Below are 110950 nucleotides of genomic sequence, written 5' to 3'. Positions count from 1 at the left end.
TATGTTGGTTATGTTCCGTCGTAGTGCCTCGTTGACGACCTTGTTGCGTTGAAAATTACGCAATCGCTTAGTCAATAGTCTATTTACTTCTTCCTGAATTTGCCTTTGTTGGGCTAGCCGTGACTTACTGGTCTAGGCTGCTATTCTATGTGTTTGGCTTGTCTATGCCGTGGATGCGGTGCGTTCCTAGCAGGCGAGCGAGTTCTTCGCAGGCTGCCGGTTAAGCTTGAGCCGGATTGAGTGACTGCTTCTCTCTATCCGTCATGTTGCCTACTCTAATGTAAGGTGAATGATGTTCATTGCAGTTTAGCCACGAATGAACACTTCGCCTGGAAGGCTGCTCATATTGACTATCGAAGTGTGACCTAAACCGGGAATGTACGTTCGTCCATGGGCCTAATAGAGAGTGCATGCTCTTCCGCATGCTAAGATGAAAGTATATGCTGTCTCGGGGGCCCAATTGGGAGTGTACACTGCCCGAACGCTTGATTCGTGGCTGGTCGAGTGGCTGCTTACTGGGACGCTGCTGGAGAGGTTCTTTGTCTGCCCTTGTCCTACTGGGACATGTTGCATCTTGGTGTGCTGTAAGAGTTGGTTCACCAAGGTCGTCTGCTGTGCGGCGACGCTCGTCAACTCTATGACTTGTCGAGACAAGTGTTGTTCTCCATTTAGGTTGGAATAACTTGGAAGGAATGCATCTCATTGAGCAGTGGAAGTGTGGTAGACTCTGGGTGCGAGATTTGAGTTAGGAAATGTTAAATCCGCAGAAAAAATGTGGTGAAAATGCTCCCAGTTCGATCGTCGGTCTGGAAATTTAGAGTTAGGACGGTTGAACTAATCTTGGATTGATTTAGGCTGCTTGGAAGGCCACGGGAACAAACTGGGCCGCGGGAGCAGGCTGGGCCACGAGAGTGGGCTGCTCGACATGTGGCGCACATGGGTGCGAGGCTAAGGCTCACGTTGGGTTTGAAGTGACATGGCTTGGGCTTTGGTTTTGGTGCAGTGGGCCTTACATGGCACGGCTCAGGCCGTGGTGGTGGTGCCATGGACTTTGTCGCGGGTGGTGGTCGTGGTGACCACCGCGGTGGTTACCATGGTGGAGCCCCATAGTGGTGGTGCCGCTCCACCTATGATCACATTTAGCCTTATGAATCGCCGCTGTCCCATTTCTTGAATATTGGAATTTTCATTTGTGGAATTTTCTATATTTCTAGCCATTAGATTTCTCTTTTACGTTTTATCAAAGAATCTTTGCAAATAAAAAATTCTAATAATAAGAAGGTACGAAAAATATACAAATGGACAAGAAAAAATAGAGAAAAACCTTTTATGTGAGAGTCTTCTACGAATGTGTGTACTTCAACTCTCAATGAAAGCACCAATTTGTGGATGCAAATTTCTTCCTCCTTGATCTTGAACAAAATTGCACCTACAAAACAAATAACACCTTAGGTCAAAGCCAAGAGCCTCATACGCCCACGATGAATTTTTTTGGGGAGGGGGGCGGGGGCTTTGGCCGAAGAACCTCTAATGCCAAAGTTAGAATTTTGAGAGAAAAGTGTTTGAGAATTTTGGAGAATTTTAGCAAGAGTGAAGACCTACGTTTTTAGAGGATATGAGGTTGAATATATAGTGCATGGCTGGCCCCCTTTGGAAGAGAAGGTGATCGACCTCTTGAGAGTTTTTTGGGTGTAATTGGTAGTTTAATTGACAATTAATAGATTAATTAGGTAATAAATCTATTAATTGACCAATTAACATAATTTTAAATGGAATGTTTTGGGGGTTACCTTGTGGAGAAGATATGATGAGGATGGATGAAATAAGTTTGAAAATAAATACCTATTTGGGCATTTTTGACTTGATTGAAGAATGATTGTCCACTGCTCGCACGTAAGAATTCTGGTGTGCCTTAAGGGTAATTTTGTCATTTTCACCTAAAAATCCACGTGTCGCCTTTTGATTATTTTGTGCTCTACATGACTCTTCATGGATTATTTGGCACCTCATGTTCACCATGTTTTATTATATGGGAAAACTTGAAATAAGTCCAAATTTGTAAACAATTACTAGATATAGTCCAATTTTATTTAATTATTGATTTAAATCCAATGACTCATTGTCCACGTCATTTTATTTTCATTTTTTTTGTCAAAATTACCCCTTGATTAACATTATCCTTTAATTCTAGATTTACTTGTATTATGAAATTAATTATAATTGATTATTTATCTTTAAATAATCCCCTATTTGTAGAATTAGTTTTAAAGTATATCTCTTCTTTCATAACTCCCGTATACAATTTGTGATGTGTTCTCCGATCCCCTTCCTTGTTGTTCAATCTTCTTCTTTCAAGCTCTTATGATTTCTTCCTCCTTTTTGAAATACAAGGTCACAATTTCTAATTTTTTTCAGTGGTATAGAGCTTTGAAGTATGCCAATACACAAGCAAAAGGTGCGTTGATGTACGTGGTTGGTTTTGATTTTGTAGCATCAAATCTTGCATCTTCCTCCTTGTCATCCCCACCAAGTCCTCCCACAATAGCACTAGTTAGGTCGTTTTGATTGGGAGCATTGCCATGAAAATATGAGTTTCATGCGTGCACTAGTAATTTCTTCCTAATTTTTAGTTTGAACTTGGATTATACATATTTTTCTTTTCAACCTTTATAGGAAATGCATTGCTTTGTTTATCTACCTATATTATATATTTCTGTAATGAATCTATTTGTATATTTTGTTTATTATACTTGTGTTATAGATTAATTGTATTTTATCTACCTATATATCACAAATTTTTCTATCTCAAATTAATTGTGTTATACCTATACGATATGTTTTTGCTCATTAGTCTATTTATATCACATATTATTTTGTGTTATCTATCTATACGATAGGTTTTTATTCATAGTCTACCTATATCATAGATTAATTAATATTATCTACCTACATCACAAATTTTTTATCTACCTCGACAACGTTTCTTTTAATTTTTGATAAACTTATAAGATTGGTTGTAATGTGTTTTTAAATTTTTTTTTTAATTAGAAAATGGATAGATAAAGGTATTTGAAGATTCAAAATTTTAAAATTTTAAATTTTAAAATAAAGAATTTAAATATTTTTTATTTTCAAGGGGCAAAATAGGTGTAATAAAAAATCAAATAAACTTGGACCCAATCCGAAAACAGGTGATTTTTTGGACCTGCATCAAACCGCCCCTTATTATATTAACAGGAAATTGATGTTAAATTCTGAGATAGCATAGAGTTCATGGAGAATCTCATTTTGAAAGAGTCTTCTTAACATTTCTCTTGTGTTGGATTGATGTCTCTATTTTAATCATCAGGGTGTACTCATATATACAGGCTCTTTAAGGGAAGAGATCCCCATTTTTCAAAAAAAATAGGGACACCCTCTTGACCATTAGATTTGACTTTAATAAAATTTTGTGGCTGAGATTAAATCATAGGCCACATAATCTCAACCACATGATTTCATTAAAGCCAAATCTAACGGTTAAGAGAATGTCCCTTTTTTTTTGAAAAATGGGGATCCCTTCCTTTAGAGGCTTCCCTCATATATATATAGGAGGCCTTTACAGGAAGGATCTCCATTTTTTTTTAAATAGGAATTAGTTGTGGGGCTCACACCACATTCAACTTTAATGATCCGAACTGTCTATTTTTTCAAGTTGGACCTCATAGATTATCCTTACAAAATATTAGCCAAATCGAAAATATTTGAGACATCTAATTGAGTTCAAAGAACTTGATAAACATTTTGTTCTATAAGAAACAATGAAATTTCATCATGACAATTAAATAGGCAAATCGTTTTGGATTAAATTAAATTTTTGCAAGGATGATTATGAATCGAGACTTACAAAATAGACAATTCAAATCGTTAAAGTTCGACGTGGACTGGATCCCACACAAAACGGAGATCCCTTTATATATATATATGTGTCATGTGTGTGTGTGTGTGTGTGTGTGTGTGAGTGATGTATCAGTTTGGTTACAACCTATAGTCAGTCAAGATGCAAAATTGTAACAGTTTGGTTACAACCTATAGTCAGTCAAGATGCAAAATTGTAACGTTTTGTTTGGTAGGAAGTGGATGGATGCTTTCTGAAAAGATGATTTCGTGGAATTAGCTCTTTCAGGCCAACTTGCCTAGCATATATATTTTTCCGAAAAGATGATTTCGTGGAATTAGCTCTTTCAGGCCAACTTGCCTAGCATATATTTCTTTCTGGTCCTGTACCATTTATATTGTCGTTATCTCAGGGTTAGGGTGCATGTTGTGGCTACTAGCTTAGTACTGGTCCCTCGCGTCAGATATTATACGATTCATTATTGTAATGAGGAATGCTAAGGCTCCTGAGATTGAGGAGAAGTTTCTCCTCAATTTTCTTCATGGACAATTCATATAATTTCGAGTTTATGATTGGATTCGTTTATATTATCAGCCACTCTGTAAAAATTATCTGTACAAGAAATCAATTGAAACTAAGGTCGTTTAGTCAACCAACTGTAACAAATAAATAGACTATTCATAATGCTTCAATCGAATCCGTCCATATGTTTTTATATAGTTCGATGATAAATGATTTCATATTTCATTGGTCTTTTTACAGAGATGATCATTGCTCAGTGATTTATAATATTAATGATTCTAATCGCAAGTCCGAAGTTTAGTGAATCGGCCACGAAGTGAATTGAAGAAGAATTCCTCCTCATTCATTGATGAGCCAAGTTAATTCCTTTGTAAAGTATCATGGCCCATAGACATCAAGGGTTACTAGCTATTTGGTCCGTATGTATGTATGTAATATACATAAAACCAATTGCATATTTCATCTGTTATGTAACGTGAATAACGTGGACATGGAGCAAGAAGTTCAAATATTATAGGATCCGTGTGACCAGTCAAGTAGCTGAACAATTGTATGGGTACCTTATCCCACTACAGTACTGTGTAGGTTCCTGCTAATCTCCCAGCACATTATTCTGAATATGAGATCAGATTCCATATATGACAAGCTATCACGATGTTATTGCAGATAAAGTTGTTGTTTTCTGATCCCATACAACCTCAAGTCACTCTCCTTTTCCACGTTTAAGATTAGACCCCCTTCATATTGCAAAAATTGCCGTTGAATGAGAACTTAAAGTATAGATAGTTTTGATTATTGAAACTTAAAATGAATTATGAAATAATTGTAGGAATGAAGTTTGACGACGTAATATTAATGTAGAAAAACTATATATATATATATATATATGTGTGTGTGTGTCTGTGTATGTATGTATGTATGTATGTATACACATACACCTAGTTCGTTTTTGCTACAAATAGAATACCTACTCTGAAGGTTAAAAAGACCTTAGCCAATATTTCTCTTGTAGTGGAGTGCACCTGTCAATCATCAATCACAGTGAAGATTGAAGAAAAAGCCAACGCATGTCGGCTTCCCAACATTTGCCAATGGCAGTGTGTAACTGTGAATACATTTCCAAAAGGTCTGAATGTGTGCTTGTGGATATATATTTCTTCCATGGGATGATGTCATATATTTCTTCCATGGAATATACGCATTATTGCAAATATGATGGGACGACTAGTGCTCCATCATTCCACAATTATGCTGCTGCTGCTTGCTCCATCATCCTTTATTGTTCAAAAATTGTCCATGTTCAACTTCAAAGTAAAGCCACATCTTTTCACTCATCCTCTTGTATAACAGAGAGTGAAGGAGCATGAGATGCCAAAACAATTCCTCTTACTAATAATTTATTTTAATTTTATTTCATACATCGGGTCTGGTGTAGGGAGTGTGTGAAACATAGGTAAGCCAATTTAATTAATTGGCCGCTTGATAATCATTTTGTCAGCGTTGAAGTTTTTTAAAATATTGAAACTAAATACTCATTTGCTAACGCTTTCAGTTTTCAGTTAACAAAAATAAAAGCTGAAACTGAAAATAAAAAGTGAACGCTATCTTTTTGAGTTTCCAAAATTTAGCTTTCATTTTCAGTTTTGGGTTTTCAGTTTTCATTCTCTTAAAAATTGAAAATTGAAAGTAGTTACTAAACGAGTTTTTTTGTTTAGCTTTCAAAAAGTTGAAAACTAAAAACTAAAAAAAGAAATACTGATCAAACATGCCCTAAGTAAAACCATTTTGAAATAAATACTCAGTATAAAAGCTTCATCCATGAGCCATCTTTTTACTTCTTTTACTACTAGGGATGCTTCATAACTTGGCTATAACACTATGTGTAATTACATTGTTTTATTTGCATAGTTAAGTCCGCCAGAGTAGTGTGCTTCTCCATCTACACTCAAATTTGAATCTTCTCCATGCAATTTAGATGAATTTAATGTAAATATGACCTATACTGAAAAAGAAATTCATTGTTTCATTCTTGTACTCCAATTTAATCACTGTATCCATGTGTGGTAGATGCTAATTAAGCAAAAGCTAGATGTATTCGAATGTAAACAACGACCCAATTTCCAAATTCAGCAATCTGAATTGTGTATCCCTCCAAGTTCATGCAGAAGTAAAATCTGTAGTAATATTAAAGTCTCTCTCTCTCTCACACACACACACACACACACACACACACACACACACACACATATATATATATATATATATATATTTTTTTTTTTTTAAGCCCAAAACCACTAGCAAAAGAATGAGGGAGCCCGCCCCCATTGAAAATTTCTAGCTCGGCCCTTGCTCTAAGTCCATGACAGTTCATGGACTGATAGCCAAATTTCTCACAATTTGAGCAAATACCGTAGTCTTGTTTATGCAAATATCTTAGTATGACAATGTGAATCATGTCTGTTAATTTTTTTCAATTAATTTATACAGTGATATGATCTCAAAATTCAAAAGTAGGAAATGTTTGCATCCCACAGCCTTTTTTATTATTTCTGGCCAATCAGTGAACGATGATTCGCTGAATGAATTACAAGAAAATAAAATTCTCACTTGTTTGGAGTAAGGATGATTGGAGTAAGAAGCATAGTTTAGGATTCTCGACCTGGATGTACCAACTGATGAGTGGTTGAGATTTTGAAAAAAATATAACCAGGACTCACTGTATTAGGGCAAGAAGATAGCACACTTTAGCCGAGCAAAAACATAAAGGCGAACCTTCAAGCCTACGCAATGCTTGCAGAGACGGGAGAGGGAAACACTTAAAACCAGCAACAGAAACATGTTACAGACTATCCGGCGATATTAAGAGGCAGAAACTGAATTGGCATTAAGTAGGGGGCAGCGGAGGTGATTAACTGTTAAAGATCAATACTAGCTCGTTAAGATCAGTCGGTATAAAGGAACTAGATTGTTCTAGTTCAAACATGCATGAAATTTTTCTAGAAGATTCTATAATAGAATTTTGCTAGAAAACTCTATCAATGGTCGGTGCATGCATATTAAGAAAATGCTAGACAGTTCTAGCAAGTTGTTAAGACGGTGGTGCATGCATATTAAGCTAGAATGTTCTAGCAGCATGTAATAAAGTCGGCTACTAAGGAGGTTTTGTAAGTCGGTGGGAGTGTTTGTATGATCATGCACTGGAAAGCACTAGGAGTAACATAAGTCGGCAAACATGCCTATAAATATGTATGTATATGTGCTGGTAAGCTTGTAACGAAGAAGTGATCAAGCAACCAAGTGAGAGCGAGAAGTAAGGGTAGTTTTGTGAGTAGTGTGAGTGGTCTAGAGTTTGTCTCTAGAAAGTGAGTGAGTGTCATTACTTCTAAAGTATCTTTGAGAGTTTTGAGTGTTGTAATATTTTGTGTGTATAATACAAGTAGTTAGTTTACTTGTGTTGTCTCTCCAACACTTGTGTTAATAGTTGTGTACTCTAATCTTTCCTCAACATTAACGTCCTCAAAACCTGAGTTTTCCCTGAGAATTTGGAACAACATCTATGCAGAGTAAGCATTCTAAGAGTAACATATGTTTACATATGGAAAATCAAACAAGGTTACAAACTTGTGCTCAAATGGAACCTACTAATAGCCTATACGGTATGAAACGTCATACAATATCTCTACGTAGGCGCTTTCTTTGCTGCAGAATGTATGATCTGATATGAAACTTATTCAACGTTTGGGCATTCGTACAAGGGAAATCAAGACTACGGCTTAAGAATATAACAACGGAATTTGCACATATATAATGAATTCTTCATCCATATTGCTTTTAGGTTTCAAACATGCTCTTCATCCACCGTCTTAGACTACGATTGTATAAACACCAAACGTAACAATATGATGTAAAACCATTTTGTTAATGACAATGAATTATGCTGAGAATAATTGAGGGAATATTGACTTGGTAATCAAGTTAATGAAATCTCTAGGACTCTCAGTACCTTAAGGAAATAAACATATTGGAGTTTTAATTACATGCGATCAATTATGGACCTTTATTAAGTAAATACAAGGAATAAGAATCATGATGGGACTCTAATTGATTAGATATGATTTGGGTTGATATCATTTCCGATAATAGGGAGGAATTGGTTGAAACCCTATCTATATAACCAAGGAACAGTCCCTGCTTCCATATCAATTGAAACTCACAAAACTACAAGCCTATTTCGATAGTAGAGTTCATTGAAAGGTACTGGAAGTAAAAGACTACTTCTACTTTGTTCGCAAGGATCAATGGCTTCATCTTTATAAGCATGTGTTCCGTATTTTACAGATAAGTTTAATATAATTAGTCAATCTTTATTTTATATTAATTTAATTTATTCGTGATCCTAATGTCTTGTTGTTATGATTTTAGATTATGTCTTACATATGATACATGCATGAATTTCTACCAAAAAAAGAAGCAATACATATGAACAGACACCCAAACACAGGCAGGGTAGGGTATAAAAACACACACTTAATATTCAAAACAAAATAAATGGAACCTGTTATATTCTATATTGACTTAAGAATTACGAATGAAAAAGGTTACTATCGAAGAGAACTTACGATGATTGAACAATTGATTCCACATCATTGGTTCTACCCCTTTCTTCTTTGAGTGAAGTGCTGAGAACAAGTTGTGTAAAACTGGTGGTAGTGTCCAAGAAATAGAGGGCACTTGACATAAGGCAGCAACAGACAAACATGGCAATTGGCCCGAAGATCCAAAGAAACATAGGAATGGAGAGGTAAAAAGATCGCAACCCGAGGGACCAACAGTAACTCCCTCGATTCAAAGTTATCGAAACATAATTAAGGTAATCTGTTTTGTCCGTCCATAATAGCAGGGTAGCCAAGAAGCTAGTATGAGCAGAGTATCTAGTGGCCAGCACATTGCAGATAAATCCGATGAGAAAACACAGTAAAACGCAGAAGTACTTGATTGAAGAGAGAGGGAGAGAGGAAAGTATTTATGTTGAAGTGCTTTCGGACGAATACGCTGATCACCGAAGAAAGAGTGATTGCTGCTGTCGCCAAAAGGGAAGATGCCATTATGTTGTTGCGCAATGTTTGTACCATCATGTTGATAAGGTTGTTAGTAGTCATAAGCCGTCCTACCTACAAAGTACAAGCCGTTCTATAAGCCGTCCTACCTACAAAGTATAAGCCGTCCTATAAGCCGTCCTACCCACAAAGTATAAGCCGTCCTATAAGCCGTCCTACCTACAAAGTATAAGCCGTCCTACCTACACACTTGTATCCCTTAATTTAGGGTGATTTGATCTTGAAGTCATGTATATAAATCCTTGTAACCTTGTAGAGAAAGATAATGAGAATCCAAAAGTTTACATGGTATTGAGCCTCTGATCCTCCTTTTTTTTTCATGGCTTCCGCAACTTCATCTTCCACCTTTTCAATCCCCAATATCTCTACCCTCGTTTCCGTTAAGCTTTCTGAAACCAACTATCTTCCTTGGGAAAGTCAGGTTAAGCCTTTTCTGATTGGCCAAAATCTTTGGCGTTTTGTTGATGGAACTCACCCCTGTCCTCCTTTCTTTATCACCACCCCAGCGTCTGCTGCCTCCCCCACTGCTTCTGTTGATTCTGATGTTACTTCTACGGTGGTTCCTCCTATGGTCACTACGACTCCTAATCCCGATTACCTTGTGTGGTACCAGACTGATCAGACACTTGTGAGCCTGCTATGTGCTACGCTTACTGAGCCCGTTCTTTCTTTGACTGTTGGGCTGTCCACTTCTCGTGAGATATGGGAGCATCTTCGTCAGAATTTTTCTCAACAATCCCTTGCTAATTCTACCCATAATCGGTTTCAGTTGCTTTCTCTTCAGAAGGGGAACCAAACAATTGCAGAATACTTGGGTCTAGCCAAGCATTTGGCAGATCAATTGGCCTCCATTGGTCAACCTGTTCAGAATGATGATTTGGTTACGTATGTGCTTAACGGCTTGGGGCCTGAATATGAAATGCTTGTCTTGGCCCTGACCAATTTTCCACCTCTGCCATCCTTTAATGATCTGCGTACCCGTCTCCTAGTCTTTGAGTCCAAGCACGCCATGAAACAGGTTGCTGCATCATCCCATTCTGCTTTCTATTCTGCCCGTCATACGGTTGGTGGTTCGTCTAATGGACGCGGTGGTCACTCTTCTTCTCGCCCCAATGGTGCTTCTGGTGGCAATCGGTTTCCCCGTACCCCTAGTGGTGGCCGATCGAATCAACATGGAGGTGTTGGGCGATATGGTCAACGTGGTGCTGTACAACAACACCTTGGTATTCTTGGACCTGCTTCTGTCAATCGTGGTCCTCAGTGTTGGGCCTGCAACCAATTTGGCCACATTGCTGCATTGTGTCCTCAAGCTACTCGTTCAAATGATGATATCTCTCGTGCCTTTGCTGGTATGCATCTTGCTTCTCCCTCTGATCCAACATGGTATCCCGATACTGGGGCTACTCATCATATGACGAGTGATGCTCGAACAATGACTTCGGCTACTGGGTATGGTTCTCATGACAAGGTGGTTGTTGGTAGTGGTGAGGCCCTCCCTATTGCGCACACTGGTAATATTTCATTTGAGTCTGGGTCGTTTATTTTTCGATTATCCCAAGTTTTACATGTTCCAGCAATTAAAAAGAATTTATTGTCGGTTGCTAAGTTTACACGTGATAATCTTGTTAGTTTAACGTTCTTTCCTTGGGGTTTTGTCATCCGTGATTTAAAAACCGGTGTTGTTCTTTTTCAGGGCCCATGTGAGGATGGCCTCTATCCCATTAAGCTTGGTCTTGCCTCTAGGAATTGGTCAGCTCCCAAACGTGCTTTTGTTTCCGTTTTAGCGTCGTCATCACTTTGGCATCGTCGTCTTGGGCATCCATCTCATCAAGTTCTTAGTGTATTAGCCTCTAGTGATGTATTAGGCTCGTCTTTTTCAGTTTCAAATAAAAATTTTTGTAATCATTGTGCGTTGGCTAAATCCCATCGTCTGTCATTTCATCCTTCTGAACATTATGCTAAGTCTCATTTTGAATTAATTCATTCTGATGTTTGGATGTCTCCTATTTTGTCAGTCTCCGGTTTTCGTTATTATGTCTTGTTTACCGATGACTACACACGGTATACATGGATTTATCCCATGCGTAATAAGTCAGAGGTTTTTACTCACTTTAATACTTTTCTCACTCTTATTTATAATCAATTTTCGACCATGGTTAAAATCTTCCAAAGTGATGGGGGTAAGGAGTATGATAATTTATCGTTTCGGACCTTGTGTGCGCAAAAAGGGATTCACCACAGATTTTCTTGTCCGCATACCCCGCAGCAAAACGGCCTTGCTGAACGCAAACACCGTCATATTTCTGAAATGGGACGCACATTGTTACTTGCTGCCAATCTTCCTCCTAAATTTTGGGCTGAGGCACTTTGCACCGCTGTTTATGTTTTGAATCGGTTACCCTCTCATGTTCTTAAGTGGGCCTCTCCATTCCAAATGCTATTTGGACGGTCTCCAGATTATATGGCTTTCCGAACTTTTGGTTGTGCTTGCTTTCCGTATCTTGGTGATTATATGACTAATAAACTACAACCTAGATCTTTGGCTTGTGTTTTTCTTGGCTACAGTGACCAATACAAGGGTTATCGATGTCTTCACCCTCCGACTGGCCGAGTATATCTCTCTCGTCATGTTATTTTTAATGAGAACTCCTATCCTTATGGTGCTCTTTCTGCTTCTTCCACGATGCCACCATCAGACTTTGCATTTGTGCCAATTATTCATGCACCTTACTTGCTGCCCTCTGAGACGCAAACTCTGCCTACACCGCCATCTACTAGTTCTCTGCAACCACCTGTTGCTCCTCTCTCTGCAGCAGCTGCTTCAGATTCTGGTACTGGACAAGGTGTTGTGCCTCCCTCTGGTCCTGGCGTCACAGCTCCACCTGCATCTGGTAGCTTACTCCCGTCAGCTAGCGAGCCATCTCAAGCTATTGTTACTGCCCCAGTTCCATATATTGGACCTCAAACTCGCTCCAAATCGGGTATCTTTAAACCCAAAGCTCGGTCTTACTTTGCATCGCGCCATCCCATTCCTCACGCCTTCATTGCTTTGGTTGGGGAAGATTCTGAACCTACATGTTACAGCCAAGCATCTAGGTCCCCTGAATGGAGACAGGCGATGTCAGATGAATTCAATGCTTTATTAAAACAACGTACGTGGTTTTTAGTTCCTCCGGTTCTTCGTGCCAACATCGTCGGTTGTAAATGGGTGTTTAAGTTGAAACAGAATTCGGATGGCTCGATTGAACGTCATAAGGCGCGTCTTGTCGCCAAGGGGTTTCACCAACAAGCCGGTGTTGATTATTCAGAAACTTTTAGTCCCGTGGTTAAACCTACGACGATTTGCACAGTTTTGAGTTTAACAGTGCACTTTGGGTGGCCTCTTCATCAACTTGATGTGAAGAATGCTTTTCTTCATGGCTCTCTTATGGAGGAGGTTTATATGCAGCAGCCGCCAGGTTTCGTTGATCCCACTCGCCCTAATTATGTGTGTAAATTGCACAAGGCACTCTATGGTCTTAAACAAGCACCACGTGCTTGGTTTCAACACCTCAGTGCTTTCCTTGTCCATTCTGGCTTTGTTCAAAGTAGGGCGGATAGCTCCATGGTCACTTTTCATCAGGGTTCTACAATTTTGATTTTTCTTCTCTATGTTGATGACATAGTGTTGACGGGTAATGCTTCTTCTCTACTTCAAACCTTTATTGCAGTTTTGGGTAAGGAGTTTGAACTTAAAGACCTTGGGCGTTTACACTATTTCTTGGGTGTCGAAGTCTCCCATCTATCTTCTGGCCTCCGGTTGACACAAAACAAATATACTCTTGATATTTTGAAACGTAGTAATATGCTTGAGTGTAAACCATGCCCTACTCCAGTTGCTGCCAAGACTTCTTTATCTGCTACCTCAGGTTCACCTCTTCCAGATGCATCCCTTTATAGACAAATTGTGGGCTCACTTCAGTATCTCACGTTAACGCGTCCTGACATCTCCTTTGCGGTGCAAACTATTGCTCAATTTATGGGACGTCCTACCACTGACCATATGGATGCTGTTAAACGTATCTTGCGATATCTTAAAGGGACTTTGGGCATGGGAATTACGTTCACACCCTCTGCTCAACCATTTCAGCTTGCTGCCTATTCGGATGCGGATTGGGCGGGGTGTCCAGACACCCGCCGTTCTACAACTGGTTTTTGTGTTTACTTGGGGAATAATTTAATTTCTTGGTGTGCCAAGAAGCAACGGACAGTGTCTCGCTCTAGTGCTGAAGCGGAGTATAGGGCTCTTGCCTTTGCTTGTGCCGATACCATTTGGATCCTCAGTTTACTACATGAACTACGGGTGCCTGTTCGTCTTCCTGTTTTGATGCATTGTGACAACTTAAGTGCAACGTACATGGCTGCTAACCCCGTGTTTCATGCTCGCACTAAGCATATTGCCCTTGACTATCATTTCGTTCGTGAACGAGTTGCTTCTGGTACTCATCGAGTTCAGTTTCTGCCTTCCACATTGCAACTTGCAGATGTCTTTACGAAGGGGCTGTTTACGGCGCGTTTTCGATCTCTGTGTTCAAACTTTGTCTCCTCCCCGGAGTCAAGTTTGCGGGGGGATGTTGATAAGGTTGTTAGTAGTCATAAGCCGTCCTACCTACAAAGTACAAGCCGTTCTATAAGCCGTCCTACCTACAAAGTACAAGCCGTTCTATAAGCCGTCCTACCTACAAAGTATAAGCCGTCCTATAAGCCGTCCTACCCACAAAGTATAAGCCGTCCTATAAGCCGTCCTACCTACAAAGTATAAGCCGTCCTACCTACACACTTGTATCCCTTAATTTAGGGTGATTTGATCTTGAAGTCATGTATATAAATCCTTGTAACCTTGTAGAGAAAGATAATGAGAATCCAAAAGTTTACACATCAAAACTCCATTCTTGGAGGGGTCCTGAAATTCATGGACTCAACTTCTTAACGTTTGGCAATACAAATCAAAACACCGTTTGGCAATACAAATAAAAGCCCAGTTTGGAAATGCACTTCTACTCGTAAGCGATATTACTGGTAAAACATTTACTGAAAGTGCATCAAAATTTTTAGTATGATCCAAATTCTTCTTGAACTTATAAGCAGTATTCTAAAATCGGCTTAGGAGGTGTTTAGGCGCTAGGCAGTGGGGTTCTGTGGCGATATTTTGACAAAACGGTTACTAAAATAGGGCAGAACTAAGCGGCACGCTAGGCAGTTCCAAGTTTTTTTTAATTAACTAATTAAGTTAAAGTGGGGCCTACTCAAAGGGATTTGCTAAATTAATTCAATTGTGATAACCGTTCTTATATTTGTAATTTGTTAGTTTGCTTACTGAGCTTATTGGCTTTTATTGTATTTTATATTTATTTATTCCCAATACAAGCATTGTTTTTCTTAAATATAAATAAGCACTTATCTTAAATCCGCCTAGATCGTCCAAGCACTAGACCCCAACTCGCCGTCCGACTTTAACACCTAGCGTTGTTTAGTTACTTGCTTCCAAGTGATTTTAACTTTTTTGTACTAAACATTCTTAGAAGCTCATCTAAAACCACTTAGTCATTCTAAAAGCATTTATATTTCGCTTTTAGCTATTTTAAAAGTGCTTCTAAACAGAAGACATATAATAAAGAGAGTGATGCTAGGGAGACTAAAATTATAGACAAAATTTTATAAAATAAAATGAAATTTTTTTTATAAAATAAATGACATGAAAATTGATGATTGGATTATTATTAAGTGTTAATAAACGTGCTCATTGTTATTGATGATATGTCATTTAGTTGCAAACTTGTCTACAAATCTAGTCTCCCTAGCATTACTCTAATAAAGAGGAGGAATTAAAACATATAGAGAAAAAATGTTTGATAAAGAAACACATGAACTTCCTAGTTTACCAAAAACAAAAAAACAAAAAACAAAAAAACAAAAAAAAAGAAACACAAGAACTTCTAAGTGCATTTCCAACCCAGAAGATCTTTTAACTTTTTTCACCAACCATTGTTAGGAGATCCTGTGAGCTTAATCATTCAAAAAGCACTTTTAATTCTCTTTTAGCCTTTTAGAGCTTTTAAACAGAAGACATAAATAGAGAGAGAGAGAGAGAGAGAGAGAGAGAGAGTAACAGTCATCATGGAGAAGATTCATTGCTTGCGAGCCACAGCATTGAGGCCAATGACAGTTCGTGAGGGATTGCATAACACTGTGATGAGTAACCATGGTATATTCCCAGCACAGAGAGTCCCGCCGGCACCAGATAGTAGTCCAAGCTTAGGCTACCCAATCCCATATCCCTCCTCTGTCTTCGGTCTTGAGAAACTGAAAACAATCCAAAAACAACCTGGAAAGTAGCTAAGTCAACATTGGCCAGCAATAATTTGTCCGGTCGGGATTGGATCTGTTGTCGATATAATTAATATATCTATTATGCCAGATTCTGACAAAACTAAAGAACAAATGGATCAAAACAAAAGACAAGTGGCACATTGTGTATCCTAGTTGATAAAAAAATTGGGTAATGCTAGGGAGACTATATTTAGAGATTAAATTTGCAAAATAAATAATATGTCACCAATATAAATAAGCACGTTAATTAACTCTTAAGTAATAAATCAATCATAAACTTTATATCCTCTAATTTTCAAAATTTAGTTTCTACCTTTACCCAAAAAACTAACATTGGAAACTGCATATGATTTCGGGGTTCATCCAGTGCATTCTACAATTGTTTTATTTAGTCAGTGAATAAAGCAAGACAATATTCTAAAATACTTTGACAAGATTTGTAATACTGGGAAAATTACAATATTATTTATTTAAGAATTTAAACTTGAGTGGAATGACTTAATGACATGTAAATTATCTAATTATTAATTGTGTTTTAGAAAGGTGAGATTTCACCCTAAAAAATAAACTACATTCAGATCTGCATGCATGACAAATATTTAACTAGCGTAATGTATTCCTACATTAAAAAAAAAAAAATGAAAAATTCATTATTCCGCTGAAATTTTTTAAAATACTTGAGACCAGATTAAATCAAATCCCCCAAACAATTTATATAACAAATGATCCCATAACCTCCAACAATTATTAATAGTTAACTACACATCCAATTACACATAATAATATAATATAAAAAGGATCCATCTATTAAGTGTATAATCACCCTACAAATATTATATGGTGAAGTGCCGATTTAGTTTCTGAACTATCACCTTAGTGAGAATTAGGTTTCTAAATTATTTTTCAGTAAAATAAGTCCATAAATTCTTTAAAAATGGCTAATTTTATCCCTACTATTATATTGAAAGTTATTTTATCCAATTTTTCGTCAACTTAAGTCACTTGAAATACTTTAGAGAGTATAATACCATCATTTTCTCGACTATAAGCCCTTAACATTTCATATAAGTTGCAAATCTAACGTTTAATTTACCCTATGAAGTTAACTTACACTATTTCTTATGAAAAGTACCAATTTACCCTCCAAAATTAACTGCATACACTATTTCTTTATGAAAAACTACAAATCTACCCTCCAATGTGTATCACATGCAAATAACGTGACTTAAATTGATGGAAAATTGAATATAGTAGCTTTGATTATATTATTAGGGATGTAATTGGCATATTTTTATAATTCAATGATTGGTTTTTCTGGAAAAATAGTTTAGGGACCTAATTTTCATTGGGGTGATAATTTAGGGACTAAATGAGCTGTTCACCCAATATTAAAAGAACTTATTTGGAGGTGTTTTAAAATGATTGAAAATGTTTTTGGTAAAAATATTTTTGAAACCAATCTTTCTTAAAATTCTAAATGGATCCCAAAAAAATACTTAAAGTGTTTCCTGCAATTAAAAAAGCACTTGAACTCAAAATGAATTTCACAAAAATGGTTTCAATCATCTTAAAAACACTTTCCAAACAAACTAAATTTCTAATAAATCATAACAGTGCAAAAACTAAAATGAAGGTAATTTTCGAGACCTTATCACGACGATTATCCAACTGATTCCTCGGATGGAGTTCGTGTGAAGATGTCTGGTAAAGCTGGTGGTTGTGTCCAAGAAAAACAGAACAAATGACCTTATGCAGCAGCACACGAACATGGGGATGGGACCAAATATCCAGAGGAAGAGAGGGAACGAGAGGTAGAATGCTCGCAATCCAAGGGACCAAAAATGGCTTCCGTGATTCAAGCTCCGCGCAACGTGCTCGAGGTAATCCTTGTGGCCTTTCCATGTGGGCACAGTAGCTAAGAAGCTAAAATGTGCGTAGTATCTAATAGACTGCACGTTCAAGAGAAAGACAACGAGAAAGCAAAGCAAGATGGAAAAGTACTTGACAGAAGAGAGAAGCTGAATCAGCGGACTCCTGTTCCCGTAAACTAATCTTGATGCTGTGTTGCCGGAGTTTGTCGTGCTGCTGACGAATACGCCGATGAGAGAACTGAGTGATGGCTGTTGTTGCTAAAAGGGTAAATAGACTTTTACGGGGTAATTTTTCACTGTATTACTTCATTGAAATATATACATATACAATCCTTGTTCCATAAGGAAACAAATAAAGGACACAAACAATATCCTACCTAATAAAGGACTCCTATTATTTACAATATTTTACATTCCTTTTTTTCCCTAAATACTGACTCACGTTTTACATTCCCTCTCAAGTTGGTGCATAGATATCACACATGCCCAACTTGACAAGTGAGTCATCAAACTTTCGACTACACACAACATGAGTAAGGATATCTGTAAGTTGCTCCTCTGAGTTCACAAACAATATTGACACAATCTTCTTCTCGAGCTTCTCTTTAATAAAATGTCGATCAACCTCCACATGTTTTGTCCTATCATATTGCACCGGATAATCAGCTATATCTCTTGCAGACTTGTTATCACAATATAATTTCATGGTCTCCTTTGGCTTAAACCCAAGACCCCAAAGAAATTTTCAAAGCCAAAGAACCTCACAAATGCCATGAGCCATGCCCCTATACTCGACCTCAGTTGAGGATCGTGATACTACCTTCTGTTTCTTACTTCGCCATGTAACCAAATTTCCTCCTACAAATGTAAAATACCCAGAAGTAGATCGCCTATCACTTAAATTACCTGCCCAATCAGCATATGTGAATCATTCAATCTTCAAATGCCCGTGCTTCTCATACAAAACTCCTCTTCCCGGTGCAGACTTTAAATACGGTAGGATACGCATAATAGTAGCCATATGATCTACTCTTGGTGAATGCATAAACTGACTCACTACACTCACATCAAAGGCGATATCCAGACGTGTATGAGCCAAATAAATTAGTCTTCCTACAAGTCTCTGATATCTACCTTTATCAACTGATTTCGGATTCGGATCCAAACATAAATGATGTTTTTCAACAATTGGAGTGTCTACCGGCTTACACCCTAACATACCAGTTGCTTTTAATAAATGCAAGACATACTTACGTTGAGACAAGAAGATAGCTTTAGAAGAGCAAGCAACTTCAACCCTAAGAAAGTACTTCAAATCCCCTAGGTTCTTCATTTCGAACTCAGCTGCAAGATTTTCCTACAACTTCAAAATCTCATCAAAATCATCCCCGGTTATAACCATGTCATCTACATGGATGATTAAGGTTGTCACTTTATTTTGTCTCCGTTTGACAAATAACGTGTGATCAGAATGACTCTGACAATACCCATTCTTTTTCATAACCTAAGTAAACCTATCAAACCATGCACGTGAGGCGATTGCTTAAGTGCATAGAGTGACTTACGCAACCGACATACTTTGGTATTCCCACCAGCACTATACCTGAGAGGAAAATCTATATATACTTCTTCCTCTAAATTCCCATTGAGAAAAGCATTCTTCACATCGAACCATTTTAATGGCCAATCCATATTTGCAGCTAAAGAAATCAGAACACGTACCTTATTCATCTTGGCAACTAGAGAGAACGTTTCATGGTAATCTACACCATATGCCTGGGTGTATCCTTTAGCTACCAACCTTGCTTTGTACCTGTCTATCGATCCATCAGCGTTGTATTTAACTTTAAACACCCACCAACATCCAACTGTCTTTTTGCCTTTGGGTAAAACGGTCACCTTCCATGTATTATTTTTCTTTAACACCAACATTTCCTCATCCATTGCTTTTGCCCACTTTGGATCCTTTAGAGTTTCCTTCACACAGGTTGGTACTCGAACTGACTCCATATTGTCCACTAAAGTTCGGCACTCCGGTGCAATACCATTGCATGAGACATAGTTGGCTATTAGATACTTCACCTTCCCTTCCGGAGAAAACCTGTCAGGTGGACACCTCGATTTTGTCTCGGTGGTAACTTATATGCACTTACATTATTATTTGGATTAGTTACATAATCATCCACAATACTTACCTCAGATATATTCAAAGAAGACGTATTGGGTAGCATTGGGGAACTAGAGAGAGGGGGCATATCAACAGATTCAGCAAATGTCTGCCGTGACTGTTCAGATGCTACTTTGGCAAGCTCAAGCTCATGAGCCCTATTGTCCTCGGCAGAAACCAACTGAAAACCCTCACTTGCTTCGGCAGAAGCCAGCCAAAGGTCTAAGTTCTTCTTGGCACTTACTTCTCTATTGGAAGGTTTTGTCTCGGCAATGATGTCTCCCTTAGGTCCAACCACACCAGATCACCAATAGTGCTCTCCCCCTAGTGATTTGAAGACAAATGTACTGGAGCGTAAAAATACTCTGATTCAGAGAATGTCACACCCATGGTGACATACATATGTCGGGTCTCAGGGTGATAACATTTATATCCTTTTTGGTGAGACAAGATTGAAGGAAGATTTGTGAAAAACATGTTCATTTAAGCAACATCAATAGCATGCAATTAACAATTAAAGGCGGAACCATGCTTGTATGCACTTAAAAACAAAACATTTACCCATGAAATTCAAAGCCTAGTAGATAGGTGAACCAAGACTCAACTCAAAACAAAGTGAGTTGAGAAATCAATACCTTTGTAGATTCCTCTTTGCATAAGCAAAGGCTAATCACCCAAAGAGAGGGCCTTCATTCCTTGCATCTTAGATCCATGGATTTGGATGGATGAAAAGGTTTCTCCAAGTTCCCAAAATTGAGAACCTCTAATGATTCATCACCAAGGCATAATGAAGAAGAAATAAGTGACCTTGGAGGAGTTTGATTGCTAGATGATCCCTCCAAGGTTGGCCGAAATTTTTAGAGAGAAAGGAGAGCTTGTGTTCTCATCCTTTCCCCCAAAAATAACCCTTAGTAAATTTTAGGCTATAAAGTCCTTTATATAGTCCCTTCAAATAAGTGACCTAATGGACCAAAAGCCCTATTCTTTTACCATGGCCGGCCTATAGGGTTTATTGGGCTTTCAAGCCCTTTGTTTATTCAAGTTGTCATACAACTTGAGTTAATGGGCTTGACATTCAAATCCCATTGGGCCTTGCGGCCCAAAACTAACCCGAGGTCTTTAACGAACTTATTCGTTTGATTAATTAACATATTAATTAATCATAGCCTTAGATAAATAATTAAACCATTTAATTATTCTTACTCATCTCCGTTGTTTCTTCAAACTCTACCTTACTCGGTGAACGATCCATTAGGTTCCTTTTAGCGAGGCAGTGGGCGATTAAAACTCTTTCTAATCGATTGTGAATTGAAACTTACTTTCAATTCTCCCGTTAGTGATAATACACTTTTAGGGCTTCCACAAACCATGGTTGACGCCTAGCAGCATGTCATGGTTACCCAAGCTAATCAGAAGAGGTGGAGAACCTATTCAGTTTTAGGATTACAAATGCAATACGGTCTTTCTCTAATACAATACTCTTGACCACATTGTTTGGTTTGATAGTTTATTCATGTCTACTATCCAATGTGAGTCTTGTGCTTATATGATTACCGTGAATGTGATTTGGAACACATTCCTAAATCTCATTCATACTTTGGCCAAAGATTCTCAATCATATCATAGAGTATTCTCCCTCAAACAGTTTGAAGGTTAGAGATCCCTTGTTGCGCATTCACTTGCCTCCATGGCTAAGTGGCTTAACCCCAACGATGCCATGGACACCCTCCTGATGGAGTGACTTTGACATAATCAAAGATTAAGGACCTAACCACAAGACAACTGTGATGCCTCAAGTCAAAAGACTAATTTGCATTATCCCAACCATGAGTTCTCATGTGACATGAATATGAGAACTCCTCGTTGATCGTGTTCAGTGAACTCATTCTCTATTGAGCACCTACGTACTTGTCTTGATGTCACACACACCAATGACTCGAGACTAGTCACTCTCCCTGAGAGAAGACATAGCACGTACTGATCTTAACGGACTGTCAATGCCCAATTGACAATCCTATGATCAGGAACGTTTAGGATGTGTCAACGAAAGAATGGTCTCATGAATCTAACTTCTTTAGATCGCATTCTTCCAATCACATATTCCTTGGACTTATCGTTTAAGCATATAACATTTATATGAGACGGCTCAAACAATAATCTTTGCCCTTTACATTAAACTAGATTAGTTTAACATGTGAAATGTCCATAAAGTATCATCATATGATTGGTTTTAGGGCACATTTCCAACAATCTCCCACTTGCACTAGAGCCAATCAGCTTAATCATCAGTGATGATACCTCTTCTGTAGTCATTTCATAAATGGCTGAGTAGTAGGCCTAGACAATGGATATCTATATGTTATCCATAGAAGCAACCTTGAGAATAACGACGTCACCATTATACATGATTCTCAATCATGTGGTTCAGTCTCTCATTTGAGTTCGGACCTTGATGAGACCTTGATTCCCTGGCTTGAGCTATCGCCCCATTAGTGTCATACACTTTCTGGTTGGAACCGAATGGAGAGTTCATGAATGAACTTTCCCATCCAAACAACAATGTTGTAAGCTTTTATATGGCAATATATTTTGCATACATGATGGAAAACATTAAAGTCATTTACTTTTAACGTTTCCACCCAAATATCTCTTTAGTCATAATAAAGAGATATCTCATTATCACTTCATTCATAATGAAGAAATATTCTATGATGGATTAGATTCATAATCTAATACATTTACGCTTCCATAACGTTACTCTAATTCTTCCTCATTCTTGAGGAATCCATCCTTAGTATTTCTTAAATACCTAAGGATTCACTTGACAGTTGCCATGGTTCTGATCCTGGGCTTGCACTGATATCATCTTGTACCGTTCTAGGTACAACTTATATCAATGTTTTCATACAATATGAAATACATAAATCACCTTTCTGCGTATGCATAAAGGATTCTATTTACGCATTATTTCTTTGGGAGTCAAAGGGTACATTCCCTTTGAGAAGAACAACTTCCTAGTCTCACTAGAATTGTCATTCTAATTGAAGTTTATCATCATATGAGAAACTTCCTAGCATCTCTTGTCTATTTTAGGGATTGATATAATCCAATTATATCTTGAAATCTATCATTATAGATTTCCATCCCATGTATATAGACTATGTCTCCCATATACATTCTATCATTATAGAATGTTTAAAGTCATAACTTTAACGATGAAGAATTCCTTTTATTTTCAAAATTAATATATATCATGTATATATATTCAAATTTAGGAATATGATCAACTCCCACTAATCTTTTGTAAACCTAGTAAACAAAAGATTCATTTACATCTTTATGAGAAATCAAACAATTGATCTTTTCTCATAAGACGCTTATAGCTCCCACTAGCTTGCTAAGATCCATGATGGATGGATCTCTACAACTAACCTGTCTTGTGATTTATAGTTTTAGACATATATTATCAAGACTATCTTAATAATGGTTTCGGAAACCCATATTATGTCCAAACATTAAATCACCATTTAGTTGTAGCTAGCAATCTTCGAATTAATTGAAACCAAGACTACGTCAAAGATGGTTTCTTCAAAGTCAACCATTCTTTGAGTGTAGTCACCTTAAGCTACCAATTAGCTGTGAAGGTTTCATTATTTCGGGTCAAATGGTACTTTACCATTTCCTTGAGTATATATCGTATATACACTCAATGTAGTCATAAGGATTTTCATTCTTTATTTCTTTCGAATTAAGAGGTGCAACTCTATGACATAGTCATAAAGTTCAAACCATTCAACTGAGACGGTTTATAAATCCTTCTGGACTACCTTGGAGCTTGTGGTATAGGAACTAGGTTGTCTTAGAAGTATATATCATATATATATGGGTAATTGATAATGTCCAACGAACTAAATCTTATTCATGTTCGTTCTTCTCCTAATGGAGAAATACATTATCTTATGATGCTATTTTCCTTGATATCTTTCAAGGAAACTCATCTAAAGTGTTACTTTTCCTTGGATCAAATCTAAGGAGGTAAATTCTTTAGACGTCTTACTCATCAACTTACATTTCTTGAATTCTTTGAAACCTTTTGCAAAGTATTCGGACTTGTGTTTATTCAAAGTAAACTATAGTCCAACCGAGAGCGATCTTCGGTGAATGTCATACAACATGAGTAGTATTATGTTGTGGACAAGTGCCACTAACATCTAAGTGAATTAACCTCAACAACTTTGTGATTCTTTCTTCTTTCCAAAAGAATAAAGATTCGAACATTTCGCCTCTATACAATTTTAACAAGAAGGTATTGGATCCGGATCTAACGATCCATAGCATCCATCTATGACCAACTCGTAACTTATGTTTTAGAGGTATCACAACTCAGTTGGGATTAGTCACTACCTTGCAACCTTTTGGGTTTTAAGCATCATCGTATTCTAAACAGTTAAACTACCACATCATCTCTACTATAGAGACAACCAATTAAATTACAATAATCTAATTATTGATTAATAAAGAACAATGTTTTGTCAAACAAAACATTCATCCATCTCTACTATAGTGACGGATTTAAGTTCCTTAAAATTGGAATGTAAAGACAATCTTTAGTATTTTCCAATTTCTTTGGTAGTTCACATGAGGAAGTAAGTACAATCCGCTTTCGCAGAGATCTATATTCGATTCACGTTTGGAATGTGAAGTACTTTCTCTTCTCTCATTTATCTTCTACTTCTTATTAGCCACACTTTTACAACGATTGTAAAACATAGTTGCTAATACAGAATCATGTATTCAAGTAGAAGAACCAACTGTTTTGAATTGTTCAAGAACATTTTACAACACCTTCGAAAGGTGTGTTCTTGACACTTGCAAGACATTTCTTGCAAATACCCCTTCCATTGTCCATCCTTTCATAAAGAAAGTTTGTTCCCTTGGAGTTATTTTGCCTTCTTCATTTGACTTCCCTTTTGATTACAATAGTCATGGTCCCTAAACTCCCACTATCTCTCTTGAAACTCATTTCAAATGTGTTATACACATCAAACGATTTGGAGAGCGTCCGGTTATTGTTCACTATATAGTTTACAATAAACTTAGTGAACCATTAGGATAGGGACACTAAGGTGAAGTCCTTGCCTAGTTTCCGTCTCGTTAAGCGGTTTAACACTTCAACACTCAATGATTCAAAATCATCATAAGTCCATATAAATGGACTATTTTTGTCAACCAACCATTATGTTCTAAACATAATAACAAACTTTCAAGAGTTGTTCAAGGCAACTCTCATTTCTTCATACAACAATTTGTAAGTGAAGAATCATGGCACATAAAGTGTCCATGCCCTTGTGCTTACTTCTCAAGTTCCTTGTTTGTGTAACAAAGAGACAAGCACTAAAGTTTGTGTTGATTAAGGGTTGTTCAAAGCAACTCTTATTTCTTCATACAACAATTTGTATTTGAAGAATTATGACATTAAAAGTGTTGTCCTTCTCATGTTAGACTTATATAACATATTCTTCCAATGATACATTATCAATAGGAAGATTGTGAGGATGAGACTACTTAGTTACATCTACAAGCCATTAAAGACAATCTATTGGGATTGTAGAACTAAGTCCGGAAATTAAAGCATTCGGCTTTTCTTTGTCAAGTTTTGGATAGCGTTTGCAAATATATTGGTAAACAAATACATAACGAATATAAATTGATTGATTTTAAGCCATTTGATTCGGGTCTTTAAATCAAATAGCACCACCCACTATTTTTGGCAAATTCCATATCCCTCATCGGAATTCGAGAGTTTTGTTGAACTCTTAGCAGGGTATGGGAGACTCACCATTACCAAGCCCACCTCAGAATTATATCATGTTGGTTAGCAAAAATAATGATGAGAGAATAACACTTTAGTCATTTACAACTCTTGTAATTACCCATCTAGTTTGGCCTCTACAGAATGAATGCCTCAGAATTATATCATGTTGGCACCATTGCACTTAGTTAAGTTATTCCCACCATGCTTAGTTTATGTAGAGGTTCAAGCACAACCTCAGAATTATATCATGTTGGTCATACTCGTTGTCTACACTCACCTCATCATATGTTTATGGACTCCTCCTGGATGTAAGCACATACTTTGTACTTCCCCATTATAGGGTGAAGCCGGTGCATGAGTCACAAACGATTGGAGCCCACCACGGTGGAAGGCCTACGAAGAGATATTCAAAGCATCTCTCGCTTATCAACTTAATATTGATTTGGTTGAGGGTTTTTAGGTCTCATCGCATATAAACATACATTTTAATCCAATTAAAACATTTTGGTCCTATTACAACTATTGGTCCATATGATTGATTTAGTAGTATATAATACTCCCACTATGCTTTTAAAACGGTTTTTAAAGCAAGACTATATGGTACTACTAACATAAGATTTGCATTCATTGATGGACTATATAGTTGCCTTAGGGCCTTAGGATGACTATGAACCTTTGATTCGATTCAACACGAGCCTAGTGTTGAATCTCGGTCTGGGATGGTGATTGATTTTAGTTACGCGTTTAATCACATTAAGGCGTGTTGTCTTATTGGGCGTTGGACCCAACTACTCCAACTTCATGCATATCGAATAAAACAAGAAAGGAGTACTTCAAAGTAAATAAGAGCTTATGCTCTTTTACAACAATTGATCAAATCAAATTACTTTAAAGTAAAGAAGAGCTTATGCTCTTTTACAACAATTGATCATATCAAATTACAACCAAAATTTAATCTACACATTCCCATGGTTCAAACAAATTTGAAACGGCCTTTCACATAGCTCAATTATCGTAGGCTAAGGTTCATAATCACCCTTTCTTTAATTAATTAACGCTTTAACTAATTCAACATGAATGCAACATTTTCATTTGGTTTTTGTATCCATAGAATTGATTTAAATGGAGCTAAATGAAATGAAAATCCAATTCTCATTTAAAGAGACAAAACAATTTTGTTCTCTACCTAATTTGGGCCAAAATGCTATGACCTCAACTTTTGGGCCATTTTGCAAAACTTAAACTTTTGGGATCACTTTGTAAAAACACAAAAGTCCACTACTTCATGTAATTACAATTAGAACCCAAAAATTTCCACAAAAGCTAAAACTTCATTAAAGGAGCAAAACAATTTGTCCTTTTAGTGATTTTGGACCTTTACGTAAAAACGTAAACTTTTGGGTCAAAGTACAAATACACAAAAGTATCAAAACTTTATGTAATTGCATGAAAGCCCCACAAAGACCCTAATTGAGTAGGGTGGCCGGCCATTGAACAAAGTATTAAAAAAAATTTTCAAAGTTTTTGTAAGTGGGATGTGTGAAATGGAATAAATCATTACACACCAACCCACTAAAATTTCTTTAATTTTTCAAAATAAATATCTAATATATTTAAACATAAGAAATATTTCAAAACAAAAACTTTATGAAATAAATCAAAACTTTGAATCAAAACACCAAACCTTTTGTTCTTGGCAAGAACATATCAAGAACAATGAAGAACATTCATGAAAACCCATAAGAGCTCCATGAACATTCTTCATCCAAAAACATACCAAAACCACTCAAACTTAAGGGAAATAACATATAACCATACTAGGGTAGATAGGGGTTCCAAAAGTCACTTTAAAACACTTTTAACAAGTCAAACAAGAACCCAAAAATCCACCCTTTGGATTTGGCCGAATTTCCCCAAAAACATGGCACCAAATTTTAGCTCCAAAATTCATGCTCATATGAACTACATCTACAACATTTGAGATGGCAAATTTTCTAACAAAATTTACATTCAAAGAAGCAAGAATAAAGCTTGTAACAATTACAACATTCAAATCACAAACTATGAACTACAAAACCCAAAAGGATTCACCAACTACTAGACTTAGGCTCTTGATACCACTTGAAGGAAGATTTGTGAAAAACATGTTCATTTAAGCAACATCAATAGCATGCAATTAACAATTAAAGGCGGAGCCATGCTTGTATGCACTTAAAAACAAAACATTTACCCATGAAATTCAAAGCCTAGTAGATAGGTGAACCAAGACTCAACTCAAAACAAAGTGAGTTGAGAAATCAATACCTTTGTAGATTCCTCTTTGCATAAGCAAAGGCTAATCACCCAAAGAGAGGGCCTTCATTCCTTGCATCTTAGATCCATGGATTTGGATGGATGAAAAGGTTTCTCCAAGTTCCCAAAATTGAGAACCTCTAATGATTCATCACCAAGGCATAATGAAGAAGAAATGAGTGACCTTGGAGGAGTTTGATTGCTAGATGATCCCTCCAAGGTTGGCCGAAATTTTTAGAGAGAAAGGAGAGCTTGTGTTCTCATCCTTTCCCCCAAAAATAACCCTTAGTAAATTTTAGGCTATAAAGTCCTTTATATAGTCCCTTCAAATAAGTGACCTAATGGACCAAAAGCCCTATTCTTTTACCATGGCCGGCCTATAGGGTTTATTGGGCTTTCAAGCCCTTTGTTTATTCAAGTTGTCATACAACTTGAGTTAATGGGCTTGACATTCAAATCCCATTGGGCCTTGCGGCCCAAAACTAACCCGAGGTCTTTAACGAACTTATTCGTTTGATTAATTAACATATTAATTAATCATAGCCTTAGATAAATAATTAAACCATTTAATTATTCTTACTCATCTCCGTTGTTTCTTCAAACTCTACCTTACTCGGTGAACGATCCATTAGGTTCCTTTTAGCGAGGCAGTGGGCGATTAAAACTCTTTCTAATCGATTGTGAATTGAAACTTACTTTCAATTCTCCCGTTAGTGATAATACACTTTTAGGGCTTCCACAAACCATGGTTGACGCCTAGCAGCATGTCATGGTTACCCAAGCTAATCAGAAGAGGTGGAGAACCTATTCAGTTTTAGGATTACAAATGCAATACGGTCTTTCTCTAATACAATACTCTTGACCACATTGTTTGGTTTGATAGTTTATTCATGTCTACTATCCAATGTGAGTCTTGTGCTTATATGATTACCGTGAATGTGATTTGGAACACATTCCTAAATCTCATTCATACTTTGGCCAAAGATTCTCAATCATATCATAGAGTATTCTCCCTCAAACAGTTTGAAGGTTAGAGATCCCTTGTTGCGCATTCACTTGCCTCCATGGCTAAGTGGCTTAACCCCAACGATGCCATGGACACCCTCCTGATGGAGTGACTTTGACATAATCAAAGATTAAGGACCTAACCACAAGACAACTGTGATGCCTCAAGTCAAAAGACTAATTTGCATTATCCCAACCATGAGTTCTCATGTGACATGAATATGAGAACTCCTCGTTGATCGTGTTCAGTGAACTCATTCTCTATTGAGCACCTACGTACTTGTCTTGATGTCACACACACCAATGACTCGAGACTAGTCACTCTCCCTGAGAGAAGACATAGCACGTACTGATCTTAACGGACTGTCAATGCCCAATTGACAATCCTATGATCAGGAACGTTTAGGATGTGTCAACGAAAGAATGGTCTCATGAATCTAACTTCTTTAGATCGCATTCTTCCAATCACATATTCCTTGGACTTATCGTTTAAGCATATAACATTTATATGAGACGGCTCAAACAATAATCTTTGCCCTTTACATTAAACTAGATTAGTTTAACATGTGAAATGTCCATAAAGTATCATCATATGATTGGTTTTAGGGCACATTTCCAACAAAGATACCCACAAACACACACTATACAACATACGGATCCAACTTAGTGCGATGAATTTTCTGAATGTGCACATAAGCCACACACCCAAATACTCGAGGAGTGAGAATATTAGTAGACACCACTAGAGCATGTTGAGTGAAGACTTGGAGAGGTGTTCGAAATTTGACAACCCGAGATGGTATACAGTTAATCACATATACTGCTTAAGTGACAGCTTCAGGCCAACACACCTTAAGAACAGAGGGTCCAAGAAGTAGAGTACGTGTTGTTTCTAAGATATGGCGATTTTTCCTCTCAACAACCCTATTTTGTTGCCGGTATGAGGACAGGTCGTTTCATGGAGAATGCCTCGATCACGAAGAAACTCCGACAATGTAAAATTATATACTCACCACCATTATCGGAACGTAGAACTTTAATCACAGACGAATATTGTGCCTGAATCATCTGAGAGAAAGATCTAAATACCAAACCAGCATCACTTTTATTTTTCAACACATATAGCCAAGTCATACGAGTGCAATCATCAACAAACATAATAAACCATTTAATGCCAGAAGAAGTAACAACTGGAGAATGCCTCTAAACATCAGAGTGCACAAGTTCAAACGGTAAAGATCTTTTATTCATACTAGGAGGAAACGAAGCACGATGGCTTTTAGCAAGAATACATACTTCACAATTTAGGTCTAATTCATTTACTCTACTAAATAGACTAGGCAGGCAACATATGCCGTAAATACCCAAAAGATGCATGTCCTAACCAACGATGCAATAACCATACTTCTTGTAAATTACTAGAACGAGACGCTCAAACTGCATTAGCTCTACCAGGAACGACATCATCCACATAGTACAACCCCTCTCTCTTAGTGCCACGCTCAATTATCTCATTGGTCTGAATATCAAAAGGACAGATACATTAGAACAGCAAAATCCAATTGTTCAGTAACTTGTGGTATTGATAATAAATTATGGGATAAAGAGGGAACAAGCAAGCAACGATGTAAAGGGAGAGATGGGGTGAGATGCACAGTGCCCGCGCCACACACTGGTGCAAAGGTACCATTGGCAGTTGCTATGCTTTTCCTGTGAGATGTTGTCATGTATTAAAACATATTTTTATCATATGTCATATGATCCATTGCACCAGAGTCCAAAATCCAACCTGTATGTTGCTCAGTTTCAGAGGCTAAAAGAACATGTCCTATAGTACTTGTGTTGGATGACGAGTCGCTCTGAGTAGTACGAGTTAACAAAGTTTGACTAGGATCACTAGAGCTAGCCTCGGCCTCATTGGTTGTTCGTGTAGCAGTGGCAAAGAAGGCATAGCCTCCACCGGTTCCTTCTGTTCCACGTTTCTTGGCATGCAACCTTTTCTTCAATTCTGGAAACCACTCAGGCACCATGTGCTTAGCAAAACATGTATCTTCAGTATGATGGGTCTAACCACAGAAAGTACACTTCAAATCATCTTTATTTTCTCGGGTAAATGGACGAGAATTTAAAGATTGATTAGAAGAATGATTAAGACCCCCGGGGGGAGGGGGTGATAAGCTCTTATTTATATAAATTTTACATCAAATTCACTTGTCTTTTCTTAGTTAGTTCCTTATATTTTTGAGTTATTTACTTTTTTTTTTTTGTGTTTTGTAGGATTTGTCAATCAAAGAAAAGAAAAATAGCACAAGTGGGATTTTAAGTAACAAATTCGTCAAAAACTGCCTGTGCAGGTTATCTGACTTTGGAAGCAAGTTGCGAACAGCTCAGAATGAATTAGAGAATGAGCCTTATATGCTTGGAAAGCTACGGATGTCTATTTTCTGGAGCATTTCATGGATTGGTAATATCGTTTTTCTAGAAGAAGTTATGGCTGTTTTAACACTAAAAGGTTCCCAAGAGGCTTAGCAGTTTGTAACTGACAAAAAAACATTGAAAGCAATAAATCCAATAAAACTAGCAGCCAAAACTGATGCAACCAAGAACAAGCCAGCTGACACCTATTCAAATATCAGAGGAAATGGAAAATTAAGTGGGAGTAATGGGCATAATGGCTACCTAAAGAGTTACAGTTGTTTTACCATTTCCTTTCACTTATTGTCATCACTAAATGGCTGTTAGTGGGGTGAGTTATGGGGAAAAAAATTGTGGCAGCAAGCAAGAATAAAAAGGTTGCAGGTTGAAGCGGCAAAGAAAGAAGAAAAAGATAGAAAAAAAAAGGAAAGGAAGGAAAAAAGGTAAGGCTGCTGTGTTGGGGAAGGAAGGAAAGGAAGGAGGATATCTTGGCATTCTCTTCTTTTGGTTTTATCTTCTCAAACCCATGTCTTTCTTTTGGTTTTATTTAAGGATTATGTGCAACTAAATTTTTAGTAGTTAGGGGCTGTTTTGAAGCCCTGAATATGATTGCACGTTTGTTATGACATTTCGTTTGAATTACTTTAATGAATGGATGAAAATTGGTTCACTACTTGTCTCATTGATGAATTCTTTATGTGTTTTCTACGGATGCATACTTAGTAAGCATATATAGGATTCTAATGCTATGAATATATGTGTGCCTGCCCTTGTCGAATGAGGACCTACATATGTTCTAGAGTAGTACTTGTTAATTGCGATTAACATGTGAACCAATTTCTAGGATAAGTAAGACAACACTAGTACTTACGATGCCTTGTGATGACTCAAACTCTTTTCATTCTTAATTATTTGTACTTGTTAAATCTATGAACACACCATTCTAGATTACATGTTAGGGACTAAGTTAAGTTGAAAATGTCATTCTCTTAACATACTACATAAGAAAGAGTAATAGGTTGAGTTCTAACATTGAGCCAACTTGAGCATCTTCATCCGGAAATAAAAGGAATTTGTAAACATAACATGTTTGCATGCTTATTTGGTGGTGGATAGCAATTCCCCTAACTCGTTTTTCTTAATTTGCGAACTACTTAAAATCTGTTATTGTCCTATTTTTGTTTGATTTAATTTAAATAGCAAATCAACTCCAAAAATCCCAAAAATTTGTATGAGTGTAGCTCTGTGTGTCTAGTATATGCATATAAAATTTAGTAGACTTTAGATAAGTGTAAGTCAGTCTAATAATTATTTTTCGATGGCTGATCAGTACGGACAGCAGCCCAGTTTTTGTGACACTTTAAGTAGTTAGATAAAACAATCTTTTGCGGGAAAGACCCTTATTTTCATACGCTACAATTGACAAATCTTAGTGTTAATAAGGAAAATCAATAGGACATTTGTGTGCTACTTTGTGGTGTGCTTTTAACCCTATCAAGGGGTTGCAGGTGGCCGAGAGACCATGGCCACGAACGGAAGCCCTCCTTGGTTGTTCTCCCACCCATCATAGTGGTATGTCATTGTGCTTCATGCCTAACAACAGAAAACACCTCATCGACAGATGGTAAGGGTTGAGTACATAAAATATCACTATATACTTTATCAAAGATGTCATCCAAACCCGCCAAAAAAGCATACACACAATCGATTTGAATCTCTTCTCGAAGTATCTTGAGATATGTAGCACATTCCATCTTGATTGGCCTCTGTTGATATAACTCTTGCCAAATGGACTTAAGGTCAGCGTAATACACACCAACCGGCTGGCCCTCTTGATGAAGTCTTTGAGAAATATCTGAACCATCATAATAGGTCTGAGCCACCTCTTCCCAAACTTCTTTAGTTGTACGCAGGTGAATAAAAAATCTCATGATAGCAGGTTCCATGGAATTGATCAGCCACCCCTTCACTATTACATTCCCTGTCTTCCATGTCTCATACTCAACATTATCCTCAGCAGGTTCCTTAGTACTCCCTGTCACGAAGCCCTTTCTACCACGTCTTGCAATGTGCATCTCCAATACCTTGGACCAAAGAGGATAATTTGATCCATTCAACTTCACGGTGTTCGGTACAACAAACGCATTGATCTGAATGACAACAGGATTCAATATCGGATTGTTGGTTGGTGTGCGGGAACCACCTTCCAACTTCAAGGTTGAATTGTCCCCCATATTCACCATCTTGACTTACAGAGAAGAAGAAAAAACACAGCACCCACAGTTGTGCAATAAAAACCTCACAGCAGCAGCAAGACAATGCGCTGCAATAAAGAAACTCACGGCAGCAACAAGAAAACGTGCTGCAATCCCAAGATACACGGCCTGACTGATTTCTGCAACAAACAGCGCAGGAACAAGTCGACCGAACACAGCAGCAGAAAAAAATATTGTTTTATAATTTCTAGGGTTAAGGCAACTTGACTCTGATGCCAAACAAAATTTTATGGGGTAATTGTTCACTGTATTACTTCATTGAAATATACACACACACATACAATTCTTGTTCCATAAGAAAACAAATAAAGGACACAAACAATGTCCTACCTAATAAAGGACTCCTAATATTTACAATATTTTACATTCCTTTTTTTCCCTAAATACCGAGTCACGTTTTACAGGATAGAAGCCATTATGTTGTTGCGGATTGTTTGAACAGCCAAAACACCATTCTTCAAGGGGTTCTGATCAAATTAGAATTGGGAGAGGAGTTAAGCTTTTATCCATCAAAGACAACAGGACTAAATTCTGCAAGAAATAGAAGATACAGAAACTTAGTATCTCATCTAGCTTGAAACACCTTCGGGGGCTCGTTTGGTTTCTTGGATTGGGTTGGATAACTCAATATATTCAAGTTATTATGTTGCAGAAAAAAATGAAGAAAGTTTGTCCACTTGAAGGTAGAAACTAGATTCTCGTTCCGTCGTGTCTAATATTTTCTAATCTCCGCAGGATGAAAATTCGTTCTCCTCTATCTTCAGAATACCTTGACGTTTATGCTGTTATACAATTCAAGCCAATCTTAGCCACCAAAATTCCCTAAATATCCGAACTTGAAGGAGAAACTTTCCCTATGGATTGAAGTATGCCATGAGCAAAGCAGACCTCTTTTCTTACAAGAAAAGGAGTCAATGTTAGAATCTCAATCCGCTAGTGATTTTCACACTCCCAGTTTCTCCTTTAGCACTCATGTACTAGTTTTCGTCTGTCAATTCAAGAGAGGATCGCAGAAGGAGAAAAATGGTGTGCGAAAATGTAAAATCATATCATGTTATTCTTAATCGTAAAATCCCAAAAACCCAACAGGGGAATTGAATCCTAGAGAGAAGAGAGAGAGATGGGGAAGTGACTTGCAGACATCACGGACAAGATCCATTGGTGGCGAGACCGAGCAGGTCGACGACAGTTCGAATAGGATGGCGGAGGATGGTCATCATCAGCCGTACGTGGTATGCACCCAGCACCGGCAGACCCAGCGGCACCAGCACAAAGTCCACCTGCTTCTCTTCCATCTCTCTCTCTCTAAAAATCAATATCAAGTTTAACGGATGTGTGGAAGAGTCAGAGCGCAATAGAGTTTTGACAACATTGTGCGGATCAAAATTATAATTTTCACATGCCAATCACGTCGATCCAAGTTTATGGCACCGCCGCATGCGACACCTTTTTCTCTCAAATGTCTCTATTGTCGCTTATTGATTTGAATCATTACATTTTTTTTGTTCTCTCATTTTAACTTTTAATAAGTAAACGTGCGACAAACCAGTTGATCATGAAAGTGTGTCCACCCCTCAAGTTCAAATCCCTACTCGTAAAGTAGAAAACTTTCAACAAACAAAACAAATTCCATTCGTTTATTACATAAGGGTCGATTTTCGGTGTACGGATGACAGATCTGAATGCCCTTACACAAGTTTTTCTCGCAATTGTGATGAGTAAAAAGTAAAAACTTAATGATGTTAAAACGTTTTTTTTTTTTTGTAATCCTAACCGTATATCCACCTATCATTGCTGAAAGAAAATGAAAAACTCCAGGCGACCTATAAGCCCTCCAACTCAACATATATAAAGACATACTCAAGCTTTTATACATTTCCAACTGTAACTGTTAACACAAAAAAGTCAAGGTAAAAAAAAAAAAAAAAAGGTAAATACCAAAATTTATTGATGGTAACTATCATTACAAAAAGTTGGGGTTAAAAACTCTTATTATACATGAGATTTCGGCATTGAACATCCGTTTTATGAGCTTTTACCAGCAGCTTTGGCCAATGAAGTGAAATTCAACCTGCAAAGGAAAGGAAAAGAAAACAAGGTTCGAGAGACACAAACGTCACTCAAACGAAGAATAATGCACCGGTTTTTCAACGTATTTCTCGCATGCTGAATCAATCACATATAACTGGAATGAAAAGGTATTAGATTTTGATTTGAGTAGGTGAATACCTGATGATCGGCTTTCTCTGAGCCACAGGCGGAGAAGGGGTTCCGTTTGAGAATGGCGCCATAAGTTCAGCAGGCTTCAAGAATTAAAACATAAAGAAAAAGAAAAAATTAACTGTTAAAAGGTTCAATGAATATGCACATAGATGTACTGGACAACCGAAAACACCAAGGCAGATAACGGCAGAATAAACTAGAAATGATCAGTTTTACCTTTCGATGCTCTATAAAGAAAACCAAACAAAAACCTCAAGAAAAAATATTTCATATGCAACGAATTGTAGCAGTCCACGAGGGATGTGGAATGTAGTTGAATAACTTGAATGATGAGATGAAAACATGGAAGGTTGAAAAATATGAGCACAAGCGAAAGTTATGTGTTTAACCTCAAGTTCCTCTGATCCCCCATTATATAAATCGGTGGAAGTACCAGCTCCGTTGCTATAATTTACTAGCGTTGCAACTGACGCACTCTCCTCTGAAGCCTCCATTTGACTGCCTTTCATATTTCCTGAAGAGTCTTTGACTTGATGTCTATATTCCAAATCATCTTCAAGCTCATCCACTTCTGGCAAAGCTTGGTGGGAAACACATGGACCGCCCATAATCTTCTCCAGTACCTCTTCCTTAGAACTTGATGTATTCACAACAGAAAACAGACTATCGACTGGTGGATTGCACCTTGACGATACTTCAGTCTGACCATTCTGATAAGGAATGTCTACCGGGTTTTCTATCTTCCCTAAGCTAATTTTCACGTTATTATTGTGATTTTTGTTTGCATCGATACCATCACATATTGTGGAAAATGAACTGACATTGCTGATAGGAGGGCTAGCCTCACGAACTTCATCACTGCAGAGATGTAAAGACTTGGCATGCCTTGAGTCAGTTTCTACATTATCATCCACCCGCTTTCTCTTCTGTCCACTGTCTGATCCATCTAAATCAGTTTTACCTTCCCCGCTACAGAGACATAAAGACTTGGCATCCCTTGAGTCAGACTCTACATTATCATCCGCCCGCTTTCTCTTCTGTCCACCATCTGATCCATTTCCTTCGGACGATTTCTCTGCTTGAGCATCACTAGAAGCCTTCACTTCTGAACTACGCCTGCTGTCCCAAGTAACTTTAGATGGGCGCAATGGTCGAACACCACCAGGAAACACAAAATCGGGAATGTTCCTGCGTTTTACATGGGATACACGGATCTCCATTCCAGGCTTCCGTAACATGTAAAGGTTGACAGCATTCTTAAATTCCTCAACAGTTCCCCTTATGTCAAACTGCTCGCCTTCAGCGACTGGAACTCCTTGTTTTCGTTGTAGGCCCATAAAGAACGAACTATGAAATGGTCTCGATCTGTCTGAAAAATCACCTGGATGTGGGTGACACTGCAGCCTGTGCCACTCAATCTGGAGATTATCCAACAAAAACAGATAAATTAAGGATCAGAGAGACAGCGGACAAAAGAGAGGGGAGAGGGAGGGAGAAAAGAGAAAGGAGAGAGGGGGGGGGGGTGTGGTTGGGTGGTTGGTGAAGAGAGAGAAGAAGTGAAAGGTTCACCTTCAGGGTTAGTTTACGGAGACGAGACTCAACCCAGCCCTTCCATTTTCTAAAGTCATCAGCATTTTCTGCACTGATGTCTATCTGTAAATAATTCTTATATGCTTCAAAGAAAGCATAAGACTCAAAAAGGGTATCCCAATCAGCCTTATTTGCTTCCATAGCCTGCAAGAACTACCAAACATCAAACTCAGGAACACAGAAAGAGAGTGCGTGTGTATGTGCCAATGCCACAATATTCCCATTATGCAGATTTTTTTAAGGGATACAATTCCACTAAGAAACTCGTTTACAGATATCATTGACACAGACCAACGTTCAGCCCAATAGATGTGCAACCCATGGCCACGATGACTTACGAAGGACCCAAATATAGATTCAAACTCAGGCAACTACAAATAGCGGACCCTCCCTTAGCCCTTGAGCAACAAACAAAATTGGAATAACTTTGCTTAACACGAACAGAAGAACTGGTATAATGCCAATGGAAAATCAACCAGTTAAAATGAAAACTAGATATGTTACAGTCATGGCCTAGTTAATAGGAACAAGAATATCACTACTCGGTTTGGCCCAATGATTACAAAATACAAGTCAATGAGGAACCTACATGTTTTGTGTTGGGAAAGAAGATATCAAAACTCGAATGGAGCATCATACCTCACAAATTTCATTACCCCTCTGAAACTCCTCTAACATGATACGCAAAGTACTTGCGGACACATTGTAGCTAGAGTTCATACTGGGATAAGCCGGAGTAATTATAGGCATCAAATGATATGTGTCCTTTATATATCTTCTAGGATCCCAAACCTGAAGTCCAAGAGACCCATCTTCAATAGCACAAAGCATGACTGGATTTGGCCAACGCCACTGAGTATATACCCTGAAGAACCGAGAAACTAGCATATTAGGCAGTGCATTCGGGTAAAGTTGGCATATGCGAGCAACAAGCAATGCCCAGTTTATACCACCGAGAAACCCTGTAACCTGCTCGTGACAGAAATACACATCATAAGTAAAAACAATACTCTGAGAATTATAGAATAATCTAGCACATCAGCAATCCCCCACCATACATTTGAATAAACACCACGACGCTTTGCCCATAACCTCATGCATCTTAACGTTGTACGGAAACTCTGCAATCCAAAAGCTAGATACATGATGAGAAGCAAAAAGATACTAAACAGACTCGAAACAGAAATCCATATGCAAATAAGCTAATCATTGATGGTGAGAACCTGAATGTTAGGGACCAAACGCAGAATTTGGTCTGTAACTCTACAGCCATTGAGACTACGAACTGTCTGTTCATCTGCATTCTGTAGTATTGAGTCTTGTGATATATCCAAGTCCTGCTCCAAATGGAAAACGTTCAAAACAAACAATACCCTAGTTTACATGGGATAATGCATGCAAAATTAAAAGATGACAAGGTGTTCAATTGTTAATATAAAACTTCAAACATATAGCCGACACTTACTTCAGGAACAACCCAAAGTGCTAGTTGTGCATACAGAAGATCTATTGAAACCCCACTGAACTTGAATTTCATTACTGGAACGTGAGCATCAGGAACAGGATGCAACTCTGTCACTTCAGACATCTCAGACAGCATCCTATGTAGCTCGCCAAAGAAATCTCCCTTCACCAAAGTTATAAAAGAAATTGAAAGTTGACTAACTGATACTGCAAAAAATAACTACAACTTAATGCACGGTAAAAGGTAAGGCTGATCATACTTCTCGAGTTGCATGTCTAGGTCCAACGCAGAGTGTGTCTATATCTGCTCCAGGGCCATGAACCTGATAATAAGGGGAAATGAGAAAAAGAAAGGAATATGTGAAACTACAAATGGGCAAAAACTAACTTAGAATAACATCACAGATTCCACGTCCAAATAGCATTATTTATAAGACTCGCAACTTATCAACAAAAGGGCACAGACAAGAAGAGTCTGACCCATAATAACAATTCAGTCAAGATTTTTCCCTCTTTTCCTACAAACTAGTAACAAGTCAAGGCACACGTACAGAACACGAAGCAAGAATGGTGAACAACGACAATTCTTTCAAGTTTCAAGATTCCGGCTTATTATTATAATATGACATTGTAGGTTAACAATTTGAGACAAAGAACATATTAAGAATTACAAAAAAATTAATGAGAGAGAAACCAATAAAACATTTTTTTTTTCTTTTTAAGATAAACAAAGTGTATGTTTGTGGTTAGGGTTCAAGTGTCACTTAATATACGACAATAACACAAATGAAATCCAGAACAATGCCGTACAACAAGAGAAGTTTTTGATTTGCATCTACAATCCACAAGCACTGTCAAAGGTCTTTAAGATAAAACTGTCCAACAGTTAAGACAGGCATTAAAGGACAATTGCAAACACAGAAACCCTCCATAGAGTGGGAAGGAAAAGAGGAAAAGAGCTTCATACCCCTAGCCGATATGATCCAAAGGTGAAAATCTTAGCATTTGCTTCATGCACCAATTGCTCATTCAAACCCTTCGCCCGGCTAATTGTTTTAACCCATGTCTTCACAATCTGACTTGGATTTCAGCACCAATAGCATACATTACAATCAGAGAATACAATAGCAAACATATATCATCGATATAACTGGAGGAAAAGGAAATAACTAAACATTAACCAACAATGTGCAACTGATCAGCTCAATCACAAACACTACAATAACAACAGGAACATAAAAGATTAGTTCAACCTGGTCTAGCCTGCCAAGAACCTCCTCCCTGCCCACAGCCTCTTCCTGACTCTCGTACAATCCAGCATCTTGCAAATACTGAAGAACCCACAAAAAAAGTAAAGCCAAAATTCAGCAAAACCTCAGCTAAACACCCAAAATTCAGCTATGAATCATAAAAACATCAATCAAACCACAACCTTTTCGAGTTCTCGAGTTTTGATCACATCATACTCCGTCGGACCGCCCAGAGAAATGGGCTCTGTAATGCCTAACCGCTGACCATTATTTCGGTTGCTTAATGCAGGGCTCCCCATTTACAATGTGAATAAAAGTTCAATTTTTTGTATATACTTATATATCAGAATACATGGGAATTGGGATGGTGCAGTCAAGAACAAATTTTATTGATGATATTTTTGCACTCTTTTATTCTTTTCTTCTTCTTTTTTCTTCTTCTTTTCCAAAATAATTAAATCATAACCAAACAAATCAAAAACAGAAAAATAATAATCAAGTAATTCTCAGTTACACATGATACTGGGTATAATCCCCAAAAGCTACAAAGGAGAAAAGACTGACGACAAAATTGAACAAACCCTAACCCTATATTTTTGATATCGCAATACAAAGTGTACAAATTCACCAATTTCCAACCCTGAGCCCTAACCCAAGACAGCGGAGAAGGAGAAACAGCACCGATTGACGCCGAGAAATTGAGTGGACCGCGCCAAAAGTCTCCGGCTGTTCAGAACCGACGGTGTGGGCCTTCGTCGGTGGTCACCATCGGAGCCTGAGAATCATCGAGGAGAAGAAAACCTGGAACAATCGCTGGAGGGAGGGAGATAGATAGGGATAGATAGCTTTTATAGAGAGAGAGAGAGAGAGAGAGAGAGAGAGAGAGAGCAAAAGGGGAGAGATAGCCCTTTTGGCTTTTGGGAGATCGTATATCGTCATATATAAATATATATTGAGTTTAGTTCTCTTTATGCGAATTTACTAAGAGAATTGTTATTACTGTTTTAAAAATTTCATTATACATTACTGTTCCAAAAATTTCATTATAGATTCCTCGTAACTGTATTTTTCTTTCTAATTATAAAATGTTTGGAGTGCCAAATAAGATTTTTGGAATGCTAATAACAATTCATTATTTTGGTTATTTCGTTAAAAACCTCCGTTAAGTTGAGGGTATAACGCATAACTCTAGTACCTGATATTTGCATAAGACATAATTTTGGTTCCTGAGATTTGCATAACACATAACTTTGGTCTCTGAAATTGTCTATCATCCATCATTTTGGTCTTTTCATTAAAATGCTCAGGAACCACTTAATGGATTGAGCTTTTTAATGGAATGACTGAAATAATAGATGTGGACAATCTCAATAACTACTTCCATTAATTTTAAATCTCAATGACCAAAGTTATGTGTTATGAAAATCTTAGAAACTATTTAGGCTAAAAAACCTTTTTTATTATTGAAAGACGATGTTATTCACTCCTTTTTAATTCACACTTCTTTTCATTTTCCACCGTCAGATTGGATAAACTAAAGAAGATCAAAGGACAAAATCAACCGAACATGTCGAGTATGTAAAAAGGACCCAAATAAATTAGTGCTGGCAAATAAATCTTCATAACCTTCACAATTAAGACAGATAAAAACATCAAGATGTCCATAGATAGATCTTTTTACAAAAGTTACATGCATAATTCATGAAGTTCCGAACTTCTCAGACATAAATGATGTACATACGCAGGCGCGTCCCAAATCAAAATGATTCACAAAAGCACAACTTTCCTCCTCCAGTTTCATCGAGAGTCGACGACCAGTCTTTGGTCTTTGGACCGAGTACACAGAAACTACATGGATTTTACAACAGAAGGGTGTGTGTGCAAGTAGCGGAGCAAGATCAGAGTGCAGATTCACCGTCCCTCCTGAGCAATTCCTGCACAGGAATAACTCGATTAAGTCACCGCTTAATAAATTTCATCATTCATTCTAAAAATCGAGAATGCAGCTTTACAGGTGAATTGAATTGATTTTTCTTCTACCGTTTAAACTAACTTATGTAGAGGCTTGCATAGGCCGCCTCGTATCCTGTTACCGTGTGTGCATGTGCTTTGTGCGTGTGGTTCAAAACGACTTGGCTAGTTAAATACAATCCTTCAATAACTATATGAGTCGCCTCCACATACAAGCATCTAAAGGTAACATTACCTGTTTGGTAGCTGCGATAGACTTGCGTTGCCTTTCTTTCTTCTCATGCAAGCATTCTCCACACCAGCTGGAGAAATCTTTCCGATATTTCTTCATCTCTCTGAAGACGGAACTGTAAGAAGATAGTTTGATTAGTATTGGCCTAAAAAGGTTCTTAAATCCAGCACGTTCTATATCACAAAAAAGGATTCTACCAAAATGCTAACGCACACCAAACCACGGTAAGTTTAGGATTTCGGCGAAATTTCAGATAAACTAAGATGCAGGAAATTTATCAAAATCTATAGCTGCTTAAAGAATACCTTCTGCACCATAGAATTAAATTGATGCGATGACCAGATGTTGTAGCTCTAGCACCGTGCCGGTGACGGCCACGATGAAGCACCGCATATCCTGGAACATGGGCATAATCAAAGATCTCCTGCTTTTAAACAACATACTACATCAATAAGTTTACAACCACCTATGAAAAATAGCAGGCATCAACTGTGTATAACTTTTAAGTTGCACAATAGAGACGACGAAATTGAAAGAAAGAAAAACAAAAGATAAATAAATTTAGATGGTAATGATTGGTTACCAAACACAAATATTTCAAACGACGAGAAGCAAATAAAGTTAGTCAAAACTGCAGCAAAAACATTATTGATAATTAAATAAAAAAAAGCTCTAAATTACATAAGGAATAATTAGTTCTCTCTCCATTTTAAGAATAACATACCTCTGACTGGCTTCCACTATTTACATGTTTATCACATCGTGTGCCCCGAAAATACAATTCTCCTCCAGTAAATTGCTTGCCCAAGCACACATTCAAGGTCACTTCAGAGTCATCCACATGAAAACCTACAAGTATGAAATCAATTTTACACATCTGCATTTGACGGAAAAGGAAAGATATACTATTTGAGAAGTGGTACTACTATCATAACCTTAGACTATATTGTCAAAGATAAGGTGTGTCTGTAGAATAAACGGAAAATCACATAAAGAAAATGCACATTCAAGTCTAGCAACGCTGCTACAACTCACAACAGAGCAGTGGATCAGAGCCCAGTTTATACATTTTGAGGGCAACCTATAAATTATCATATCACCGAAAACTATGCAGAATTCACACCATCATATGTAACTGCAAAGTGATAAAGTTTGAAGCAAAATCAATCAAACAAAGAACCTACCCAAGTCAACATCCCTATTATCCCCATATTCAACAACAAAACCATGATGAGAATCCAAAGTTGCTCCACCAACTTCAGGAAAGAACACTGCAACAAAGAATAAGGAAACGGATTGAAACAACGGATATGCCAATACTGACCATAAACCATAGCGAACTTTACAAATATAAATATTAAAGTATAAACTGAGGATATAATGCACCACCTTTAGATATAGGACGAATAAAAGACTCCATAAGCTTGTCAAGCATGGTTTCAAGGCCAAAATCATCAAGAACGGCACCATATTTGTTCATTGTATTTGGGCGCATGATTTTAAATTTGGCTTCATTGACCCAATTTTCAAAATTCTCCACCTAGGCAGCAAAGAAACATAAAAGAAATAAAAACAAAAGAACAATGGTAAAGTCAAGTCAAATACAGAATGGCAGATAAGTCATATGCAATTACACGACAAGAAAACTGAAGGAAAATACCTCAGACAACAGAAGTTCACAGAACCGTGGCTGAAACATCTCAAATGCAAAGATCCCTGGTGAGGGTTCAGACATTATCCTTCTGAAGCTTTCCTGAGTATTCTCACTAACTGCCTTCAGAAATGCCGTAACAAAGGTGGCTGCAGGTTGCATACTGTATAACCCTCTATGTAAAGGCTGCACCACATATCATTCAGTTTTAATATATCCCTAGTCAGTCACGCAACTTCAAAGAACAATTAATCCAGAGTAACCGTGAGTCGTTCTGTACCTGATAATTTGATATAATCTTCTGCCTGTACTCTCTATGTTTCTGAATCTGATACACAACATAACCACACAACATCAACTATCTCATCTTAGGTGAATGCAAGTCTATCACGAACTAGAATGGTGCACTATATACCGTAAATCACATCAAGCTGTTCACTGAACATTTTATTATGCTGTTTACTTCTGATAAATGATTTCCGTAACCATGAGTATTTTTGTCCATTGATTCTCTTTTGAATTATTCAATCCGAAGGACATAAATATAAAGAGGCGTGCCAAAACCACTTCCGTTTTACCAAAAATATCCTCTTATACAGAGAAACATTTATAAGAAAATAAAGATGCATAGAAATGAGAATGAATATTGCCAAAGCACAACCCCTCCGGCACACAAAATTTAAATTTGAAAAAAAAAAAAAAAATTTTAAAAAGAGGCTCAAGGGCATTTTCGTCATTCCAAATCACTTGCCCGTTAGAATTGGAATCTCAATCTGCCCCTCAGCGAAACCCTAATTCAACGCCCAAATCGTAACAATCAGATCACAATTATAAAAAATAATGTAAGATTGAAAATTCCAAGCATCTTCAAGTCGCTTCCTTTTCCACCAAATTCCCAGCAACCAAACAGAATTTAACAAAAAAAATGAGAAAATTTTGATAAAACATACTCTGTTGCGCTCCCCGGGAGGAAAGTACTTGAGCAGAATCTCCCTCATGAACTTGAACTTATCGTATCGGGGCTTCCCGAGCATGCTCGCCGGCAAGTACCGCTCGAGCGAGGTGAAAATCTCGGGGCTGAAATCCAATTGCATGTCGTCGTAGTTATCCGGATTGTGGTCATTGTTCGGGTTCAGCCTCAGCCTGTGTGACGGGGACGCGAACGCCGGACGCTTCGGTTCCTCCAACACGACGCCGTTCGCGGCCGCCGGCGTGCGGGGTTCGAGCGACATTTGGGGAGTGGATGGCGGAGCTGCGGAATCAGCCGGACGTTGGAAGGCGGAGGAGGAGGAGCATTGGGGGTGAGGAGGAGGAGGGTAAAATGGGAATTTAGGGTTTGGATATATGGGGGAGTGGGGATTTCTTGTGGTGGACGTAAAATTTTTGGGGTGGGTGTTTGGTTGGAGTTAGGGTTTGCTGAGAGTTCAGTCTCTCTCTGTACTCCAAAGTTTCCAACTTCAAGCTCAGCGCTTTTATTTTTCTTTTATTTTTTTGTCTTAAAAAAATATAAAATGGTTGGAGGTAATTGGATCGATCCGGCCCAGCCCAACTTGTATTTCTTACTGGACTGAGACCTGTCCAAGAAACTTTAAGGAAAAGCTTCCGGTACTATTTATTTTAACAAAAAATCACATTTTGTACACTAAAAATTCAATTATTGTACTATTCACTTTATCCTTTATTTTGTCTTTATTATTAAAACTCAAAGTTTTCAAGTCATTTTCATCAGTTTTCCACCAGCCCAACTTATGTTAATCCTACATGAACTTTTTTGTTTCTGCGCAAGTGGTTTCTTTGGTTGTAAATGGACCAAAATATAGAACTCGTTTGGAAGTGTTTTTAAAATTTATGTGGTCTAATGGTATTTATTTTTATTCGTAAGTGAGAGATCTTAGGTTCGTTTCTCGACAATAACGAATTTGAATCGCATTATAAGCGCTCGTTTAAAAATGCTTTTAAAATGACGATCTTAGAAAAAAAATGTCTTCTACTTGTTCCATGAAGCACTTCAAGCGCTTTCCAGAATTCATTTGTGTTTTCCTAAGAATTGGCTCCAAAAGCGCCCTTTTTTTTTTGTCATTTTAAGAGCACTTTCAAACAAACCCGTATTCTAAAATCTTAGTCCAGTATAAACCCTTTTCTTTTGACGAAACATTTTTGCAGTTCATGCTTGAGTTTCCAGCTCTCGAAGCCGTTTTCATGACTTGGAATGCAAGGTTCAAAATCTTGCAGGCTCCTGTGTCGACAATATCCTGCAAAACTCTGTCTTGCTTCGTTTACATTCCTCGGATTGCTTTAGTTCCTGGTCGCAGAGTTTTTGCAGAACTGGAATATCAAATCGGCAGAGGAACTGAATCAATCCGAAGAAGAATGCGAAAGAACAGAGTCTTGTGCTTAGAACCCGAAAAAGTTAACCGCAAGGGTAAAAGTCGGAAGTCGGAAGTCGGAAGGGAGGGAGAGCATCTTCTTCTAAATGCAGCGAGAAAAGGTTTAAGATTAAGTTAACGCATCTGAACCTGTAAACGAGTATTTGAGAAAGGAAAGCCTACTTCATCGATGGCGATCGGAACATATTATCAGATCCCGCGCACCCTCGGGCATTTGACAGAGGTTTAAAGGATGGAAGACAATCAATCAACTGACTCACACACCTCAATCAAAACTTCACCCCGAGACGCCAAAATGGAGAAACTCAAACTCTTCGCAACATTTTGAGTTATGTCCAAGCAAACTCAAACACAAAAACTTAAATCAAACGCAAGAAATGAACAAAAATTTAATGGAGGCAAAGCACAGAACTTTGCACGATGAAATTCAATGGATTCGAGTTTAGTGTGTGTGATGCAACTCGATATCTAATCCTTTTGACAAACGAAGAAACGCAAAATAACATGATCTCTATTGGCACGAAAACTTAACACGACAAACTAATTAGATGCATATAAATGGGCAAAGGTAGGTTACACAACATCCGCCTAACAAACACAAAAACAAAGTTCAAATCCAAAGTAAACATCCAGAACCAGTACCAAAATTCGGAACAGAAATCCATCTCGAATGACATAGACTGCAACAGATGAAATTTCAAATATCGAAATCTATCTTACAGTAACTATGTCATCAATCTTCAAAATCATCCGCACGCACTCGGTGGCCAGAGTGATGGCACTTGTGCTGACGAGCAATGGCTGCACCACATTCTCCTCCAAGATGTTGGTAATCTGCCCCTTCCTCACATTAATCCCGGTGTTGATCTCTCCCTGTGCGTGGCGATTCCTCAGCTCAGTCACAATCGAAATTGGGTTCAACCCGGCATTCTCAGCCAGTGTATAGGGAACAACCTCGAGCGCCTCAGCAAACGACTTCACACAATAACCCTCCATCCCCTGCAGCACCTTAGCCCACGCCCCCAACTGCCTCGACAGCTCAATCTCTGGTGCACCACCACCTGCAATCAAAAACCTCTTGCTCACCAAACACCTCACCACACAAAGAGCATCGTGCAGGCTCCGCTCCGCCTCATCTAGCACCAGTTGATTCGAGCCGCGAACCAGCACCGTGGTGGTCCGACCCATGTTCTGAATCCCTGTGATCTTCACAATCTTCCCATCACCAAGCGAAACCTCCTCAACCATATCAGCATACCCCAGTTTCTCGGCCCGGAAATGCTCGATATTCGCAATGGGCAAGCAATTCAGAGTCTTGGTGATGAACTCAATCTCATCTCTCTCCACATCCTTGATCACCAAGATCTTCGCTTTCGCCAAGTAATGCAAAGACAAATCAGTAACTGCATCTCTCAGAATACTCTTCTGAATCAGCAAAACGTTGCACCCGGTAGCCTTGATCTTTTTTATCATACCCAGAATGTAATTTCTCTCTTCCTTCAGAATCCTATCCATCTGAGTATAATCCGAGACGACAATGCTCTGCTCGATATCGGTTTTCGGAGGCGATATCTGGAACTGAATCACAGCAATCTTGGCATTCTCCATCCTCGTCGGCCCACCGGCGGCGTGACTCGCCTTCTTATCGAAAACAAGTCCCTTCACCATCTCAGTATCGTCGACAGTTCCTCCGAGCTTCTTCACGATCCTGATGTCCCTAAGGTCCACTATCTCCGGCTTCGCCGGGTCCACCACGGAGAGCACGGCGTCCACGGCCATCGGCGCGAGCAGAGTCGAGTACTGGCTCACCACCTTGCTGTTGAGCGATGTGCTTGCAGACTTTACCAGCGAATCACGGTCTGTGAGCTCAACGGGGACGGCCATGGCGGTCAAGACGTCTACCGCTTTGGTGGACGCCTTGTGGAGAGAGTCAGAGATCACAGTCGGGTGGATGCCGTGTGACAGAAGGACCTGGCACTGTTTCAGGAGAGCGCCAGCAATGACGACGACGGTGGTGGTTCCATCTCCGGCGGCAGCATCCTGGGACTTAGAAAGCTCGACAAGCATCTTGGCGGCGGGTTGGAGGACCTCCATCTTGTTAAGAATCGTGGCGCCATCGTTGGTGATGATAACCTCGCCGTTAGCGGTGGAGATCATCTTGTCCATGCCCTTGGGCCCCAGGCTGGTTCGGACGGCATCGGCGACGGCTCGAGCGGCGGTGATGTTGGCCTGGCGGATGTCCTCCTTGCGCTTGTTGTCGACATAGGACTCGGTCTTGGAGGAGCGCGGCTGGGAGATCACTGCCGGTGAAGCCATGGATGCTGGGATCGACGGAACCCTAACCCTAACTGAAATTTCAGAGATCGGTGGAGGGTATCGGGGTGAAAGACGCTAACTTGGTAAGGAAAAGGGCTTCAAAGTTCCAATTTTTGAAATGCTAGAGAGAGAATGGAAACCCTAGAGTCAGTGAGATGCAAGAGGGAGAGGGTTTTAGGTTATGAGAGACACAGAGAGAGTGGAGGAGGGCTCTAGAAATTAGACGAAAATGGCCTTGTTGGGAGGGAGTGTTTGACACGCGCGTAGTTTGGATTGGTTCGGTTTTATATAAATGGCGGTTCAATCAATTTGATATGATTCTATACCGGTCATCCGTTAAGAATTTAAATGATCAGATCTCTTATCAGGAACTTGTTAGTAAATTAGGTCGAGTCGTTATTCGGTTACTCATTAATAAGTTGGCCATTTTGTTAGGAGGAAGCATTTGACACGCGCGTGGGGTGGATGAAATCGGTTTTAAATAAATTGTGGTTCAATCAAATTGATATGATTATGTATTAACGATCACCCGTTAAGAAATTAACGAGTAGGGTTTGTCATTAAGAACTTTTTAATAAATCGAGTTGTCTGAGTCGAGTCGTTATTCAATTATCCATTAACGAATTGAGTTATTATCTTTTTTTTATAGGAAAGTTGAGTAATTATCGAATCACTGGTTAAAAATACGATAAAATATTGTTTATCAAATTTAAATATTAGACGTGATAATTCTTTCATAATTCATTAACCCAACACCGAGCAGCACGGGCTGTTAACAAATTAGGCCGGGGACTTGTTAAAAATTCGTACCCCGTTAAGATAACCAATAGTAGTGAAGTTGCTCTGCTTTGTGCTATTCATAATTTTTGCTTTTTATTTTTATTTTTATCTTCGAGGAGGGCTGGACCGTAATTTTATTTATTAGAATTTATTTTCTTTTAATAGATAGAAGAAAAAACAGAGTCCAGCTCCAGAGTCATGACGTAAAGGCTCTCAGCGCCACTTCTCTCCAACCAACACAACCAACACCCTCACCGTCCCCTGTCAAAAACTCTAATCCCTGCAATAAATGGAGCCCAACCCTCCCTAACTGCTCCAACTGACAAAGCTCACAACCGCCATAACCGCCTTCTTCACACACCCCCAACCCCACAACCATGCCGTACTCCGCCCTCTTCCAGGGATATATATTCAGGACCACCACCATGTCCCTCAAACCCTCCACCACTTCCACCACTACCGTTCTCATCTCTTTCTGCGGGACCCACGACCGCCGCCGCCAAGTAACTTTGGTAAGGCCGTCGATGCTGCTGGGATGCTCCATGAGGAACAGCCGGTACCACCACACGCACTGCCTTGCTCCGCCGCTGAATTGGAATGCGTGCTATTATCTGCCGCGTCATGTCGGGGACGTCGCGTGCCAGGCATCGTCTCGGGCGGCGGAGCTGGATTGGAAGCAGAGGAAGCAGCTGAGGAGTTCGGCGGTGCCGTTTTACCAGCAGAATTTGAGCTATGGACGGTTTGCGTACCAGGACGCCTCCGCGAGTGAGGAGTCCGACGCCGAACTGGGGTCGTCTCAGCGCCAAATGGTGAGTTCTGCTCTGCCCGTTTTGTTAAAAGTGTTGATTACTTGAATTGGGAACTTTGATTGAGTTGCTTTCGGAATGAAGATTTCATTTTTAACCTCATAGTCTCGCAATTTTTCAAGTCGAATTGTCGTTCGCATTTCTTTCCATCACTGTTAAATTCAAATGCAATGTAGCTGCCAATGAACGTAGGGTAGACCGTAGAGCTTAGGCATCAGTATATGTTTTTGAAGCATGGAGCTTTTTCGGACTTTCGATTAGCACCCGACAAAGTTGTTAAAGTGTAGCACTTTTTTAAGCACAGCTGAAACCTGTTATTTTTCTCATCATTCTTCTTAATTGTAAAGGTTGTGACTTTTACTTGTTAATATATGATTAGGGTGGTTCGACCCTTGATAACATTGACGAATGGAGATGGAAGTTAACCATGCTTCTTCGCAACAAAGATGAGCAAGAATTGGTGTCCAGGGAAAGAAAGGATAGACGCGATTTTGATCATCTTTCAGCACTGGCAAGTAGGATGGGTTTACATAGGTACGTCAGTTTAGCAAGTACAGTTATTATGTGTCCAAAATTGTATGTATGCTGATTCTTAATTTTCTTGAGCAGCCGTCAGTATTCTAGAGTTGTAGTATTTAGCAAAGTTCCTCAGCCAAATTACAGACCTGATCTGGACGATAAGCGGCCACAAAGAGAGGTACTTTCTTGCATGTTTATGCTCTATTTAGTTTAATTCATGCATGGAAAGAAATGGATGACGTTCTTTCCTTTGAACATTTGTGAAACAATTGCTCTCTAGTCTATGATGTGGGCCCTGAATTATTAGTTAATTTTGGTGCGCATGTTATTGAAGTTACAAAGTCTTTTAGGCAACATATTGTTTTAAACTTTTTGAAGCGTGTGTAGGTTGTCTTACCTTTTGGACTTCATAGAGAAGTAGATGCTCATCTCAAAGCCTACCTATCTCAAAAGCCAATGAGCCAAGGAAATGTATCAGACCTTTCCTTGTCAAGATCAAACAGTAGTAGAAGCATAACTAATGATGGAGGACATTATGAGCAGCAGGAGCCCTTGATACAGAATACTGATGCCATGGAGAAAATTCTTCAGCGGAAAAGCTTGCAACTGCGTAATAGGCAACGACATTGGCAGGTTATTTTTCCTTTCCTTTTGTGACCATTATTCAAGCGGGAAGTTGATCCTTTTTGCTTTTTGTTAGTTCTTCTGTTTAGATGTAGGAAACAATGCACAGCTTCCTCTGTGAATTTTTTTTTGTTGTGTCTTTCTATAGTTTGACTTTGAGATGCAGCTTTTGTTCTCTTCATGTAGCTTTATAGTAGATTTGTAGACTTTTAAAAACATTCATATTGACATGTCAAGCCCTATACAGGAATCTCCAGAAGGTCAAAAGATGCTTGAACTTCGTAAAAGTCTGCCTGCATACAAGAAGAAAGATGCGTTGTTAAAAGCTGTGTCAGAAAATCAGGTGAGTTGTAATTTATTACTTCTAAAATTGGTTACGGATGATTGCTTTTGCTCACCAGCATAGTTAAGTTTTTTTCTTCACATTATGTTGAGCAGGTCTTAGTTGTCTCAGGCGAAACAGGTTGTGGTAAAACTACGCAGCTCCCTCAGTACATTTTAGAATCTGAGATTGAAGCTGATCGTGGAGCGTCCTGCAGTATTATTTGTACCCAGCCTAGACGGATATCTGCCATGGCTGTTTCTGAAAGAGTTGCTGCAGAACGAGGGGAGAATCTGGGGGAATCTGTAAGTTACTGTTTTGATGACATAGGTTTATCATCAAAGTGTTAGGCTCAATTTATTTCTTATCTTTGTTTACTTCACTTGGTTGTTGATCATTTATCTTTTTTCTAGCTGATTTGAACTTAAATCTCTCCCTATGGTAATAGGTTGGTTACAAAGTTAGGCTTGAAGGGATGAAAGGGCGGGACACCCGGCTTCTTTTTTGCACCACGGGTATATTATTGAGGAGATTACTTGTTGACAGAAAGTTGAGAGGTGTTACACATGTCATTGTTGATGAGATTCATGAACGTGGAATGAATGAAGGTAATTTTCAATTTTGGAAAGTAAATTTGTTGATTGGTATTTCTAATGTGGTGTTAAGCAAAGCCTTGCATTTGTTTCAGATTTTCTTCTTATTGTTCTGAAAGAACTTCTCCCTCGCCGGCCAGAGTTGAGGTTGATTTTGATGAGTGCCACCCTAAATGCTGAGCTTTTCTCCTCCTACTTTGGTGGTGCTCCAATGATCCATATTCCCGTAAGTTCAGGGAACTACGCTTATTTTTTTTCGTCTTTTTAATCAACTCGTTTCTTTTAATTATCTGTGCCATGTACCCAAACTGTCGTGTAGCAATCTATGATCATCATTGTGTATTCATGTCAATATAGCATGATCTTAGGAGATTCCAGGTGCCATTTGTATTGCAAGTACAAAGTATTTCCTGATTCCTTCAGTGAATCCACTTTTAATTCAATTACATTTGTATACCTGTGGCATGCTGGTGCTGCATCGTTTATTTTCTTGATTACGTTGTGATAGGGATGTTCTCAGCATAAGGTATACTGGACTCATTTGATTTTGGTGTTGGGCATTGCTGTATTTACAGGGGTTTACATACCCAGTCCGAGCACATTTTCTGGAGAATATTCTAGAAATGACTGGGTATCAGTTGAATCAATATAATCAGATTGATGATTATGGTCATGAAAAGTCGTGGAAAATGCAGAAACAAGCTCAAGGTTTCAAAAAGAGGAAGAGCCAAATTGCTTCTAGTGTTGAGGTATAGAAAATTTGTGTCTTATTTAGTTTGCGCTGCAATCCCCTAGGTTGTATTTAATTTTTTTGGCCCCTTTTGAACAGGATGTACTTGAAGCTGCTGACTTTAGGGAGTACAGTCCAAGGACTCAGGAGTCTCTGTCCTGTTGGAATCCTGACTCCATTGGTTTTAACCTCATTGGGAATCTTCTTTTACACATAGTCAGGAAAGAACGGCCTGGCGCAATTTTGGTTTTTATGACGGGTTGGGATGACATAAATTCCTTGAAGGATCAACTCCAAGCTCATCCCCTATTAGGAGATCCTAGCAGGGTCCTATTGCTAGCATGTCATGGTTCCATGCCTAGCTCTGAGCAGGTGATGTCACTGTTCTTTTGTGTTAATTCTCATTGCATAGTGCGTACAAATACTACCATGGTCTAGTGATGGAAAAACACTGGATAATGAGCATTTTGACTTTCTCGATCCTCTAAGGATTCTTGTACTGAGGAGCTAATCAATAATTCATTACAGCTTCATATTTGTTCAATGAATCTTTTGATGCTGTCACTCGAAAAATTTAAATGGGACTCTATCATTTTTGGGTTGTTATTCTTCTTCTTGTAGTTCAAGGAATGGATTAATATTTTATTAAAGGTCATTTTTTGTTGTCTTTGTAAACAGAAATTGATATTTGATAAGCCAGAAGATGGTGTTCGGAAAATAGTTCTAGCTACAAACATGGCTGAGACTAGTATCACTATCAACGATGTAGTTTTTGTTGTTGATTGTGGAAAGGCGAAAGAGACATCATATGATGCACTAAATAACACTCCCTGTTTGCTTCCATCCTGGATTTCAAAGGCTGCTTCTCGGCAAGTAAGACAGTCTGACAGTTTCCATATCAATTTGATCATTTTCTAGTTCATGGTTGGATATTCTGATATGATGCAAAGCATGAGTTTGTACTGACTGTAATGCTTCTTAGTTAAACCGTGCAATTATTTTTGTTTTGTGGTACTCAAACTTTCACTGAAAATTGCTCTCTTACAAGGAGATTTAATACACATGGGTTGACAATATTAATTGACACCTTTAATCTGTAGAGGAGAGGCAGAGCTGGTCGTGTTCAACCTGGCGAGTGTTACCATCTCTACCCCAGATGTGTATATGATGCCTTTGCTGATTATCAGTTGCCTGAACTTTTGAGGACTCCGTTGCAATCTTTATGTTTACAAATCAAAAGTCTACAACTTGGAAGTATTTCAGAGTTCCTATCTAAGGCCTTGCAGCCACCTGAACCTCTGTCGGTAAATTTCTATCCGAGTACTCTCAGATTATTCTTTATAAAACTTGCATGGGAGGTGATAGTCTTGTGTTGCTTTTGAACTATATCTAAAATTAACAATGTGAATTATCATAGTTTGACAAAAAAATAGGTGAATTAAGATATAATTATTCTTAACAGTGTGATCTATGCATATCTTCATATCAATCCTCACAATTTTTTTTGTTTTGTTTTGTAGGTTCAAAATGCTGTTGAGTATTTGAAGATCATTGGGGCTTTAGATGATAATGAAGATCTGACAGTGTTAGGTAATGAATGATTACCAAAGCTGTTTTAAATTGTGTGTTGATTTGTCTGCAAGTCAGAAAGATTAACGATTTCATGCTGTGCAGGACGTCACTTGTCAGTGCTTCCCGTTGAGCCTAAACTTGGAAAAATGCTCATATTAGGGTCTATTTTCAACTGTCTGGATCCAGTAATGACTGTTGTCGCAGGCCTCAGTATGAGAGATCCATTCCTTATGCCGCATGACAAGAAGGATGTAAGCATGATATAGTGTTCCTTTTTACAGTTTGCTGTTGCGTATATTATAATGGTGTCTCCCGTCCCCTGGCACACCATCATATTCCTGTCTCGTTTGAAAACTGATCTTTTCACCAACTTAATAATCGTAGTTGAGTGTCGACTTTTATCCTTTTCACTAACATTCAAAGTAAAGAGACATGCAAAGAAGTTAACAGTAGTCAGTTATTGTATGTCTTTTTTTATATATTAAAAAATATCCCTAAACACAGTTCTCTTCCTGTTTTCTCCTGGGTAACCAACAAGCATAGGTTCAATAGTAACCATGTAATTTTCAACTTGTGTAGCTTGCAGAGTCGGCAAAAGCACAGTTCTCTGCTCATGAAAACAGTGATCATCTTGCTCTCATCCGAGCTTATGATGGTTGGAGAAGTGCTGAAAGAACACAGTCTGGCTATGAGTACTGCTGGAGAAACTTCCTTTCTGTGCAAACTCTGAAAGCCATTGACTCTCTTCGGAAGCAGTTCTTCTTTTTGCTCAAGGATGCGGGTCTGGTTGACCATAATACAGAAAACTGCAATACATGGAGCCATGATGAGCATCTTGTCCGAGCAGTCATCTGTGCTGGATTATTCCCTGGAATATGCTCTGTCGTGGTAAGTTGTTATGCATTTCTTATAATGTTTGTATATTTTTCATCTTGTAATTTTTTTATACGCATGAAAAGAAACTATTTGTCTTAGTAGGCTCTTTTACTCTGTACAATATACAAAGAAAGGAGTGATATGCTCAAGTGAGCAAAACAGAGTGATAAGAGGGTGTTGTGATCTTCACATTTAGTTGAATCGATTCCCCAGTAGATATGTCCAAGTTAACAAAAACTGTGATAAAGGGGGACATGATTCTTCAGATTAAGTTGAATTTCTGAATGGCCACTGATTTTGTTTGCATCTGTTTTGCTTATGGATGGCTTGTCTTTTCTCATTTATTGTATATGTTGTGCAAACGTTCCACAGAACAAAGAGAAGTCGATTATGCTGAAAACACAGGAAGATGGACAAGTGATGCTATACTCGGTTAGTTTCTTGTCTTTGGTTGAATTCATCTTTCCTTGTATTGCTTGAAGTTTTCTGTTCTAATTGTGTATGATGACACATTTTCTGTTTTGTTGTTTTTTATTATCTATCTGTCAGAGTTCTGTCAATGGAAACATACCCAAAATTCCATATCCATGGCTTGTCTTCAACGAAAAGGTGAAAGTGAATTCGGTTTTTCTCCGGGATTCAACTGGTATATCTGATTCTGTGCTCCTTTTGTTCGGAGGCAACATTTCCAGGGGTGGCCTGGTACATTTATTGATCTTGGACATGATTGTTATTTTTTTTGTGTTTTCTTCATGAAAAAATAGTAAATACTCTTCCTTGCTTTTGGTAGGATGGGCACTTGAAGATGCTGGGAGGATACATAGAGTTTTTCATGAATCCCACATTAGCAGAAACATATCTTTGCTTAAAGAGGGAGCTTGATGAACTGATCCATAATAAGGTTTGTATTTGTCTTCAGCATTTGTCACAGTTCTTGACTTTATCACTTGAATCTAGACCTGTTCTTTCTCGATGGCTCTCCTCTTGTCTCTCTCTCTCTCTCTCTCTCTCTCATACACACACGCATGCACGCACACATGAACAGTCACTCCATTTATTGCTAAATGCTGACATGGGGATGCGTTCTTTGCAAGCAGCTCCTGAATCCCAAATTGGATATGCAATCACACACGAACCTCCTATCAGCGCTAAGATTACTGGTCTCAGAGGATCAATGTGAGGGTAGATTTGTATTTGGTCGCAAGGTGCCAGTGCCCTCAAAGAAGGCAACACAAGAGAAGGTACCAAAGTTAAAAGGCACCATGAAGAAAGTTGCGGAGAACAATAATTACAAAAATCACCTCCAAACATTGCTCACCAGAGCCGAGCATGATGCACCCACCTACAAAACAAAACCATTGAAAAACAACCAGTTCCGTTCCTCAGTGATCTTCAATGGGTTGAACTTTGTAGGCAAACCATGCAATAGTAAGAAAGAAGCAGAGAAGGACGCAGCTGCTGAAGCTGTACTCTGGTTAAAGGGAGAGAATCATTCATCGTCCACAGATATTGATCATATGTCGATGCTACTTAAGAAAAGTAGAAAGAAAAGCCAGAAAAGGACCTCATTTGATAGTGCCAAATGGGGTTAAGGGTTGCTCGTCATATAGTGGACTTAAGCATACAATCAAAAGCACAATCAGCGGCAACGAGAAAGATTAGGGTGAATAAAAATTGAACATCAATCTTCTAGGCCGTTGAGCTACATTCAGAATAGAAGCTAGATTGTATAGATCAGTTTCGGCATTTGCAGATCCATATTTGGAAAGGGGGTGATATAGGACATTCTTTATCGGCAGATGAGCCCATATTTTGGAAACGGGTGATTTGGCACATTCTTCATAGGGTATGGAGAATGTACCTTGTTCTGTCGAAGTAGCGGATTATTCTACAAGTCTTTTTTTACGGCAGCTTATGGATCTCACTGACCCATGGCTACTGCTGGGCATGGGTCAAAGAGCTGCATCTTGTCTGCATCTTGTATATATTTGTATCGGTGGAGCAGTCTTAGGGTTGTATCTGTAAAGCAGCAGCTTATTATTTAATTTTAGACAGGGAAAGCATGGCGGAGTTTGCCTCATGCCTGCGCTAGAACTTGTAGCACGGCACACACTGTTCAGTTTCGGCCTCCCGGGCTGGTAATACCATTGAACTTATTGAACGCTGTCCTTATGATGTTATAAATAACATAGAAATTTTCTTTTCCGATTCAAAATTTTGTGCGAATCATGATAGGTTGTGTTTGTTTGATCACCAACATCTGCTGCATGAACTCTGTTCAAACTAAACGGCATTGAATACTGTGATGCGGGCTTATCCCCTGATCGAGCTGCTCACCTTGGATTACTTGCTGAGAGCTATTTGTTTGCTGGACTTGCAGCACCTCCCAACCAAGACCCGCTGACAGTTGCAAATTCACTGCGAGTAAACGAAGGTTAAGACATCAAACATATCATGTTAGTGTGGTCACATAACTTTCTTGCAACACAAGTTAAAAAACGGTAGGTTTATCCACATACAAGCTGATAGATTCAAACTAGGTGTGAAAACTGCGCATAAATATAATGCTATGAGCAAGCAGGAAGCAAATGCTCCATATCGGAACCTCTTCTGCTGAAGGCGAAAGAGGTTTCTGGCAAGTATCGAACCGTTATTCATTTTTTACTCGACTTTTATGTAACTCAACACTCTCTAACCAAAATACCAAGATCACATCTGCATAAACATGCTTTAATCTTTGTTAAAAAATGTAGTCTGGTGTAGGAGGAGATTGAAGATCAAAGATTGAATACGAAGTAGGAGGCTAAATTACGATGTTATGGTCAATTCAAATGTAAGCAGTTTTGTTAGAAACCTGATTAAATAGGTATGTTCATGAAAGCTAATTGATCCAAACAGAAAAGGGAGCTAAATAAATTCAGATAACAGCATCACTAAATTCTTTATATAACAGAAACCGAAGCGAGACCAAACATCAAAACCCACCACCGTGCTCAGCCATTCAAACCTACAGATCGACCGCTGCATAACATTAAAACCATGGTGAAGTTATCCAGTGCCTTTCCAAAGAAAAAGCATGAATTTAATCCAGAAAAAAAAAATAATAATAATTTTGAGAAACAGAAACGAGATGGTTTTTATTTTTATTTCAAAGAAATGGTGTTATCGTGGTGACGATCGTCAAATGAAGTAAGAAAACAGAAAGATTTAATCTGCTCAATAGAGGCACTAGCTGTATTATTATGTTTCTCCCAACTGTTCGGCACTTGTTGGCCGAACCTCTCTGGTCACGTTCGGCAGCTCAAGTCTAATTTGTAGTCGTTCTGTGTCATGTAGTGGGTTGAATTTTGTAGGGAAGCTAACCTTGCAATAGTAAGAAAGAAGCAGAGAAAGATTCAGCTGCCGAAGCTGTATTTTGGTTGAAGGGAGAGAACCATTCGTCTTGCACAGCACATGTACCGATCACATGTCGCAGATTATTCTGCACAGGTTTTTTTACAGCTGCTTACAGATCATTCAAACCGAGCCTACTGCTGTAAGGTTCAAACGCCAAAATTATCCCTGCGTTTTACTCACTTGACCAATTCAGTTTCGTGTTTTCAATTTATCCAATTTAGTTCGCGTCTTTTCGCTACTATCCTAAACATGCTTCCACAATTTCTTTACAAACTAACAAAGGAGATTTGGGAACCAATGGCATTGAATATTAGGATGCATTTTTCTAAATTGAAACAAACGATATTGGGAGATGGGTAAAGAACTCGGGTCTTCGGGTGCAAGTGTAAATGTTCATGAACAAATAACCTATAAGTACCTCGCAAATACTAAACAATGGGATGGCTTACTGATGCAAAAGTTCAAGGGATTTATTCAAACTGGTTCTAAACCTTTCGACGTTAAACGTTTACATTTTGTGCATTCAGATAAGTTTACTTGAAGGCTTGCCATCCCCCACCCCCCCCCCCCCCCCCCCCCCCAATTAACACATCACAAAAGTTCACAGCTTCTGCAATCCTTGAATTGTTCCTACCAGCGTTCGTATCAGTTACCTTGTCGCCCAAACTTCTAGCCATCTTAGTAATTTGTCTCGGATTGGTGAAACCACCTGGTGCTCCTTCTCGATATGATGAGAAGCTGGGGCTTTTTACGCCGGCCACCACCTCTGATTCTGGTTGCATTGGCCCTCTTTAGTGAATAAGTTTTTCTTAAGAAACGCTCATTAGGCCAGAACAGTGACGAAAATCGGTGATGCTTTAGGCGGCCACCTAGGCGGCCGCTAGGCGCCCTAGGCGCTCTAGGCGGCGCTAGGCGGACTAGGCGGCGTTAGGCAGAGCTAGGCGGTTTGAATTTTTGTTTAATTAAAACTTAATTTGATTGGGTGTATTTTTCGCGTTGGTTCTCTTTCTCGCTGTGCACAGACTCGGACACATTGACAACCCTAATTTCTTCCCTGAGTTCTCTCTCGCGGCTCGCCGTCGCTTTGCTCTGCCCAGCGCAGGGCAGCGCCTAATTCGTCGTGGCTAGCCGTCGCTTGTGCTCTGCTCTGCTACTTCATCGCTGGCCGTCTCTTCATCTCTGGTTGGTAAGTCACAATCTGGTACGTGGTAACCTTAGCATCTGCATCACCGATTCATAGAAACCCATGTTCCATTTGGTAGATTTTTTACTTGGACCATTTGGTTAATGGTAACCTTAGCTTCTGTATCGCTTTGCAGAACAAAAGCTAATCGAATTGCACCAATCCACGGTTCACCATCATCTCGCATCTGATCTGAGGCTCCGGCTCTCCGCACTGCTATTTCGTTCAGTCTTCTCTCCTCTCCAATTTCACATTCTCTGAGTCTCTTGACTCCATCTGTAAGTCTCTCCCCTTCTCTGTCAAATTGTCAATGAGCACTGCATTACAGACTTACAGTAGTGCTGCCTGCAATAATACAATTTCGTGGACGACTTTGATCACTGCAAATTTCTAAGTCTAGTGTGTTGATCGAGGAGCCGAGCATTTTGTTAATGTCGAATATGATTTCAAGATTAGAGATGGAGCCTTGATAGTTATGCAGTTAGTTTAGTATGGTACAAATTTGTTCGAATTTTATTGATGTTGGAACTGGTACCGTGTTTGGACTATACAATGTGTATATAAATGCTCCAATTATCACGGTCTTTTTCTTAGTGTTGATATTAGAACTTGACGCAAAACTTAGCGTAGCGAAATTTTATAATTCATACAGTCGATCTTACTTAGTGAAATAAGGTTTTGTTGTTGTCGTTTATTGTTGTTGTTAGTTTTTAGTCTCGGGTACTTTGTTTCCATAAGTTAGCTTATCTCGTTTTTGTTTCGTGATCTATCTGTTTGTTAATTTGTGTTTCTGTATGTATCACCATCAGCAATTATACAATTGCATGACTGCAAGTCTGCTAGTCCTATCCTTCTATAATTTTAATTTGGAGTATATTAGGGATGGGATGAGTGCAAGAGATAAATTATATAAGAATTTGGAACATAAGTTAATGTGATGTGGTTTTATCTGTAGATAACGGGCAGTGTATCTTCTAAAGCATCTAATACAATGTCGTCCTCTCAATCAAATAGTCCGTTAGAGTGTGCTTTAGACGATGTGGCATGGGAGTATGGGGTCTTGGTGAATCCTACAAACTCAGATAAGGTGCAATGTAAGTTGTGTAAGAAAACAATTAGTGGTGGAGTATATAGAATGAAACAACACATTGCCAACATCAAGGGAAATGTAGCTGGGTGCGCAAAGTCTTTGGACGAGGATAAAGCAAAATGTAGAGCCGCATTAGAAGAGGCAAAAAATAAGAAGAATGAAAGAAGTAAGCATAATGAGAAAGTGAGGGGAAATGTTCAACTTCAACATATTGAAGAAGAAGAAGACATTAAAGTTGTTGGGTCAAGGAAAAGGCCGTGCACTCTTGGGCCTATGGATAAGTTTGCATCCACTATCAATCCCAGTTCCTCAAATGACGGAAGCAAAGGGAAGCGACAACAAAATTCAATTATGCAATTTGGAAGAATAGAACACATCAAGTGGATCGATATTTAGCTCGATGGGTGTATGAAGCCAGTATCCTTTTTCATGTTAGTGATAATGATAACTTTAAACTTTTTTGGGAAGCAGTTGGTCAATTTGGTCTAGGTTATCAACCTCCAACCCCATATGATTTAAGGGAACCATTGTTAAAAGAACAGGTGGAGAGAGTCAAAAAATTCACTTTAGAAGCATGAAGAAGAGTGGGCTCTGAATGGTTGCTCAATTATGACTGATGCTTGGAGCAAAAAAAAATGGAAGAAGCATAATGAAATTGTGTGTTAATTGCAAGAAAGGTGCAGTATTTCTTTCTTCCAAGGAATGCTCGACCGAGACACACACCAAGGAGTGCATCTTTGAATATGTTGACAAGTGTATTGAAGAAGTTGGGCCATTAAACGTAGTTGAAGTGGTGACCGACATTGCTTCTAACAACATGGCGGAGGCTAATATGATGAAGTTGAAGAGGCCAAACATGTTTTGAACATCATGTGCCACTCACACTTTGAACCTCGTGATTCAAGGAATTGGGTGTCTACCTAGGTTCAAAAGAGTGATCGACAAGGCAAAAGCTTTTAATATCTTCATTTATGCACATCATAAAACATTGGCATTGATGAGGAATTATACAAAAAAAAGAGACATAGTGAGGCCCGGGATTACTAGATTTGCAACTTCTTTCCTAACTTTGCAAAGCTTGAGTGATAAGAGAAAGGACTTGATGAATATGGTTTTTAGCGATGAATGGGAACAATGCAAACATTCCAAGAGTACAAATGGAAAAATGGCATATGCTATCATGGTGAGTGCACATTTTTGGGAAGGGGTATCACTTTGCTTGAAGGTGTTTGAACCTTTATTTAAGGTGCTTCGACTTGTGGATGGTGGCAGAAAGCCCTCAATGGGGTTTTTGTATGGAGAGCTACAAAAAGCAAGGAATGAGATTAAGGAGACATTAAAAAATAATGAGGCCAACTATAGACAAATTCTACAAATTATTGATGAAAAAGCTCATGATCGGCTTGATGGACCATTACATTTGGTGGCTTACTTCTTGAACCCTTATTACTTCTTCAAAGATCAAAGCATTCAACATGATCCACTTGTCATGGACGCCATGTTTACTTGTGTTGAGAATTTCTTCCCTGACAACTATGAAGTCCAAAATCAAGTAATAAATATAGAGATGCCAAAGTATAAGAAAAAAGAGGGTGGATTTGGAAGACATTTGGCCGATATTGGATGCATAGAGAACGATGACAACTATGATCCAGGTATGAATATTCATATACTCTTACTTATTAATAACTTTCCAAAACTAATTATTTTTCTTTACTAGTCTAACTGTTTTTATTTACTAGTCCAATTCTAATTGTGTACTTTTTGCTTCTTTAGTTTTATGGTGGTCTACTTATGGTAATCTTGTACCTAATTTGCAAAGAATTGCTATAAAGATTCTCTCATTGACTACAAGTTCATCCGGGTGTGGGAGAAATTGGAGCACTTTTGAGGAGATACATACAAAGAAAAGGAATAAACTAGATACAACAATGTTAAATAATTTAGTCTATGTCCAATACAATGCAAAGATCATGACCAAGAAGAAAAAAGAAAATGAGAAGAAAATGGATATACTACTTGCTAGTGAAGCTAGTATGGCGCAAGGATGGATTGTGGAGGGTGGTGATGAAGGAAGTTGAGCTTGATTCAAGAATGGATGGAGAGGCATTAGAGGTGGATACTTCCTTAGACCCTAGGAGGAGTTCTAGAAATGTTGAAGTAAGAGAACTTCATGAAGAAGATTTTGTATCAGATAAGGACATGGAAGAAGAAGGAGATGATGAGGAAGTTGAGTTTGAGTTGGAGAGAGTCTTCAAGGGATATGGAGAAGAAGAGATTGAGGCCTAACTTTGCAACTTTACAAGTATCTTATATTATTATATATCTTTTTATTCCTTTCATTTTGCATTTTATATGTTTTTGAATTGTAAACTTATTGGATACATGGAATATCCAAGAACACTTATTATGATTATATGCTTAGCTTTTTCACCTTATTTTATTTTCAATAAATCGTAGTACTTTATGTATTCTTGTACTTCTATTTTGCAATTTATTAATATTTTATTCCCAATACAAATAATTTTTTTTTAAGTATAGACACACACACACACACACACACATATATATATATATATATGTTGATATACATAAATTTACTTAAATCCGTGACGCAGCACGAAGCAAGGAAAGGGTTACCAACGTAATCCCTTGTAGAACAAAGTTACTGGAGTCCACCAGTTTGACAGAAATCCCCAAGGATTATTTGATTAATTGATTGAAAGGTGAAAAGATGATTACAAAGCCATGGCTTAAATAAGCCTTTTACAACCTCTTAGAAAACTCAAAAGACTTAGGAAATTAAAATGAAAATAACTGACATATAATATAGCCCTTGAAACCCCAAAAGACTCCATTTATTAGGAGACTGCTGTTTTGATGACTTTCTTCAAATGATGGCTCAAGCCACTTTTATGGGAGAATTGTTTTAACGAATTTCTGCAAAAAAATGGCTCAAACCACTTTTATGGGAAAATAACACCTTTTTTATGATTGCGCCTCTTTGCCTTCCGACGGTCCATCTCCTCTTCGATCCATTCTGCCATTTGTTCTACATCAATCCGTCACAAGTTTTCATCGTTGTCTTCAACAAGTTCTTCTTCTTCTTCTTCTTCAAGAACTCGACATCCACTATGTAATTATATTTCTTATCATCGTATAAAACTTTTGGTAGTTGGGCTTATTTGTTTCTACAGACCATCAACGTTTAGAACCCGAGTCCTTTTTTATGGGCCAAGTAGAACCCAAAGTCCATGGGTTGGGGACATTTGCATGAGTTAAACTAAGTCCAACCATTTAATCTCAAGTGAAAACCCAACAATCAGCCATGTGAAAGAATACAAAATGAAGCTGCACATTTGTTGTGTCTTGAGCCTTTATAACTTGATTCCACTTCAAGAAGGGGATATCAGGAGGAGTTCTTGTGTGCGGCAGTCGTATAGGCCACCACACTCAAAGACGTAACAGTTAAAAAAAAAAACAAAATGTGCAAATGTGAGTTAGGTTATTAACCAATTTTAAGTATTTGTCTACTTAATTATTACAATGAGTTAAGTCGATGACCAATATTGTATTCGTCTATTTGTTTCTGCGTTTCATCCATCCTCTTCTTTCTTTTTCATTTACAGTTATGAAACATTTGTGGTTCAAAGGGTTGCCTACAAGAGCTGTGTGGTTCTTGTCGACTGTGTGCTTTTGTTCTTCTAGTTGGTATTTATGTTTCGGTTTGGACGAGATCGATAATCTTTTGGTTCTGGACAGTGAAAAATTCAGACATACAATTTTTTTTGTTCGTGATGTTGTCGAGACTTCGACCAAAGTACAATGATACACCGATTGAAGCCATTGAACCCCAAGACGTCGTAGAAATTTTGACAACTCCTATTAAAAAGTTTAAATAATAATTATACATCAAGATCAAATGAAGATTAATTTTTTATGGTTCCGAATAACGTATTTGATGGTACAAATTTCATAACCGGGACTATTTAATGTTTTAATCTTCATTTGAAGATAATATATAAAAAAAAATCATTTCCATCGAATACCATTTAATCATTCAAATATATAAAACAAATCGATATTATAGTACTAAGTAATATTCGATTCGTCCATTTATTTGATATATACGGATGATTAAACGATCTCCAATTTAAATAATTTTTTGTATCTAAATAGTTAAAGACTATAATTTTGATTGTAGTTTTTGTTTTCAATCAAGTACGTTATTCGCAGAGGAGATAATAAATTAACAAGACAAGACAATTTATAGTCTAGTAGGAGCCTTCGTTTGCTTTTCGTTTTGTTGAACATAATTGCCATACGAATTAAGCCGCCGAATGTTGTCGGTTTATCTTCACGTCACTTATGTTTTTTCCCACAAAAAATGTACGAAAAGAAAAAGGAAAAAAAAAGATCTTCAGCTCCTATATAATCACTAGATGTCTATCTCACACAGTACTCGCTCTCCCTCTCTCACAAGAAGCTAAGCAGAAAATGGAGAGAGAAGACAACAACCCATCACTAAGCTCACCATTGATTCAACCCTACGAAGAAGATGTAGTTAATGAGACTGAGGGAGATAGCCATGGAATAAAGGGATTTAAGAGAAAGAAATAATTGAAGAAGTAAAGCGGCAGATATGGCTAGCAGGACCTCTTATATGTGTGAGATAAACATGCGTGAATTTACAAAAATACCTTCCGAAGCAAAAACGTTGACTTTTGTTGACCGTGTTGTCGTGTTACGTAAGATTCATTCCCTTGGCGTAGCCTCTTAGTACTCGTCGTTGCAAAGGAGTTATAAACAAATGAAGTTGAGGGAAAAATGATCATTTGACCATAAATCTAGAAGGCTCTAGATTTGCTAGATCAACAATATAGAAGCCACGTGTGAGGCTGTGATGGAAAGAAGAGAAGAGAAAGGAGGGGAAATGAGGGAGAGATGGGATCAATCAGGAGAAAGGAAGGGGGGGATGCTGCCCAATCAAAAAAGAAAGAAATGAGGGAAATGAGAGAAGAGAGAGCCCAACATACTGGACCCTTCTTCGACCCGTTAGCCCATCCCGACCCGGTTCGCTAAACAAGTTCCTGGAGCCATTTTTCGACAAGATTTCATTAGTTTTTCCGGTGACTTGTAGCCACCCACCATCTGGAAACAACTCTACATCAACTCCTTTTCCATTTCCACCCAAATCCCACTTGGTTTAACCCCATATTCATGAAGAATGAAACCCGTTGGTTTCATGGGTGCTCGACGGTGATCCGCCTTTTCTGAAACCAACACTGTCGATCAGCACTACCAATAGACTCCCCTTAACCCCAGGAGCAAGGCCCAAGCATTAGATGAGGCGTTGGAGTTCGTTTCGGTGATGAATCGAGAACACCCATTTTTAGGGTTTTCAGGTGGATTGAGGTGGTTTTCAGGTGTTTTCCGGCCGAATTGGACTTTGGTTTAGGTATGAAAGTTCTTTTCCTTGATGAGCTCTACATTCCTGTAAAATTTGGTAATTTTTGGAGTTGGTCGGAAAACTGGGTTTTCGTCATCGGAAACCGCCGTCCTGTGGTGGCTCATGGGGGGGAACCAGAGGTCCCTCCTTAGATTTTACGACGTGCTAAATCCGAATTCCCTATCCGTTTTCCCAAATTCTATCGTTTAGGTAGAATTTTACTAAATGGTCTCAAACTGGGGTTAGGTGCATCGGTGGGAAATGACTTCATCCTCGCTAGCTAGAGCGGATCCCAAGCAACAAAATATTTGTGAGTGGACCCCTTCTAAACTTGCATGTTTTTTATAAAATATTAGGCTTACATGCATTGCATATTTCATGGATGTGGAGCATGATTTATAATATGCTTTACAGATTTCCATACTTATGATTATTTAAATAGCTTTCACGTAATATTTGTGATTTATCAAAATTATGTTTCACAAAAGGTTATGAATCATTGGATGTTTTCATATATGAAATACTTGGGTTTTATGAATATGCATTATCGTGGTTTATGAGATGAGGTTTTAAGCCTTTGAGCTTCAGTGTTTTAATATACGAGTTTTCAGTTATATTTTCAGTGCTAATGAGTTATCATACAACACATACACACAACACGAGTATGATGTCTATGGTCATAGGACATAGTGAAGGAGTAGTGAGATATTTATACCCCCAGCTTCATTGGCGAAACTAGTGTCGGACAGTTTCACTAGTCACAACTAGTGTCGGTGTGTATGTTATGCTATATTATTCAGCTTCACTTTCGGGTCGGTTTGTATGTTATGCTATATTATTCAGCTTCACTTTCGGGTGATGGACAAGTTATACAGCTTCACCTTCGGGTGATGGACATGTTATACAGCTTCACCTTCGGATGACTGACAGGTACTACCTTTGGGCGACTATGATACCCCTAGAGAGTACGGTACTGTTCAGATTTATGGATTTGCCTTCGGACGATGATAGCATCGTTATTGAGCATAGGTTTACTCATACTTGTTTTACAAATGATTTCATGGCATGCTAGAGTTTTCAGAAAACTTACTATATGCAGTATTATATATGTTTTCAAAACAGGGAGTTAGTATGTTCAGAAAGAAAATGGTTTTCTTATTAGTATTATTATTATAAACTTTGGTCCACTCACCTTTCTATTTTTGTGCCCCCTCAAAGTTAGAATCGAGGCACACGATCCTGGAGTCAGGGCACTTCCGCTTAAGCATTATCGAGCCTCCTCTGTATAGGTCTCATTCCTTAGTTCGTACCTTTCTATAATAATTCTTTTACATTATTCTTGATTAGTTATACGCTCTAAACACAATTCTGCATTGGTGTATCTCTTTCTAATTACATATTTTATCTATTTGCATGTTTAAAATGGTTTCGTCACCCTTGGATGTCGGTCAACATGTGCCTACCCTAATATTTGGGGATATCGGGGTTGGGGCGTGTCACTAATAGCTCTAGGCCAAAATGCTGCCGTTGCAGCAGATACTGGGGAATTTGCAGGATTCACGATCCCTTCCCTTTTCGCATACGGACTCCTTTAGTGCCTCGTGAGATTCTTACAAACTCAAAACATCGTGTTCCCGATGATGCTGAGCTCTACGGTTTCAGCTTTACTTCACATCCCACTCTGTTGGGTTCTCGTGTTTAAATCCGGACTTGGAGGTAGGGGAGCTGCCCTGGCATATTCAATCTCCTTTTGGATAAATGTGTTATTATTGGCTCTTTATGTCAAGTTCTCTTCGTCATGTGCAAAAACTTGGACAGGCTTTTCGAATGAGGCCTTTCACAACTATTGGCAGTTGTTGTTTAGCTAAGTTTTAGGGTTTCGGTGACTGAGGTTGATTTCTTAGTGACATGTTGTCAACTCCTTAATTCATGGGGTTGGTATTACTTCCCAAAGTATGGTGTAAGGATTACAAGGATGGGTTGTCATCCTCACTTTAGCTAAGTTATGGGCTAAAGTGATGGTCTTAACCCTACTCTTGTCTTACCATACCTTGTCTTGTCCCATGCCCTTATTTTAATTGTCTCTCACGGGTCTAGGGCAGGAACCAAGGGATTGTGTTTTCCTTCTCCCGTGTGACTTCTTTTTGTAGTTCCTTATAAGAGTGTTTTCACTCTCTTGTAATCTTCACAATGAATATACAAGAAAATCTTTGAAAAGCAACATGGTATCAGAGCAGGAACTATAATCTGCTCCTGCTATACTGCTTTCCTTAGTTTTCACTCTCAAAAATGTCTCAAGAAAATCCGGCAGCTTCAACGGCTGATAGTTCCCCGGAAGTTTCCTTCGTAAATACACAGGAAGTGGATGTCAATCCAAATCAAAGGTTAAGCTCAGTCATATTAAACGAGTTCAATTACTTGCCATGGTCAAGAGCTGTATCGTTGGCATTGGGTGGCAGGTCCAAGTTAGGGTTCATAAATGGAAGCATCAAAGTCCCTGAGGCTTCCTCATCAAACTATGAATCCTGGCTGAGCAAGGATCAACTAGTTATGTCATGGCTCCTGAATTCCATGGAGCGAAAGTTAGCTGAAATTTTCAGCTACTCAGAATCCTCTTATCAACTATGGGAAGCAGTCAAGGAAATGTATGGCAGCCAAAATAATGTTGCACGGGTCTTCCAACTAAAGAAGGACATCTCCGATCTACAACAAGATGGCAAGCCGTTCGTGCAACTCCTGGGAAGCATGAAGACCATGTGGAACGAGTTGGAAACCTATCGTCCTCATACAACTGATGCAGTGCTGTTACGAAAGAGGGCAGAAGAAGACAAGATATTCCAACTCTTGTCCAGTCTCGACTCAACATATGAAGATCTGCGATGTCACATGCTCATGAACACAGAACTACCCTCCTTTCCTAGTGTGTGTGCAACTATTCAACGTGAGGAAGTAAGAAGGAAAGTCATGAACATGAGTACAATGCCAAATGTACCAGAATCTAAGGCATATGTAACCAATGAAAGAAGGTACAAAGGAAAGCACCCTCACCTAAAGTGTCAACACTGCAATAACACAGGCCATGTTAAGGATACTTGCTGGATTTTACATCCAGAGTTGAAGCCTGACTTCATGAAGGGTGTACAAAGGGTGAATCGTGCTCCACATCAAGCAAATCATGCATCCACCTCCATCTCCAACAAGTCAGATTCATTTAAGAACTTCACAGCAAATCCGACAGAACTCATGAATGAGTTCATGTCATTTCTTCAAGGCAAGAAAGGAGGTGCTCAAAGAGATAGTACTTATAACATGGAAGAAGGAACATCGACTGCAATGCTTGGCAAGTTCACAGGGTTCTTGACAGACACAAATTCGGTCCCCCAAGAAAACATGCCAGGTATTATAAAAGCCTTTAAAACTGCACTCAAATTAAACATGTTGCATGATTTTTGGGTTATAGATTCGGGTGCCACAGATCACATGACCAACCATGTGTCTAATTCTCAAAAATTTGAAAGATTGACCAAACCTTCTCAAGTCTCAATAGCAGATGGAAATCAAGTTAAGGTTTTAGGGAGAGAAAAAATCAAGTTGATGTCAGATGAAATAGAATCAGTCGCTTTATATGTTCCATCCTTTCCATTCCAACTTCTATCTGTGGGAAGGATCACCAACACATTGAATTGTTTAGCCATTTTCTCTCCTCACAATGTGATTTTTCAGGATTGTGCCACCAAAAGGATGATTGGTGAAGGGTTCTACTTAGATGGTCTCTATTACCTATCAAAGAGCAATCCCAGGGGTTTTCAAGCCAAGCTAGACTCTACTCGTGATACTTGGTTGTGGCATCAACGTTTAGCACATCCTTCCTCTCCCATTTTGTCAGCTTTATTCCCAAAGTTAGGAAAGGATGATATAATCTGTGAAACTTGTCACCTGTCTAAAGACACTAGATTATCCTCTAAATCTTCTCTTTCTAGAACCAGTAAGTGTTTTGAACTAGTTCACTCCGATGTTTGGGGACCAACTAGTGAATCTTTTGATGGTTACAAGTATTTTGTGATTTTTGTGGATGACTTCTCTCGAGTCACCTGGTTGTACCTACTAAAATCTAAGAGTGAAATTGTAGAAGTTTTTAAAGATTTCCATAACCTTGTAAAAAACCATTTCTCATCTCAAATTCAGACCTTACGATCTGATAATGGCACTGAATACATGTCTCATATCATGAAACATTATTTGAGTGCTCATAGCATCATGCATCAAACGAGTTGCGTTGGAACCCCCCCCCCCAACAAAATGGGGTAGCCGAACGTAAAAACCGTGATCTTCTTGAGAAAACTAGGGCACTAATGTTGCAAATGCATGTACCAAAGAGGTTCTGGTCCCAAAGTGTTATGACAGCAGCATACATAATCAACAGGTTACCTAGTCGAGTATTGGAACTCAAGTCTCATCTAGAGGTACTGAAAGGAAGAAAAATCGATATATCTCACCTTAAAGTGTTTGGTTGCATTTGTTTTGTGCATGTTCAATCTCAATACCGAGATAAATTGGATCCCAGGTCTGCTAAATGTGTCTTTCTGGGTTATTCTTCCACTCAAAAGGGATATAAGTGCTATAACCCCCCACTAAGGAAAATGATTGTGTCCAAAGATGTTAGATTCCATGAGTCTAACTATTTTTTTAATAGAACAAGTGGCATCATAGACCAAGGAGATGGCATTCTGGATCTGTTCCCATTACCAAGAATCGGACCTGAGAATCTACATCACCAAGAGCTCAGTCACGACAACACTGAGATTAGTCTCCAAAACCTTCAGCCTGATGGGTTCATACAAGATGAAGACAGTGAGAACCAAGAAAGCTCTCAAGAAGTGGTTGAAAGGTTACACAAGAATGAGCCATCTCTCCCAGAACCTCGACGCAATCCTCGTCGAGATAGGCAGCCTCCTACCAGGTTTCAAGATTTTGATATATACAAACCAAAGCATCAAATGTCAAGTTATGTTTCATACCACATGGTAACTCCTTCGCATGTTGCCTTTCTTAACAACATCTCTAGTCACAGAGAGCCTCAAAGTTTCCATGAGGCTAGTAACCAGGAAGTGTGGCAAGAAGCAATGCGAGATGAACTCGAGGCTCTAGACCAGCACAACACCTGGAGCATCACCAAACTTCCAAAAGGAAAAAAGGCAGTGGGGTGCAAGTGGATCTATAAGATCAAGTTCAATGCAGATGGTTCAATCGAGAGACATAAAGCAAGGCTAGTGGCTCGGGGATTCACTCAAACGTTTGAGGTGGATTATAAAGAAACCTTCGCACCTGTTACAAAAATGAACTCAGTAAGGGTGTTGTTGTCTGTTGCTGTCAATAAAGGTTGGTCTATGTACCAAATGGACGTAAAGAACGCTTTTCTTCACGGTGATCTCGAAGAAGAAGTTTACATGCGATTGCCACCTAGACATCCTCAAAGTCAGGTCCCAGATATGGTGTGTAAGTTACATAAGTCCATTTATGGACTGAAGCAATCGCCTCGAGCTTGGTATGCTAAACTAAGTTCAGTCCTTCACAGTGCTGGTTTCAAAAGAAGTGGAGCTGATTCTTCATTATTTGTTCGTATTGGAACTGGTGGCACATTAGTGGTGTTGATTTATGTGGACGATTTAATAGTCACTGGTGATAATGCAGTCGAAATCTTCAAACTCAAACAGTCTCTACAACAAAAGTTTGCTATCAAAGATCTTGGGGTGTTAAAATATTTCCTTGGAATTGAAATGGCATCTTCTCACAAGGGATTATTTCTTAATCAAAGGAAATGTGTCATAGATCTCCTCACGGATGCTAACATGAGTGAGTCCAAGCCTGCCACTACTCCTCTCGATAGCAAGCTCAAACTCAACATGGGTGGAACTTCACTCTCGGACATCAGTTCATATCAGAGGCTTGTTGGTAAGCTAATCTACCTAACAATCACCAGACCTGATATCTCATATGCAGTGAGCATTGTCAGTCAATTCATGCACTCTCATTCCATCGATCATTTGAATCTTATAAAGAGAATCCTACGTTATTTGAAAGGGTCTGTTGGTCGTGGTATTCTCATGACAAAAAATGATCATACTCACATCATGGGGTACTGTGATGCAGATTGGGCAGGTAATGCCATTGATCGTAAATCCACGAGTGGTTACTGCACTTTCATTGGTGGAAATTTGGTCACCTGGAAGAGTAAAAAACAGACTGTCATCGCCAGATCCAGTGCCGAAGCGGAGTATCGTGCAATGGCTTCAACAGCATGTGAATTAGTCTGGCTCAAAGGTCTTCTAAGTGATTTAGGGTTTTCTGCAACTCTTCCTATGTCTCTATTCTGTGACAACCAAGCTGCCATGCACATAGCCTCCAATCCTGTGTTCCATGAACGAACAAAGCACATTGAAGTTGACTGTCATTACATTCGTGAGCAGGTGCAATCACAAGTAATCCAGACTCATTACACCAGAAGCACCGAACAACTGGCTGACATTCTCACAAAGCCCTTACCCTCTCATCAGTTTCAGCGTCTTCTTTCCAAGCTCGGATCCATCAACCTTCTGGATCCAGCTTGAGGGGGAGTATTGGGAGTTGTTGTTTAGCTAAGTTTTAGGGTTTCGATGACTGAGGTTGATTTCTTAGTGACATGTTGTCAACTCCTTAATTCATGGGGTTGGTATTACTTCCCAAAGTATGGTGTAAGGATTACAAGGATGGGTTGTCATCCTCACTTTAGCTAAGTTATGGGCTAAAGTGATGGTCTTAACCCTACTCTTGTCTTACCATACCTTGTCTTGTCCCATGCCCTTATTTTAATTGTCTCTCACGGGTCTAGGGCAGGAACCAAGGGATTGTGTTTTCCTTCTCCCGTGTGACTTCTCTTTGTAGTTCCTTATAAGAGTGTTTTCACTCTCTTGTAATCTTCACAATGAATATACAAGAAAATCTTTGAAAAGCAACAACAACATTACTACATTCATTAGGCTCGCTGTTCCTTCAGCCGTCATGGTTTGGTAATTTACTCATTTATATTTTTTTTTACGTTTCACAATGTTGGTACCTACCTTATTTTGTGTACTACTAAGATCTGTTATATGAGGGGCTAAGATGCTAATGCAGTTGACCATGAGTTGTAACAACTTGGAAATGTGGTCATTTGAAATGATCGTTCTTCTATCCGGTCTTCTTCCAAACCCAGAGTTGGAAACCTCCGTGCTTTCTGTCAGGTTAGTTCTTGACTGTGATGATCATTCCTCCATAGCTTACGTGTTTTAGACTATGATATATCCTGCACTTTTAACGTTGTTACTTATCAAATGCATCAATTTCCAGTTTGAATACAGCGGCAATGGTTTGGATGTTCACTTTCGGACTCAGTTCTGCTGTGAGGTGAGCTATGTTATGACACTTCTAAAACTATAAAGTCAATAAGCTCTTGCATTTTTCATGGCAATACTTTCTGACACATTGAGATTAAAGTTTGGGCTTACTTCTCTGTATTGTTTCTACGATTTGCAGCACTCGTGTCTCCAATGAATTAGGAGCAGGGCATCCAGAAACAGCGCGCTTAGCGGTCTGTGTTGTGTTAGTCATGGCCATTACCAAGGGTGTATGGTGGGATCGGTCCTGATAATGATATGCAACTTCTGGGGCTACGCTTGTAGCAACGAAACAGAAGTTGTTGATTATCTTGTAACCATGATGCCTATACTTGCAAAATCCCACTTTATAGACGCCCTCCAGTGTGTTCTTTCGGGTACTGCCAGAGGATGTGGGTGGCAGAAGATTGGAACATATGTTAATCTCGGGCCGTACTACTTAGTTGGAATTCCTTCGGCTATTTTGATGGCTTTCGTCTTTCACATTGGTGGAAAGGTAAAGAGAAAAAAATGACCGAGAGAAAAGGGTTTTTCGGTTTTCTTCTTTTCCTTCCCTTCTATATAACTTTTGTCTGTCAAACTGTTTTGAATAGGGGCTTTGGCTGGGGATCATCTGTGCACTGATTGTGCAAGTGTTGTTGCTTCTGATCGTAACCATACGCACAAACTGTGAGAAAGAACCGCATTCCCTCTTTCTCTATCAGTCAATCAATCAATCTATCGATCGAAACACAAATTTTACTTTTCCTCTTCGTCATGTGTGATTATTTCTAATATATTGTCGGTTTTGGTTAGGCAATTAAAGTTACAGAAAGAGTGTCCAACTCAACAGTTCATGTGGACATAGTGTCATGAAGCTGAACTACGATCGACAATAGATTCCACGTATACTAGGTGCTAACTTGTAACGAATACACCTTGGAAAATTCTTGCCAGTGTCAAAGGTGGTGCAACACGATATGCTTGACAATTGTACTTCTCAGTTTTACGGTCTTTATCACCATTACTGGCAGTGGATACTGAGGCTTGAAGACGCAGCTGATTAATACATGGCTCAATTTGGTACAATATCATGTAGTTAAAATTGTAAATTGCAATTAGGCAGAATAAAATCTGTCTTGCTTACAAAGAAATTCAAGAATATACTCCTATCCTACAAGGAATTCATTTTTGCTAAAACGATTCAAAATATGCGTTTTCTTTTCGGTTTATGAACAAGAATAGCATCTCCCAAATTCGATCAAAACAATGATTGCTTGCGGTTTTTACCAAAGAATGAGGATGGAATTAGCAAAGAACAAGAAATGAACATCAATTGTACTATATTCTCACTCAAAGCATTCCATTTTTGGTATTAAGAATATATACTTCTGAGTGCTTTAATCCTTATGTCGCAAACTTGAAAGAAGCAATTCTAGATGCAAACCCAATTTGGTACAGTATCATGAAGTTAGTTAAAATTGTAAACTGCAATTAGGCAGAATAAAATCTTTGTTGCTTACGAAGAAATTCAAGAATATATTCCTATCCTACAAGGAATTCATTTTTGCTAAAACAATTCAAAATATGCATTTTCTTTTCGGTTTATGAACAAGAATAGCATCTCCCAAATTCGATCAAAACAACGATTGCTTGAGGTTTTTACCAAAGAATGAGGATGGAATTAGCAAAGAACAAGAAATGAACATCAATTGTACTATTTTCTCACTCAAAGCATTCCATTTTTGGTATTAAGAATATATACTTTTGAGTGCTTTAATCCTTATGTCGCAAACTTGAAAGAAGCAATTCTAGATGCAAACCCAAGTTGCTATAAAATCCCAAGTAAATTGGTACATTTCCATTCATCAAAACTTACATATTGATACATACTAAAACCCTCTTTCCTCCTTCGGAAATAGGAATCATCATGGCGGAATTTGTGTCTACCATTGCCGAAAGTGTCATGGCAGAGCTAGCTTCCTTTGCTTACCAAGAAGTTTGCTTGGCATGGGGTGTCGAAGAGGAGCTAAAAAGGCTTCGGAATACCTTTTCCGACATCAAACTAGTGATCATGGACGCTGAGGAAAGGCAGAGGAAGGAACCCCTTCTAACCCAATGGTTAGGAAGGCTCAAAGATGCTTGCTACGACATAGATGACGTGCTCGATGAGTTTGCATTCCAAGAATTGCAGATGAAAATGCTGATCCCTGGCGGGAGTATCAAGGGAAAGGTACGCATATTCTTTTCGCGCTGGAATCCTATCATGTTTAACTTCAATATGGGGCATAAGATCAAAGAAATTAGAGAAAGGTTAGATGATATGGAAGATGAAAAATCTCGTTTTCGTCTTGTGGAACGAGTTGGAGAGTGGCAGGTTGTGCACATAAAGAGGGAGACTCACTCTTTTGTGCAACCACATGATGTTATTGGGAGAGAGGATGATAAGAAACAGGTTATCATCCATCTCTTGAACTTGAACCTGAAGGAAGCAAGTGGTGGTGCCCCCGAGCATGTTTCTGTTATATCCATTATCGGATTAGGAGGCATAGGCAAGACCACTCTTGCTAAATTGGTGTATAATGATCATCGGGTTGTCAGAAACTTCGACATGAGAATGTGGGTGTGTGTTTCGGACCACTTTGATCACAAAAGATTGGTTCGTGACATTCTTACTTCAGCAACTAACCAAAACTGTGGTGATCATGAAAGCTTAGACCAAATGCAGAAAAAGTTGCAAGACGCTCTGAGGGATAAGCAGTTTCTGTTGGTGTTGGACGATGTTTGGGACAAGGCTCATGTCGGAGTAACATCCGCAAAGTGGTTTGATATGAAAGCTCTATTAAATGTTGGAGCCGAGGGGAGTAAAGTCATCGTAACAACTCGCAGTGAATCAGTTGCTTCGGTTATGAGCTCTGCGAGAGTGCATCAATTAAAAGGTCTTCCTCTCAAGGTTTGCAAGTCTTTGCTTATAAGACGGGCATTTGGTCAAAAAGGTGAGGAGCAACGCTATCAACACTTGATGGAGATTGCGGAAAGTATTGCAGATAAATGCGGAGGGGTTCCTCTAGCGGTAACCACCCTAGGGAGCCTACTGCATTCGAAAAGGGAGAAACAGGTTTGGTCCAAAGTTAGAGACAGTGACATATGGACATTGGACCAGGGAAACGAAGACATTCTACCTGCACTGAAGTTAAGCTACGATGCATTGCTGCCCTACTTGAAGCCTTGTTTCGCCATTTGTTCACTGTTCCCGAAAGATTATGTGTTCCAAAGTACAGATTTGGTTTCGCTATGGATGGCACAAGGCTTCCTGCAATCCTCTAATCCAACAAGATCTAAAGGAGACCAAGAGTTGGAAGAGATTGGCCTAGACTACATCAGGCAATTAGGTTCGAGATTCTTATTTGAAATAGAGGAAGATTCGATTGATTTCATAGTATTTAAAATGCATAATCTCGTCCATGATTTAGCTATTTCAGTGTCAAAACTAGAGTGCTCTTCCATAAATTTCCGTCCTAACCCCGATACTTGTAAAAGGGTTCGGCATGTGTCAATGTCAGAGGATGACTTACCCACCAAGAAAGGGGAACGAGTTCCTGAGTTCTTTCTTCAGTTGAAGAAAGTTGGGACCATTCTATTTCCAATTCCAGGACATGTAGGATTCTCCAACACATCTGTGTTGAAATCTTGCATCCTGAGATTCAAGTACCTACGGGTGCTCGATCTTAGTGGTTCAACTTTTGAGGTGTTGCCGGGTTCTGTTGGCGACTTGAGTGGCCTGAGATATCTCAACTTGTCCAAAAATCCTAGCATGCAAAAGCTTCCGGGTTCCATTTGCAGGCTGCTAAACTTGCAGACCCTACTACTTACTAATTGTGAGAAACTCAAGAAGCTGCCGAGAGACATAGGGAACCTGATCAACCTCAGAACATTGGTGCTGACAACAAATCAGACGGTTATGCCAGAAGGAATTGAACGCCTCACCTCTCTTCGATTTTTACAGGTCGACAGCTGCAGTCATCTTGTATCTTTCGGCGAAATGATGCGGTGCCCCACAAGCCTCCGAGTGCTGGTTATAAGCAACTGTCAAAGTCTAGAGTCATTGCCAGGTGACGTGAAAAACCTAACAGCGTTGAAGGCTTTAGCCATCTCCGACTGCGTAAATCTTGACTTGATGAGGTCGGGAGAAGGCATTCGAGAACTTCGATCGGTTTCAGTCTCGCATTTAGAGGCTCTTCCCCCTTGGCTTAAAGAGTCTACAAACACTCTACAGAGCTTAAGTATCAAGAAGTGCGAGGGCCTCAAGGAACTGCCGGAGTGGCTGCAAACCTTCAAGTTGCTGGAACATCTAGTGATCGAATACTGCCCTCAGTTGTCGAGCTTGCCGGAGGGGATGCATCTCCTCGGTGCATTGAGAGAGCTGAAGATCGACGGGTGCCCGAACTTGAGTGAAAGATGCAAAGGAAAAGAAGGTGCAGATTGGTTCAAGATCGTTCATGACAGCAAGGTTACAGTTGATGGAGAGATTGTCGCGTCAAATGTTGATTAGATAACACTAGTTCATTTGCCTTGTATTGTTGTTGTAGTACTAAATGTTCGAAGTCCAAATATTGGTCTGTCACTTTATTAAGTAATTGATTAAATTTTATTCAATTAAGGGAGACTTATCTCAACTCTCTCTCTCTTTTTTTTTTTTTTAATTTTATTTTATTTTAAAGATTTATTAGCAATTATTATTGGTTAAAATTTGGTTAGCATTATCTTTGGTTGGATAGTGATTCTTATAGTGTTACTGTTCTCCAATCGACTGATTTTAATCATTTCTAGCCTCTTCGTACGCAATGGTCTATTTATTTGGACCACGTTCGGAAGATAATTTTTCTATGCCTCTCACAAATTTCGCGAAGGAAATGTTGTTTTAGGACAATTTTGCTAACAAGGGTTTGCCCTCTTCAACTTTAGTATGACATGGTCCCTCTCTGTTGGCGGTTCATCCTACTTTATTCTCAGACTATGTTGGCTTTCTTAATTTAGACCTTTAAGTTCGCCTTTAAAGGGGTTAGGTTTCATGTCACCCCCCTTCTCCACCCCCACCCCCCCCCCCCCCCAAAAAAAAAAAAAAAACCAAAAACTCCCTCCCTCCCTCTGCCTTGTATTTTTATTGTTTTCGATCCTAGAGGAGTAAGGTTTATGTCCCCTTTTTTTCTTGTATTTTTTATCTTTTTTTATTGTATTATGATGGGTTAGATTTATGTCCTTGATGACTAGTTGTAACTTTTTTTCTTCGTTATCAATAAAATTTCTCTCGCACAGTCAAAATTTTCTTATATATATATATAAAATAAAAATAAAATAAAATAAAAAGTGAGACCCTAATTCATTGCTTACTTTTTCATATATCAACTATCATCTACGAGATTTGAACTTAGTTCCTCTTTCAACAAAATGGTCCCGAGTGTCGCTAGACCAGCCTGCATAGAAGTGTCCTTAAAATAACTAATAGCATTTTTAGATCTCCAAAAGCGTTTTTGAACATGTTTGGATGCAATGCATGAGGAACAAATATATTTAAGGCTTTAGTGACTTCTCATCTCTCATAACCCTTGTGACATTCTCTTTTAATTGAATTGCCTAGTAACTATCCTAATCTTAAATATTTAGTATACCAATGCTTTGTAATTTCCTATTTAAAGGGCTCCATAATTAGTGAATTAAAGTTAATCTAAGAAGAGAGTGAGTTTTCTCCTCCTTAAAATCAAGTATGAGACTTAGTCGTGTCGAGTGAATCTAAGATTAGCGACGTGAGTGAATCAGTTGCCCCTGATTGAGTGATTCCCTGAATCTATCCACGTAGAGACGTGAGTGATTTCATCCCCCCTAGTTGAGCGATTCCCAGGTTACTACCCCTTGTCTTTTCGAGACCCTTGATCTTTTCTACATCAAAGTGCTTCTAAGTTTATGCGCTTCTGGTGACCTGAAAGGGTTTCAAGTGCTTTTTGAAAGCGATTCTACTATGTGCTTCTAATATAAGCACTTTTAAGCATTAGTGTCATTATCCATTTTTGTCTTGGTGCAATTCTTTTCTGAAATGTTCAATCACACCACACCTACCATCATGAATAAAAAAGACAACGTGAATCCATTACATTGTCTTTCATCTTAAAAAATACAACGTACGTAAATTCGATAACAGTATGAATGTTGGCACCCAATCAGTAATTACCCACAACAATTAGACACCGAAAACAATGAAGCAACACAACACAAAAAGCTCTCAAAATTTAGCCTTACATGGGCTAGGTACAAATTTTCGAATATCATCAAATTATTTTTACGCCTCCAAACATAATTATCTGCATCATGATTATCTTCGACATCACCGAATGTTATCTCCCCCCTGTCATCTCAACAAACGAAAGCCATTGAAAACCTTGAAAGCAGATGTATAAAATGAAACGAAGACTACTGCGTATCAAGACATACTTCGAACATTAGCAACATACCTCATCAATGTGAGACCCGCAATCTTACATCTTTCAAACAAATACGGTATATGATTCTGTGCATAGAATGTTCTTATTCGGGCTGTTGAAATTCAAGATCTAGTTTCCTCTTTAGATGTGTTCTGTCAGCACTGCAGAAGAGTAAAGAAAACAATAAAAAATCCGCACTCTACTCGGTCACACAGCAAACACATAAACTGGCATACACATGGAACGTGTGATTCCATGATTCCAAGAGAGACGATGCTGAATCCAGAATCCAAAAAACAAAGTGGATTACCTATTAATTGTAGGTCTATTTGGAGGTTTTGCTCCAAAGATAGAAAAATCAACTGACATTGGCACCGGTTCATTCCTGCTTGTATTTTCACCACCAGCATGTCTGGCTTCACCGAAACGATCATCAATCTTATCAACGTGTGAATTTCCTTCAAAACCATCACGCTCTGGCATCACTCTCCGTGATTTTCGTGGAGGTGATAACACAGTAGGACCATCATTTGGATTAAAATCTGAACCCTTAGACTCCCGCTTTGGAGCAGGTCTAGGAAGCTTATCTGGATATGTAGGAAGAGGCGCAGATGTAAAGTACCTAAGGAGTACCACAGAGATCACACACAGAATGGAAAGAGAAAACAAAAAAGTCTAGATACCCAATTGAATAGCCAGAGTCTGATACCTGTGCTCTAATGCCTGCTGTACGGATATTCTAGCTTTGGGGTCATAAGTAAACATCTTCGCTAACAAATCTAGGGCATCATCACTAGCCACTGGAAACAATGAACGCAAAGGGGGTGCTGGAACATATTGGTATTCCACATAATCAGGGAGGTATACCATATCAGGCCACTGAGAAGGTGTTGGAGTCCCAAAAGCCGCAAAAATCTTTCCTAGTTGATCAATATCACTTGATCCCTATTAAATACTCAAATGAAACCAATATATTATTAGAAAAAGGTGCACCCAGTATAAACTTCATTTATGCACGGCCCATGCAGAGCAATAACAGAATTACACATGACAAACCATTGCAATATATCACCTGACAAGTTAGAACTTGATATACAGATAAAAAGTGAGCAGATTCATGCTATTCAGCAAAGGTGCTCAAAATTGATTTATTAAAGAAGTCGGTAAAATATTAGCTAGTGAGAACCATACTTCATTTTAACTGGACAAAAATTCAGAAGAAATGACAGAAATGTGTAGTAAAGTAAAATCTCAAAAGTGAGACGCAATTAGAGGTGGCTATTAAAATGAGCTCACAAAGATATAACCCAATACAGGATTTTTCTCTTGGTGTAAATAATATCAAACAAAGTCATTTTGTTTTTTGCCCACTGCTAGAAACGAGTACTTGTAATAAGAATTTGAAAACATGAACACGTAAACCGCGCAGAAAACAAAACCCACAACAGTAAGAGTCACATGGAAGTACCAGGACAAACTAGCATTTTGGAAATGTTAAAAAACATATTGGCTAATGGAAAGGTGTACCACATAAAAAGAGTTTGATTACGATTATGAAATATGGATTTACCTGCAAAAAGGGTCTGCGTAGGAGAAGTTCAGCGAATATACAAGCTGCAGCCCAAACATCCACCCCAGGTCCATATTGCTTGGTGCCAAATAACAACTCAGGTGCTCTATACCAACGGGCAAAGACCTATTCATATGTGTTAAGGTGTTATAAAGAGCTTGAACCTAAAAGCATGAAAATCATTGAAAGAAATGCACTTCTTAGTGGTATATAAATTAAACACCATCTTTGTAGACTTTGAAGGAATTCGCCAAATTGTCAGATATTTGAACATAATTTCCAAAGCAGATACGCAGTCTATTAATAATTTAAGGTAAAAAGGGTCATATACACTCGTGGTTGTACATGCTATTGGAAAATTATTAAGATAGGAGTCTTAGTTTCTTAAGGCCATTTCAAAAGTGTTTCATTCTAATACCCACCAGACTTGTTTTATATCTCTCCCATGGAGAGTATAACAACCAATACCACCATGGAGAGGAGCTTTCTGAGACAAGTGAATGCTGGCATTAAACCAAACTCACAGTGCAAAGGACAAGCAGTGGAACTTCAGTAGGTTTGCTTTCAGTAAAAAGCACAGAATTATACGTTAAGAGATCTAACTCAAATACCATCAAGACAAGGAGAAACATACCTGATGAGTGAACCTGCGATCTGGGCTCCCAAATATACGTGCTAAACCAAAATCTGCCAGTTTAAGCTGCCCGTTAGATCCTATCAACAAGTTGTTAGGCTTCATATCCCTGCAAAGCACAATTAGCAGTTTAGCACACATCTCAGACAAATAATAACGACCAAATAAGGATCTACAAAGAACGCTTCTAGACGCAAAACGACTACCTGTGTAAAACCCATTTCTTGTGGCAAACAGCAAGTCCTTTTAAAGTCATCTGAAGATATGACTTTATGTCAGCTGGTGATAGGAATATATTCCGGTCGCGTATAACAGCTTCAAGGTCCGTCTCCATGAACTCAAATACAAGATGCAAGTTTCCTTTATGCGGGAATGCTTCAATCAACTCAATAATGTTTGGATCCTTCAGCTCTTTAAGCAGTTTAATTTCTCTAAGTGCTGTGAAATTCACCCCTTCCTTTTGCTTCCCAAGACGAATTTTTTTAATAGCAACTGTCTGTCCCGTCTGCACAAGGAATGTTTTGGAACCAAAATCAGAATCGATAGAGATCACTCATCAAACTTATTATGGTACATTCGGTTATAAGCAAAAGAAAAGAAAACTTTAAACCACTTCAAAAAAATCACCGATTCGTTAGTTGCTCATTTGGGAGCTTAGAAAGTGAAAAACCATTCTCATATTATGGGTCACAACAACAATTTCCTTTTTTTCTTACAACATAAGTATATGCAATATTGTGTTAAAGAACTCCATTTCAAAGGCGATTAAGTATTCAACGTCTACACCAAAACCAATTGCAACCCATTTATATAGCGAAAAGTTAGAAAAAAAAAAATTAAACTTGAAGCTATAATGTCCCAGGACTTTGCCCTCACACGTAAAAACATTCATATTCCTTCCAAAAAGGGGAAGTTATTTTCAGATTCAGAGCTCAATTTTCTCAGCAAACAAACAAGTCATAAAACCAATTCCACAGACACACACACACAAACACGAAAAATTCACAACCCAGAAACTCGAAAGACTACACAAAGCAAAAGAAATTCTCAAAAAATTGACAAAAATTCCACGACTGATAGGGCTTTTACCTTCGTATCGATGGCTTTGTAGACGACTCCATAGGTACCTTCACCAAGAACCTCGCGCTTCAGATACCTATCCGCCACTTTCTTCGTCAGATCAACCTCTGCCATTGTCGCTCTCCGACTTATCACCTCACTGAAATTTTTGTTCAATTTACGTTTTTCAAGTGAGGTTTATTGGTGAATCTTCCATTCACAATTTGGAATTTTCCGGGAAAATCATTTTCTCGGGAAAATTATTTAGGGTTTTAAAAATTTGCGCAGACGAGAAAGCCGTTGAAGCCCAAAGAGAGAGAGAGAGAGACAGAGAGCGTGTAGAAGCAACGCCAATTTAACTTTTTATTTTTATTTTTTTAGTTCTGCTTTTAATTGGAGTGGTTCACTTTTTAATTTTGAAGATTATTTGGGGGTGTTTTGGACTTTTGACTCGCTCTATTTTACAATTTGGTCTTGGGCCGAGGGAAGTCCACGATTATATCCAAACCTCTTTGGGCCACTGATATGTAGCCCATTAGACCCGACTACCCGCTCGAAGTGCCCGTATGTGCGTAAGCGATGATGTCATGACGGAATGATTGATACTTTTATATTGCTCTCGGTAACCTGTTTTTTATTTGGTCGACTTAGGGCTGCTCACTCCTAGGAGCTTTAATATATGTTAGGTAATGTTGTTCTATTTTTTTATTTCTGAAACGCTTTTTAAATTTTTGGTTGTTGAATTGAATAAATTAAAGAAGATTAATGATTAAAATTAACAAGTATTTAGAAGGTAAAAATGAGTTGTGAACAACACTTGCAATCTTTTATTTGTTTCACGTTTAAATGAATAATATGTTGATAAACGATAATATCCAATCAATATTTTGACAAAAATAACTTGAGGGAAAGGGATATCTCCGGAGCCCTTCCACCAAATCCATCAAGTTCGGGGATTTGGACAGTTAAAATTTAATCAAACACCTACAATTATTATAACTATTAAAAGATCATTCTGTTTGTAAGCATTTGATTTTTCTCTCTCCATTGTCAAAACAATAATATTATATGTGCACATGAAGCCGACGAGTCGAAGAGTGTTTTCCTCTCTCTCTATAAAAATAAGTTGCTAAGGCACATTTTTTGCAAGGTGTGGAGGTAGAAGATGGGGGTCGTGAAGCTGTTTGCAACAGAAGGAAGCCCTTTCTGTGCTAGGATTCAGTGGGCATTGAAGCTCAAGGGTGTGGAGTATGAGTTCATATTAGAAGATTTAGCAAACAAGAGTCCCCTGCTCCTCAAGTACAACCCCATCTACAAGAAGGTGCCGGTGCTCGTGCACGGTGACAACGTCGTCCTCGAGTCACTTGTGATCCTCGAGTACATCGAGGATACATGGAAGGAGCACCCGTTGCTGCCTCGTGACCCATATGACCGAGCCACAGCTCGTTTTTGGGCTAAATTCAACGATGAAAAGGTACCCCTTTTTTGCAACACATGTATGCAAGTGACACAACTATGCTTTTTGTGCGCGGCTAGTGAATTTAACACTCCGTTAACATATTCAGTTTTGAGTGTAGACGGTCTATGTTTGGAGAAACTTTTCATTGTGACGAGTACACAAGTGGTACACCACATGTTTTAATAGAAGTTGTGAGAAATTTTATTTTTTAAATTATTAATTTTTTAGCACACATATCTTATCGTTTATATAGTAACACGTGGTGTACCATCCCGTATACTGGTCATACCGAAAAATATGTCGTGTGTTTGATCCTATATGGTAGAGAGAGAATCTCTTAAGCTTTCCGGGCTTGAAACTAATTTTCTTGTACATGCTCATGTTCCAGCTTGTGCTTCAAGTGTGGACAGCTTGCACGGGAGAAGGCGAAGCGCAGGAAAAGGCGAAAGAGTCCGCATTAGAATCACTAGCGCTGGTTGAGAAGCAGATCGAAGGGAAGAAGTTTTTCGGCGGCGAACAAATAGGGTATCTAGATGTAGTATTGGGATGGATGCCTCACTGGATAAGTGCTATTGAAGAAGCTGGAGGCAACAAGATACCTGAAGCAGAGATGTTTCCGGCTCTCCACCAATGGGGTCAGAATTTCATCCACACTCCACTTATTGAAGAATGCATTCCGGCTAAAGAAGAATTGGTCCCCTACCTCCGATTTATGATCGGTTACATCCGTTCCTCATCCGCCAACAAACCATGATTTCGCACTCCATCTCCTCACTTCCGAATCTGATTACTGTTTGATTGAGTCTTGTTGTCGTCTGTGTATTTGCTATAATAAATGAAATAACGAAGAGAAGAGCATTTTAATTAACGTTATCGCTTGGCAGGACAACTATTATGTACTAAATCGAAACAGTCATTACATTGCAGCACCATATTGTATTGAAACAACTCCGAATTTCTGATGTGGAGGGAACAATTTAGATGATCTACCAAACTCGCTGCTCGGTTCTTAGGCAAGTTTAATAAACCGCACAGTTGCTATTCAAGAAGAAGCTGATAGTGATGCAAATTAGTACAAGAAGCTGTAAACAACTAACCTTATATCGAAACTTAGCGCAATCGTGCGCGTGCGCTTAATTTTCTTCGACACGAGCCTCACATACATCACTACATTTCTAGAAGAGGGTTCAATTGGTCATGATGTAAGAAACAAATTCTATCCTTAGTTTGAAAGTTCAACACATTAGGTGAGATTAAAGTTCATCCAAGACTAAACAATACTTTTGAATAATAAACAAGAGAGTTGACTGGCTTACAACTTTCTCTGCAAGAAATGTGACGCTTTGCGAAATCCCGCCTCTATAAAGCTCAGACCAATGCCTCAAGAGATTGAAAACTTTCGATTTCAGAATTTGCAGACTTCAAAATGGGAGATGTTAAGGTGATCGGAGCCTCTCTGAGTCTTTTTTGCTGCAGAATTGAATGGGCGCTGAAGCACAAGGGGATAGCGTACGAGTACATTGAAGAAGATTTGAGAAACAAGAGTCACCTGCTCCTTCGGTATAATCCTGTCCATAAGAAAGTCCCCGTTCTTGTGCACGGCGAAAAACCAGTTGCAGAGTCCCTTGTCATCCTTGAGTACATAGATGAAACATGGAGAGAGAACCCACTGTTGCCAGAAGATCCATTTGAAAAAGCAATGGCGCGATTTTGGGCAAAGTATGTTGACGAGAAGGTAAACAAACAACATTCACACTGCACTCTCTCTCTCTCTCTCTCTCTATATATATATATATATATATATGTATATATGAATGCTTGTACATGTAATTATACATACATATATTGAAAAGAGAAGCTAATGAGCTTTTCAAACACTACGGAATGCAGTGTGTGATCAGTGCATGGACTGCTAGCCGTACAAAGGGGCGTGAACAAGAGAAATCCTTGGAGGCAGCACGAGAATCACTCGAAGTTCTGAACAAGCTCATCGAAGGCAAGAAATTCTTCGGAGGAGAAATCATTGGTTTCCTCGACTTAGTGGTGGGTACTTTACCTAACTGGCTCAAGTTCTTAGAAGAATCTGAAGGCATAAAGCTGTTTGACACAAAGGAGTTGCCATTTCTTCATGAATGGGCACAGAGATTCACTGAAATTCCAATAATCAAAGGAAGTATTCCAACGGCAGAAGATCTAATCAATTACAACCGGGATCACAAGAAAGCCGAATGATGCCAAAGAAGAAACACCTAAAATAAAATGGTCCCAGATTCGGCTTAAAATAATGTAAACAAAGCATCACATAGCCTTGATATTTCCTGATATATGTATGTGTATGTATAATATGATCCGTAAAACTGAATCCAACATCTGTATTTGACTGAAATAGAAATTAAGTTATAACACGGCGACAACGGCACCAGAAAGCAGTCCCCCCACTTTTGCCTCGGCCAACTGCTAGTTCTTCATCAATGTAAAACCATATAAAGAATGGATCCTTCGTGCTAGGCTCTCTGTCGTCTTTCTGGCCTAGACCGATCTCTAAGGTTTTCAAAGGTCCAATTTTTATCCGGATGGATTCAAAGACGAAGGCTAGTATTCTCTTCTTCCAGGAAAATCTTCCTTCAAATGTTAAGCATCCAAATGGCCCAAAATACACTCCGTTCTCAATTCTCTTTCCCTGATAACCCCGACAGACATTTGTTAGTCTCAAAAGTTGAAATGCAACTAGGAAAATGCTACTCATGCCTACGTTTTCCGATAATTATCAACGATGAGAGCTTCTAAGAGCTCCCATTTAGTTTTGAACAACAATAATATCCAGGCAACTCACTACAAAATTTAGGCACCAGTGATCGAAACACAGATAAAAAGACTTACAGCAGCATCAAATCGCTGAACTGCGGTAATAGGGAAGTAGCGACCGCCCTTCAATTCCTTCTGCAAATACAACAAAAACCAAATAATGCTCTCATTTCTCAGATTAAAGGTGAAAAATTGAACATGGTTATGGAAAAGGTGAAAGCTTTATACTAACCTCAGCAGTAAATATGAGCATCCATGTTCTCCCCGGGGATTCTGTTCCGCCAAGCGTATTAAGAAACCCGGAAGGGTCGAGCTTTCCCTTCTCAATGACCGATAGAGCTGACAGAACCTCCTCCTTCGCAACCCGCCTTGTTTTTGCGGCCTTCTTCAGCAATTTCACACTCTCCTCCACTTCCTTAACCAAACAATAACACCATAACTTAATGAAATTATCAAAATATAACTTCTTTCACTAGTATGTGATTCCCCAAGAAGTGCTTCTTCAATCAAGAAGCACTTTTTAAGTTTAATTTTCTACTCGATGCAATCCAACAAAAACGCTTTTAGCTAATTTTTGCAACTGAAGGAGAAGACAATGAGAAAAGGCATACTTTGGTGGGCTGCGGCGGTTCCTGGACAAGCATAGGTGCGGCGGTGGCGCTTTGTTCGCCGCCGTCAACGGTTGCTCTGGTTCTAGTGGTGGGAAATTTGAGGATGGGATTGCGATGTGTGGGGTTGGATTGAGGTGGGATTTGGAGGGGGAGATTTGAGGGTCTGAGAAATGATTGAAAAGAATTGAGAGGCATAATCAAGGAGGAGGAGATTGCTGTGACTGTGTGTGAGGCCATTGCTGCTGTCATTCTCTATGCGCCTGTGGGCTACCATGCAACTCCTTCCTCCTCTTTTGGGTCCGGTTGATCCATTCATTTACTTTTTATATTTTAAATCAGTTATTTAAATAATAAAAAACAATTATATTTAAATTTTAAGAATGAAAAATTGTATAAATGACACGTAGACATTTTCACTTTTGTGACTACAATTAGTGATGTTTCTATTTAGAGTAATGCTAAAAAGAATAAATTTTAGAAACTAAATGATATGAAAATTAATAATTAGTGTATTACTTAAGCGTTAATAAACATGTTTATTCCTATTGGTGATATATCATTTAGTTTCCAAATTTAGTCTACATAGCATTTTTTTTTTTTTTATAAATGAAAAATATTAGGTTATCTCGCAAAGATGAATTCGAATCAATTCTAGTCCAATTTAAAACTTAATAAATCCCCTTTATATATTTTAAATAAAAATTAAATACACAAACTCAAAAGGTTGAATTAATAAGTCATGTGATTTTCTTTTCTTTAAAAGGGGATTAACCCGTGGCTTCGTCACGATAGTGCATTTTTTTGAAGATCTGAAAGACTTATAGATAGATTTCAATTTCTCCTGACCATCATTTTGTAATTCACAAGCGTAGGAATCGAACATAAAAAATACCGTGTAAATTACGAATCTAAAACTAATATCCGACCACTAAACCACACCCGTAATGGTTGATAAGTCACCTGGTTAAATTCATAGAAATTGTGGACGCAAATTAAATGTTTGTGGCATATTGTAAAAAAATGTAAAACGAACACCAAAATTCTAGGTGAGGATCGACGTTAAAATCCACATATTTCTCACTCTCATTCTCTTACGAGAAATTTTTAGTTGTAATTGGAACACAAATAGTACACCATGTGTTTTATTAGGAGTTGTGAGAAATTTTATTTTTTAAGTTATTAACTTTTTAGCACATATATCCCTACATTTGTATAGCACTCTATGACTCTGCCTCTCGTTTCCTCCACCTTCTACGCCCAACCACACCATCACAGGTGGCGATCACCCAATGAGCGACGCTCCCGCCAGCTGACCCTTCACAAAAACAAAAGAAAACAACTTTATTTCCGATCAAAATTACCAAAACACCACAATGTCCTCCTCCCGCAAGCTTTTCTCCACTCTCCACCGCACCGCTCTCCGCCGCACCGCCTCCGCTACCAGACCTGCAACCCCCAGATCCCCCCTCACTCGACCCGCGGGGTACCTCCTCTCACGCGCCGCCCACTACTCGACGTCATTGGCCGCAGCAGCCACTGCGCCTCCCAAACCCGCTACGACGTCAGTGAGTGGAAAATGTTGGATAATGGCCAAATTAGGCTAGGAAACAAAACAATAGTGATGAGGGAACATCAGGATTATGTTTCCTTGTTTTGTGGCTTGTTTTGTAGCTTAAATTGCTCCATGTTTTGTGGCTTTTTCAAAGCCATGTTTTGTGGCTTTTTCAAAGCCATGTTTTGTGGCTTTTTCAAAGCCATAATTATTTGGCATAAGAAGGGGCACGGGTGAAGAGAGAGTTGTAGAGGGATGAAGAGATGTAAAGCATCCAAAGAGATGGTGAGAGCATTTGGCTCTACCATGGGTAAGGGTGAGAGAAATCAAGAGAGCTAGAGTGAAAGATCTCTTGTGAAAGAACTCTTGGTGTAGAGTGAGGCTCTTGGGAAAATTCTGTGAGTGGGTGTACAAGGGATATGGGATTGGGTTATGTCGATTTAACTCATGTGTAACTTGTAATGTTTTTCTCATAGTGAAGAGCAATATCTCTCCGATGACGTAGGCAGGTTTTTGCCGAACCTCGTAAATTTCTCGGTGTCTTTATTTCTTGTATTTTATTTTGTTCAACTGTGTGTGATTTTGGTGAGGTTGTAATCTGAATCTCGGTTCCGCACTAACGAACGGGCCAAGGCAAAACAATTGGTATCAGAGCATCGTTGGGGGCTTTGGTTCGTGGGAGGTCCAGATTTGTTGTTCACCATGGAATTCTCAGTTGAGCAGTTTAAAGGGAGAGACGGTTTTGCTCTTGGTAAAGGAGAGTAATGGAAGCCTGAAGAAATGGAAGCCGTGTTTAGGGATGTTTGGATCAACTGCGAAAGTTGATGTTGAGGAAGAAGACAAAGGCCTCTTTCTTCTTACCTCACTTTCAGATTTGTACGAGAACCTTGTGAAACTTTACTGCAAGGAAAGAAACAGTAAGTTTGGAGCAGGTGCAAGCTTCTTTGGTGTGGAATGATACACACAGGAGACCATGGATGATGGTGGGCACAAGACTGCTTAAGCTATTCAAGGTTGAAATCGTGGAAGAAAATTGGAAAGAGGATCTGAGAGAGACAGCAGGTTCGGATCTGGTTCCAGAGGCAAGGGTCCACAGTGCTACGGGTGCAAGGCTGGGTTAGCAAGTTTGTGGTGGAAGACTTTGAGTATGCCCTCTAGGTACTTGAAGCAACACTTCTCCTGGTGATGTTTAGTCTCAAGTGTTGCAGGGGTTTTGCAGCAGGTGGAGCTATGGGATTCACAGGTGATGAGAAGGTCCTGAGGTAGGAGGAAGTGTGGGAATTTTGTCTGGCTCGATGGGTTGTTGCTGGAAATAGGCGCACTGACGAGTTTCCAGGTTGCAGACAATGAAGATAAGGAAAACCTGCTGGAGGAGACGAGGATGTGTTGAGATCCTGTCTGAAGCTAAATGGTGATTTTTAGCTTGCAGCAGCTGCACATGCATTGGCAGTAACTGAATCGGAACAGGACCAACGAAGTGGATTCAGAGTGTGCATGCTGGTACGTAAGGCCAATGGACTTTGGTACAATTTGGCCAAGGTGGAGATTGTTGGATAGTGGCCAAATTAGGCTAGGAAACAAAAAAATAGTGATGAGGGAACATCAGGATTATGTTTCCTTGTTTTGTGGCTTGTTTTGTAGCTTAAATTGCTCCATGTTTTGTGGCTTTTTCAAAGCCATGTTTTGTGGCTTTTTCAAAGCCATAATTATTTGGCATAAGAAGGGGCACGGGTGAAGAGAGAGTTGTAGAGGGATGAAGAGATGTAAAGCATCCAAAGAGATGGTGAGAGCATTTGGCTCTACCATGGGTAAGGGTGAGAGAAATCAAGAGAGCTAGAGTGAAAGATCTCTTGTGAAAGAACTCTTGGGGTAGAGTGAGGCTCTTGGGAAAATTCTGTGAGTGGGTGTACAAGGGATATGGGATTGGGTTATGTCGATTTAACTCATGTGTAACTTGTACTGTTTTTCTCATAGTGAAGAGCAATATCTCTCCGAGGACGTAGGCAGGTTTTTGCCGAACCTCGTAAATTTCTCGGTGTCTTTATTTCTTGTATTTTATTTTGTTCAACTGTGTGTGATTTTGGTGAGGTTGTAATCTGAATCTCGGTTCCGCACTAACGAACGGGCCAAGGCACAACAGAAAAATCACAGAGGATTACACCGGAAAGGGCGCCGTCGCCAAGGTCTGTCAGGTGATCGGAGCCGTCGTCGATGTTAGGTTCGACGAGGGGTTGCCGCCAATCCTCACGTCTCTCGGAGGTCCTGGATAACTCAATCCGATTGGTGCTTGAGGTGGCTCAGCACCTTGGTGAGAACATGGTGAGAACCATTGCCATGGACGGAACCAAGGGCTCGTTAGAGGTCAGAGAGTCCTCAACACTGGCTCTCCCATCACTGTAAGATCCTATTTTCTGGCTTTCTGTTTCTCAAAATTCAATCTTTTTTCGTGTTTAAGAATTTATTTATTTAATTTTGTATTAAAAAATGAATTTATTGAATAAATTATGAAACTTTTGAATAATGGGTATATAGATACTAAGGGAGAAAAAAAGGTTGAAAATTCAAGCTAAATGGTGGTGATGCATACACTCGGATTGCCAAACTCTGGGAAGGTTTTCGGTGTCTTTTTTTGTTTGTCATGATTTTTAGTATGCTCTTTGTTTTCTGCGTATTAAGTGATCTCGGCATCAAAAGAAACAAATAACATTTGTGTCTAATCTTTATCAAGGTTGTTGATCTTCTTGCCCCTTACCAAAGAGGAGGAAAGATTGGGCTCTTTGGGGGTGCTGGTGTCGGAAAGACCGTGCTTATCATGGAACTCATCAACAATGTTGCCAAGGGTCATGGTTGGTTCCATTTTGATGCTTTTTAGTTATCCTCTCTGTTGAGTAATGATCTCTTGGGTTATAAAATGTTTCATCCTCCTTCTGCAGGTGGTTTCTCGGTGTTTGCTGGCGTGGGAGAACGCACAAGAGAGGGTAATGATTTGTACAGAGAAATGATGGAAAGTGGTGTCATTAAGCTTGGAGATCAGCAAGTTAACTTAGTGCAACATGACATACTAACTTGCCATATTTTCCTCGACATTATGTTATTCTCAATTCCATTCCCTTGTACTCCAGAGTGAGAGTAAATGTGCTCTTGTCTACGGACAAATGAACGAACCTCCTGGTGCCTGTGCTCGTGTTGGGCTCACTGTGGCCGAGCACGTCCGAGATGCTGAAGGACAAGATGCGCATCTCTTCGTTGATAACATATTCTGCTTTACTCAAGTAAGCTCTCTCTGCACTCACACACACATTTCAGTTGATATATTTTCAACTTCTTCTGACCAAACACCCTCCTTTTCTTTATCTTCTCTCCAGGCTAACTCAGAAGTGTCTGCCTTGCTTGGTCGTATCCCATCTGCTGTCGGTTACCAACCTACCTTAGCTACTGATCTTGGAGGCCTTCAAGAGCGTATTACTACAACCAAGAAGGGTTCCATTACTTCTGTTCAAGCTATTGATGTGCCTGATGATGACTTAACAGATCCTGCTCCTGCAACCACTTTTGCCCATCTTGATGCCACCACCGTGCTGTCATGACTAAGTATGTAGTCTTCTATTTTCAATTTAATTATGAAGCAGGAATAACCATCTGCTTTTTCTTCTGCTCCTATGTTCTTAGATCTAACAACTGGTACATGGTTAGATATCTGAGCTTGGCATCTATCCTGCGGTGGATCCCTTGGATTCTACATCTCGCATGTTGTCCCCTCATATTTTAGGAGAAGATCACTACAACACTGCTCGTGGTGTTCAGAACGTTGTTCAAAATTATAAGAACTTGCAAGATATTATTGCTATTTTGGGAATGGATGAGATCAGTGAAGACGACAAGTTGACTGTTGCTTGTGCCCGTAAGATTCAGCGTTTCTTGAGCCAGCCTTTCCATGTAGCAGAAGTCTTCACGGGAGCTCCTGGAAAATATGTTGAGTTGAAAGAGAGCATTACCAGCTTCCAGGTGATGAACATTTTCCATATTTCCTTTTTGTCATGGTCCTGAATTAGTCATCACTTTGATTTTTCCAGAATCGATTCCTTTATGTGCTAGCCCTACAACTCCCTGACGTTGTGTTGCGGGATTGTATTTCTACAGGGAGTTCTGGATGGGAAATATGACGACCTTCCTGAGCAATCGTTTTACATGGTTGGCGGAATTGAAGAAGTCATTGCCAAGGCAGAGAAGATTGCTAAGGATTCAGGTGCGTAGTCACTCATATTAAGTTGGCTCTTCTCTATAGGACTATATTACCAAAAAGCTAAAAACGTTGGCATTGGAAAATCTCAGGAACTTCAAAACTTTTCCTTTCGGAGATATAGGTTTATAATTCCGGGAAATATTTTTGGTAGGTTAAGGGTTGTATTGGGAAGAGAATTGAGGAAGGGGCATATTCTGTTAGGTCCCTTTCCTTTGTGCAGTAAGGTATGCACTTGCAATGTATTTATGTATCTATGTATAATCATTTGAGTTCACACCAAAGGTTTTATTCATCCTGTGTCGGTCCACAGCTTCAGCTGCTTCTAGGGTTTCTTTCTTGAAAGGATGAAGGTCGATCCTTCATCCTCGGCTCGCAACAAAGTAGGTAAGTTACCACCTTTACTCATTGAGCTGGTTTGTATTCAGCTCTGAAATTCTGTTTGGCTGGTGAGAAAATGTGGGAAAAGTACATTCTTTATTCACGATCTTCCTTATTCAAGCTACAAATTAAAATTCTTTCAGAGAAGCTTCAAATGTTCAAACCACAAACACGCTAACAGATTTCTTTGTTGTTACTCGGTCGCTGATTTGCGTTTGAGTACAACAAACACGCTAACAGATTTCTTTGATTCGAGGACGGAAGAGGATTCCGCGAGTTTCTTGAGAAACAAGAAAATACCGAGGTCAATTAGTCATCAGCTTAAAATAACAAGACAAATACCTTAAGACTTGTTTGGGATCGCTTCTCTAGAAAGCACTTGCGCTCATAAGCTATAATAATTTTATAATAAGTTAAAATATTTATTACAAATCTAAGTACTTCCTAGAAAAGCACTTGGAAGTGCTTTCTAAAGCGCCTGATAGATGTTTCTCTAAAAAATGGAAGTCGATTATATGAATCCTAGACCCTCTGTAGCTTCGCCGCTGTCCCTAATTAGAGTTAATCATACTGGGCTCAGTTTTGTACTAAGAACACAATCAAAACTAACTCAAGAAAAAGCCTTACCTCTTGAGAACAGAAAATACCAAACAGGCTCTGAATCACCCTTTAATTTTAGTAAGGAAACAACAATTTTAGACTGTTGGATTACAGCAGTCAGATCTTATTTAATATGTAATAAGTTCTTATAAACTAGTAAAGACAAAGTAAAACCGATTAAGAAATACTGTAGAAGTGCAACTGAAAAAGACCAAGATGGTGTACGTTATATTGGCTGTATTCCAAATCAATAACACGCTTTCATGTGCGAAAGTAATGTACATGACATTACCTTATTTGGTTCAGTACATTTTTGCTAAAGCATCTGTTTTGTTCGAAAAAGTACATAGGGATGTTAAAGGAAAAACACATAACAAGAATAATAAGGAACTAGCTCGATCGATCGAGTAGGACAAGATCAAGTATGTGACACTTGAAGTGATTACCAATTTTACATGTCACTCAAATCAAATTTCCAGGCGTTTAAGCACAACAAGAAAGTTGATCGCCTTCCCAGACTGAAAGATCGATGGTTGCTCTTCGAGTCTCTTGCGATACAAGTCATAGAGCTCGTCTAAGATATTGTCTCCAAATTGTTGCTTCACGAGTCCCTCCGTGGCAGCTCTGACATGAGATGCAAATACCTGGCTACTTTTAGTAACAATGTCAAGTGCCGAGACACGAGGTAAGTTTTCAATTCTCTGTGTGCTAAAACAACCATTTTTCTCCACGGCAGCTTCGAGTTCTTGGGGAGACATGTAATACAGAGGTAGATTAAAAGAATCTACTTTTTCTTCCTGAACCACTCCCTGCATAAAGGAAAAACACATAGCAGTCATTTCGTCGGATACTTTGCGGTGTTCTATAATTAAACTTAGAGCAGGGGGTCATTTTCTTACCTTCATAGCCAGGTCCATGAGGCAAGACCCGAGAAGTTGATGAGCCTGGTTTACCAAAGAAAGCGAATGAGGGGTACCATTCGGGCGTCCTGGAATGATGAGCACCATCAATCCTCCATTCGCAATCTCTTGTGCCCTGGCATGCAGGAAGCATTCCATGTCCTCAGCATGTTGAGCTTCATAAGCCCTTAGGACTTCATCAGTGGAATTTGAATAAACGATTTGTCCTTTGTTCCACGCACGGCTGTTTCTGTCCGCTACCTCTTTCGGCACTCTAGAAAGCCATTGAAGGGCACAAGAAGAGTGAAAAAAGTGAATGGAAGCATTAGGAAATACACGAACGTAGAAAGAACCAGGTACGCCTGCAGCATAGTATCGCCTGCTCGGAGGGAGGGATTGGAAGAGCGTGTTAAAATCGTTTAGAGTGTGATCATTAAAGAAAACATGAAATTCCGGGATATGCGAATTCAAGCCTTGGCCTTGATACTTGAATTCTACAGCTTCAAGTATGTTTTGAACCGCAATAAACGTATTTGGCCCGACAGAACAACCCAAATCTGCAATGCGAAAGGTGTTCGAAGAAGGTAGCATCTCGACGTCAAGATTTTCTGCAATTGCCCTGCTTACAAGTTGTTGGGCAGCATCCACTACTCCTCTCTGAAAAAGGAAAGATTGTGCATGTTCTTTTGATTAGTAGAGAAGATCCAACACCTTGAATTTCATTTGCTTACAGTAATATGTAACTCAAATTCAGACACTTTCTGAGTGTTAGTCCAATAATTCTTGTAAGGTAGATTTATTCTGAAGAACACAACTAAAAACTACAGCAACAACAAAACTTTATTCCATTTATTCCACTAGGTGGGATCGGATGTATGAATCCTAGAACGCATGCACAAAGAAGACAACTACAAACAAACTCAAGAAAAAGCCTCACTTCTTGAAAGCAGGAAAAAAAAAAAAAAAAAAAAAAAGTGAGTATTTTTTAAGGTCCACACAGTGTTAAGAGTTTTTAAGATCTCTCTGTGTCATAACCCAAACTATTTTCCATTTCAAACTTTCCAAGTCCTTTTTTTTTTTTTTTTTTTTTTTATTAACAAAATACCAAACAGCTCTAAGTTACCCTTTAGTTTTAGTAAGGAAACAACAACTTTAGAGTTGGCAGTGATGGATTACAGCAGTCAGATCTTATTTAAATATGTAATAAATTCTTATAAACTAGTAAAGCTTAAGTTTTAAGCATATAAGAACCTGGTAAGCAGAGTTTTTAGCATAGCTGTTGGGGCCGTCTCCACCTTTCATCGGATATGCTTCGGCGGACATACTGGTTTCCTCCTTAGCTGCAGCCATCTCTCAGTTTCTCTCTTTAGAAGTGTGAGTAGTTGTAAGTCATTTATAGTATCAGGAGTAGACCTGCTGACTGAAGGCGACTCACTCTCTCTCTCACGCAAAATTTTTCATTGTGACCGGAATATGAAAGGTAACCATATGTCTGCTTGCTTAGTGTTTGTTGACTGAAGGCTGTTGAATTGTAATCTTGTCTTGACCCAAGACAAGTGAACCAGCCCAAAGCCAATGCGTGCAAATGCTAGAAATTCTAGCAAGTTACGTCGGGTAGTAGTAGCTGGAAAATTCCAGCAATATAAGTCTGGTTAGCCACCTAAAATATTTAAGCTAAAGAAAGATCTAGAAGCTGCAAATTATGTGGTCTTTGTTGCGATGCCCAAATCGGTGAACACCACCTATAGATAGGTGTGTGCTATTATGAAATCAGAAGAAGTGAGAGCAAGTAGTGAGAAGTAAGAAGAGTAAGTAGAAGAAGCATCCATAGCTTTTAAGAGTGCAAGCAAATTGCGAGTGTTTTCTTGTATTAGTTTGTCGTGAGAATAAAAAATCTTTGCGTAATGGTTTGACTGTTCCTTTTTCTCTTACCTATTAATTTTCGCTACGTTGCATTCTTTTTGTGAGATAATCATCTCTAAAATAATGATGTCTCTTTGAGCTTCAACAAAGGCGGCTCACTGGTGTACATGGTGTTTGGTGCTTGCATTAGTCAATAGTCAATAGTCAATGAGTGGAAAGAATATTTAGTTAATAATGCAGTTCACACAAATCTGATCAATTAAATTTAGAAAAAAACTTTGGTAGTTATGATTACGGCTGATGTTAAAATATCAATCAGTTGTCGACAATCATAAAATTGAAGTATCAATCATATTCATAACAAATGTAGTTGAACTGCATTGTACATAAATTCGTTACGACATCTATTATAAAGGATTCCTCCCAAGTCCATCCCCCAACATCACAGAACTTACAACAAAATAAGAAAGAAAAAAAAATGTTGAAAAATAATTATTTTCAACTTGTGTAGGATATGACTAGTATTTGCAACCATTCCAAGTCCAACTAATTAGAAGTCCATTCCAAACAGGAAGGAAAAGTTAATTAGAAACAAAATTTTGATATTTCTTAAATAAATATGTATAAAGAAATGTTGTAGTTAATATGATTTAGGAATGTGATTTTGTAATTTAAGAGTAGAATTCAAATAAGATTTTGGAACAATTACCCTTATAACTAGTATTACTTGTAGGGCAAGAAAAGTTCATGTTTTAGTATAAAAGCTAAGTCAATATGGGAGAAAAAGCAACTCAGACAGCCGAGCTCTTTCTTCTTTCTCTTGTCGTCCCTCTGCTACCCTCACACTCTTAAATTTTTCCTTCAACAAGAAAGACTCATTGTTGGAAAAATAACAATTTTAAATAACATGTTAAAATAGGTAATTAAGTACTATAATTTAGTTGTATTCTCCTTTCATTAGAAGTTTATTATACATACATAAATACACACGCATACACACATATACACACTCTAAGAATACTATACAAGAAGCTGGAACGTAGAGTTTTTCGCGTAGCCATCTCCTCCTTTCATTGAAAATGCTTCTGAGAATGTACTGGATTCAGGTGCTGCCATCTCTCTCTCTCTCTCTCTTTTCTTGGAGGGAAGGTTTTATTATGGTATGTTTTTGTATTACGGTTCATCGCTGCTACTTGACACCAATCAAAGACAAAGATCACACTGGACCTTAGGGTTCAAAATTGGATTGGCAGAGATATGTAAGGTAAGATTTGTAATTCGTATATAAGAATAGATTAGATAATCTACTTTATTATGAATTCATAACTCATTATGTTCAATTATGTTTATCTCATATTAACACAACAAACAACAAATTAAATTTAAATATATTTCAATTGGTCACAAGCCATCTCAACCAGGCTACCAAACATGTAGGAGAAAGTAGAATTGAAAAAGCCCATGGTGTGCAATTTCAAACCAATTATTCAACTTTTTCTATGTTTTATTTTCTTGTTAAAGACTTTTATGCATGAAGTTGAAATATCTTTATCTATGGTATCGGTATTATTTAACCATTGAAAAAGTTCTGGATGAATTAGCATCTGACTGCCTTTTCCATTCTCATGCAGTGAGGACTTACCTACGACGGGTAGGTCACGGCGGTTGTATTTCAAATCGTTAACGCGCTGACGCTTTCTTGTACAAAAGTTAATATACGTGATATTACTTTATTAATTCGGCATTTAGAAAACACTATTTGTCCTCAGCGTATGAGCCTGGTAAGCCTTTAGAGCATTCCAGTGTAGGAAGGCATCTTTGGGCAATATGCAACCAATCTCTTCAAATGAACGGTAACTGTATGCAATGAACGGTATCTGTTCAAATGCATTTCTAAGTATGCAATGAACAGTAACCCAGCGTAGGAAGGCATCTTTGGGCAATATGCAACCAATCTCTTCAAATGAACGGTAACTGTATGCAATGAACAATAACTGTTCAAATGCATTTTTGCCTCTAAATTGAATATTCCAAGTAATTTATATTAAAATATTAGTATTTTTATTTTATAAAAAAATAAAAGATAACTTTATTTTTAATTTCGGATGATAATAAAAGATTAGTTGAAAATATTAAAATATAGTGTAAAGTGAAAGAACGGGGTGGGTTATGTATTTATAGAAAAAAAATATTTTTTACTATAATATTTTAATAATTTAAATTGTGACAGATGTTTGACGTCACTATTTGGATCCAATTTTACATCATCGGCGAGTAAAGTTTTAGACCGTTGGATGATAAAGTGGTTGAGATGATTTTCAATTATTATTGAGGGATAATATTGTGGTTTTAATCATAATATTATCTCTTAATATATATTAGATTATCTAAGCCTAATATTAGCTATATCCAGCTGGTTGTTTAAAGATAAGTGATGTGGCAAATCATATTTCCAACTTGAAGGTGCAGTTCAAACGGGTTTGGGATGTTTGTACGACTCATGTCGCAATACAAATTACGAATGAATTAATTTCATGTAAAATCAATGCTTGCATTGGATAAAGGTGAAATGATGCAATAGGTGGATGATGGTGATCAGGATCACATCGTGACATTTGATTTGCAAATGGTTTGCATGGATGAGACGGCATGAAAAAATGAGCTTTTTATGGTCTCCTCATGGAAGTTTAATGAAGATTATATGGAATGGTAATTCCAAATGCATGCACTTGGACGTGAATATGGGTCTAAACATTGCACGGTTATTTAAAATGCTAAGGAAGAGTTCCATGTGCTTGTAAATTGAACTGATTGCATGGTTATCATAGGTGGACGACAGCTATCAAAGTGTGTTGCTCCTTTGGAATAATATTCATAGGAATATTATTTATTCCGATTGGATATTCCTAAGTCACGGCAACAAATTCACAGCGTGTTCATCAAGGCACGTCCCTATAAATACAAAGCGGCAAAGGACATTCGAGGGACCTCCAATCCAACACACAACTGCCCTGCGCAAACCTCTCAAACACCTTGAGATTTTTTTTATTTTCTTTTTTCGCCAACGCACCTTCAGTTTGGATAAACAGCATTGTGAAGGCAACCGGCGAACATCTTCAGTTTGGATAAACAGCACTGTTGCCGTAGAATCAGCCGACCGCGGCGAACATCTTCAGTTTGGATAAACAGCACTGCGTCGAGGCCGACTGGTTATCTATCCAAGTCTCGGTCGAGAAGGATTTTCAAATCCTTATTAGCAGAGGTCATCTCAGTAGCCTTTTCGGCGAAGTGAGGTGTTACAAGTTACTACATTCGGCACATTGAAAGCCGAATTTGATATTGAACTTCGCAGAACTAGCAGCCTTGTCTTCAGGCTTGAGAATCCAAGGGCCGAGATTTGTTCCTTCCTCGGTCGCAGTCGTAAGATAAAGAAGTCAGCAACGCGCTCAACGCAACATCAACAAATTTACTCCTCGACCAAGCTCGGCCGACGAGTTGGCACTCCCCACATCAACCGAATGACGTAGTTAGCTCATTAGTTACTTGGCATGCGCGCCACGTAGGTTTTGTAATTTTTAGGGTCAACAGTCACACAGGCAGGGCGTTGGGCTAAACAATTATTGCCTACATTTCCATCGGGCTCGTCTTAGGTCGAATTGCCTGAGTGAATTGGAGTGTTTTAAGGAGGAGGGGAGAGGGGGGTTACCTATTCCCAAAGCAATAAGCAACAGTAGAGTATTTGAGTAATGGATTTGTCCTTTGTTTCATGTCGAGGCTATTTTTGTCCACTACCTCTTTTTGGTATTGAAAGGCTTATGATGAGTGAAAAAATGTTAATAGAAGCACTAGTAAATAGGCAGTCGTAGAAAGAACCAGGTGTTGAAATATTTAAGCTCTTTTTTTTTTCAGAAATACGGCCGATGTGAGATATTTCACCTGTTTTGCGGGAGGAAATTGAAGAGCTTGTTAAAATCATTTAGATTATGATCATTGAAAAAGACTTGAAATTCAGGGATTTGTGAGCTCAGCCCTTGGGTCGGATACTTTAATTCCACAACTTCGAGTATGTTTTCAACAGACTAGTCTCAAGGTTGGTTTTATTTATGGATTGAATGTGATTCATCATTGGCTGTTCATTTTCTTTCTTTTTTAAGTTCATTGGTGTCATGGCGTCTTAGGGTTCATTGGTTAGATGGTTTGGCTCTCTTAGCTAAAATGAATTCTCATTTTTTTCTCATATTTTTCAAGAGGGCAATCAGATTGCTGATTCCTTAGCTAATTATGGGGTTGATCATGTTGGCTCTAATGGGTGGAATCATGTTCCTTTGCATCTACAGCTTATTCTAGGGATTTTTCAGGATTCCCTAGCGTCTTAAGGGATTTTTCAAAATCCAAAGGTTTTCAAACATATTTTAATAATAACATTTTCTGCAGGCTAGCGAGTATCTCTCTCCTGCAGCGAATTTTTGGTTTCAAGGGGAATCCGACATTTCCATCGCGTCCTTCCCAAGCCATTAGAGCAACGACTCGTACAGCGGTTTAATTCAATTTAACAACATCTTCAGGAGTACTCTGAAACGTCATGCTCGTATCATTTTACTTGCGCTTAAGAACGGCAAGAAAGATAACTGCAGTTTCAGTCCCTGACGCAATGATGGAGGGTTGCTCTTCAAGTTTCTTGAGATACGAGTCAAAGAGCTCATCTAAGATTTCTTCTCCGAATTGCTGCTTGATGACTTCCTCAAAGGCAGCTCTCGCGTGAGATACAACGAGTTGGATTGGAGAGACAGTGGGAGGAATCGGAGTGTGAGGTACTGTTTCCAACTTCTTTAAACTAAAATATTCATTTCTTTCTACAGCAGCTTCCAGTTCTTGGGGAGTCATGTAATACACAGGAATGTTAAATGTATCTGCTTTCTCTTCACCTACTACTCCCTGCGCAAAGGAAAAATGTTAGATTAAGCATTTAGTCCCAAACTAAGGTTACAATATAAACAATAAGATCATGAATCAGTGTGTATATATATATATATATATATATATATATATATATACATACCTGCAGAAGCCATGAGGTAATGAAGTTAACAGAAAGTCTTCTACTCACACAGTCCTTATGTCCAATACTAGCGATAGTCTAGTGATCAAGTGAACTTGTTTTCTGGTGAGCAGGGACGTTCAGATTTATAGGCTATATTCCTAACATGATCCCAGTTATCATGGGATCAGTTAATACCTATTATAATTACATCAAATGAGACAAGGTTTAACTGTCCCACAATCCCTCAATTTCAGGAGATTAGTCTCCCACAATCCCTCAAAACCAGGAGACATGTTGTTGACATGGTCATGACTTCCAATTGATTCAATCCACATTTTTAGGTATCCTTATCATGATGCGGGAGTTCAAAACCTAACATTCTCCCACTTTTGAACTTCCGCTTATCATGTTCCTTGTCCAACGCATTAAACCAATCCCTTCAGTGATCACTTGAATCATTTCAACCATACAACAATTCATATCTGCCATGAAGAGTTTCAAAGAGTTGAACCCCAAAAAATTCGTACGTTATAATTTGTACTAACATTCTGAGATCACATCCCCCAAAACTGCTCATGCATGATATTCACAGAGCAAGCAGACATATTCAATATGTCATTCATTCACACTCCCACTGATCAAGCCAAACATCATTGTCAAGCTTTTATTTAGCTCCAACGATAAGCCTTTTATAACGACCAGCTCATTAAACCTTGGTTTGATCAGTAATTCATCATTTCATAGAACTGCACATATATATTTGTACATATACACAGTAGTCGAAACAATCATATTGAATTCATTGTCATAAAATAAACCAACATATGAATACAATAACTCATGCTTATTAAGCTTTCATGAAAACAGAAAATGATGAGAGAAGTTAACCTTCATTCACGCATCAGATAAGCATCAAAAGATTCCACAACACCCATGCACGATAAGGATACCTAAAAACGTGGATTGAATCAATTGGAAGTCATGACCATGTCAACAACATGTCTCCTGGTTTTGAGGGATTGTGGGAGACTAATCTCCTGAAATTGAGGGATTGTGGGACAGTTAAACCTTGTCTCATTTGATGTAATTATAATAGGTATTAACTGATCCCATGATAGCTGGGATCATGTTAGGAATATAGCCTATAAATCTGAACGTCCCTGCTCACCAGAAAACAAGTTCACTTGATCACTAGACTATCGCTAGTATTGGACATAAGGACTGTGTGAGTAGAAGACTTTCTGTTAACTTCATTACCTCATGGCTTCTGCAGGTATGTATATATATATATATATACACACTGATTCATGATCTTATTGTTTATATTGTAACCTTAGTTTGGGACTAAATGCTTAATCTAACAATTGGTATCAGAGCTATTTTAGTCTCACTGAGATTCAAGTTTTTTGTATATATGTATCATGGCTTCTGCAGTATTCTGCAGTGACAGCAGAATAAAGGAGGATTGTGTGTGGATTTGGTTTCTTAGTATAATTGATCGTATGAACTACATCAAAATGGGTTCATACTGAAATGTTAAACTAAGAAATCAGAAGTATGGGAATTCGTAGTTCATTTAATCATAACATGCATATAAGATCTTCTAAAGAAGGCAGCGTATGAATGGTTCGATTAATGGAATAGGGCATAGTTTGGTGAATGGTTAACTGTGTTTCGGATTCTTGTCTAAAGACTTGAGTTTTGAAATATTTTTTAACAAATAACTAAATGGCTATGCATGGATTAAGTTCTTGCAGTGAATGTTCCTCACCCAAAGGTGTTGTATCTTACTGTGTTTTCCCTACTTCATTGTTTTCATAACCTCATGGCTTCTGCAGTGAATCCCACTTCAATGAATTTTTCCTCTATTGAGCCTTTAAGTGGAGGAAATTACAAAAAATGGAGACAGGATGTGGAGATTATTCTTGGACTAATGGACTACGATCTGGCACTGAAGGAAGATGAACCACAAGCATTGGATAACAATAGCACCGTTGAACAAAGGCTGAAACTTGAAAAATGGGAGAAAGCGAATCGCATGGCACTATTGGTGATCAAACGATCCATTAGTGAAGCTGTTAGAGGAGGCATTCCTGCAACTGACAAAGCGAAGGATTTCCTGGAGGCAATTGAGGCAAAATTTAAGGTTTCAGAGAAGGGAGAGATGGGAAACCTCATGACTACCTTGACAACTCTGAAATATGATGGGAAAGGCACTGTCAGAGAACATATTCTGAAGCTAGTGGAGGCTGCTGCGAAGCTCACAGACCTGGAGGTTCCCATTGATGATGCTTTTGTTGTTCATATGGCCCTTAATTCCCTCCCAGATGCATATGAACAACTGAAGACGTCATACAACACACAAAAGGAGAAGTGGAGTCTGAATGATCTCATTTCCATATGTGTTCAAGAAGAAAGCAGGATCAAAAGGGTGTCAAATGAAACAGTGAATTTCATAAAGGCAGAGACTACGAGGAAAACTATCTCGACATCTGGTAAGCCATATAAACCTTTTTCCTATTCTCATGCTGCTGGAAATGATACTCCATCATCCTCCAAGGGATCTCAAGGTTTTAAAGGCAACATTGAAAATATAAAATGTTATTTCTGCAAAGAATTTGGTCACTTGAAGAGGGACTGTGATAAACGAAAGAAATGGGCACCTAAGAAAGGTAATAAAATTGAAAATGTTTTTGTCTGTGTTAATGTTAATCTTGTTGAAATCCCTCCAAATTCTTGGTGGTTTGACACTGGTTGTTCGGTGCATATTACCAATTCCTTGCAGGGGTTCACAAGAAAAGAATTTTCAAGAAATGAGGTCTATGATGTTCACGTTGGGGATGGGAATAAAGTAGCTGTGAAGGCAATAGGCACCCTAAAGCTCAAATTGTCAAGTGGTTTCGTTTTACAGTTGCTAGATGTTCTTTATGTTCCTAGGTTAACTAGAAGTTTAATTTCTGCTTCAAAGCTTGTAAAAGACGGTTATGTTTTTGTTGGGGATGATGAAAGTGTACGGATTTATAAGAAAAGTAATATGAATCTTTTGCTTGGTATTTGTTTTTTAAACAATGATCTTTGGAGGTTGAATTGTCAAGTAATGTTAAATTCAAAATGTTTGACAGTGGAATCAAATTTATCTTTGAAAAGGTCTCTGACTAATGAAGGGTCTTCAATGCTTTGGCATAGAAGGCTTGGACATATTAACAAGCAAAGATTAGAAATTCTAGTTAAAGAACAAATGCTTCCAACGTTGGATTTTAATGATATGCAAAATTGTGTTGACTATTGGAAAGGGAAATTAACAAACACAAGGAAAATTGGTTCCACAAGAAGTCTAAACCTCTTAGAAGTCGTCCATTCAGATGTTTGTGGACCTTTCTCCACGCAAACAATCTGCAAAAATGCCTATTTTGTGTCTTTCATTGATGATTTTTCTCGATATGCATATGTATATCTAATATCCGAGAAAAATCAAGTGTTTGATTGTTTTAAAATTTTCAAAAATGAAGTGGAAAGACAACAAGAAAAGAAAATTAAAATCTTGAGATCGGACCGTGGAGGGGAGTATTATGGCAGGTACACAGAGAAAGGTCAACAAAAGGGTCCAATGGCCATGTTCTTGGAAGAAAACGGGATTCAAGCTCAGTTTACTACTCCCGGAACACCACAGCAAAATGGTGTAGTCGAGAGAAAGAATAGGACCTTGATCGAAATGGTGAGATGCATGATGAGTAGGACTGATCTTCCTATGTTTCTATGGGGTGAGGCTCTTAAAATGGCAAATTATATATCGAATAGAGTCCCAAGTAAATCCGTGCACAAGACTCCATTTGAACTTTGGACTTCAAGAAAACCTAGTTTGAATCACCTTCATGTATGGGGATGTAAGGCAGAAGCAAAAATGTACAATCCAGAGGCAAAGAAACTTGACTCTAAGACTGTAAGCTGCAGTTTTATTGGTTTTCCCGAGAGATCAAAAGGGTACAGGTTTTATGCTCCAACCTTACATACGAGAATATTTGAAACAAATAGTGCAAGGTTTATTGAAGCGGAAGAATCAAATGGAGATAAGGCTAGTGATTTTATTTTTGAAAAAGAAGAAGAGGCTGTGACAACAATTTCCCCAATGTCATCAACCAAAATTGATTTTGCAACTCTTGACACGCAAAACCAAGTCCATGAAGATTTTTATCAAAGTGATTTTGGTGGGGCTACTGGTTTCCAGCATGCATCAAGCAGCAGCAATACACAAGTCTGCAACATGCAATATAATGGAGATGAAAATCATGGTACAACTACCATGCAATCAGTAATGGTTCCTGCAACAAGAAGGCAGCCTCAACGTACAAGAAAGTCTCCAATTTCAGGAGATTTTCTTGTTTATGTGGGAGAAGCTGAGAAACTAGAGGAGATTGTCGATGACTCACTTGATTTTCAGCAAGCAAATGGAGATAGAACTGAACATAAGGAAGGCATAGAGATTGATCCAGTCACCTTCAAGCAAGCGATGACAAGTGAAAAGGCTGAGCAATGGAAGATAGCCATGCAAGAAGAACTGGACTCCATGTATTCGAATGGAGTGTGGGTCTTGACAGAAGCAAATGAGTCCATAAAACCCATTGGATGCAAATGGGTATACAAAACAAAGAAAGACTTAAAAGGAAAGGTTCAGAGGCATAAAGCAAGACTAGTTGCAAAGGGGTATACTCAAAGGGAAGGATTGGATTATTCTGAGACATTCTCACCTGTTTCTTCAAAGGATTCTCTCAGAATCATCCTTGCTCTAGTTGCTCACTACAATCTAGAACTCCACCAAATGGACGTGAAAACTGCGTTCCTAAATGGAGTGTTAGATGAGGAGATTTACATGGTCCAGCCACCTGGTTTTGTTGAAATGGGGCAAGAACAAATGGTGTGCAAACTGAGAAAGTCGATTTATGGACTGAAACAAGCTTCCAGGCAGTGGTTCTTAAAGTTTGATGAGAAAATAACCAGTTTTGGTTTTGTTGAAAACAAAATTGATGATTGTTTGTATCTCAAGGTATGTGGCTCGAGGTTTATCTTTCTAATTCTATATGTTGACGACATTTTATTAGCAAGTAATGATCTTAATCTCTTGCTGGAAACAAAGAAACTACTGTCACGAACGTTTGAAATGAAAGATATGGGTGAGGCTTCCTTCGTTTTGGGTATAGAAATTATTCGTGATAGAAGCAGATGCCTTTTGGGTCTTTCACAGAAGACCTATATTGAGAAAATGCTCAAGAGGTACAACATGCAAGACTGTTCAAAGGGTGAAGCACCAGTGAGCAAAGGAGATAAATTAAACAAGTCTCAATGCCCTAGTAATGAGATTGAAATGCGAGGGATGGCTAACAGGCCATATGCGTCTATCGTTGGCAGTCTATTGTATGCTCAAGTGTGCACTAGATCGGATTTAGCCTTTGCCATAAGTATGCTTGGAAGATTTCAAGCAAATCCAGGAGAAAAGCATTGGACAGCAGCTAAAAAGGTTATGAGATACCTGCAAAGGACAAAAGATTACATGTTGGTGTATGGGAAATCTGAGAAATTAGAATTGGTTGGCTACTGTGATTCTGATTTCGCAGGTTGTGAGGATGACAGGAGGTCCACGAGTGGTTTTATTTTCCTGTTGGCTGGCGGTGCAATATCTTGGAGAAGTGCAAAACAAAAAACCTTGGCCACTTCAACAATGCAAGCTGAGTATATTTCATGTTTTGAAGCCTCACAACAAGCTAGCTTCTTGAGAAATCTCATCACTGGAATGCAGGTTGTTGAATGCATAAGAAGACCAATTGTCATTTTCTGTGACAATAAAGCAGCCGTGTTCTTCTCCAAAAACAATAAAAAATCTTATGCAGCGAGGTTGATGGACGTGAAATATCAGTCAGTGAAAGAAAAGGTGAAGGCTGGGATAGTTTCCATTAAGCACATTAATACATCGGAAATGCTGGCAGATTCTCTCACAAAACCTCTTGGAGTTGGAGTGTTTAAAGATCATGTTACGTGCATGGGTGTTGTGGAATCTTTTGATGCTTATCTGATGCGTGAATGAAGGTTAACTAAAAACACATGGAAGCCATAAATAAAATTTCTTGTGTAATTGAACGCAAAACGAGAAATAGAAATATATTGCTCACCTTCCTAGCCATGTCCATGAGGCAAGACCCTATAAGTTGAAAGCTCACATTTCCCAGAGAGTCAGAATGAGGAAGAGTATTGGGCCGGCCTGGAATGACGAGTACCATCATTCCTTCGTCTGCAACCTCTTGTGCCCTGGCATTCAGAAAGCACTCCATGTCCTCAGCATGTTGAGCTTCGTAAGCCCTTACGACTTCATCAGGGGAGTTTGAGTAATGAATTCGTCCTTTGTTCCATGCTGGACTGTTTTTGTCCACCACCTCTTTCGGTACTCTAGAAAGCCAATGAAGGGCAAAAGTTGAATGAAAAAAATGAATAGGCGTACTACGAAATAGACGACCATAGAAAGAACCAGGCACGCCCGCACCGTAGTATTGCCTGATCTGCTGGAGGGATTTGAAGAGCCTGTTAAAATCATTCAGAGAATTATCGTTAAAGAAGACCTGAAATTCAGGGATCTGTGAATTCAGCCCTTGGCTCTGAAACTTGAATTCCACAGCTTCGATTATGTTTTCAACTGCAATAAATGTGTTTGGCCCGACAGAGCAACCCAAATCAGCTGTAAAACGTGTTAGAAGATAACAAGTCGAGCTTTTCTGCAACTGCCTTGCTTAAAAGTTCTTTGGCACCATCCACTGTTCCTTTCTGCAAGGATTTACAAAATACAAAATCATTGTTCGATTTACCGGTTGTTCCTTAGTCCTGAATTTCGTATACAAAGAGATCAAGGAATTGGATAAAAGTGAGCACTACAAAATAAGAAACTTTGAAATGAATTCATTTATACCTGCAAAGTTGAGTTGTTGGCATAGCTGTTGGGGCCATCTCTGTTGAGAATCAATGTTAGGTAGAATCAATGTTAGGTATGGTTGAGTGAAAAAAATTAGGTGCAATTAATGGGTTTTGTGTAGTAGCAAATAATCTTAGTTTAATTAAGTGTGTGGTGTAGCTTTTATTTGGTTTGCTATAAATACCCAAGTCCTCAAGCATTGTATATCATACAAGGAAAAACAAAGCCTAGAGCTAAATAAGAAAAGCTTTGCTAATTAGTTTGTTTTGTGAGCTTTCTTTAAGAGTGTGCTCTATTTTCTTCTTCTTAGGATCATTAGAGTTATCTTGGATACTCTTCTTATTCAACAATTGGTATCAGAGCCAAGTCGGTCAGGGATCATTCTTGGTAGAGCATTGGTTGTAAAGTCTCTTGAAATTCCGAGTATGCTCTGTGGTTGCAGTTTTGATTGATCTTCCACATCAGAAAAGATTTCTTGAGATTATTGATGGGGTTATCACAAACCTTGAGAGGGAGCTTCTTTGTGTCGAGAGTAGTGTATTACTCTGCACGGTAGTCACTCAAGCTTGTTCGGTGTAGTCAAAGTCTTGCCGATACGATGGGTGATCTTCAAGTTGTTGGAGGAATCAAGAAGCTCAACAACCAAAACTATAACACGTGGGCAACG

The 110950-nt window shown here is 38.7% G+C and overlaps 11 protein-coding genes and 4 pseudogenes across 13 annotated transcripts; 7 read left to right on the top strand and 8 right to left on the bottom strand.

Annotated features, from left to right (window-relative positions):
• Positions 1 to 9014: 9014 nt before the first annotated feature.
• Positions 9015 to 35021, bottom strand: LOC137712424 (uncharacterized; annotated as a pseudogene).
• Positions 35022 to 35573: 552 nt separating this feature from the next.
• Positions 35574 to 41170, bottom strand: LOC137713015 (nuclear poly(A) polymerase 1). Its single transcript, XM_068452243.2, has 12 exons — positions 40436 to 41170; positions 40257 to 40334; positions 39971 to 40078; positions 39264 to 39326; positions 39005 to 39166; positions 38763 to 38876; positions 38598 to 38660; positions 38179 to 38508; positions 37519 to 37683; positions 36339 to 37367; positions 35956 to 36029; positions 35574 to 35797 (listed from the first exon to the last, which is right to left on the bottom strand). The coding sequence occupies exons 1-12, from the start codon at positions 40550 to 40552 to the stop codon at positions 35752 to 35754; spliced, it is 2349 nt and encodes a 782-aa protein (XP_068308344.2). The 5' UTR covers positions 40553 to 41170; the 3' UTR covers positions 35574 to 35751.
• A 725-nt stretch (positions 41171 to 41895) lies between these two features.
• On the bottom strand, positions 41896 to 45603 carry LOC137713030 (2-oxoglutarate (2OG) and Fe(II)-dependent oxygenase superfamily protein). Its single transcript, XM_068452259.2, has 9 exons — positions 45058 to 45603; positions 44388 to 44435; positions 44117 to 44293; positions 43846 to 43996; positions 43641 to 43727; positions 43181 to 43305; positions 42762 to 42880; positions 42460 to 42571; positions 41896 to 42187 (listed from the first exon to the last, which is right to left on the bottom strand). The coding sequence occupies exons 1-9, from the start codon at positions 45337 to 45339 to the stop codon at positions 42152 to 42154; spliced, it is 1137 nt and encodes a 378-aa protein (XP_068308360.2). The 5' UTR covers positions 45340 to 45603; the 3' UTR covers positions 41896 to 42151.
• A 1418-nt stretch (positions 45604 to 47021) lies between these two features.
• LOC137712541 (T-complex protein 1 subunit delta) lies at positions 47022 to 49163 on the bottom strand. The gene has a single exon (XM_068451618.2). The coding sequence runs from the start codon at positions 48808 to 48810 to the stop codon at positions 47206 to 47208; it is 1605 nt and encodes a 534-aa protein (XP_068307719.2). The 5' UTR covers positions 48811 to 49163; the 3' UTR covers positions 47022 to 47205.
• Positions 49164 to 49730: 567 nt separating this feature from the next.
• LOC137713010 (DExH-box ATP-dependent RNA helicase DExH3) lies at positions 49731 to 58315 on the top strand. Of its 2 annotated transcripts, XR_015955792.1 has the most exons (20): positions 49789 to 50399; positions 50776 to 50930; positions 51006 to 51093; positions 51303 to 51548; positions 51787 to 51882; positions 51978 to 52166; positions 52310 to 52469; positions 52550 to 52680; positions 53030 to 53203; positions 53284 to 53556; positions 53863 to 54057; positions 54285 to 54488; positions 54705 to 54774; positions 54859 to 55007; positions 55336 to 55644; positions 56005 to 56064; positions 56182 to 56334; positions 56423 to 56533; positions 56730 to 57770; positions 57868 to 58315. XR_015955792.1 is itself a non-coding variant. In XM_068452238.2 (19 exons), the coding sequence occupies exons 1-19, from the start codon at positions 49968 to 49970 to the stop codon at positions 57222 to 57224; spliced, it is 3690 nt and encodes a 1229-aa protein (XP_068308339.2). In that variant the 5' UTR covers positions 49731 to 49967; the 3' UTR covers positions 57225 to 57847. The 2 variants fall into 2 exon arrangements, 1 of the variants encoding a protein (XP_068308339.2); XM_068452238.2 differs by lacking the exon at positions 57868 to 58315 and having other exon boundaries at positions 49731 to 50399; positions 56730 to 57847.
• Positions 58316 to 59684: 1369 nt separating this feature from the next.
• Positions 59685 to 63787, top strand: LOC137712425 (uncharacterized; annotated as a pseudogene). Its single transcript, XR_015955577.1, has 4 exons — positions 59685 to 60229; positions 60348 to 60489; positions 61167 to 62956; positions 63078 to 63787. The product of XR_015955577.1 is annotated as an uncharacterized LOC137712425 (transcript).
• Positions 63788 to 67787: 4000 nt separating this feature from the next.
• LOC137712426 (protein DETOXIFICATION 16-like) lies at positions 67788 to 75105 on the top strand (annotated as a pseudogene).
• Positions 75106 to 75870: 765 nt separating this feature from the next.
• Positions 75871 to 78817, top strand: LOC137712604 (putative disease resistance protein RGA3). The gene has a single exon (XM_068451709.2). The coding sequence runs from the start codon at positions 76072 to 76074 to the stop codon at positions 78691 to 78693; it is 2622 nt and encodes an 873-aa protein (XP_068307810.2). The 5' UTR covers positions 75871 to 76071; the 3' UTR covers positions 78694 to 78817.
• A 1443-nt stretch (positions 78818 to 80260) lies between these two features.
• Positions 80261 to 84262, bottom strand: LOC137713254 (cyclin-dependent kinase D-3). The gene is made up of 8 exons (XM_068452545.2): positions 83911 to 84262; positions 83028 to 83326; positions 82822 to 82930; positions 82188 to 82313; positions 81327 to 81562; positions 80928 to 81239; positions 80648 to 80778; positions 80261 to 80541 (listed from the first exon to the last, which is right to left on the bottom strand). The coding sequence occupies exons 1-7, from the start codon at positions 84013 to 84015 to the stop codon at positions 80721 to 80723; spliced, it is 1245 nt and encodes a 414-aa protein (XP_068308646.1). The 5' UTR covers positions 84016 to 84262; the 3' UTR covers positions 80261 to 80541; positions 80648 to 80720.
• A 746-nt stretch (positions 84263 to 85008) lies between these two features.
• Positions 85009 to 86207, top strand: LOC137712791 (glutathione S-transferase U8-like). Its single transcript, XM_068451952.2, has 2 exons — positions 85009 to 85354; positions 85728 to 86207. The coding sequence occupies exons 1-2, from the start codon at positions 85046 to 85048 to the stop codon at positions 86091 to 86093; spliced, it is 675 nt and encodes a 224-aa protein (XP_068308053.2). The 5' UTR covers positions 85009 to 85045; the 3' UTR covers positions 86094 to 86207.
• Positions 86208 to 86604: 397 nt separating this feature from the next.
• Positions 86605 to 87701, top strand: LOC137712792 (putative glutathione S-transferase). Its single transcript, XM_068451953.2, has 2 exons — positions 86605 to 87074; positions 87230 to 87701. The coding sequence occupies exons 1-2, from the start codon at positions 86766 to 86768 to the stop codon at positions 87569 to 87571; spliced, it is 651 nt and encodes a 216-aa protein (XP_068308054.2). The 5' UTR covers positions 86605 to 86765; the 3' UTR covers positions 87572 to 87701.
• LOC137712789 (uncharacterized) lies at positions 87622 to 89067 on the bottom strand. The gene is made up of 4 exons (XM_068451951.2): positions 88756 to 89067; positions 88377 to 88559; positions 88220 to 88279; positions 87622 to 88019 (listed from the first exon to the last, which is right to left on the bottom strand). The coding sequence occupies exons 1-4, from the start codon at positions 89002 to 89004 to the stop codon at positions 87732 to 87734; spliced, it is 780 nt and encodes a 259-aa protein (XP_068308052.2). The 5' UTR covers positions 89005 to 89067; the 3' UTR covers positions 87622 to 87731.
• A 1046-nt stretch (positions 89068 to 90113) lies between these two features.
• LOC137713791 (ATP synthase subunit beta, mitochondrial) lies at positions 90114 to 94842 on the top strand. Its single transcript, XM_088684588.1, is given in 11 exon segments — positions 90114 to 90333; positions 91551 to 91569; positions 92439 to 92562; positions 92564 to 92651; positions 92654 to 92703; positions 92874 to 93153; positions 93241 to 93344; positions 93430 to 93579; positions 93673 to 93895; positions 93999 to 94312; positions 94448 to 94842. Coding segments are annotated over 11 exon segments (1671 nt in total). The 5' UTR covers positions 90114 to 90128; the 3' UTR covers positions 94562 to 94842.
• An 882-nt stretch (positions 94843 to 95724) lies between these two features.
• On the bottom strand, positions 95725 to 98328 carry LOC137713675 (loganic acid O-methyltransferase). The gene is made up of 3 exons (XM_068453007.2): positions 97679 to 98328; positions 96428 to 97084; positions 95725 to 96337 (listed from the first exon to the last, which is right to left on the bottom strand). Exons 1-3 carry the CDS (start codon positions 97775 to 97777, stop codon positions 95996 to 95998), a joined length of 1098 nt encoding a protein of 365 aa, XP_068309108.2. The 5' UTR covers positions 97778 to 98328; the 3' UTR covers positions 95725 to 95995.
• Positions 98329 to 102886: 4558 nt separating this feature from the next.
• LOC137711908 (loganic acid O-methyltransferase-like) overlaps positions 102887 to 110950 on the bottom strand; it is a 12733-nt pseudogene continuing 4669 nt past the window's right edge.

Source organism: Pyrus communis, chromosome 14 (assembly GCF_041283825.1).
Source record: "Pyrus communis isolate YQ-2024b chromosome 14, ASM4128382v1, whole genome shotgun sequence".
NCBI lineage: Eukaryota > Viridiplantae > Streptophyta > Magnoliopsida > Rosales > Rosaceae > Pyrus > Pyrus communis.
This window is presented reverse-complemented; position numbering and strand designations above follow the sequence as displayed.

Excerpts from the sequence above, each read along its gene's own strand:
- LOC137713015 (XM_068452243.2), bottom strand. The coding sequence starts at position 40,552 with ATGGGGAGCCCTGCATTAAGCAACCGAAATAATGGTCAGCGGTTAGGC. Across the intron at positions 39,327-39,970 it reads TTGGATCATATCGGCTAGGG|GTTCATGGCCCTGGAGCAGA; the intron begins GTATGAAGCTCT and ends CCTTATTATCAG. Across the intron at positions 38,509-38,597 it reads GTCGTGGTGTTTATTCAAAT|GTTACAGGGTTTCTCGGTGG; the intron begins GTATGGTGGGGG and ends TGTCACGAGCAG.
- LOC137713030 (XM_068452259.2), bottom strand. The coding sequence starts at position 45,339 with ATGTCGCTCGAACCCCGCACGCCGGCGGCCGCGAACGGCGTCGTGTTG. Across the intron at positions 43,306-43,640 it reads TAATAGGGATGTTGACTTGG|GTTTTCATGTGGATGACTCT; the intron begins GTAGGTTCTTTG and ends TCATACTTGTAG. Across the intron at positions 42,572-42,761 it reads TTAATTCTATGGTGCAGAAG|TTCCGTCTTCAGAGAGATGA; the intron begins GTATTCTTTAAG and ends ATCTTCTTACAG.
- LOC137712541 (XM_068451618.2), bottom strand. The coding sequence starts at position 48,810 with ATGGCTTCACCGGCAGTGATCTCCCAGCCGCGCTCCTCCAAGACCGAG.
- LOC137713010 (XM_068452238.2), top strand. The coding sequence starts at position 49,968 with ATGCCGTACTCCGCCCTCTTCCAGGGATATATATTCAGGACCACCACC. Across the intron at positions 54,058-54,284 it reads CAAAGGCTGCTTCTCGGCAA|AGGAGAGGCAGAGCTGGTCG; the intron begins GTAAGACAGTCT and ends TTTAATCTGTAG. Across the intron at positions 56,335-56,422 it reads ACATTTCCAGGGGTGGCCTG|GATGGGCACTTGAAGATGCT; the intron begins GTACATTTATTG and ends TGCTTTTGGTAG.
- LOC137712604 (XM_068451709.2), top strand. The coding sequence starts at position 76,072 with ATGGCGGAATTTGTGTCTACCATTGCCGAAAGTGTCATGGCAGAGCTA.
- LOC137713254 (XM_068452545.2), bottom strand. The coding sequence starts at position 84,015 with ATGGCAGAGGTTGATCTGACGAAGAAAGTGGCGGATAGGTATCTGAAG. Across the intron at positions 82,931-83,027 it reads AAGAAATGGGTTTTACACAG|GGATATGAAGCCTAACAACT; the intron begins GTAGTCGTTTTG and ends TGTGCTTTGCAG. Across the intron at positions 81,240-81,326 it reads CAGCAGGCATTAGAGCACAG|GTACTTTACATCTGCGCCTC; the intron begins GTATCAGACTCT and ends GGTACTCCTTAG.
- LOC137712791 (XM_068451952.2), top strand. The coding sequence starts at position 85,046 with ATGGGGGTCGTGAAGCTGTTTGCAACAGAAGGAAGCCCTTTCTGTGCT. Across the intron at positions 85,355-85,727 it reads CTAAATTCAACGATGAAAAG|CTTGTGCTTCAAGTGTGGAC; the intron begins GTACCCCTTTTT and ends CTCATGTTCCAG.
- LOC137712792 (XM_068451953.2), top strand. The coding sequence starts at position 86,766 with ATGGGAGATGTTAAGGTGATCGGAGCCTCTCTGAGTCTTTTTTGCTGC. Across the intron at positions 87,075-87,229 it reads CAAAGTATGTTGACGAGAAG|TGTGTGATCAGTGCATGGAC; the intron begins GTAAACAAACAA and ends TACGGAATGCAG.
- LOC137712789 (XM_068451951.2), bottom strand. The coding sequence starts at position 89,004 with ATGACAGCAGCAATGGCCTCACACACAGTCACAGCAATCTCCTCCTCC. Across the intron at positions 88,280-88,376 it reads TGCTCATATTTACTGCTGAG|AAGGAATTGAAGGGCGGTCG; the intron begins GTTAGTATAAAG and ends TTGTATTTGCAG. Across the intron at positions 88,020-88,219 it reads TTCAGCGATTTGATGCTGCT|GGAAAGAGAATTGAGAACGG; the intron begins GTAAGTCTTTTT and ends CGGGGTTATCAG.
- LOC137713675 (XM_068453007.2), bottom strand. The coding sequence starts at position 97,777 with ATGGCTGCAGCTAAGGAGGAAACCAGTATGTCCGCCGAAGCATATCCG. Across the intron at positions 97,085-97,678 it reads CTAAAAACTCTGCTTACCAG|AGAGGAGTAGTGGATGCTGC; the intron begins GTTCTTATATGC and ends TTCCTTTTTCAG. Across the intron at positions 96,338-96,427 it reads TCATGGACCTGGCTATGAAG|GGAGTGGTTCAGGAAGAAAA; the intron begins GTAAGAAAATGA and ends TCCTTTATGCAG.